Source organism: Schistocerca cancellata, chromosome 1 (assembly GCF_023864275.1).
Source record: "Schistocerca cancellata isolate TAMUIC-IGC-003103 chromosome 1, iqSchCanc2.1, whole genome shotgun sequence".
NCBI lineage: Eukaryota > Metazoa > Arthropoda > Insecta > Orthoptera > Acrididae > Schistocerca > Schistocerca cancellata.
In genome coordinates, this window is record NC_064626.1 from 1154559657 (window position 1) to 1154703835 (window position 144179).

General features: G+C 42.1%; 2 protein-coding genes across 2 annotated transcripts in view; both read right to left on the minus strand.

Moving 5' to 3' along the window:
- LOC126093298 (uncharacterized) overlaps positions 1-1026 on the minus strand; it is a 1703-nt gene extending 677 nt beyond the window's left edge. Inside the window, exons 1-4 of the mRNA XM_049908711.1 lie at positions 771-1026; positions 528-662; positions 279-426; positions 1-194 (exon numbers count right to left, since the gene is read on the minus strand). The exon at positions 1-194 is cut by the window's left edge and continues 677 nt beyond it. Of these exons, the coding sequence (XP_049764668.1) occupies positions 1-194; positions 279-426; positions 528-662; positions 771-1021 (728 nt within the window). The 5' untranslated portion in view covers positions 1022-1026. The remainder of the gene's footprint in view (positions 195-278; positions 427-527; positions 663-770) is intronic.
- A 27658-nt stretch (positions 1027-28684) lies between these two features.
- On the minus strand, positions 28685-114967 carry LOC126163165 (uncharacterized). The gene is made up of 9 exons (XM_049920112.1): positions 114836-114967; positions 114395-114601; positions 85491-85830; positions 84838-85204; positions 70840-71013; positions 65729-65932; positions 56478-56648; positions 49695-49884; positions 28685-30352 (listed from the first exon to the last, which is right to left on the minus strand). The coding sequence occupies exons 1-9, from the start codon at positions 114956-114958 to the stop codon at positions 29108-29110; spliced, it is 3021 nt and encodes a 1006-aa protein (XP_049776069.1). The 5' UTR covers positions 114959-114967; the 3' UTR covers positions 28685-29107.
- Between the last annotated feature and the right edge of the window lie 29212 nt (positions 114968-144179).

Consider the following 144179-nt stretch of genomic DNA (forward strand, 5'->3'; position numbering starts at 1 on the left):
TTATAATTAGCATCTACTAGAGCTAAAAGAACTATGCTGTCGTGACCTTTGTAGTTTCTGAATGATGAACCATCAGAGCGCAGAGGCCTAAACTTGACATGTTTCCCATCAAGTGCTCCAATGCAATGCGGGAATTGCCAGAGGCTGTGGAACCCATCTTCTATTACTTTCCACTCGGCAGGATCACGTGGACACTGCAAATTACATTTTACTTCACAGTCGTGCCGTACCAAGTAGAAAATCGTAGCAAATACTTATAGCATTTATCTTGAGCTTACCTGTATAGCATTATCTCCTAACACGCTTGCTATGGCCATCAAAGTCTCTGGTATCATACGGGAGAGCGTGTTGTTCGCTATTCGTGTAGAATAGGCCAAATCTTTGTAAGTGTTTCCAGTCGCTAGGAAACGCAGTGTGACAGCAAGCCTAGAGACGCATATTAAACATGTCTCAGATTGATCGTAAAATTACAATGGATTATAAATAAAAATGAACTTTCCGTTTCGAACATATAATAATGCACTTACCTTTCCCGCGCCGTAATTGCCTGACGCATCACCGTGTCTTTCTTCTGAATCAAAGGCGAAACCATACGAAGCAGTTCTTCAAATACCAATACATCCATTCGAATAAAATTTGCAAAGGATGTGCGATCTTCTATCCTATAAAATAAAGTAGTATATAACAGTCATTATTGGTATATTTATAAAGTCAAACAGTAATGAAATGGTGATACTTTTCAAACAAAAGTAGGTGTTATGCGAACTAACCTCAACTCTTTATGAAGCATGGAGAGCACACCTTTCCCAGCGTTTCTCCTCTTAATCCAGTTTTTCGTCCATTCTTTCTTTCTTCTTCTCTCAGTAGCATGTATTTCTGCATCGTTTAGCACCAAAAGAGCTAATAATGCCAGTTTGCTCTGAACATCTGTACCTGAAGCAGCCATCTTCGTTCGACACAACACGCAGCCAATCTCAACACAACTAGCTGCCGATCTTGCACCGTGGGAGAGCTTCGGCATGGAAGATAGCCGGCTCCCTTCCCTGCAAGCTGGCAGGCATGCACGCCATCTCGCAAACTTGCGGCGAACCTTGCTCCGTGTGAGACGGGCTTAAGCTGCAAAATATCCTTGATTTCAAGCTCATGGAGTTGATTAGTTTCAGTAAAGTCCTCAGCAAGACTTCCAACAGTACTTTATCTATGGTACAAAAGTCAGATTCTATGATATCTATCAAATAGTCATTAAAATTGTTACTGATCTCTTGAGGACTGGTGACATCAATATTGTTATTAGATATCTGTATGTTGATATTAGCTTTCAGTTTTGTTTTATTGTCTCTTATTTCATTTACTATTGACCAGCAGGTCTTGGAGATACAATCTGAATTTTGTATTTTCGAGTTAATCTTTTGACTTGTTTGCAAAACAGGTACTTGTATTGTTTGTGCTCATTGTTTTTGGTCTCTCTTTGTATCATATACATTTTTTTCTTTCAGTTCTTTGGTAGAATTATCAAACTCCATGGGTCTTGACTGTCTTGCCTTATTCTTATTAATATTTATCTTTCTGATGGGAATAGTATTATTTAGATGATAAGATAATGTATCTAGAAAGGCATCCCTGCTCCAAACCAATTGCCCCATGGGGCTTATCCTGCAATAGATGTAAAACATAACCCATACTGCAACGTGCTCTGGTCCTTTCCCAGGGATCTCCCAGTCCATCAAAGGAAGGGAAAAATGAGAAAGCAGTCATGTGATCTACCAAGTTATCTGCAATCAGTTTGTGGCATTCTACATGGTCGTGACCTCAAACAAGTTGTGTGTCCGCACGAATGACCATGGCCAAACTAGCCAAGAGACAGCTTGAGCACCCAGTTGTTGAGTATGCCATTCAACATGATATGCTTGAATTCAATGACTGCTGCACTGACTGGATTCCTACCACCCACACCACCCCCGACCTCAACCTTCCCTGCTGCCACACCAGCCCTATGCAACAGTGTACTGGCAGAATCCTTTTCCCTTCTCTACTTTTCTCCACTCCTCCACAGCCCCAGCAGAGCCTCCCAATGCTGCAGCTCACTATCCTGTCTCCTATGTCCCAACATGCTCCCACAGGCAGTACTAGCAACTACTGCCAACCTTACAATGCTATCTTCTCACTTCCCCATCATACCTCTGTTCTGTGCTCTCAATAACTACTCCCCCCCCCCCCCCCCCCTCTCTCGCCTGCTCAGTTTTCTTCTTCCATTTCCTATATTTACCAATGGCCCTAAAATATTGTTGACATTTCACAAGTGGAATTTCAAAATGTTTACAAAAACAATTTTTGTCAGTTCTACGTGAGTACCTAAAATGCACATAATTTGTTTTTCATTGTAAGTGTCAATCACTCAGAGTGATATTTGAAACTGAAATCTTAATTTAATGTATAGTTTACTGCAACAGGTGTGCAACTGTTGCCATTTGTAGGACTGTAAGATTCAGTTTTTGGATTCTGCTCTCTCTCAATTGTAAAACCACAGTTCTTTTATTTTGGACTGTCCCGTACAGTACTGAGAAGTTCGTAATCCATGTTCCTCATTCACCACCTGTATGTTGTAACTTTGCTTAAAACAAATTTCCATTACTGATCTTAAAATATTTTAGCAGGCTGTTGTTCCACTTATCCCTATTCATATATTTTCGTTTAAGTAGTGGTATTGTGATCACATATCTTATTAAACATATTTGATTAATCTTGGTATACAGAAAATAAAAAGTAACTATCAAAGTAAATATCTTTTTTTATGTTCTCTTGTATCATGTCCAGGTCCTTCCTACATAAGATTATACCTACTTAACCCAGAGTTCTTCTTTTTAGCGGTTTGTCTAAGGTACATATTGTGAAATATTTACGCTGGATAGTATCTGCATGGATGCAGATCTGGCGAAAGTGTTACTGCTCTCTTTTACAACAGTGTCTGTTACTGTTTCTGGATGTAATCCTAATGTACACCCTGCTCTTTTACAGTTTCAAATACAGCAATCTCTTGCTCTTTCCCAGCCAATCTATGACCGATATGCTTCATCCGCCAATTTCCAATCTACCAGACTTCTCTCCTACTAAAAAATCCTGCAATTATCTTACCCTCAAGTTTCCTTGAATGGTATTATTTGCCAAGCCAACTTCAAACTGCAACAACATGCCAGACTTCGCCTCAAAAAGCTATCCCAGCTTCTCCTAAACTACCTGAACAGTGGTGTTTCCCTTCCTGTCCCTGTGCAATTCCCTAAACGGCCACACCATCACCCACAACTCCTCTCCTACAAACCGAGTTTGGCCAACCTCCTTAACATCCCACAGCCTTCACCACTGTCTCCCAGATCAAGAATAACCCATAATCCCAAGAACCAGTCACTACAGTACATTGCCCTTAACCTCTCATCCAAACCACTCTCCTGAATTATCTGTATTATCTACGGGCCTCAATTCCAGCCCTAAACCTGCATTTGATCATGCAGCTTTGGTGAAAGACCTCCTTTCCTTCACATGTAATATTGGAAATATTACTCTGCAAACCAACCCCAAAACCTTTCCAACAGCAAACCTGACATTGAACCCTGCCTTGAACAGTTCAGACCATGATCCCAACTCGATCCACCACCACTACATCAAAATCATACCTTAACGACTTCCAAGAATTCCACACATCCACCATTGCTTCACAACCCTTCCTTAGGTCCCTACATTACCCTAATCTGTGCTCTGCAGAACTTCAGACCCTACGTCCCCTAAAAGCTGATGACTCCATCATTGTCTTCCCAGCAGACAAAGGATCTACCACTGTAGTAACTGACCAAAAGGAATATGTTAGTGAAGGTCTACACCAGCTGTCTGACACCTCTAAATACAGTGTCTGCCACAAGACCCCATCCCTGTCATTCAAACTGACCTGCAGTCCCTCACAAGGACTAATACCTCAATCTATTGAACTTCTCACCCCATCCAAACCACGCACCCCCACCTTTTACCTTCTTCCTAAGATCGACAAATCCAGTCATCCCAGCTGTCCTATAGTTGCTGGTTTCAAAGCACCAACTAAACATACACTATGTGGTCAAAAGTGTCTGGACACCTGGCTGAAAATGACTTACAAGTTAGTGGCACCCTCCATCAGTAATGCTGGAATTCAATATGGTGTTGGCCCACCATTAGCCTTGATGGCAGCTTCCACTCTCACAGGGATATGTACAATCAGGTGCTGGAAGGTTTCCTGGGGAATGGCAGCCCATTCTTCATGGAGTGCTGCACTGAGGAGAGGTATCGATGTCGGTCGGTGAGGCTTGGCATGAAGTCGGTGTACCAAAACATCCCAAAGATGTTTTATAGGATTCAGGTCAGGCCTCTGTGGAGGCCAGTCCATTACAGGCATGTTATTGTCATGTAACCACTCCACTACTGCCCGTGCATTATGAGGGGTTGCTTGATTGTGTTGAAAGATGCAAATCGCCATCCCCACATTGCTCTTCAACAGTGGGAAACAAGAAGGTGCTTAAAACATCAGTGTAGGCCTGTGCTGTGATAGTGCCATGCAAAACAACGAGAGGTCCCAGCCCCCTCCATAAAAATGTGATCACACCATAACACCACCGCCTCCAAATTTTTCTGTTGGCACTACACATACTGGCAGACGACTTTCACCGGGTATACGCCATACCCACACCCTACCATCGGATCACTACTTTGTGTACCGTGATTCATCACTCCACACAATGTTTTACCACTGTTCAATTGTCCAATGTTTACGCTATTTACACCAAGCAAGGTGTTGTTTGGCATTTACTGGTGTGAAGTGTGGCTTATGAGCAGCTGATTGACCATGAAATCCAGGTTCTCGCCTCTGGCCTAACTGTCACAGTACTTGCAGTGGATCCTGATGCAATTTGGAATTCCTGTGTGATAGTCTAGATAGATGTCTGCCTATTATACATTATGACCATCTTCAACTGTCGGTGCTCTCTGTCAGTCAACAGATGTGGTCGGCTTGTACGCTTTTGTGCTGTATGTGTCCCTTCAAGTTTCCACTTCACTGTCAAGTTGGAAACAGTGGAGCTAGGGATGTTTAGGAGTGTGGAAATCTCATGTACATGTGTACGACACAAGTGTCACCCATCACCTGACCACATTCGAAGTCCTTGAGTTCTGTGGAGCACCTCATTGTGCTCTCTCATGATGTCTAATGACTACTGAGGTTGCAATATGGGGTACCTGGCAGTAGGTGGCAGCACATTGCACCTAATATGAAAAAGTATATTTTTTGGGGGTGTCCAGATACTTTTATCACATACTGTATATCTGCCTTAGTTGACCAACACCTGCAACCCATAATACAAAGACTCCACTCCTACATGAAAGATACCAACCATTTCCTACACCGTCTGCAATCCGTACCTGTCCTACTCCCACTACATACCTTGCTTGTCACCATTGATGCCACCTTCCTATTTGCCAACATCCCCTATGTTCATGGTCTGTCTGCTGCTGAACATTTCCTCAGTCTGTGCCCACCTGATTCAAACCTATGACATCCTTCCTACTCACCTTAATCAATTTGATACTTACTAAAAACTACTTCACCTTTGAGGGGCAGATATACAAACAGGTCAAGGGTATGGCCATGGGAACCAGGATGGCTCCTTCCTGTGCCAACCTTTTCATGGGTTGCGTGGAGAACACTTTCTTGGGATCTATATGTCTTCAGCCCCTAGTTTGGTTTCAATACATTAATTTACCATATGGACTCTGGTGAATCCAACATGCTAAAATTCCTGGAATCTCTGAATACCTTCTCCCAATTACATCTCACTGTCCTATTTTGAATACCATGCCACTTTCCTTGATGTTGATCTCGTCCTCACCAAAGGCCAGCTACACATTTTCGTCCACATTAAACCTACCAACAAACAACAGTACTTACATTTTGACAGTTGCCATCCTTTCCATGTCAAACGTTCCCTCCCATACAGCCTTGGCATCTGAGGTAAATGTATTTGTTCAGATGCAGACTCTTTACAGCAATACACCTCAGTCTTCACTGCATGTAATTACCCTACCAGCCTAGTTAAAAATTAGTTCCCGGGTCATCACATCCAGCCCTGGTACTGCTGATCCCTCCAAAAAACAACTTTGGAACACTCCACTTGCGACTCAGTATTATCCTGGTCTGGAATGTGTTAACCGGCTACTTCGACAGGGCCATGACTTCTTAAAATCATGCCCTGAAACGAGATCTATTCTGTCTGAAATTTTGCCCATCACACCTAGAATAGCTTTCTGTCACCCTCCCAATGTCCGCAGTAATCTTGGCAGATCTTGTGCTCCTTCTGCAGCCATCTCCCTACCCTCTGGCTCCTACCCCTGTAACAATCCCCGCTGCAAGGCTTGCCCTATGCACCCTCCTACCACCACCTGTAGCAGCCCTGTAACTGGCAAAACATATACTATCAAAGTGAAGGCCACCTGTGAAATGACACGTGGTATACCACTGTTATGTAAACACTGTTTGGCCTCCTACATCAACATGAGTACCACAACATTATCAATTAGGATGAATACATGGGCAGAGGGTGTATACTGGCGACTCACACTAATATGTTGCAGACCATGTTCTACAAAATGACAATCGTGACCTTGACACCTGTTTCACCATACACTCCATCTGGATTCTTCCCTCAGACATCAGTTTCTGAGAACTCCGCAGGTGGGAACTAGCATTACAACATGTCCTTGGTTCTTGCCACCCACCTGGCCTTAATTTACATTAATTTCTTCCGTCTCAGCATTTCTTCACAGTAACTACTCTTTGCTTCACTCCATTTTAGGTTTCTACATCTTTTATGGTCTTACCCACCTATTTTTCACCACCCCCTCTTACCTCTATTATGTACAATGCACTTATCTTTTCACTCTTATTGACTCATGTGTGACATTTAAGCAATAATCTCTGTCTGCATATTACCCTGTCTTCCACCTTTAAGCTCTCAGGTTCCCAAATCTTGTCCAATGCTGTTCCCAACAATGTCTTCCCTTCTCGTCCTGTGTGGTAAGTCTCCTCTTACCCATGGTTCTGGGTTTCCACCTGCTGTGAAGGCCCACTTATGCTGTGGTGTTGCAGCTTGGTGGTACGGGAGTTCAAAAGAAAAAGATGTGGACGAGACTGTTGATGTCCAAACAAATGAAGGAGATTTCAGAACTTTCATTCAGACTCTCATGTCAAATAATTATACACACATGTTCTAATCTATTGTTAGCCATAAGTTCTGAGCAATTTGCATTACCAGCAACTGTAAAAGTAAATGTAGAATGGAAACATTGCTGTTATAACACAGAAAAATTATCCTAAACCTGATTATGTAACATCAGTAGCTTCAATATGTCAGAGCTCTCTCTGAGCACCTGCACCAACTGCGAAAGAAGAAGAAGTCACATGGCATGGCTTAGTGGCACTGCATAAAGTTGGCACACACGTGCAACCAGGTGATAGATTGTACATGGAGTGCAACCAACAACACTAGTTACACCACCCACAACATGCAAGGCAGTTTATCAGAAATATTAGGAAAGTTAGAAGAGTTGGCAAATAGTATTGCAAACCAAGAAAAGGAATTAAAAAAGTTAAATACAAATTTCTCAAATTTAAAAACATAGGGAAAGTCTGCAAAAGTAGATAAATTTCTAATGTGGAAACAATAATATTAAATTTGACTAAAAAGTTACAGACTGAATTGAATAATTTGTGTAACTCAGTAAGAAACTAAGTGAATGAGCAGTTTAGAGAGGTAAACAATGAACCTAAGATGTTAAATGATCAAATCTCAGATATGCAAAAATGAGCAGAAATTTTAGAACAAAATAAAGAATTTTCTGAAGTAATTTGTGCCCTAAACACATTGACTAGTTTGGAGGAATGCGTACAGGAACTAGCTGAACATGAAGCACAAAAAAAGTTGAATCCAACAATGCTACACTAATTTTGTGGGCAATGTAGCAGAAAACCTACTGAGTATATTAAAGTACACAATGTTCTTATGCCTGATTATGAAAATTATTTAAGATATAAAGAATATGATGAAGATGATTTGGGCTTTAAAAGCAGTGCATCTGGAGGCTGTGTAAGTGCTTGTAGTGACAAGGTGTATTTGTGGCTTAAGACTTATGGTAATAAGTATGTTTGCCTTACAGATTACCCGAGAGAAGTCTTACATTATAACAACTTAGTACGAAAGCTATTATGTCAAGTGATGTTTCTGGATTAATTGACTTTGATGGTAGGGGGCTGTGCATCATGTCACCCCTAGTATGATATGCAGATGTGATGAGCTCTTTGGTGAAAAGAATATTATTTTACAGATGTGTGTGTGTGTGGGGGGGGGGATTTACAATCCATCTTCATTCCCGATCCAGGAGGAGAATGTAATTTCCACCTTCCACAATGATGATGCAAAGAAAAACATCAGAAAATGGAGTCATATGATCACAGAGTCATTCCACCAAGTATGGAGATCATGAAAGCAGAAATAGCTGCTGTTTGAGAACTATGGAATGATCCTGAAGTAGTCACTCTAACTGCAAACAAATGAAATGCCACTGTACTACTTCCACTGTTAGAGTATAAACAAAGCATGTACAACCTACTCGAAGATTCAGCACACAGAAAATTGAAGAGCAATCTGACCAATAACATGGACAAGACCATTGAGTTCTATGCCAGTCTGCTTTGCCCATGAGCTGCTGCACCATCAAGGCTCTATGGCTTACCAAAGGTTCACAAATAAGATGTTTCTCTACATTCAATTGTGAGTAACATACGCACACCTATCACCCAGTTGGGCAAACATCTAAGGGCAGTATTAAGCTCTGAAGCCGTTAAATGTCAGCACCATATCAGGAACTCTGTATGTTTCATTCAATAGCTGCAAGAACTATGCCTTTGTAACCAGGACCGCACCATGAGCTTTGATGCGGTCTCCCTATTCACCAGAATGCCACTTGCTCATTCCCTCATGTTGATCAGGGAGAAATGCCTCCAAAAGTGACTAATCTGTTCGAATTTGTCCTCACATCAACATCCCTTCTCGTCAGAGATGACTGTTACAAACAAACGTATAGCATTGAAATGGCGCCCTGTATCACCGGTTGTAGCAAACCTGTTTATGAAGCCTACATGTTTTCTCAGGTATGTTGATGACACATTTGTGATGTGGTCACATGGGAGCTAATAACTTCAGGAGTCCAACACCCTAGCTATCAGCACTGCAATATCAAATTTACCATAGAGGAGGAAGAGAATAGTGAACTCCTCTTTCTATACATCTTAGTCAACCGCAAAATGGATGGCACTATAGGACACAGTGTCTACAGGAAAACCACCCCCAATCTATATCTCCACACTGCAATCATCCTTTATGACCTGAGGTGAGACTACATACAGTGGTACATAGGACCTGTTCACTATCGAACACACTAAGTCTACAAATGGAGCTCAACCACTTTAAGGAAGTGTTCTAGAAAAATGGATATGGCAAGAGACAAATCCAACATCCAATCAAGTAGAAGGTACAGGCCCAGCAAACAGAGCATGACGAGGAGGAAAGACAATGGCATATCTGCTGCATTCCAGGAAAGTATCAAACAAAATCGGCAGAATCCTGGCACGACATAACATTAAATGCGTTTTCCAAAATGCACTATTAGGTATGGCAAAAGACGACTTTGGAACACCATAAACTGGATGTTTACAGTATTCCAGGTAAATTTGGTAAAGCCTACATTGGACATACTGTGTGAACAATGTGACTTACCGAACGAAAGTGCTGGCAGGTCGATAGACACACAAACATACAAACAAAATTCAAGCTTTCGCAACCAACGGTTGCTTCATCAGGAAAGAGGGAAGGAGAGGGAAAGACGAAAGGATGTGGGTTTTAAGGGAGAGGGTAAGGAGTCATTCCAATCCCGGGAGCAGAAAGACTTACCTTAGGGGAAAAAAGGACAGGTATACACTCGCGCACACACACATATCCATCCGCACATACGCAGACACAAGCAGACATTTGTAAAGGCCAATGCCCTTAAGGGAGAGGATAAGGAGTCATTCCAATCCCGGGAGCAGAAAGACTTACCTTAGGAGAAACAAGGACAGGTATACACTCGCACACACACACATATCCATCCGCACATATACAGACACAAGCAGACATTGTTGCTGTGTCTGTATATGTGCGGATGGATGTGTGTGTGTGTGTGTGTGTGTGTGTGTGTGTGTGTGTGTGTGTGTGTGTGCGCGCGCGCGCGCGCGCGCGCGCGCGCGAGTGTATACCTGTCCTTTTTCCCCCTCAGGTAAATACTCACTCCTTGTGGGTTGTATCAGTACCAGCAGTTACCATTTGGCGTCGGTAGTGCGCCGGCCATTTTTCAGCAGTTTTTGGAACAGCTCACGGCTTCCGTTCCCGGCTGCATAAACTATCTGGATGACATTGTTGTCACGGGGGCCTCCACTGAGGAGCACCTTCGCAATTTGCGTTCACTGTTTCGGGTTTTGCGTTCGGCTGGGTTGAAATGCAATCTGGACAAGTCACAGTTCTTCCAACCCTCCATCGTGTATCTTGGTTTTCACTTGTCCCGTCGAGGGTATACGTCCTCTACGTCAGCACGTTGCGGCCATTAACGCTCTACGGCCATCTGCGGTCAAAGAACTTCAGGCGTTTCTAGGCAAGATTGCTTATTATCACAAATTCATTCCATCCGCGGCGGCGGTAGCTCATCCTCTGCATCAGCTGTTACGCAAAAACGTCCCTTTCTGTTGGTCCGATGAGTGTGAGCAGGCTTTTGTCCACCTGAAGGCTCATTTGCAGTCGGCGCCTTGTCTTGCCACATTCTGTCCGGGTCAACACTTGGTTCTGGCAACAGACGCGTCACACTGTGGCCTAGGGGCTGTTCTCGCCCATCAGTATGAGGATGGGTCGGAACGACCCAGCACCTATGCTTCCTAGACCCTCAACGATGCGCAACGGCGTTACTCTCAAATCGAAAAGGAGGTGCTCGCTATCATTTATGCTCTAAAAAAATTCAGCGATTTTTTGTATGGTTCTAAGTTTCACCTCATCACCGACCACAAGCCGCTGGTCTCTCTGTGCAGCCCATTGGCGTTGCTTCCGGATAAGGCAGCTCACCACCTGCAACGTTGGGCCTTATACTTGTCTCGTTTTCACTATGAGATTCACTATCGCCCCACGACCCAGCACACCAACGCTGACACATTGTCGCGATTGCCAATGGGCCCCGACCCGTTTTCGATCGTGATGAACTACTCCGTTTCCACGTTGATGAGGAAGAACGTCGTGCGGTCGAGGGTTTTCCACTGAGAGGTTCGCAGGTCGTGTCAGCTACTGCGCGGGACCCGGTCCTGCGTCAGGTGATCGGTTTTGTTCAACGTGGTTGGCCGGACAGGACCAAGGGCTGGGCATCGGATCCCCTTCGCAACTACCATGCCTTGCGCCTTTGTCCGTCTGTTCGTGTTGGTGTTGTTCTTCTGGCCATGGATGGCGCATCTCCACCATAGCGGTAGTGACGTCGGCTGCATCAACACGGACGTCAGCAGTGACAGGACTGGCCTCTCGGGCTGGTGGAGGCGAAAGAAGGGGCGGTGGCACCGGCGTGACCACCACTCGTGGGCGCATCTGGTCGTAATGGCGAACAACCATGCCATCGTCCGTACGTATTTCACAAAGCCGCGAAGAGCCTTGACCACCCCTGGAATCCATTTATGGCGAGATCCATACCCTCGTGCCCACACGTCGGCGCCAACTGAGTATTTTCCCGCACTAGGGGACACAGCACAAGGCCTGACAGGGTGAAGCAGGTGCAGTAGAGTGCGCGGTTGGCGGCCATGCAGGAGTCCAGCAGGGCTGCGATCACCCAGAGGCGTGAAGCGATAAGAACTCAGAAATTGCAGCAGAGCATCATCTGTGGAAAAACCACTAAGGAATTTTTTCATCTGGCTTTTGAAAGTGCGGACAAGGCGCTCGACCTCCCCATTCGATTGCGGATGGAAGGGCGGTGCTGTAACATGATGAATCCCTTGTCCAGTACAAAAATCACGGAAGGCCTGCGAAGAGAACTGAGGGCCATTGTTCGTGATGATCGTGGATGGAAGACCTTCTAGCGCAAAGATTTTGGACAAAGCCAGCGTCGTCGCCGCAGTGGTGGGCAACGGACATCGAACAACAAACGGAAACTTCGAGAAGGCGTCAAGCAACAGTAGCCAATAAGTACCAAGGAAGGGGCCAGCAAAGACAGCGTGCACCCGTTCCCATGGCTGCGCCGGATCAGGCCATGGAGAGGGCATTGTACGAGGTGCAGCCATTTGTTGACCACACGCAACAACGATGTGGGCGATGTCCGAATCAATACCGGGCCAATAAACGTGTCTGCGGGCCAGGGACTTAGTCCGAGAAATCCCCCAATGGCCTTCATGCAACAGTTTGAGAACAGCTTTGCCCGCTAGTGCGGGAAAATACTCGGTTGGCGCCGACGTGTGGGCACGAGGGTATGGATCTTGCCATAAATTGATTCCAGGGGTGGTCAAGGCTCTTCGCGGCTTTGTGAAATACGTACGGACGATGGCATGGTTGTTCGCCATTACGACCAGATGCGCCCACGAGTGGTGGCCACGCCGGTGCCACCACCCCTTCTTTCGCCTCCACCAGCCCGAGAGGCCAGTCCTGTCGCTGCTGACGTCCGTGTTGATGCAGCCGACGTCGCTACCGCTTCCGAGTATGCCGGAACCAGCCCCAGTCGCGACGCCGCCTACTCCAGGACCCATCTCGCTGGAGCACACTCCCAGGTCCACGACACCTATGGATGCTGCTCCGGAGTTTTCACCCATCATCTCATGCGGGAGGCACGTTCCACGCACGAGCTTCCGTCCTGGACATTTTTGACCATACTCTCGTGTCTCTTCGCGGGATCTTCACGGGGCCTCACAAGAGGCCATGGATGTCTCCGCACTGCCCATGTCTCCAAGGAAGTGAGTGTTTTTTATTTTTCAAGGGGGGAAAAGTGTTGTGACAGTGCCACGACATTTAACAGTGCCGCCACGACAGTACGCGCAAACGGTGAGAGAGGCGCTTCGCAACTCGGCTGAGTGCGGGAGCGCCACCTAGCTACGAACGGCGCCGGCCGCATGTAATGGCACGGCAGTCGAATGAGGGATACTGAGTTGTTATCATGTAACCAGCTTTTGTTTCTAAGTGAGTGTGTTTGAATATCCACACAATTATTGGGGATTAAAGGTTATAACACCCCTACCACACATTGGTAACAACAGCCTCTGGCTTAAGCCCAGGAAGTCACAGCTTGGCTTGTCACTGAGCTTTCCAAGTACCTGGCTCAAATCCTCAGGCCTTTTACTCAGTTCAGAACTAGACACCCCCCTAATCACTTATAGAGACAACACTTCAGATTGAGTGTACCGCTGAAACTCTGTGAGCAATGTCATTCTCAACCTTCCCTCCAGTCACTGGCATGATCCAAGCACGACCTTAGATGCCAGACACCATTCAGTCCAGTGTGCACCACAGTCTGGTATTGGTTGCCTTGTTCCCTCAACGGCTGCCAGAACAGCCCTTTAACACTGGTTCGGTCTGAGTTGGAAGACCACACCTCACACATTGTCTAGTCTTTTTTTTTCTTCTTATTCTTTCCATTCACTTGGTTTCTTGCCACCTGAATTGGAATTTCGGCGATGTGAAATTCAATATCAAAATATTGGAATGGCAGTAAGCTAATCATTATGACTGCATTCAACATTTGAGCCTTCAGTTTTAACTTTCTTGTGGCTGTTGTATAAATAAAGTGGGTAATCCAGAATAAGATATTTACTATGCAGTGGAATGTGCACTGATGAAACTTCATGGCAGATTAAAACTGTGTGCCGGACTGAGACTCGAACTCAGGACCTTTGCCTTTCGCAGGCAAGTGCTCTACCATCTCAGCTACCCAAGCAGGAGTGATAGTTCTGCAAGGTTCGCAGGAGAGTTTCTGTGAAGTTTGGAAAGCAGGAGACAAAGTACTGGCGGAAGTAAAGCTGTGAGGATGGGGTGTGAGTCATGCTTGGGTAGCTCAGATGGTAGAGCACTTGCCCGCGAAAGGCAAAGGTCCCGAGTTCGAGTCTCGGTCTGGCACACTGTTTTAATCTGCCAAGAAGTTTCAAAGTGGGTAATGTTTGCAAAAATATCACACATACACACAAAGACAGACAGACAGAGAGAAAGAAAGTTGTGTAGTGTAGAAACATTTTATTCAAAAAATACATCTGAATTGTTTCAAAGAAACTGTTACACTGACTTTTAATGGAACACTGATCACACTTGTTGATTTTCAATGGACAGTTCACTCTTTCTTGGGTAGCACAGTAGTAGTATAACAAACATATAAAACTATCAATTTATTCTGTACTGAGGATATTGAGAGATAGTACAGTGTATCTTACAGCACAGAAACTAATATAGAAATAAATTCAATATACAAGACGATAAATTAGCTATCGAGTGTAGATTCTCCTTGTCCTCTTTTACCTTAACAGATGAAATATGAAAATGCAGTCTACTTGCAGTAGCAGAGTACTATCAAATGAGAAATGCATAGACTAGATACAACAACACAGAAATAACCACAGACTGTATTGAAAAACTGAATGCCAATCCAAAATGAACTTAAGAGAATGAAAGAAAAGCACAAAGCAATTATAGCTGGAGCCACGAACGATGGCGGTAGAGTTTTGGCTTGTTCTGCGCACCTGCATCATGGATGCATCGACAGCCAATGAGCACATTCAGTAGTGTTCTCAAGCGTGGTACTTAATGTCATAGCCAATGCATGCATTAAATGTGATCGTAATGAGTTGTTTAGCGCATTTATATTTCATTTGTTGCGAATTGTCATTGCTGATGGTGGTGGTAAGTGATAAATTCTGCATAAGCAAGTGAGAGACCCAGACGTATGCTTCCTTCAAGTGGAAAGAACATACATGCGCGTACCACAACTGTCACTTGAAATCAACCTCTCCAGTCTGTGCTTAAGACATGCGCAAACCATCATCGTTCGAGGATCAGACTATGTAATTAATTTGTTATTGTAAATCAATCAAAAACTGGCAGTGTAATTCCTTTAAAAATGTACGTTGTATATTTCACAATCAGATCATGGAGATTATTTATTTTATGTGCTATTTTATACAGCAATCACACAGTGAAGAAAAATACAGCTATGTTAACAAGTAGTATAACAGTAAATTTCATTCTGTATTTTGAATAACTGATACAATACAAATTAAAAAAAAAAATAGATTTTAATGTTCTGTCAATGACCATGGAGCACATACTTGGGCTGGACAAGGATGGTCAGGGATTTTAATTGGCTTTCGTCACACGCACTACAGTATCCGCCACATGAAACATAAATCTGGATGGCCAAGTGGTGTGTTGAATGCTGCTCCTCCTGAATGTGAGTTCATTCCATTAACTGCTGTGTCACCATGCTCGATAACAATACTAAAGATCCAATAAAAAGTAATTTGAGGGAAGAAATCTGGATTGTACACTGCTTCCTCATTACAAAGTTGTTAGGATTATCTCACAAAAACTAATTAACACAGAAAAATTCAGGTTTCATATAAAAAGAAATATAAAGAATAGCATGCAAGGAAATGTGGGGGGCTGGGATTGGAAAATAAATTTTATAAAGCTACTACGGAATTGACATAAGCTAAAAGTGTGAAAAAAGTTGCACAGAAAGATTCACTATAATCTTATAATGAAAGTATTGTATAAAAATGAAAATTTGAATTCAGAAATGTATTAAATTCACAAGGAAAAAAATGGGCTGCTCAGTACTTACAGGAAGAGCTACTTCCAGTTGAGCTCTCACACACACACACAGATAAAGATAGTGGTGCGGCTTTGGGAGCCAGGAGTTCGTTCTTCAGGGCAGAAAGGAGTATATGACATCTTTGTCTTTTGCCTCTGTGAGAGATGTTGGGTCCACCTTAACATGTACTTTAAGTGACCTCCTTCCTATCTCCTCATTTAGAGGAGGAGATTAGTGTTTAACGTCCTCTCGACAATGACGTCATTTCAGACTTAGCACAAGCTTGCATTAGGGAAGGAAATCAGCTGTGCCCTTTCAAAGGAACCTTCCTGGCATTTTTCTGAAGCGATTTAGGGAAATCACTGAAAACCTAAATCAGGATGGGTGGACAGGGGTTTGAATCTTTCTCCATCTCTAATCTTCCCAATTATTTCCACTCTTCTGTCCTAAAGAAGAAACCTATGGTTCTGGAAGCTAAGAGTGTTGTCTTTATTTACTTTTGTTTGTATTTACTCACTGTACTAGGAGGTGTGCTTCCTGAAAGCAAGTACTGACCAGTGCATCTATCACAAAGAATTTACTCCCCAAATGGAGGCAGAACACGCACATGAAAGCACAGTATAATTAGGCAAACTTTTGGAGCCAATGGCCCCTTCTTCAGGCAGAAGGGTTGAAATGAAAGGAAGGGGGTGAAGGAAAGGACTGGAGAGGTCTAGGAAAAGGGGGAGAATAACCAACAATCAGTCTTTGCTTCTCATCCTGTCTGGTAAGTCTCCCCTGACCCTTGGTTCTGGGTGATTGTCCTGAAATCTACCTCTTTTCCTAGACCTCTTCAGTCTTTTTCCTTAACCCCTCTTCCTTCTACTTCAGCCCTTTTGCCTGAAGGAGGAGTCATTGGCTCCGAAATCTTGCCTAATTATAACTTTGTTCCATGTGTGTGCTCTGCTGCTGCTTGATGAGTAGGTTTTTTATCTATCCAAATTATTTTGTAAAAAATGATTGTTTTCATTGTTATACAAAGAATTTACTGTGACTTAATTTTTGAAGTGTACATTAAATGGAAAAAGATGGTAGGCTAAAGCAGGTTGCATAAAACATGATAAGCTCTAGCTTTATCGATTGACATTCCTTGCTGCCACTGTCATAATTTTATACGAAAAACAATCCACTGCTTGCAGAATAATTTCATGTAAATCTGTCGTCATTCACATAACTAGTGTGCTTTTCATGTACCGCAAATGTATTTATTGCTTCCTATGATTGTAACTTTTATACACATTATAATAACAGTATTTCCCTTAAAATAATAATGATAATCTCACAAGGAGGAAATAAGGAGCAACAACATATCTGTAGCTGCAGCTTTATAGCACAAGTTAATATTGACAGTGTTATGTGTAGGGGCACAAGTGTGTGTGTGTGTGTGTGTGTGTGTGTGTGTGTGTGTGTGTGTGTGTGTGTGTGCGCGCGCGCACGTGTGCGTGCCTGTTTGACAATTTCACCTTTTGAGAATATTTTATAACACTATATTCTGAGAAACCATAGGTCTGTAAATACTATATTTGCTTTCCTGTCAACTGAAATAAGCATAGAAAAATATCACAATGTATTGAATACAAGTGAATGATTCATTAATGTCTTTCTCATTTAAGATATTATCTTTCAGTTGTATTTTATTGCAGTATTTAGGCAGGGAGAAAAATTGAACCCTTTTTTAGTGTAGCAACATGAATCAAATCAGATGTGTCAAGAAAAATTATAATATATTCTTATATACATGTGACACCACATCTAAACTACTTTTTTTACATACTACTTAAAATAAACAAGTAAGTTACAATTACTGGTCTTTCATGTCTGGATGTGTCTCAAATTTGAACAATGGCTTTATTATTTTATAAATTTTGTTCATTGATTGACACTATAGCAAGACTATTGAAGCACAAGTTTACTCAACAGCAAATTTGTTCTCATGACAATTATTTCACAGTAAAGCGAAAACTCTTAAAATAAAGACAAAGTATTCTGTACACCAGTTTGTTAGGTTTTGAGATTCATGAACTTACAGACTAGTGTTGTATGATCTGACTCAGAAAAAATCTAGTTCTCCTACATAACAAGGCAGACAAAAATATTGCTTCTTCTCAAAAGACACACCTTAAGAAACAATATTACTGTAAAATATGTTGTTTGGCACTATGTAACTATCTGTAATAGGAACTTCTAATATGAGGAAATGTGGAGCAAGCAGGGACAAGGAGAATGTGAATAACAATGCAACTGCTATTCACTGATATGACAGGTTGTCACATGGCCAATATGTGTATCAGTGAACATGCGTGTCACCTTATTGCAAAATAGCTGTTCACAGATAAAACTTAGATTGCATATTTAAAGTAATGCAAACAGACACTAGCCCATTTAAAGTTCACAGCCTGGGGAAGGAAGAGAGAACAGGAAAGAAGGGTAGTGGAGCAGAAACCATCTACTTATTGATCTTTAACAACCAAATATGACTAATGAAGTTGACAGAGAAAGTGGAAATATCACCATAGTTTCTGTGGTGAAATCTCTGTGATAAGCTGCTGAGGTATGTTACTGATGAGTTATCTGGCCAAATTTGTCCCCAGTACATTTATAATGTCTTGACAATGTTTTTATGGTGTGATGTCACGAAGAATTCAGCCGACAGCTGATGAAATTGTTGTTTTATTGATACACAACTGGTTTCACATCTTAAAGCAGTATCATCAGGGGCGACCTACACATTAAAGATTACTATACAGTGTCTCAATTTTGTGGATATGAATGTTAATAAAAGTAATCTCTAAAATATACTCACAATATTAAAAGTTCATAGGTATACCCATTGCTCCTAGTCAAGCTATATTATACAGCGAATACTGTGTGAATACTGTGAACTGGTGAATGATGAGTGACACAAGATGTAATCAATCAATTTTATAAAAATTGCTAGTGGGTGGATTATGTAGTTATATACTGTAGCTTTATTTTAAAATTTGCTTAAAGAAGAAAAAATATGTAAGTGGTGCCCCTTACTAGCAAAGCTCAAATGGCTGAGTATGAGGTCATGCAGTATATAGTGTGTCAAAACGGTTATGATCTACAATTTGTTAATGCAATTAACAGAAGTATATCAAAACAGAAAAATGTTCTTTCCAACTGCAGATCAGAGACAGATCTTATAACTCTTAGACCAGCTGATCAGACAAAGGAATACTCAAGTTTTAGAAGAATACTACATATGGGTGCAGTACCCAAACTAAACGGGCAGATGTAAGAAACCTAAAAGCATCACTCCAACATATTTTACTTCTTCAGATATAGGCAGTAAACTCAGGCATAAGGAAAAAACTGTGGTAAATAAATACAATGAAGTGGGTGTAGACTGCATTACATGCAAATATTGCCCTAAGAAATATACGAGGAAAACTGTTAGGTCATTTCAAAAAAGACTTCAAGAACACCTTAACTTAAATGATCACCAATCTGCTTTAACAATGTGCTTACGGAAAGTGGGGCAGAGCGTTACAAACCCTCCTAAAAATTTAAAAATACTTCACAAAAAAGAAAAAAAGCTATATTTTGAATATATGAGAGGAAGCAGAAATTTTTGGACATACAAATGAAAGTGCACAGTTCATACTGAATAACCAGTTAGAATTGTAGAACTGTATTGTTCTGGCTAGTTTTGGTTGTTTATACAATTAACTATAAGTTTACAACAAAATTCAGTGTCATTCTCTCTAGTAAAGGCAGTGACCCTGTGCTCAACGTCATGTGTACATAATGCCTTACTGTCCACAAGACAGTCTCTGTTTTGCCAGCCTGTTTGTCTGTCTTAGTCGCTTATGCGGGCAGCTCCTATGGTTCCCAACACTGCGTTGCCTTGACATCACACAGGTAAGAAAGTGCCACCTCATACCATTCCACACAGTAATTTGCATGGTGCCTTGACTAATCACATTAGTAGCGACTATTTTTTTGTGGCCAATCTGTCTTTAAAAAAAACTTTTAGTGTCCTCTCACAGTAAAATATTTTTTTTCTTTTAGATGTAGGCAAATTTTAACATAAGGGTTTATAACTACATTAGCCACCCACAAGAAATTTGCATGAAATTAACAGATCACATCTTTGTCATCGTTCGTTTGCCAATGTAATGGAGACAATATTCACTGAAGAATATATCTTGACCAGGACCTACAACTTTTTAACACTGTGATAATGAGAATATATATATCAATTTTAACATCCACAAAATTGAGACACTGTGTAGTAGTCTGAACAATGTAGGTTGCACCTGATGATGCGGCTTTAGGTAGTGAAACTGGTTGTGTATCAATAAAACAACAATTTTACCAGCTCTCATCGAAATTCTTCTTAACTTCATGCCTTTCAATGGCTGTGGGTGCTCAAAATATCAATTTCTTTTTTTGTTTATACCTTTTCCCTCCTCAGAACAAATCTGTTATTCTTCAGATGTCATATGGGCTTTGTCCATGAGCTTTTTTATTTCTGTCACCAGAGAAACAAATATTTATCACCATCAGCTCTAAGTGCGAATAGCCAGTCTTACACATAAGTACTTTTCATGATTTACAATCAGATGTAGCTAAAAGTTTATGGCCATTGTCTAAAGTTGGGCCACTTAATGCTAAGTCATTGTTCCAAAACGCACCTGCATCACACATTTGTTTACAACAGTGAAGTGCAAAATATTCTGCTTTATCACACAGAGAAATTTTCAGGGGCCAATTTGTTCTAAAATTTTCTAGTAGACTTTAAGGTATAGCAATGCAATTCCCTTATCTTAAAACTAGTTTTTCGTAATAACCTCAGTAATGAAAGTTATACTGCGCATGTTCCCGTACTGCATTGTAACAGAGCTAAGTCACGCAATTCAGGAACATTTTCATTTGTCACTCTTCTTACATATAAGACCATTCAAATTCTACAAATGTTAGCACTAACTGTGGATTTATTAACTGTGTATACCTTGAAGCGCAGTATCAATGGAGAGTTATTTATTCTGGATCAGTATTTCTGACCTGCTAAACACCTAATTTTCCTAACATGTTTTAGTACAGTGCGGTGACACTGAAATGCATCTCACTGATGAAGTGCCAGACCAAAAGACATGTTGAATGAGCACCGAATGACATATATTATTTAATCTAGCACAAAGAACTCCATGAACTGACTCTCCACAAGATAAACCTATAACTAAAGAAGTAACATTTAACATCATATATGAGGTTTTTATCATGGCAAGAATAGTTTACCTAATACAAGTCTTCCAGTCTGACATTTCAGATGGAGTAATATTTTCAGAGAATGAACTACAAGTACTATAAATTTGTACTTAAATTCAGAATTCACACTAGTGGTAGTAATAACTGCGTGTGACTCAATGGCCAGGTGCCAGTCTTTTAATTGGACGCCACTTCAGTGTTTTGCATGTTCCTAACGTACCCCAGTTATCCAACCGGAGAAAGGGGACCTACAGTTTAATGTGGAATCAGAGCCAGGTGTAGTTCTTGGCGTCTCCTTGCATTGTTGGGAGATGAAGGCTACGTTAAGGGTAGACTGCAAATTTCCATGGTCCAGCTGGGATTCAATCCCCTGACTTCTCAGTTACCAGGCAGGTTTTTAACCACCAGATCACAATGCAATCAGCAATCAATAGTTGAAAATTTGCACTACGAATTACATAATTAGATATGTAATATATCTACCAAAGCAGTGAACTGCACACACTAATTAAATGAGACCAGAAACACTTTCTATAAGAGAGCAGGTACAGAATACAGACTGAGCACAGTATCATATACTTGGATGTTGACTTATAAAAAATTCAATGAAGAGGAAAAAAAGTATTTCGATCTACAAAATTAAATCATATATCAGAAGAAATGAGAATTCTTAAGACGGCATCTGACTGCAGTTAATAAATAAATAATGATGAGAGCAGAAGAGAGCAGAGAAATAATAAATTAGAAAGTCTTCAGACCTCTCAGAAAACTTTAAATCCATATAACAAACACATACTTCGGAATTGCAAGAAACAGTACCTACAAAGGAAAGGGAGCATCAGAAAATGTCAAACACACCAAACACAGGACTGTGATAAGTAGGCAAATCTGATTCAGTAAATCTACATTACAAAGCACGCCATATTGATCAGTCAATTGCATCTTGAAAGATGATAATAAGAATGAAAATAATATTTCTACCAAAGGAAAATTAAATTGAGAAAACTAGTAAATTATGAGACAGACTTGCTGGCCAGTACTTACATCTGGGGAAAAAAATGTGTAGCACTGGTGATAAATGCATACAACAGTAAAAGTGACACACTACCTATGTTTCAGGACAAATAGTTTCTTCCTTGCAGAAGAAGGAACAATTAGTTTCAAAAGCTACATAGTGCATCACTTTCACAATTATATCGGCAGTGCCACACATTTCGCTTACTACATGTAAGTACTGGACAGCAATTCTGTCTTGTAATTGAAAAGAATATATGAATGATAAGCTGAGATTGTGAAGAGATAAAATGAAAGCATGTAACAACAAGAACTGTTAAATAATACTATACAAAAAACCATAGTGTTGCTCATAAAGGTTACTGTCACAGCTCATTCAACAAAAAAAGGCTGTATAAAAATCATAAATGAAAATAAAATATAATATAATAGGACAAATAAAAAAATCTACTTACCAAGTGGTGATAGGGAACACACACACACACACACACACACACACACACACACACACACACAAAAAGGATTTAACTTTCACAAGCTTTTGGAACCAACGACTCCCTCTTTTGGCAGAAGAGTTGAAGGGGAAGGAAGAGAGGTGATGGAAAAGGACTTACCATCTGGCAAGTCTCCTTGACCCAGGGTTCTGGGTGACTTTTCTAAACTGTACCCCTTTCCCTAAACCCCTCCAATCCTTTTCCTTCATCCCTCTTCCTTCCCCTATTTCTTAGTTCAGCTTCTGGTAAACATATGCACATAACTTTTAAAATGTTGTGCACTTTTGTATTTTGGATATATATTATTTACTGACTGCATGGCAAGAGTCTTCAGGATTGATGCGCTTTATGAACATGTTACTAATTCAAACTGTGAACACTATTATAATCACTGAATGTGATCGCAATAAATGGAAACTTTTCTTTTGGATCCCTTACACTGTGAAGATGGAATATAGCAACAGGAAGACACCTATAATTATAGTTATAAATTTCAGTCAACTATTTTCAGAAAGATTTTTGCAAATAACTTCAAATCAGGAATGTAATTCTGTGACATCACCCAGATCAACCAATGTAATATCCCCTTTTTTAAGAAAGCTATTGTTCTGGTTACCTTTCAGGGACACCAGAAAAAAAATTCCAATGTCTATCAACTTATGATCACTTATTTCTTCCATGAGGTTTTTAAACACCCCATGAAACAGTTTAGATGATAAAAATTCAATCCCTATAACATAGTAGTTTAAGTAGCTGTCCTGTCTAACCTATTCACAGCACAATATTTTCCTTATTAGGTAAATGTTGCTGCATACTTTCCACACAAACACACACACACACACACACACACACACACACACAGAGGCGTGCAGCTGTGTACACTATGATAATTAAAAGCAGTCTTATACTGACAACAGAACATGATTACATTTGATAATATTGAAGTACGGGGCAATGGTTAATTTAAAAGATTTTGGAAAGGATGATGCAACGAATATTACCAGCAAAACTATAGGATCTGTAAAAGATAGTATCTGCAAGACAAAAAAAGACAGGCTTATCCAATATGTAGAATTCAGAAACAAAGTTATACATTTTATCCCAGGCTCAGACCATTGTGCAAAAAGAATGGTGTATTGTCAGAGGAGAGCACATGCTTCATGTTTCCTGCAGACACAGTTCTGCTGTGGTATGGATAACTGGTGCATCACTGTATGTGACTGAAATACCGTATTTACTCGAATCTAAGCCGCACTTTTTGTCCGGTTTTTGTAATCCAAAAAACTGCCTGCTGCTTAGAATCGAGTGCAAAGTAATCGGAAATTCTGAAAAATGTTGGTAGGTGCCGCCACAACTAACTTCAGCTGTCGAATATATGTAGGGCTACACAGGCAGAAGAAGAAGAAGAAGAAGAAGAAGAAGAAGAAGAAAGGTGGAAGACGAGCTTTTTTCTCCGCCCCGAGTTTCAACCACTGCATTTTCATACATTATCCAACGAAGTAAATACAAATTCCGTATTGTTCATCTTCGAATGTAGCAGCATTTCAATGTACTACGAAAATCTGACTGGCAACATTGTTTGGGATGTTTGTCAATGTGGCCAACTCTACATTCTAAATTTTTTCCTGCCTGTGAGAGGAGATGGTTGCTAATAGAAACTTTTATGAATTTTGAATCACATGCAGTATTCTCTTCACCATAAGAATAATATGAATATAAACATTTTGCCAAGTATTCCTTCATGTTTGCTGCTATCTCATTTACATCCTGTCAGCCTAATAAACTAAGAAACTAGTGTGAGACAACAGCAAATGCGGAAGAATATACATATCATGTCATGTTTATATTCGTATTATTCTTATGCCTAATAGTGATACACTCAGAAATGAAGCATGGAAATTGACTAGATTTTTAAATCTAAGATGACTCTAATTTCTGTGCAGAATGTAATGTACAAAAGAGGCATCTGCAAAGATTTCAAATGGAGAAAATTTTTAGCTAAACTCTTATTCAGAACATCATCTATCATGCGCAGTCTATTATTTGGTTCTTGTTGATCATTATCAAAGAAAGCAGCAGTGTAAGTAACAACAAATAGCAGTCTCTTGCCATTGTTTCGCTAATGAGACAATTCCTCTCTTTTTTTATTGTAAGCAGCGGTAGCGTGCACAAAAGCAAGCCATGCCACGAGCAGCGACAGGTCGTAAACACACATTATCAGAATGCGACAAACAATGCATAACACAGTACAACAATGCATTTTCAGCTTAGAGTGACGTAAACACCTATAACAAAGAGAACGGCACTTATCAGATCAAAGAAAACTAAGCAATTGATTCAAACCAGATGAAGCACGTGAAAAAGGAAGGGTACCCGTATAAATACGGACGGAGCATCTGATGCATAGCAATGGCTACCTGGTAAAGCTTAACTGCTAAGCTTACGACTTGAACCAAACTACTGTAGCTGTATCGTCATTCATTCGAACTAAACTGTGTCTCAACTTTTCTCTCCCCTTGAATTTCGAGTCTCAAATTTCAGGTGCGGCTTAGGTTCGGGAATTATTTTTTTCCTTGATTTCGAGTCTATTTTTCAGGTGCGGCTTAGATTCAAGTGCGGCTTAGATTTGAGGAAATACGGTAGCGTGGCAACTGGAAATGCACTCCAAAATTGAAGGACAAGGTGTGATCAAAAAGTAACGGGAATTTTTTAATTTTGCGGGCTTTACATGTATGCCATTTGACTGTTTTTTTGTTTAATTAAGTACAACACAGATTTCAGCTTTTATGCCATTTTCAAGTGTTTGTCTTTATATCATTAGCATATATTGTAAGACACTTAAACATGTTGTCAACCTCAAAGTTGATCACAAATTAAGAAAAGTATTGGCTCCTCACAAAATGCCAGATGTAAACTCACCATCTTGTCACAGATCAGTAAATATCATGGGAGCACATCATATTCAGTAAAAACAAGCCTATGTTGGTAAATAAAAGATGAGCACTTTTTTTTTTTTTTTTTTTTTAAAAAAAGAACATGTGCTAATCTTTTGTTTACCAATATAAGCCTGTGTTCCCGCAATTATTTACTCATCTGTTAGAAGATGGTGGTTTTACATCTGGCATTTCCTGGGGAGCCAATATTTTTCTTAACTTATGGCCAACTTTCAGCTTGATAGCACGTTGTGTGTTCTGCAATACATGTTAAAGGCATAAAAACAAATTCTTGAAAATGGAATAAAACTGTCATATGGCGGTGTGTTCCATTAAACAATATTGCATGACTGTTGCTCAGCAATGTCAAAAACTGTTTATACATTCAATTTTTAAGTTTTTTAAAAATCTTGTTGGACAACGTATTTCTTATGTATGTTTGCATTTTCAGTTGTTTTGAATATTTATTTAATTGCTGGCAGTTGAAAAGTGCTCAGTGCACTTTTACTTTCGAAAAAGATGGATAAAAGAATTCGCATTAAATTTTGCTTGAAAAATGGAATAAAGTGCAGCACTGCATTCGAAATATTGACTGCGGCTTTTAGTGAACCTACTATAACAGGAGTTTATGAGCAATATAAACGTTACAAAGTGGGTTGAGAAGATGTCGAAGACGACAACCACTCTGTATGCCCTAACACATCAATTACTGATGACAATGTGGAAGAAGTAAAGAAAATGTTTCTGGAAAGTTGTCGAACCACTATCACAGAGGTTGCTGATGATGTCAGCATATTCTCTGGCTCTTGCTAAGCAATTTTTCGGACATTTTGGGCATGAAATGTGTAGCAGCAAAGTTGATTCCGAAATTGCTGAATTTCAACCAAAAACGATGTCACGTAAACATGGCTCAGGCATTGCTGAATGAAGTTGACAACGATCCAGAACTTCTAAGAAGGCTATAACAGGTGATGAAACATGGGTATGATGTCAAAATCAAGGCCCAATCGTCCCAATGGAAACTGTCCGAAGAGCTGAGGCCAAAAAGAATCTGACAAGTTCAATCCCATGAGAAGAGTGTTTTCAGGGTTTTCTTCATTTAAAATGGAATAGTGCAGCACGAGTTCCTGTCTTATGTTTCTACACACAATAAGGAGTACAACCTTGAAGTTGTGCACCATTTGAGTGAAGGAATCCAAAGAAAACAACCAGAACTGTGGCGAAACCACTCATGAAAATTACATCATGATAATGCTCCCACTCATACCTTAATGCTTGTTTATGAGTTTTTGGCAAAAAACAAAACTATTATGTTGCCTCAGCCATCGTATCTGCCACACTTGGCCCCCTGCTGCCTTCTTTCTATTCAGAGGCTGAAGAGAAACATGAAATGATGGTGTTTTGCTTCCACTGATGAGATAAAAAACAGAATTCTTGAAGGAGCTTAACATAATAACAAAACTGAGTCCCAGAACTGCTTCAAAGATTGGAAAAAATGCTGGCACAAGTGCATTACATCTGAGAGGGATTACTTTGAAGGGGACAAAATTGATGTTGTTGACGGTGATGAACAAATAAAGACTCTTTAAGAAACCAAAATTCCCATTACTTTTTTATCACATCTCATAGATAGCATAGTACAATTTTTGGGTCGCAAAATGCCTAAACTGCACACAGATACACTGGATAATTTTGTCGGTATAAGGATCATATGCAGTGTCATGTCCAGATGTTATGCAATGGTGGCAACAATCTGACCAAGGTAGTATAGACATAGGTGACGCTGAATGGAAACAATGGAAAATCCGGGATGGAATGTACCTATATTATGAGAAGGAAAGTTGCTACTCGCACACACAGATGTTACTCACACACACGACTGCAGTCTCAGGCAACTGAAACCACACTTGGTGTTTCAGTTGCCTGAGACTGCAGTTGTGTGTGTGAGTTGTGTTTGAGTGAGTGAGTGAGTGAGTGTGTGTGTGTGTGTGTGTGTGTGTGTGTGTGTGTGTGTGTATTGTTGACAAAGGCCTTAACGGCCAAAAGCTATAATTGTGAGAGTCTATTTGTTGTGCCTATCTGTGACTCAGTATCTCCACTATATGGTGAGTAGCAGCTTTCCTTCTTATAATACTGAATGGGAACTCTATCTCATGCACCATGCAATTTTCATCTTTTCAGTAAACTGAAAGAAGAACTGGGGTAGAGAGATTCTCCATTGATGACAACATTCAAACAACCGTTCTTGAATGGCTCTGTGGTATGCCACTGGCAAACACTATTCCATTTTTTTTTTAATTTGGGGTGGGGGGTGGGGTGATGGTGGGGAAAAAAGAAAACAAATGGATGCAAGATAGAAAAGTTTTTAAAATAAGAAAATGGACATTAATTTAAGCATTTTATCTCATAGTAAAATGATGAAAAAGTAAGAGACCCTGCGATAATGAGTCTTCAAGATAAATAAGAAAATATGAGTGGCAAAATATGTAAACCTTCTCCAGAAAATAAGATAGCAAGGGGATTGCCTTAAGAGGGGGTATGGGATACCGTTGAGCAAATTCACTCTCAGTAATGAGTAAATAACTGTTAAGCAGAAAACAGGTACAATTATTACAGAAACAGCACTTTCCTGTTTATCATTTGTCTATTCATTTTATAGAAGTAATAAGTTTCAGAAGTAAGAATGAAGAACTGACAGATGTGTACGTGCGTATGGAAGAAATGTCTCAACTTATCAATACTAAATACTAATCTCACAGTTTTAAGGGTGGGACAAGACACATTTTAGATTGCAATTAATTACTGTAGCAGGACTTGTAAATGTGTATTACAAGAGGCGATAATCTTATATGGATAAAAAACTGTAATAATTTGTCAAATATAGCTTGAAAGGCCAGAGAAGTTCTTTTTACTCTCTTTTCTGATTTTTAAGGAAGTGGTACACAATGCAGTTGCTGGAAGTCCACATGAAACTAATGATTTAATGCAGATTAGTATGCTAAAAAAAGAAAAGGTTAAAAATATTTGTATTAATATCAGACTTTTGGTGGTGTTAATATCATTAAATATTTGTACCATTACATTACTGCAGGTAAATGTAACCCTACAATGTAATATATTGACTGGGTAACATTCAGTACACGGTACCATTAACACTTATCTAAAAACATGTCTAAAAGCATTTTCATCTTTTTCAGCAGCTTTAGGAGGACAATTATGATGATGATGATGATGATGATATGGATGGAGATGAAAATGCTTAATAACAAAGAGATTACATATATAGGTGAAACATGACTGAGCTGATTTTACAATGCACAAATCTCCACCAAAAGGTGGTTATTAAAAATGTTTGGGCAAAAAATACATCTCTATTACAACATAAGCCCACATGAAGGAACACACAACTCACAGGAAACCACACTGTCTTTGTTAAGCTAATTTTCTACACTAGAATTACACAGGCATAGTGTTTATGATTTACATATTTCCACTCCTTGCATACCCTATGTTATGATGGACATACGGATTCCCTGGGAAAGCTGGCACGGCAACAGTGCCGCTGTGTGCAATTGCAGCGGCTACAGCTGAAGGCATTGCATCACCATGATGATACAAATGATTGAGTGTTGAATATCCTTGTACCTGCAAAGGGGCCACAGAGTCCATGGAAACAGCACCAGGGTGTTGAGTATGTTGCATTCTGCTCAGTGCTGCAGGTTCAGGAAGAGCGCGACCAACGTGTCCCATGCTGTGATGTTGTTCCTGATGATGGATCTGAATATTTGGATTCAAATTTTGCAGATGGTGCCGGGAATTTGCAAAAGAATCCGTCCTCCTCGTTCCTGTAAGATAACTCGCTTCTTCATCAGTCACTGACGGAGATTCTGGAATATGCTGTGAACGACTGGCATGCACTTCAGACACATTTAGATTCAGAGGAGTTATGGTAGCAAGGCCATGCGAATTCAGTATGTCTACTGCAGTCATGCCACGTCTTGTGAGGTTGGGGTTCACAGTTGACATGTTTCTGTCTGCAGAGCCATCTTCAACAGCTGACATATGTTCATTTCTTGGAATTTGATTAGGGTTTCTGCAAGAATCATTGACCCTTACCATAGATGCTGCTGAAAGAGCCATCATGGGTGTTATTGTGTTTACACTATGGTCAGTATGTGAAATTACAGGTCCCACTGTTACGTGGCCCGCATTGCTCATGCCAGTAGAAGAGATACCATAATCTGAATTTGAGGCAGGAATCACACTCTGATGAGGCAACAAATGGGGAACACTGTTAACAGTTGACGGTTTGACACAGGAACTAACGATAGCATTTGTTTCAAAGACAGCTGGCCTCCCATACTCTGAAGAGGGCACTGAAACAATGATGTTACCAGCCTGCGGCCTTCCAGATGAAGAATTCTGTAACACAGGATTTGCATTCAGCCCTGACAGTGTTTCTGAATTCACCATGGCGCTCTCTGATGAGATTAATGTAGGAGGAGCAGGTGTTGTTGCACCTGGAGTCTGTGTGGTGGCTTCACTGGTTCCAGAACCATCATCCTCAGCAGCAGCTGCTGCCGCAGCCAATGATTCTTCGTATACTCTCAGTTCTTCCGGATGCATTTTTCTTTTGTGTGCACGACAGTTGGAACCATTTGCAAATGTTCTGGGGCAAAACATACATGTATACGGCCTTAGTCCAGTGTGAAGATTATGGTGGTTCTGAAATAAAAGAAAACAAATATTTCACAATGGACTGATAACGTATGAATATCTCATCCATTAAACTGAAAATAAATCAAAAATCAATAAAATCTTGTCACTGTTGTTATCTTCAATATTAATCAACAAATCACAATTTTTATGACACTCAACTGAATCAAATTAAAAAGAACAATGACATACAAAAATACATGTCCTTCAAGTGAAATACACGTCCATCAATTGAAGTGACAAACCTGGAGAAATATGATCAGAATTGTGAAGATTTATTCTTTAACAATAATGAAGAGAGAAAGACTGGAAAATTTGTTACAATCTCATGCCTAAGAATATCCAGTTTTCTTTATACTGTCCAGTATCACACACTTATAATTGTAACATGATGCTAGAACATATTCTGGTTTCAAAAATAACTTACCTAAACAAATGAACTTTATCATAGCAATTAGCATGGTTTCCCAACACAGTGATAATGCAAAATGCTTTCAGACATGATATACCACAAGCCACAGACAGATTTAGTGTTCCTTGATCTTTTACCAACATGCAAACTTTTTGACAGACAAAACAACCATCTTATGGATGGCACATCAATCACAGACAAAGAAGTAAATTCAAGTTTTTAACAGAAACTGTGTGTTGAAATCCTAAACTTTTTACAAATGGCACCATTATCTGTGAAAACCAAACAATGGAAAATTAAGGATGGAATATAACATTATTATCTGTTACTTGTGAGAAATAACTCATTAAAATGTCAAGGGTGTAAAGCCTGGCAATTAATTATTAATACTGAAAACTGTGAAATTCACAAAGCATAAAAATGTAGCTGCCTCTGACTACATATAATTATTTAATCACAATTCGCTGGTGTCACATCGTACAAACAATAGAGAGTAAAACCAACTGAAAGGTCTCTGTTGGATTCCTTTCATGTTTAATTTCTTAAATCTGTTGCCATTTATGGAATAAATTCCTCTTCTAAATGTACTGTGGCGTTTCTGACTATCTGGGAGGAGACTGAGCAGTGGAACTTGTTACTTTTACACATAAACAAGAACGATCTGTCACACTACTACACTTTAAAGCACAGTTTATATGTAATTCTTATTCATGTCACACAGTCTCATACGGAACCTACATCCGCTTTCTTTTATATACTGTATATGATAAGATACTGTCATCCCCCTTCCCTTTTGTGTGAGAGGATGAATGAGCATATGTATTTCTAGTTGCATGCTTGAGGGTAGCAGACAAGGCTGTCTGCTAGAGAACAGTAGGACCAACGTCGGAACAGGTAGCTACGCTTCCTAAAAGCAAAGAGGTTTCTATCCTTAGTATGGTCCTGTCCGTCCGTTGTCATGTTGGTATAGGAAGCTGCCCCTCTGGCCACTTCCGTTGGTCTTTGTGAGCCACCCTCAGGAAGCACGCTCGGAGTAGGGCAGTTGCTGTGTGGCCGTGGCGAGCGTCTGAAGTGGTAAGATCTCCGGCTAAGCGCGTGTCTGTTAAGTCCGTAGGACAATGGATTTCTTAAGTTCAGCCTAACTGAAAATTTAATCACCTTGATTTCAGGTTTAGCTCTAAAATATCTAATGCTATCTTGAAGTGCAGCGGAGTGTAATTCTCGTGTTAAATTCAGATTATTTTGCGGTAGTTGCTTTGTTACTACTTTGTGAGTAAAGTGGAACCACGTGTTGATCAGTAACTCTAACTAAGTTCATCAATCTTAAATGCGAATGTTTGTGTGATTATAACGTCTCGTCTTGACTATATTTTCAATATAGCAACTTTTCTTTATGTTCAGCTCACGTGGGGTGTACTTTGCGAGACCACTACCACGTGCTTATATAACTGTTTGACCCATCAGGTTAATAGTAAGACGTTAGTAACCAGTTCAAGGTTTTTCTTTTGTCAATTGCTTTTCGATCTAATGTATTTTAATTATCAAAATTATTGTGGAGTTGTACGCTTTGTGTAAACCAAGTTGACCACGTGAAGCATCTGGTGTAATCATCAAAGTAGCCCTCAGCTATTCTTTTTGCGAAGACTTCACAAAGAGTTAATATGAATTTAGTATACCAGTGTGTGGTAATTACATGACGGACAGGATTGTGGTATGAACGTAATTTCTTTGGGTAAAAACTGAATCTGTTGGTTGTGGTTAATTTCTTCTTGCTTATGTTTCAATGTTCTTCGTGTGTTATTTTATGAATGCAGTGTTGTATCCAGTCTCCCAATCTTGGGTCCATATTTTGTGTGTTCCGTAAAATTACAATCTCACATTTTTTTTTTTTTTAATCGTAAATAAGGCACCAGCTCAGTTATAACTCACGTACAATATGCTGAAATTTCAATGAACAATCTTAAAATAAATTTCCAAATATAAACTGATTTCTTTCCTTTTATTTAAATTCTCCTTTTTATATATATATATATATATATATATATATATTACCGGTTTTGTATGACTATTAAAAGATTATCATTAATGTTAGTCTGCTTGGTAAACCTAGACTAAATATCTGATGAAACAGTTGCCCAGTAATCCACGGTTAATCTCCCCAGACAGCTCACAGTTATAAACCGCTTTTATTGACCATCAGTACGCTATCAGCATACCAAATTAAAGTTACAATATTACACATGGCGACCCTGTTCTGTGATTCCGCTAGACTCTGGAATCTCTGAAACGTTAGATTGCGAGCGTGTTATAATCTTAATTTTTTCCTACAGCGCTCAAACAACTTCTGTGTTGTTTCCGAGCAGACTTTCAAAAGATTCACGGCGTTGTTGATCGGCGTTGCGTTGTTTGTCTTGTTTTGTTTTTTATACTTGTGTGTTTTATATGTCTGTGTGTTTTTTATTCTCGCTTGTAAATTCCACTGTTTCGATCTAAGATAAAAATTTGTTTTGCGTGTGAAAAAGTGCGTACTAGGTTGGGTATCTTTCGTGTGACTGTCGTAATTTTTGTGGGACACATTTATTTTGATTAGTGTCTCGCATACCGGTTATAAATTGCACTAATGCAGACACGTAACCAAACTAAAAGTAAGCGGTCCGACAACCTAAGCAACATGGACCAAGGGGATAATTTAATTTCGAATGTTAACGCGTCGGGCGGTTCCGAAAATGCAATGGGGAATACTTCAGACGAAATGCAAGACAGGACGAACGGGCTCACATCAGAGCCACAAATTAATTTGCCTTCAACTAACCAAATTGATTTGGCAGAACTCATGAAAGCCTTATTGCAACAAAATAAAGAATCATTTGAAAAATCGTTCCGAGAACTAAAAGAATCATCAGAAAAATCGTTCCGAGAACAAAAAGAATCATCTGAAAAATCGATCCGAGAGCTAGGCGAACAAATAGACGAAAAACTAATCCAGCAGACAAATAAAGTCGACAAGTCGATGCAGAGAGTGTCCGATGATATCTCACAAAGAATAAACAATCTGGCAAGTGAGATAAAAAGTGATATTATGAAAGAATTAGGCCGTACATTTGAACAAATCGATGATCGTCTGCAAGCTTTAGAACAGAGCAAGCGGAGGGGCGATACCGAATCTAAAGAAAGCGAAGAACGGCTACTTAGGAATTTCCAAGAGCTGAGGGAAGAATGCCAAAGGGAACACCAGCAGGTAATCTCGAGGGTCCAAGAGGCGGAAACGCATTGTCCCACGTCCGTTAGCAACACAATAGCGGACAACAGTTTAGCGATCCACGCGTTGGAACAGCAAATAGAACAATTGAAGCAGACTGGGGCGGAGGACAAGAGACAAATTGATGATAAGATTGCGGCATTAGCGGACACTGTAGATACGATGAAGCTGACGGAAAGTGAGAACAATACTACACCGGTAGCGGCCGCAGAGACCGAAGAAGTGCGTTCGCTTCTTAGATTTCAGAAGGGACAGTTTGAAGTGAACAGACAACACAAAGCTGTAACAGGCGAATTACAAGAACGCGTGGCGCATCTGGAAAACCGCATGGCGTGTGATTCTGAACTCGTCAATAGCATTAAAAATAGCCGTACGAACAGTGCAGAGAGGGACTCCGGCCACGAGGGAGATTTTGACGACAGGGAAGAATGTAATTTGAGGGGCAGACATGAGAATAATAGAAACATTCAAGGGCCTCGCCAGGAGGAAATGCGGGGATTTGATTTCAAACATTTCCTTACGGTGAGAAAGTTTGAGATATTCCGAAATTCGCAAAAAGGAATACATCCACGAGCATGGCTCGAGCAATTTGAGTTCTGTCTTCCTCCCGACTGGGCAAGTTCACATAAGATAGAATATATGTGTGGCTATTTGGAAGGCGAACCGGCGATTCGCATGAGGTCGGCAGCGCGTCACTGCAACTCCACTCGGGAGTTTCGACAAGCCTTTCTGTCCGCCTATTGGTCGGAAGCGGCACAAGATAGGGTCAAACATGGCATAATTATGCTGCCAAATTTGAACCAGTCTGGTTTCGGCAGCCCTGCACGCCTATTCGACCACATGCTGCAGGCAAATCAATTCCTATACGACCCATATGGGCCTGCGGAACTAATTAGGATATGCATCACCAAATTGCCGATGCACTTGCGGCACGTCATTCTTGCGGGACGATGCAAAGAGGACGTGGAAACGTTTAAGACGCTTCTCCAAGAGTTGGAATACAATACAGGAGAATGCCCGCCTAATCAGGCACAAAGTTATTACGGGGCACAGCAGCGCGACCGCAATCGTGGCCGTATTACTAATCAACGGCGTGACTGGTCGTCGCGACGCGAACGGAACAATAATCGGGACCGGCCGTATAGAAACTGGGGTGACAGTCGCGAACACAGGTGGAACAACAGAAATGATCGAGGACGTAGACAGGATCGTGAACGCTACAGGTACGGCAACCAGAATAGACACTATGATGAATACAGTGGGAATAGGACTGTAGGCGGACCACCTCATGATGTTGAAATTCGGCCGGCTAACCCTAGACATAATCCAGCAAATGGAAATGAACGAAACCGGCAATGACAAACGATCAGCGCAGAAGGCGCCCAATCGGAAGAAATGAGCGACATGGCAAATGACTAGAAAGGACAGTGAGAAGTAGAGAGGACGGTGAGGAGAAAGAATTGATTAGTTTAAATTTGTGACGTATGCATTTTGAATAATATGTTGATAAAAATTAATGATAAAGATGTTTCTATGTGATGGATTGAAGTGATGTTTTAATTTTTTTCTCTCCTTGTGCAATTAGGATTTAGTTTCATTCAAACGTGAAGATAAAAGGTTTCTTTGTGAACGAGTAAAATGCTGTTTATGTTTTTTTTGTGTGTAAATTGAAAAGAGCCGCTCCTGAGAGAAGCAATATCTGCGTTGAATTAATGCAAAACTCAGGGGAATATCCGATCTGTGGGTATTATGGGTCTGGCAAACCCAGGTCCCCAGCTGTTAGTAGCCTTGTTTCCGATTTTCTGCTTTCAGTGCTACTATCTATCTATTACTATTCTATATCTGTCAGTATAAATGAGGATCTCTTACTATAGTATGCGTGCTGTATGAATATTTTAAGATAGGAGAACTCTGAGAAAGGAATGAGTAAGTTTGGAATCTTGAAAACAGGATGCGATAATACGATTGTTGAACCATTGGCTTCCAATATGCGATGATATGTTAATATTGATGATATATGTCTTTTTTTGTTCTTTATAGCTGAGTACGTAAAGTGCTGTCTGTGGATTTCGTAAGCATATTGATTCCCTTCAAGGTGAAAGAAGAATTGTGGTTTGTGTAATTTACGTGGCTCTGAAACATTATTGTGGTAGTCAAATACGAGCAGCTTTTCAGCAAATGGAGAATGGACCGGAAATATGGATCCTTTTTGTAGTCTTGATTGATGTTGAGCCAAAGCTTAAAAAATTATTCTGCGTTAATACTTGTCCTAGAAAAGCGACGTTTATGTGTTTTGCTGATGCTGTGAGCATTACAGCTTACTGTTTTCGCTGGTGCAGGATGCACTGCAGCCTATATGATTTGTACTGAGGAAATTTCCCTATTGAAGGTAGAGGATGATTAAATAATTTTGATTATGGGAACGAAGGAAAGCTTGGTTTAAGGTAATAAGGATAAAGCAAAACATTTGTCATTTAAACTACAGGAGGATTCGGATCTTTTGTGTCTGTTGTAAGTTCAATATGTTAAGATGATACTGTTTTACAGAATAGAGGTGACCACAATTTTGCCATTCATGAGAAATGAATCCAGAATAACCACCACAGGCGAAATAACTGATTTGGAAGCGAAAGGTAACGTAAAGAAGGAACGAAATCGCAGCAAAATGGGTAAGAAAATGTAATATAACCTGTATAATGCAAATATTTTTAACCTTCTCAGAGTCATCTGCGTGATTAATTGTTGTGATAACGTAATTTTAGTTGAAATTTTCTTACTGTTTTATGTGTGAATATATGAGTATGATAAATGTATAATTGCGAGTCTCTTTTCAGGTGTGCGAACTGGTATAAATGTTTTGGCGTGTAAATAACCATTGTTCTTTTTAATATGTATGTTTAAGGAAAATTTCTCCATATTTATCATGTGACAAGACGTATGCCGCAAGCGCCAGGAAGAGGACGAATTAGAACAATGTTGTAGTGGTATATACACAGTGTTGAAATAGCATTGAAGTAGCTTATTGGCTTAACTAGTAGTGGATAGAAGTAGAATATTGAGTAATGCATGTTTATGGGTAGTTAGTTTGTAGAATAGACAACAGGTGTGCATGTATGTGTGTGTAAATAACATGTGAACCCTATGCTGTCCTGACCTATACTTGCACAAGGCATAATCCTATTCATTTTAGTGAATTAATAAATAGCATTTGATTTATTAAAACGTAAGTGAACCACATTAGTGATGTGGATTTAAATATTATATTGTCAGTTCATTTAAATTTTTATTTTTATACTGTCAAGTCATTTCACTTTTATTTTTTTTACATTGTCAAGTCATTTAAATTTTATTTTATATTGTCGATTCATCTAATTTTTTATTAAAAAAAAAATATTAAGTCTCACTTTGTTCTTAAAAATTGTGAAAGACAATACTAAGTGGTATTATGTATGACATTGTGTAATCACATAAGGATGATGAAAAATTTCTGTGAATGCAGTTGAGAACGTGAAAGCGAACCGGCAAAACTCTTAAGAGACAGCGGGAGCAGCCGAACTAGTTGTAAACTGGCGGGTTTCCCAGCATGACACGCTGTCAGCCAGGCCACTTTGGGAGCGCGGCCGACAACAAAAGAAGGTACGCGGCAAACACTTTCCTTTGTACCTGGAGCTAATGGGCGGCCGCCCCGGGCGACCCTTCCTCGAGGCGATGACCCGAGATGGGCGAGCGGTCCACCGCGCGGAAATCCATCTGCTGGCAACGCACCACACGCACGCGACCGTGACGAGACGGCCGCGGTGAAACAACACAAGGGGCGTGGAGCCTTTTGACAGGTACTGCCCAGAGAAACTTGCAGACGTCAACGACGCCTATCGACATTTCCTGATGGATGCCTACTGTCAAGCGACAGTAAATCATGGTTCAATGTTCTCTGGTCGCTAAGGGTGGCACAAAAGAAGAGCCATTAAGTGTCATCCTTGCCCAGGAATATCAAACCGGCGAGCCAATTGAGGATAACCCAAGAATGTAACAACACAAAGGGCGTGGAGCCTTTTGACACATACTGTCCAGAGTAACTGGCAGACTTCAATGACGCCTATCAACATCTCCTGACGGATGCCCACTGTCAAGCGACAGTAAATCATGGTTCGATGTTCTCTGGTCGCTAAGGGTGGCACAAAAGAAGAGCCATTAAGTGTCATCCTTGCCCAGGAATATCAACCTGGCGTGTCAAACGAGGATACCGCACGAATTTGACAACACAAACATGGAACCAAATCGAGATGACGTGACACGGGAGAAACTTCATGAGAGGGCAGAGACGGCGGGATCGCACGCAACAGATGGACAAAAAAAATCCCTACTGACAGCTGCGGCGACGAACCCCCCCTCTTTCCCCTATATTGTGCCTCGGAACAGTGGAAGTACTGAGTGTGTCAGTGAACAGTGATTATACGGTTCTTAGTCCAGTGCATATACGTGTGTTTCTGTCAGAGAAACTCTGACTCGTGTGTTTTGCAGGAGTTCGATTTATTGGTGTTTATTAGACTGACTCTTGTATTTTGCAGGTGTTCTATTTATCTTTTTTAGACTTTGACTCTTGTATTTTGCAGGTGTTTTATTTATAGGTGTTTTTTTTGTTTTAGATGTTGACTATTGTACTGTTTTATTTATCAATGTTTGTTTTTGTGTGATGTATTAGATTTGTGATATTTTGTTTCGTAAATTCATAGCTGTGGCATTGCTTCGTTTATCAGTCAGATAGCTTTTTATTCTCATTGAACTGTGATCGATTAGCCTTTGCATGGGGCATATTTACTGTGAGGAACCCCTTAAGGGTAACAATCACATAATTATTGTAGTTTCAGTATAATGACACAGTGCTCATTGTTTGCTAGCTAATTGAAATATAGTAGAGTGATTAAATGAGTGCCACATAGTTATTTTAATTCTACAAATTATTAGTTTTATATGATATAGAATTTTTTTGCGATAACCACTTTGTAAAACATGTTTTTTCTCTTATCATTTTGTTGCTTTTGCAGATTGTGCATTGTTATGTTCTGTTTTTTAATACCGATGTTATTTGATGTTCTTTTTTTAATTGCTGTGGCACCTTTGCTATTTTCATAAATTTTGCTTGTTAATAAACAGTCATAAATTTTCCTGTGATCAGTTGGCTCTTACAATGAGCAAATACTGGTGAACTCCATAAGGGTAACAACCAGAAATTGTTTTCATATTAATGACACAGGAACCATTGTTTTTACTTGCTGACCGAATTAGGTCTACACTACCTTTTAAATAGGTGTCACAGATTGTGTTCTTTTTTTTCTGTTTGAAATTGGTAGATTCTAAAGATGTGTTGAAATTATTGTGTTTTAGCAAGTAGCTGGTGTCCTTTTGCCTTTTCTTTTACACTTTTGGTTTAAGTAGGGTGTGAGAAGCCTGCTTGGGAATGTCCTAGCATGGCCAGAAAATTCCCTGCACAGTCTTTTCCCGGAGCGTTGGGGTTATGAAAGGTCTCTGTTGGATTCCTTTCATGTTTAATTTCTTAAATCTGTTGCCATTTATGGAATAAATTCCTCTTCTAAATGTACTGTGGCGTTTCTGACTATCTGGGAGGAGACTGAGCAGTGGAACGTGTTAGTTTTACACATAAACAAGAACGACCTGTCACACTACTACACTTTAAAGCACAGTTTATATGTAATTCTTATATGTAATTCATGTCACACAGTCTCATACGGAACCTACATCCGCTTTCTTTTATATACTGTATATGATAAGATACTGTCATCCCCCTTCCCTTTTGTGTGAGAGGATGAATGAGCATATGTATTTCTAGTTGCATGCTTGAGGGTAGCAGACAAGGCTGTCTGCTAGAGAACAGTAGGACCAACGTCGGAACAGGTAGCTACGCTTCCTAAAAGCAAAGAGGTTTCTATCCTTAGTATGGTCCTGTCCGTCCGTTGTCATGTTGGTATAGGAAGACTACTTCCGTTGGTCTTTGTGAGCCACCCTCAGGAAGCACGCTCAGAGTAGGGCAGTTGCTGTGTGGCCGTGGCGAGCGTCTGAAGTGGTAAGATCTCCGGCTAAGCGCGTGTCTGTTAAGTCCGTAGGACAATGGATTTCTTAAGTTCAGCCTAACTGAAAATTTAATCACCTTGATTTCAGGTTTAGCTCTAAAATATCTAATGCTATCTTAAAGTGCAGCGGAGTGTAATTCTCGTGTTAAATTCAGATTATTTTGCGGTAGTTGCTTTGTTACTACTTTGTGAGTAAAGTGGAACCACGTGTTGATCAGTAACTCTAACTAAGTTCATCAATCTTAAATGCGAATGTTTGTGTGATTATAACGTCTCGTCTTGACTATATTTTCAATATAGCAACTTTTCTTTATGTTCAGCTCACGTGGGGTGTACTTTGCGAGACCACTACCACGTGCTTATATAACTGTTTGACCCATCAGGTTAATAGTAAGACGTTAGTAACCAGTTCAAGGTTTTTCTTTTGTCAATTGCTTTTCGATCTAATGTATTTTAATTATCAAAATTATTGTGGAGTTGTACGCTTTGTGTAAACCAAGTTGACCACGTGAAGCATCTGGTGTAATCATCAAAGTAGCCCTCAGCTATTCTTTTTGCGAAGACTTCACAAAGAGTTAATATGAATTTAGTATACCAGTGTGTGGTAATTACATGACGGACAGGATTGTGGTATGAACGTAATTTCTTTGGGTAAAAACTGAATCTGTTGGTTGTGGTTAATTTCTTCTTGCTTATGTTTCAATGTTCTTCGTGTGTTATTTTATGAATGCAGTGTTGTATCCAGTCTCCCAATCTTGGATCCATATTTTATGTGTTCCGTAAAATTACAATCTCACTTTTTTTTTTTTTTAATCGTAAATAAGGCACCAGCTCAGTTATAACTCACGTATAATATGCTGAAATTTCAATGAACAATCTTAAAATAAATTTCCAAATATAAACTGATTTCTTTCCTTTTATTTAAATTCTCCTTTTTATATATATATATATATATATTACCGGTTTTGTATGACTATTAAAAGATTATCATTAATGTTAGTCTGCTTGGTAAACCTAGACTAAATATCTGATGAAACAGTTGCCCAGTAATCCACAGTTAATCTCCCCAGACAGCTCACAGTTTTAAACCGCTTTTATTGACCATCAGTACGCTATCAGCATACCAAATTAAAGTTACAATATTACACAACTATTGGATTCGGGGTCCACCTATTATGCAAAAAATGGTTATTTATAAATGATCAAATATATGAGGGTTGTTCAATAAGTAATGCCCTACATTTTTTAAAAAGCCATTAATACACATGGAAAAAGTCCATGTTGGTGTTTCACATTTGATGTTTGTTCTGTACACAGGTGAAGTTTCGAACTGTTCTGGCAGATGTCAGAGCCATAGTACAGCTTCAAAATGGCGTCTACATACGACTCACGTTACAAGCAGCATGCTGATATTGAGGACTTTTGTGCAGAAAAAGAAACCGTGGCGATCATCCATAAACATTTGTGTGCAGTGTATAGCGACGCTGCAGTTGGTAGGAGTATAGTTAGGCGATGGCTAAAGAAATTTACAGCCTCAGAAAATGTGGAAACAGAGCTCCGTGGTCAGCAACGTACAGGACTTCCTGTCACAGCCATTGCTCCAGACATGCTTTCGTGTGCAGGCCTGTGAACACGGATGCTAACACCTTAGAAGACTGAAGTGACCACAGCATGCTCATCACGTAGATGCAGAGGAACAGGCAACACTATGCCACCGAGTATGTTGAAATACACATCCAAATCAATGTCAAAAGTAACCTGAACAAACGGACCCCAAGCGAGGTATAGAAGGTACTATTGAAACATCACAGCACCACCTCTAACCTGAATTACACCCTCCACAAACTGCAGGTTCAACACTTGTGTAGGCTCTAGGTCTTTGTTGTGACAGTGCCACGAGATTTAAAAGTGCCGCTACGTCAGTACGTTGCGGCCATTACCGCTCTCCCCCGGCCGTCTACGGTCAAAGAACTTCAGGCGTTTCTAGGCAAGATTGCTTATTATCACAAATTCATTCCATCCGCGGCGGCGGTAGCTCATCCTCTGCATCAGCTGTTACGCAAAAATGTCCCTTTCTGTTGGTCCGATGAGTGTGAGCAGGCTTTTGTCCACCTGAAGGCTCATTTGCAGTCGGCGCCTTGTCTTGCCACATTCCGTCCGGGTCAGCACTTGTTTCTGGCGACTGACGTGTCACAGTATGGCCTAGGGGCTGTTCTCGCCCATCGGTATGAGGATGGGTCGGAACGACCAATCGCCTATGCTTCCAAGACCCTCAATGATGCCCAACGGCGTTACACTCAAATCGAAAAGGAGGCGCTCGCTATCATTTATGCTCTAAAAAAGTTCAGCGTTTTTTTGTATGGTTCTAAGTTTCACCTCATCACCGACCACAAGCCGCTGGTCTCTCTGTTCAGCCCCTCGGCGTCGCTTCCGGGTAAGGCAGCTCACCGCCAGCAACGTTGGGCCTTATACTTGTCTTGTTTTCACTATGAGATTCACTATCGCCCCACGGCCCAGCACGCCAACGCTGACGCGTTGTCACGTTTGCCGATGGGCCCCGACCCGGTTTTCGATCGCGATGAACTACTCTGTTTCCACATTGATGAGCAAGAACGTCGTGCGGTCAAGGGTTTTCCGCTTACAGGTTCACAGGTCGCGTCGGCTACTGCGCGGGACCCGGTCCTGCGTCAGGTGATCGGTTTTGTTTAATGGGGTTGGCCGGACAGGACCAAGGGCCGGGCATCGGATCCCCTTCGCAACTACCATGCCTTGCGCCTTCGTCTGTCTGTTCGTGAGGGTGTTGTTCTTCTGGCCACGGATGGCGCATCTCCACGGGTCATGGTGCCAGCTTCTCTTCGCAAAGATGTTCTCAAACTATTGCATGAAGGCCATTGGGGGATTTCTCGGACTAAGTCCCTGCCCCACAGGCATGTTTATTGGCCCGGTATCGATTCGGACATCTCCCACATGGTCGCTGCGTGTGGTCAGTGTGCTCAACAACTGGCTGCACCCCGTACAATGCCCTCTCAGTGGCCTGATCTGGCGCAGCCATGGGAACAGGTGCACGCTGACTTTGCCGGCCCCTTCCTCGGCACTTATTGGCTACTGTTGATTGACGCCTCCTCGAAGTTTCCGTTTGTGGTTCGATGTCTGTCGCCCACCACAGCGGCGATGACGCTGGCTTTGTCCACAATCTTTGCACTAGAAGGTCTTCCATCCACGATTGTCACTGACAACGGCCCTCAGTTCTCTTCGCAGGCCTTCCGTGATTTTTGTACTGGACAAGGGATTCGTCATGTTACAGCACCGCCCTTCCATCCCCAATCGAATGGGGAGGTCGAGTGCCTTGTCCGCACTTTCAAAAGCCAGATGAAAAAATTCCTTAGTGGTTTTTCCACTGATGACGCTCTGCTGCAATTTCTGAGTTCTTATCGCTTCACGCCTCTGGGTGATCGCAGCCCTGCTGAACTCTTGCATGGCCGCCAACCGCGCACTCTACTGCACCTGCTTCACCCTGTCAGGCCTAGTACTGTGCCCCTAGTGTGGGAAAATATTCGGTGGGGGCCGACATGTGGGCACGAGGGTATGGATCTCGCCATAAATGGATTCCAGGGGTCGTCAAGGCTCTTCGCGGCCGCCGGCTTTGTGAAATACGTACGGACGATGGCATGGTTGTTCGCCATTACGACCAGATGCGCCCATGAGTGGTGGCCACGCCGGTGCCACCGCCCCTTCTTTCACCTCCACCAGCCCGAGAAGCCAGTCCTGTCGCTGCTGCTGATCTCCCGTGCGTGTCGCTGCAGCCAACGTCGCTGCCACTTCCGAGTACGCCGGAACCGGCTCCAGTTGCGACGCCGCCTTCTCCGGGCCCCATCTCGCTGGAGCACACCCCCAGGTCCACGACACCTATGGATGCTGCTCTGGAGTTTTCACCCATCATCTCGTCCAGGCCATGGATGTCTCCGCACTGTCTGTGTCTCCAAGGAAGTGAGTGTCTTTTTTTTTCAAGGGGGGAAAAGTGTTGTGACAGTGCCACGAGATTTAAAAGTGCCGCTATGTCAGTACGCAAACACGGCGATAGAGGTGCTCCGCAGCTCGGCTGTGCGCGGGAGCGCCACCTAGCTATGAACGGCGCCGGCCGCATGTCACGGCACGGCAGTTGAGTGACAGATACGGAGTTGGTAGTATGAAACTCACTATTGTTTCTATGTTTGTATATCCACGCAAATTATTAGTGAATTAAAGGTTATAACAGTCTTGTTTCTGTGTTATTTGGTCAATTTGAGATATCCAGCTTGTATGCCACAGAGAGTAATGGCATTTTGTGAGGTACAGGATGCTAAATGTCCACTGCATGTAATCCACTTACAATATTCACTCTGTAATTGGTTGAGATGCACCTGCTTTCACTGACAGCAATGATTCCTGCTGTGTTTGAAACAGTGTGTGATTGAGACGGTGTGATACTCATCTCTACTCCCTGTTGGTTATGATCTTTTTACAACCATTGTTAGCATTTCATGTTACATAGCTGTACGCGGTACACCATTCCTTGTAGACATGTTGGACAATTCACTTTGATACACCAGCAAATTTCGCAACTTCAATCGTAGTTGGGTCGACGGCAGGTCGTGTCTCCAGATCAACCCATCTTACTGCACTGATTCCATACAACTAAATGTCACACAATTTCACTGCCACTACTTATGCCGACAGCGAAGCATCACATGACCATCTAGTACCAGTTCTAGGCCAACTACGACATTATGAAGTATCCAGTGCGCTCTTTTGAGAGTGTGACAAATTTTTTTCCTGTGAACTTATTAAATTTGTTGTAGACACATGGTAATAGTGCTTCACGCTGCACATGCGTGGATGGCGGGGTAGTGAACCGAACCAATCCAGAGGAGTATGAGTACTTGTGTGTGTGTGTGTGTGTGTGTGTGTGTGTGTTTAGACTTTATTGGCACTCAATGGTGAGCTTGTCAGTGGCCTAAAATATTTCAAAGACAACAAATGTGGATAATATCACTAAAATTGTTACATACAGCGAGAACGAAATCTGCAAAATGACACTCATGCACTGACTCTCACCTCATGAACATTCACTCACACAGTAACTCCACCTCACACACCTGAAGACAACAGAGAAAGCGTGTAAGGAGCTACATCAAGGCTTAAACAGAAGTAAAACAATAGAGGAGCTAAAACAATGGCACTGGGATATCTCACCGGCTGGCTGCTTACAAAAATGTGGGTAAGCCAGTCACCCTGTTAACACATTAAGAACATCTCCCTAAAATTTTGGAAACACAATGGATAAAAGACAAAACCTTAAAAGTCATCACATTCATTTGAACATCACTAGATGTGCTGGCAGATCTGCCGCTGCCCTCAGTCCGAAAATAAAACACAGTCTACTAAAATGTGGCATCTGTATGCCACAAGCACTGCATATTGGAGGGACGTCACATTGGAGCAAAAAGCCATGCGTCAGGGGACTGTGGCCTATGTGAAGACGAATAAGGAGGACCTCATCCCGTCTTTGTGGCTGAAAGGAGGTACGCCATGGCTGCGTAGTGGGCTTTACTATATGCAGCTTATTATCTGTCACTTCTAGCCACTCACCTTTGCACCGATGCATGATTCTGTTCCTTATTTTCTTATTTATTATTCAAATATAAACCTAAGTACAGATACATTAACACAATTTTGTGCTAATGACACTGGGCAGAGACACGCAGTCTTTGTGTCAGCACTCTCTGTCAGAGCACATATGTCAACAGTTTACTGCTCTACACACCAACTCACAACAATATAGAAATGGGCAGCCTCACCACACTGTGCACCACTGTCAACTCTGCTGCCCTACGCCCCCTACTCAATCACTCTGAACGGAATAGCAGAAAGTGTAGCAACAGATAATGTACTCTTTTATGGCAAACCCATGCATTTCCTATTGGATAAAGATTACTCTTTCTAACTTGAGAAAGTAATTACCCAGCTTGTTCTGTAAGCTAATAGCTTGTGGCTGTGATGACTCCTCCAAGGGTCTTTCATTAGGCATTATTGACACAGGAGCAAGTCCCTGGGTAAATCTTGGAGGATGTAACAAAAGTGAATCAAGTTATTATTAACAGTTAAACAAGTCGACAAAAGCTCATTTATTTATTCCATTTTTTAATCTATCTTTGACATTGTTTAAAATGCCAATCAAAGTTTACAATATTATGAAAAGGAAAGTTGCCACTCACCATATAGCGGAGATGCTGAGTCGCAATAGGCACAACAAAACCGCTGTTACAAATAAACCTTTCGGCCATTAAGGCCTACGTCAACAATAGAACACACACACACACACACACACACACACACACACAACTCTCACAAAAAAAAACAACTGCAGTCTCAGGCAACTGAAACCACACTGCGAGCAGTGTTCCACTCCCATCATGCAGTGGTGCTGCTGCTCGCAGTGTGGTTTCAGTTGCCTGAGACTACAGTTGTTTTTTTGTGTGAAGCGTGTGTGTGTGTGTGTGTGTGTGTGTGTGTGTGTGTGTGTGTGTGTGTCATCTATTGTTGACAAAGGCCTTAATAGCCAAAAGCTTTATTTGTGGCAGTCTTTTTGTTGTGCCTATCTGCAACTCACCATCTCCGCTATAAGGGGAGAAGCAATTTTCTCTTTCATAATACTGTTACATTCCATCCTGGATTTTCCATTGTTTGACTTTTGCTATCAAAGTTCATTCAGTTAAAAATGATGTTTAGATGCTTTATGGTGTACACAGTTTTTTTTTCTCTTAACAAATATTAATGTGTGTGATGACGGTTTTACTCTGCTGCAACAAAAAAATAAAAAAACTGCATTAGTGTTCAACAATGCCAACTGAGTAATTTTGTGTGACTCATTTGGAAAATGTTAACTGATGCTAAGCTGTGTTCATGAAACTCATGGAAAAGAAAACATGTCCTCTTAACAACAGTAGTTGTGATTAGTTCATGTATGGAGATGGCAGAACAGGCACATCCTGGGGAAATTAAATGGAGTGAATTACACTTCCTGATCGTACCAAATGGAAATGATTCTAATAGATTCTGATTTGTGGAGTATAACTGAGCCAGGTCCGATGGAACCTGGTGAAGGTGCATCAGCTGCTGATAAAAAGACATATATATCACACCAAGGTAAGATGCTAGATTGTACTTTACATATGTGACAGGCAGCAAATGCAATTACAAAATCTGATACACAGTATGATAAACAGTACAGAGAGAACTTCAAAAATTATACACCCCAAAGGACAGCACCATTTCCCACTTGTGATGAAGCAAGCTGGGACATTTTTACTTCCCCTCTTTTTTTTCATCTGCCTCCTTAAATTCGTTTTTTCACTTTTAACTAATTGCCATTAACATACGTGAATACAATCTGCATTTTCATAAAAGAGAGAGGTTGGCCCTCAGTTTTAAAGAATATAACAACAGATCTAATTTTGTACTTAGTTTTATGTATGTAATTGATTTTCCAATTTATTTTGACTATTCCTAGTTAGTATCTTTCATTATAGGGTGAAATCAGTAATTGTTTCATAACTTAAATTCTGCTGTTGACTTATAAACAAATATAAATTCTGCAATAATTATAAACGCTTGGAAGACTAAACACTAACATTCTTTAAGTATTTATTTGGCTCTATTAGAACACATGTTAGCAAAGCTAGCCCTTCATCAATTCCAAAGCAATTAACAGTTTTGTCAAAAGTATTGTTTGCGTATTTATAATTGTTAATTTCATGATTCAAACAAATAATTCGAACTAACTCTTGTAGCACAAGAAAGGATTAAAAGGAATGAATTTTTCATTGTATTCAGTTAATTTAATGAGTTCTAATTGCAGTTTTGTAAATTAAACATTGAACAGTGTGAAGTTTCAGTGCCTATTATTGTGAGACTGTATAAGGGCCCAATTTTTGGCCCCAAGAGAGTCAGTCCATGGCCGAGTTTTGGACGAGAAACCTGAGTTGGTTAGAACAACAACAATGCATCAACATAACTGTGAACTAAGTGTAACACAATTCGGCAATGTGTTAAAACAATGATAGTGTATGCTCCATACACACATTGCTATTCTGTAAGAACTGTGAACTGTGTGGTTAGGTTTTTACTGCTCGTAGATGTCCAACAGGAAACCACTCCAGCAGTATTTGGATGTTCCCCTGCAACCTATTAATGAGACTTATCGAAGGTTAAACAATAGTGCACTGGCCATATGAATATGTATTATTGGGGGTGTGTGGAAAGTGAAAGTATATAACTGAAACGCAAATGTGTACCTGTTGGCCACATTATTTACAGTGGACAGTACTGCAGTTCCACCCCCTACTTTTTGAGCCAGTACGTTGACACAGAGGACAACAAGCGAAGAAATAAAAGCAGGGCGAAACATCACAAGTGGTGTCCCAACATGAGGAATTTTGTACGTAGCCACATTAAACAAGGACTCGCAAAATTTGTACAGGGAACTCAAGAGTGGTTTACAGTCAGTGATGCAACAGCCAATCCGCACTTGGGTTTCATGGCCACAGTACGACAGCAGCCCATCAGTGAACAGGTTTTATGGAAGCAGCCAGGTGGAAGCACGCAGGTGGACACAGCTGACCAGGATAAACAAGACGCTTCGCTGAGAGAATTACAACTTGCCACAACCATGCAGACGATGGACCGAGATGACAACTGCAGCAGCAGCAATAACAGAGCAGCAGAAGAAGAGTGAATAAGAATAAGGTAATTTCATAGCAAAAGCTGTTTTGTATTAAGTGATACATTATGAGTGACTTTAATGAACAAGGCAGAGCTTATGAATTAATTTACAGTTTATATACAAAATTTTACTACACCAAAAACGTGTTCATATCAGCACTGAACTTTTTTTTAAAAAAGTACCAAATTGTGTATAAATATTAGCTTTTGATTTGGCATTCAGAAATACAAAGTTACTTTCTTACACGGGCAGTGGAAGAATATCTTCACAGTAATTTGTTGTGAAAATGTTACTGCTTCTGAATCACACTGAATCAATGAAGAACTGAAAAAGGCATAACGATAACACACTACTGTGCTCTCTTGCACCCTTTTATTACAGTTGATAAAATTTAAAACACTGTTCACAGCAAATGTAAATATCTAATTGTGATTTTGGTATGGTTAAATAAATAACTTTGTGAGTTGGAATTCCTTTCAGTGCTGCCTGTGTAGGTTGGGCAAGGTTAAAATGAAAGTTAGGTCCCAGGATGACAGGGAACCACATGGTGAAAGGTGGGCCCCACTCATCCTGGGGTCACAGTGACCTGAACTTCCCTTGAAAATTCTCCAACCAATCCCTCTCTCCCCCTCAAGATAGGAACAAATATCTACGATAGTGTTGTACACTTTTACACATTATTATCAATAATGCTAAATATTTCATGTCCAAAGGTAAACTACTGTCTCACAAATTTCTAAACCACTAATTTAATGATCTGATAAAAATTTTATCTCAAAGCTGCCAAATACAAACAAGCTGCATTAATAATAGACAAATTTCACACAAACCTTGAGATCCTTTGGGCGTCTGAAGGCTTTGCCACATGTAGCACACTGATAAGCTCTGATATCCTTATGAATAAGCAGATGTGTACGTAATGTGCGACGTGTCGATAACTGGTGAGGACACATAGGGCATTGGTACGGTGTTTCACGATGTGTATCCATGTGAATTTTTAGTCGGTATTTTGTTTTGAAGCTGAAGCAAACAGTAAGTCTTCATAAGAAACACTACAGTATATATTTCTCAGACATACTACAATCATTCCATAAAGCAAAAACTCTTTGTGTACTTTTCCTCTTTCTGAAACAATCATTTTCCTTCTTCAAATACCAAAACACTGAAACAGATTTATGATGAAATAAAAATGGACTGGTTCTGAAAATTGTCTCTGGATGGGAGTCTGAGTAGGAATTTCTGAACACAGTAGGGGGATGCAAGGGAGGGGGGGAGAGGGTGGGTAAATATTATATACAACATACAAGTCTCTCATCATAACAGATATTGTCATGTTTACAATGTTTTCTGTCTACTAAGATCTGTGAGACATCATAGGGGCAGGGGAGGGGGGAGGTGTTACAGAAGCTACATGTTGAATAATTCAATCATTAATCAGAACATCAATAATTTTAAGCAAAAATGTGTAAGTTAATTGACTTTTATCTCACAGCGTAAAAGAGTCACATATATTTAGATTTGATTTTGGCTAACTGTCCCTATTATTCTAAAAGTATCCGTAGAGCAAACATATTGATATAATGATTCTCTTTAAGAATGCACTTTACAATAAAGAATTCTACTGACACTGATACCAAATGCCAAATTTCCTTTATTTATTACAGCAATACCTTCACAAAAAAGATACACTGATAAGACCAATTTCACAATCCCCTTCCCCAACCAGCAAGTGTGTGTGTGTGTGTGTGTGTGTGTGTGTGTGTGTGTGTGTGTCCTGCACTAAGAAACAGTGAGTGTGTTACTCTACATCAAATACATACATCTGCTCAACAGCCATTTTGTCTTGTCACAACAGACACTGTCATGCTGATGATGCTGCACAGAATTTAGTTAAAGGGAAAAATTTATATAGCATATTTAAGTCTCTCACCATAACAGATATTGTCTTGTTTATAGTGTTTCCCATTAACTAAGTTCTGTGAGGCATCATCAGCATGACAATGTCTGTCATGATAAGACAAATGGCCTTTAAGCTGAACCCCATTTTTGCATTCCTGCATTTTACATTTTTCCACTTTTTACATTCATCTTTGCCTGTCTCAATAGATGTCCTAGTCTCTCAATACAATGCTTTCCCATCATTAACGATTCTGTGTTACAACATTTCCCACAATTTAAGTTTTCTTTGACGTTATCACGACCTTCAACATTGATTTTTATACAGATTTCCTCAAAAAGTGCACTGTGTTCCTGCTCAAAGTCAGCCTTGGAACAAAGCAGAAAATGCAGATTATATGCAAAGTTACTGATTCTGTAACATAACACTAGTGCGATAAGCAACATTTTTATTGTCAGCGTGTTGGATGATGGCCACCTGCATTATAGGTCCACAGTGTTTGGAAAAATGGGCATGTCCTGATATAACCACAATCACCAGAACGAAGATGAAGAATGCAAGAGAAGAGAAGGTGGTGAAACGATGTGTACTGATTAGGAACACACCATGACAGGAGTGGCCTCTATGAGAGGAGAAGATAAATGCCGCTCCTACCAGCCTTGGCCGCTCAGTATCGGCTCAGTATTCGGAGAATATATGGAAGTATATGGATAGGCCTAGCAGAGAATGCTACAATAGCAGTTATTAGTGATCCACAAACTGTGTGTCAAACTTGCATAAAGATTATTCATAGCAAAGGACTCGGATTTATTTTGCATATTGCATGTTGCCCATCTCTTGCGACACCACTGTTATATCGTAGTTAAGTACTGTCAATCTGCTTCATTGAATTAAAGCTACTTATGTTATTTACCTGAATTGTTGTATAGCATTCTGAGAACACAGCATCCCTTAGGCACCCTACACGAGATGAGTGGGCAAGACCAATAGGGCAGGTATGCTAAATCACGATCTTATGACAGAGATTCTAGTAGCAATCTTCCTTCTGCTTATTGTGTTAAATTACAACTGCTTTAATTTAATTTTATGGTCATTTACACAAATAAACACCACTTTTGAAGACAGCTGTCTCTATAATGGGCTTTCACGAATTGTCACTATTTACACATGAACTATGCCAATTCGTTCTAGGCGCGTAGTCTTAGTTTGGTAAGACCTGAGGTCCGAGGTAAACATTCCTCCTCGAGATGCTCTGTAACATGATAATTTCCAACCTCTTTCTCACCCAGGATGTCCCTGAGCTGAGTGACTTTGTTGGCAGTAAGCTGTAGGTCACATGCCTATTTTTCTCTGTTTACAAAGACTGCTAACTTTAGTGTTTTAACCAATATCGTGTTTCAAGTTTTGTTTACCATAATTTTATAATGATTATGGATAATAAGTCTCACATTAGAACAAAAATATCTTTTTAATGTGGTTGCATGAAACACTTTTGGTTCCGTGTTTTATTTACACCATCGGACGTGACTGAAACCAAGAGGGAAACCATTGTGTGTTTGTGTCAGCACTTGGCCACTGCCTTTGTGAGTGATGATTTTTATAATGTGGAGAGACACTTAGAGCTAACTGCTGTTATAAATGAACGAGAACAATTAATTATCTCAGATTTTTTAAACAGGCAAAATTTAAACTGTTTTAATTTCATATTTTGAACAATATAAAGGGAATGATAATAAGAGTAATTTATTCATTTATGCTTGTTGTGGTTCCTGTTCCTTCCTGTATTTTATACTTTCCTGTATTGTACACTTTTTTGGGTTAGTCTGCTGGAAAGTGTAACAATGGTTTTTTTCTGTATTTCACGTAGTGGTGCACTCACTGTTTCTTAGAACAGTAATTACAAAACTCTATATTGTGAGTGCCACAACCTAATATGCAAGCAGGTACAGGTGCAGGTGTGCATTCACCAGATTTCAGTGCTGGTCTGGGGGGGGGGGGGGGGGGGGGGGATGTTGAAATTGGTCATATCAGTGTATCTTTATTGTGGAAGTGTTGCTGAAGTAAGTAATAGCACAGAGAACATCTACATCTACATCCATACTCCGCAAGCCACCTGAAAGTGTGTGGTGGAGGGGACCTTGACTACCTCTATCAGTTCTCCCTTCTATTCCAGTCTCGTATTGTTTGTGGAATGAAGGATTGTCGGTATGCCTCTGTGTGGGCTCTAATCTCTCTCTGATTTAATCCTCATGGTCTCTTTGCGATATATACGTAGGAGGGAGCAATATACTGCTTGACTACTCGGTGAAGGTATGTTCTTAAAACTTCAACAAAAGTCTGTACCAAGCTACTGAGCGTCTCTCATGAAGTCTCCCACTGGAGTTTATCTATCATCTCCGTAACGCTTTAGCGATTACTAAATGATCCTGTAACAACGAAGCGCGCTGCTCTCCATTGGATCTTCTCTATCTCTTCTATCAACCCTATCTGGTACGGATCCCACACTGCTGAGCAGTATTAAAGCAGTGGGCAAACAAGCGTACTGTAACCTACTTCCTTTGTTTTTGGATTGCATTTCCTTAGGATTCTTCCAATGAATCTCAGTCTGGCATCTGCTTTACTGACGATCAACTTTATATGATCATTCCATTTTAAATCACTCCTAATGCGTACTCCAAGATAATTTATGAAATTAACTGCTTCCAGTTGCTGACCTGCTATATTGTAGCTAAATGATATGGGATCTTTCTTTCTATGTATTCGCAGCACATTACACTTGTCTACATTGAGATTCAATTGCCATTCCCTGCACCATGCGTCAATTCGCTGCAGATCCTCCTGCATTTCAGTACAATTTTCCATTGTTACAACCTCTCGATATACCACAGCATCATCCGCAAAAAGCCTCAGTGAACTTCCGATGTCATCCACAAGGTCCTATATGTATATTGTGAATAGCAACGGTCCTACGACACTCCCCTGCAGCACACCTGAAATCACTCTTACTTCGGAAGGCTTCTCTCCATTGAGAATGACATGCTGCGTTCTATTATCTAGGAACTCTTCAATCCAATCACGCAATTGGTCTGATAGTCCATATGCTCTTACTTTGTTCATTAAACGACTGGGGGGAACTGTATCGAAAGCCTTGCAGAAGTCAAGAAACACGGCATCTACCTGGGAACCCGTGTCTATGGCCCTCTGAGTCTCATGGACGAATAGCGTGAGCTGGGTTTCACACGATCGTCTTTTTCGAAACCCATGCTGCCTCCTACAGAGTAGATTTCTAGTTTCCAGAAAAGTCATTATACTCGAACATAATATATGTTCCAAAATTCTACAACTGATCGACGTTAGAGATATAGGTCTATAGTTCTGCACATCTGTTCGACGTCCCTTCTTGAAAACTGGGATGACCTGTGCCCTTTTCCAATCCTTTGGAACGCTACGCTCTTCTAGAGACCTACGGTACACCGCTGAAAGAAGGAGGGCAAGTTCCTTCGCGTACTCTGTGTAAAATCGAACTGGTATCCCATCAGGTCCAGCGGCCTTTCCTCTTTTGAGCGATTTGAATTGTTTCTCTATCCCTCTGTTATCTATTTCGATATCTACCATTTTGTCATCTGTGCGACAATCTAGAGAAGGAACTACAGTGCAGTCTTCCTCTGTGAAACAGCTTTGGAAAAAGACATTTAGTATTTCGGCCTTTAGTCTGTCATTATCTGTTTCAGTACCATTTTGGTCACAGAGTGTCTGGACATTTTGTTTTGATCCACCTACCGCTTTGACATAAGACCAAAATTTCTTAGGATTTTCTGCCAAGTCAGTACATAGAACTTTACTTTCGAATTCATTGAACGCCTCTCGCATGGCCCTCCTCACATTACATTTCGCTTCGCGTAATTATTGTTTGTCTGCAAGGCGTTGGCTATGTTTATGTTTGCTGTGAAGTTCCCTTTGCTTCCTCTTTGCTGTGAAGTTCCCTTTGCTTCCTCAGCAGTTTTCTAACTCGGTTGTTGTACCACAGTGGCTCTTTTCCATCTCTTACGATCTTGCTTGGTACATACTCATCTAACGCATATTGTACGATGGTTTTGAACTTTGTCCACTGATCCTCAACACTATCTGTACTTGAAACAAAACTTTGGTGTTGAGCCGTCAGGTACTCTGAGATTTGCTTTTTGTCACTTTTGCTAAACAGAAAAATCTTCCTACTTTTTTTAATATTTCTATTTATGGCTGAAATCATCGATGCAGTAACCGCTTTATGATCGCTGATTCCCTGTTCTGCGTTAACTGTTTCAAATAGTTCGGGTCTGTTTGTCACCAGAAGGTCTAATATGTTATCACCACGAGTCGGTTCTCTGTTTAACTGCTCAAGGTAGTTTTCAGATAAAGCACTTTAAAAAATTTTACTGGATTCTTTGTCCCTGCCACCTGTTACGAACGTTTGAGTCTCCCAGTCTATATCCAGCAAATTAAAATCTCCACCCAGAACTATAACATGGTGGGGAAATCTACTCGAAATATTCTCCAAATTATCCTTCAGGTGCTCAGCCACAACAGCTGCTGAGCCAGGGGGCCTATAGAGACATCCAATTCCCATGTCTGAGCCTGCTTTAACCGTGACCTTCACCCAAATTATTTCACATTTCGGATCTCCGTCAATTTCCTTCGATACTATTGCACTTCTTATTGCTATAAACACGCCTCCCCCTTCACTGTCCAGCTTGTCTCTGCAGTATACATTCCAATCTGAGTTTAGAATTTCATTACTGTTTACATCTGGTTTCAGCCAACTTTCTGTCCCTAGTACTACGTGGGCATTTTGACCGTTTATTAATGAGAGCAGTTCTGGGACCTTTCTATAGGCGCTCCTGCAGTTTACTATTAGCACATTAATATTGTTATTCCCTGTTGCATTTTGCCTACTCCTACCTTGCCGCGTCTCAGGAGGCGTCTTGTCGGGCCTAGGGAGGGAATTCTCTAACCTAAAAAACCCACATGTGTACTCCACACGTACTCCGCTACCCTTGTAGCCGCTTCCTGTGTGTAGTGCTCGCCTGACCTATTCAGGGGGACCCTACATTTCTCCACTGATAGCGGAGGTCGAGAAATTTGCACCCCAGATCTCCGCAGAATCGTCTGAGCCTCTGGTTTAAGCCTTCTACTCGGCTCCAAACCAGAGGACCGCGATCGGTTCTGGGAACGATACTACTAATAGTTAGCTCAGATTCCACCCCGCGAGTGAGGCTTTCCGCCTTCACCAACTCCGAAAGGAGGAAATACCTAATTTTAGTCTTCTGAAATTGTTTCACTGGCAAAAGCCCAAAAATAATTTCTTCTTTCAATCGTTGCACAATGAAGCTAACAAGAATAGTTATCAAATAATATCACGATGTCCCGATAGTCAAACAATAAGTTTTCCTTTACTTTCTTATATTCTCCTTACATCCTGCAGCGTATCCACACCATTCTTCTAATGATCTCTGTGTTTAAGTTGTATGTGCATAAAAGTTGCTAAATCATACATAAATATGCTTACTACTTTCAGAAATGTGATGAAAAAATTGAACTTGTTGCTACAGCAAAATAATAATTTTGTTACGAATTACACTGTTGAGATAGTCCAGATGTGGATGAAATTAATCACATAATAAATATTAATCGTCGTAATGCCTGATGAGGAACTCATAAACTAATGACAGCTTGTTACCTCTTTTTGCACTTCGTACACCGAAATGGTGTTTCATCACTGTGGATTGTTAAATGTTCCTGCAGAATCCCTTTTGATGTGAAACTGTGACCACACTGTTCACACACAAAAGGCCTCTCACCAAAGTGGACAGCTTTTAAATGGGAAGATACATTAGACCTGCTGCTGAACCTGCAATATATTAAAATCATCAACCAAATCAAATAAGCACTTAATTAGAACAATTTTAATAGTAAATGTAAAGGAATATGCAGAAGTATACACTGAGTTGCAAATAGGCACAGCAAAAAGACTATCACAAATTAGCTTTCGGCCAATATAGCCTTTGTAAAAAATAGATGACACACACACACACACACACACACACACACACACACACACTCTCTCTCTCTCTCTCTCTCTGCAGTCTTGTGTAGGCAAGTTGCATTTGTGTGAGAGAGAGAGACTGGAGTGTGTGTGTGGTCTATTTTTGAGGAAGGCCGTACTGGCCGAAAGCTGTGACCGTCATTTTGATGTGCCCATCAGTGACTCAGCATCTCCACTATATGGTGGGTAGCAACTTGGTGGGTAGCAACTTTCCTTTTCATAATATTGTTACATACCATCCTGGATTTTCCATTGTTTGATTTTTACCAGAAGTATACACCCTTATTTGTAATAAAATCTGCAGAGTGAGTCACTGACCTGTGAACCATGAAAGGGAAAGTATTTGAAGTAGATGATGAGTGTAGTATACAGTGTTTGCTCAAATCTAAGGACTTCTTTCTGTGCATTTTGTAGAAGAAATCACTTGTTTATCGAGACATAAGATCCAAGAGAGGAGAGCAGAAACAGCAGAGGGCAGGAGAAGCAATACAGTATACAGGGTCGGAAAGAACAAAATCTGAGCAATGTGGAAGGGGTGGGTGGGAAGTTGGAGGACAGGTGATCATATTTTGTTGCAATCTCAACTGATTTTTCACCATGCGAAGCACATTCATGAAACAGTTTCATGAGCAAAAAGGATCCAATTGATAGTAGCAAATACTCTTTATCAACATGAAGACACTAACAACTATCATATTACATAAGCTACCTGGATCATCCCTCTCCCGATACGAACCAACTCGACTGAATGTTGTGTACAAGACTTTTTTTGAATTTTTGAGTACATTGTATCTGTTCCTGTCACGACAAATTTAGCCAGCTGTGTACTACAATCCACTGTTGTCCCCTCTTCTTCGCCCACTTCTAATAATTAAATTCATAAACACAAGCTTTTACTTCCCTACTGGTCCTTTTACATAGCTCGAGCCTCAAACTAGAAATCCAGCTGTGCCACCTGTAAACAAGGGTAGCAGCCCACAAACTACATGTCCAAGTATGCTCAAAAGAGATAGAATGAATCGACTGGGGAGGATCTTACAAGACAAATCACATCACTGAGTGTAAAAAAAAGAACACTATGAATGTCTCACTATGCAAATGATGAAAACTTCAATTAACTAATTACCGTGTTTACTCGAATCTAAGCCGCACTTTTTTTCCGGTTTTTGTAATCCAAAAAACCGCCTGCGGCTTAGAATTGAGTGCAAAGCAAGCGGAAGTTCTGAAAAATGTTTATAGGTGCCGCCACAACTAACTTCTGCCGTCGAATATATGTAGCGCTACACAGGCATCCTTTGTAGGCACAAAGACAAATACTGGCGCCAAAACCTCTGCATCAGTAAATAAAATTTAAAAAAAATAAAATTGGAAGAAGAGTTTTTTTTTTCTCCGCCCGAGTTTCGACCACTGCTTTTTCATACATAATCCAACGAAGTAAATACAAATTCCGTATTGTTCATTTTCGAATTTCAATGTACTACGAAAATCGGACTGGTAATACTGGGATTTTTGTCAATATGGCCAACTCTACGTTCTGAATTTTTTCCAACCTGTGAGAAGAGATGGTTGCTAATAGGAACCTGATGAAATGTGAATCACATGCAGTATTCTCTTCACCATAAGAATAATACGAATATAAACATTTTGCCATGTATTCTTTCGTGTTTGCTTCTATCTCATTTAAATCCTGTCTGCCAAATAAACTACGAAACTAGAGTGAGACAACAGCAAACGCGGAAGAATATACGTATCGTGTCATGTTTATATTCGTATTACTCTTATGCCTAATAGTGATACAGTCAGGAATGAAGCACGGCAACTGACTAGATTTTTAAATCTAAGATGACTAATTTCTGTGCAGAATTTGATGTACTAAAGAAGCGGCCGCAAAGATTTTCAAACGGAGAAAAATTTTCGCCAAACTCTCGTTCAGAACATGTTCTATCATACGCAGTCTATTATTTGGTTCTTGTTGATCATTATCAAAGAAAGCAGCAGTGTAAGTAACAACAAATAGCAGTCTCTTGCCATTGTTTCGCTAGTGAGACAATTCCTCTCTCTCTCCTTTTTTTGTAAGCGGCAGTAGCATGCACAAAAGCAAGCCATGCCGCGAGCAGCGGCAGGCCGTAAACATGCACTATCAGAATGCGACAAACAATGCATGACACAGTATAGTAATGCATTTTCAGCTTCGAGTGACTGACGTAAACACCTATAACATAGAAAACGGCACTTATCAGATCAAAGCAAAATAAGCAATCGATTCAAACCAGACGAAGCACGTGAAAAAGGAAGGGTATCCGTATAAATACGGACGGAGTGCCTGACGCATAGCAATGGCTACCTGGTAAAGTTTAACTGCTAAGCTTTCGACTCGAACCAAACTACTGTAGCTGTATCGTCATTCATTCGACCTAAATTGTGTCTCATATTACAATGGACCAACTTTGTTTCGATTTGGAGGTGCGGCCTAAAACTATTCTCTCCCCTTGAATTTCGAGTCTCAAATTTCAGATGTGGCTTAGATTTGGGAATTTTTTTTTTCCCTTTATTTCGAGTCTCATTTTTCAGGTGCGGCTTAGATTCGAGTAAATACGGTAATACCTTTTGCACTTGACTTTGACTGCACAATCTAGTCCCTCTTTACTTCTCTCCTGAAGAAGACTCAAAACGACCTACAGATGAAAAAAACAATCAACAAAATTTTAAGGTATAGGAAAACGATAACACTATCAGTAGGTAGTAACAATAATTGATGTAGCATAGCAAAAACAAAAGAAAAGAGGGTACACGGTTAGCCTATGCGGCGAGAACGCCAGTAGCCAGAATACTTGCTGAAGCACAATGGCAAGAATGAAAAGAAGAAAAGAACAATCATTAGAAAAATAGGCACGCACACAAACACATCTATGCCCCTATATCTACATGCCACCAGCTGCATGTGTGGATAGAGGGAGGGAGAGGCAGGATACGGAAAGATGGATTGGGGTGGATAGCTAGTGGCTCGGAGGGAGGAGGCCGGTTTGCCAGCCAGGAATGGCTGGTATACTAGCTAGGCATGTGATGCATGGGTGTTGGGACCAGTGGGGAGTGGTGCACTTTGGAGGTGACATGAAATTGGAGGGGTGATAGAATGGAGCAAGGGTAAACTGTTTGGTGAAGAGTATGTTGACTGTGGGTTACCGGATACTGAGGCCTGGACAGTTACAAGAGTGAGGGATGTGGTCCAAGGATAACAGTGTGTGACTCTGGAGAGTTACTTGATGGAAAAAATTGTGCTGAGGGCAACAGGATAGTTTTGTGACAAGAGGATATTTGATTGTGTATAAGTTATTGCCACACACGGAACACAAAGAGGAATGACACAAAATTCTAACAACAGCATTGTATGAGAGCGGGTGGGTAGAACTGGATGTGACATGTACTAGTCAGTTGCTAGGAGAGTATTATAATTGTACTACAGTGGATGAGGAGTACACAGAACAACGTGCAACCCATTTGTAACAGCCGTGACTGGTGCTACAGGATCTCTCTCAAGGCGTGCACAACCACGTTGGTCAAAGGTGAGAGGGGAAAACGTGAAATAAGATGTGGGTGAACAATACATGAGAGAGAAAGTAGATACAGATTACTAAACAGTAACAAAGGATGGACAACATGGGGTTTGAGATGGAAGGGAGTCATAATGTGGTATAGTTTTATAGGGAAGTTCTGTTAGAATATAAATGCTCTAACTACTACATTTCACTTTTGATTACACCCACCCCTCTTCACACATTGCTCCCATCAGAATTTTATGTCTTTCCTTTCTGCATCGCATGTGTGACATAACTTATGCACTATCAAATATCCTCATCACAAAACTATTCTATTGCCCTCAGCAACATTTTACCTCCTTTTCACTTCCCAAATTCACACCCTGTTATCCTTGTAACACTTCTTTAGCTCCCAAAACCATCCTGGCCCCAACAACAGGTAACCCACTGTCCCTCCACCCTCTACCCAAAAGTTTTCCCTTCTTCCATCCTATCACCCACTTCCAATTCATGACCTCACTTCACCTTCAATGTATGCCACTCCCCAACACCTGTGCATCACATGCCTAGCCAGTGCACCTGCCACCCTTCCCTCCCACATTCCTAGTAGGCAAACCAGTTGCCTCTCTCTGAGCTGCTAGCCACCCACCTCAATCCCTCTCTCTGCCTCCAACCTCACTCTCCCTAAATCCACCCCACCGAACATAACCTCCTCCCAAACCTAGTCCACCTGCTAAAATGTGTGTTCAGGTATGGCCATAGACATAAGGGTGTGTGTGGGCGGGTGGTCTATCTGTACTTAAGGAAGTACAAATAGCTTGAGAAAAGATTACTCTGAAAGTTTGTAATTTTCTTCCTTTTTTGTGTGTGCCTGTCAATGGCTCAGTGCTTCTGCTTTCCAGGGCATGGTCTCTCTATCTCTAACTCCTACAGTATTTACATTCTACCAGAATTTTCCTACAAAATCAGAAAAATAGTGTGGTTATAAAATAATAAAGAATTACAGAAAATGAATCAAATGATATGTGAATCAATAAACCATGGGGTGCAAGTAATAACTTACTTACACTGTGTTTATGAGCTCATGGAGATGCAAATGGATCAGATTTACAAACAGTGCAGGCAAGAGGACTGAAGTTTCAGCTGACTACATACGAAGTAATTTTGAAATATTGGTCTGATTGCAGATATTCTGAAGTCGATATGTATGTCAATGGGAGATTTTCCCCAAGTGAACCTTAGCTATGATGCACTTAATCATGTAGAACAGGGTTATCAGAGAACTTAAAGTGCAAGATGATGTTGAAAGGTCATAGAGAGAGTAAATTTCTCACAACTGCAAGCGTGCATGTAGATGTAGATGTAGACTTGCAATACATTTGGAGGTGAGCAAAATAAACAAGACAGAGATGTGGAATGAAAGACTGGAATGAGATTGGTGTAGGATAGTTATAAGAGGACTTTAGGGAATGATGTCAGTGGTGACAAAGGAAGCCAGGGAATCTTTCTATAAGAGAGTAGTGATGAATGAGACTGTAAGTCATGACAAAAAAGAAGAAAGATTTTGCAATTTGCTTTCCATGATGATGATTAGGGAAGAAAACTGCATAAGTCGGAGAGTTTAGACTGTACTGGGCATGGGTAATCATTTAAAAGTGAAAAACTGTCAGAAATAATCAATATGGGCTTATTAAGGGATAACAGACACAATAAAATAATTTGATGTGCTTAAATGTTGGTGGGATGTTCCTCTAGGACAGTCGTGTTCAACCCGTTGATTGCGATCGACCTGACAGACTGCCACAGCTTTACGAGTCGATCTTTTTGAAACATTGGCTGAAATCTGTTTAAATGAGCTGTTTTTGTAGAATACCAATTTGTTCACATTAAGTGTTTCACATGATATTTGTAGGCAGTAAAGCTGATGACAGTCTCCATCTGCATTTCACCACCTCTAGTGTTTGCACCAAGCAGTAGACAATATATGAGGAGAAGATTCTTACAATGCATTCAAATCCTTCATTTTTGAAAATGATTTGCCAATTCAGAAACGTGCCCACCTTTCTTTAAGTATCATTAAATCATGCATCAACAAGTGCTTTGTGGACATATTTTGAGACTGTGACATGTTATGAGTATTGCCACAAAACTTATCAATTCAATTCACTCACAACTGTTACAGAGAAGAAAGTTTAAGAGTAGCAGTCTATCCTTTCCACAATATTGCCATTAAATACGTGTGTCATATAACAATGCTGTTACTATATGACATACTGTAAAGCTTATTGCCTGGAGATTAGGCAACTGACATCGAGTAGACAAGCTGTGTATGCTGTAAAAAGAAAATTGACTGTGAGTTTTAATGTTGTACTTCACTTCTGTATGTTACTATTTGTGCTTGATATTTTATTAGCTTGCACGTTGTGTTTTCTAAATGGAAAGGCTATATATGTAAAATAAGGGAAAGACAACCACTCACAACAGCTCGATGTGTGGTGCACAGTGAAACACATAACAGGAAACACCATTCACACTACCTTTTGAGCACTGCTTTTTTTTCCGCAGTAGTGCATGCACACGCACAGATACCCAAACCCACACTCCCATGGCCACACAAGTCTCATGTATGACACAAAAGTCATATCCTGTCATTATTAAATGTATGAGACTGTGACATGTTTTGAGTATTGCCACAAAAATTATCAATTCAATTCACTCACAACTGCTACAGAGAAGAAAGTTTAAGAGTGCTTCTAGAAGATTTAATTGACCAGTATGGAGACCTGCTATTGCGCACCGAAGTTCAATGACATGAGTACAGGTGTGACACTAAATAGTTTTGAGAACTTCTGCCAGCGATAAAATCTTCTGTGTCTGAAACAGAGGAAGATTACTGCCAACTGTATGATTTGAGCTGTCTGTTGGCTCTGGCATTTGCAATAGTTAAACTAAAAGAGTTAAACAAGAAACTTCATGGCAAAAACCAAACTCTTTGTCTTCTATAAAGTGTTTCATCCAAAAACTTTGCCTTTGGATGGCACAGTTACAGAAATGAAATGTGAGCTACTTCTCTCAAAGACATTTAAAACAGCAAGATCGACAAACATCATTGGATCAAAGAGCTGCAAAGAGTACATGGCCAACCTGACAGCACTGAAGACAAGAGTTTGAAAACCAGTTTTCAGATTTCAAGGCAATGGAATCCGTCCTATCTTTCATAGGTCAACTTTTCCAAAAAAATTGGATTTGGAAAATATTTCAAGTAAAATGAGTACTCTTTTCTCTTGTAGTGAGACTGGACTTGAAGAGGAAATAATTCGATTTCAAAGACACACTTGTATAGTCAGACTGGAATAAAGATAACATTTGGAAATGAGAGAGTGTAAGAACTTTCCAGAAGAATGAAAAGTGGCATCAGATGTTTCATCGATTTTGGATCGACTTATCTATGTGAGGCAGTGTTTTCAATGATGAATATAGTGAAATTTTAAGTGTATAAGTAAACTGACTGATCTTCATCTTTCAGACTGCGTAAGGTTCGCTCCGACAAATTATTCAGCAGATTGTAATAAACTTCTCAAAGATATACAAAGCCAAGTATCCCACCAAACTTTTTCAATGTTTATAATGATGCATATTTTGATTTTTTTCACATGTGTAATGTCTTGAAAATTGAGAGTCCTACAACTTTTGATGGAGAAAAATTACCTCTTATGTACTTTGTGTAATTAAAATGGTTAACTTTGGCTTTGATTTTGTTTTGTGCTTAGATCTTTATGAATTTTTAAGTCAGTAGATCTCTAAATGGATTAGATTGCATGTAGTAGATCTCAAGTGTAAAAGGTTGAGCAACCCTGCTCTAGAAAGTGAGGTTCACCTGCCTCATTCCTTTTGTCTTAGTAGTAAATATAGGGGAAAAAACAGTATTTGTAGGATGGGAAAATACAGTCTGGATGAGGAGAATAACATCAGATACAGTATATGGAACTGTGATATAGTGAGATGGTTTGTGTGATGTCAGAGCTGAGAGCAACTGTGAAAAACTGCCTGCCATTTCCTTTTGGTGGTGGTGAGGCTTGAATAACTAGCGATGCTACCTCACAGCATTTAATTGAGTATGGAGGGTGGGAAGTGTATCAGGTTACAGTTGGCAGTAGAAAGAAAGTATCAGGAGGTGGCAAGCAATTCATACATAATTTACATGCACGTGAGTATACAAATTAGCCGACAGGAAGTAGTATCTGACATTCTTTGCCTCTGTAATTGACTGCTACCTAATTCCAAAAGTTCATTTAATGCATGGTAGAAAAAGTTTCAGTATTACACTGAAAAAGTATTTAAATAAATTATTGAATATGTCTTCTATTTTTGAATTCTATGTCAGCCACTGCCTTGTTAATTGTATTTGTACTGAATGCTGCTCCACTAGCAGTTAGCTTCAAAGATGTGGAAAAAAAAGTTTATGGTAATATTTGAAATAAAGACATGCATTTAATAATGACAGGATATGACTTTTGTGTCATATATGAGACTTGTATGGCCACGGGAGTGTGGGTTTGGGTATCTGTGCGTGTGCATGCACTACTGCGGAAAAAAAAGCAGTGCTCAAAAGGTAGTGTGAATGGTGTTTCCTGTTATGTGTTTCACTGTGCACCACACATCGAGCTGTTGTGAATGGTTGTCTTTCCCTTATTTTACATACATAGCCTTTCCATTTAGAAAACACAATGTGCAAGCTAATAAAATATCAAGCACAAATAGTAACATACAGAAGTGAAGTACAACATTAAAACTCACAGTCAATTTTCTTTTTACAGCATACACAGCTTGTCTACTCGATGTCAGTTGCCTAATCTCCAGGCAACAAGCTTTACAGAATGTCATATAGTAACAACATTGTTATATGACACACATATTTAATGGCGATATTGTGAAAAGGATAGACTGCTACTCACCATATAGTGGAGATGTTGAGTCACAGAGAGGCACAACAAAAATGTCTGTCTGGCCTCGGTGGCCAGAGGCAATGATCATAAGTGTATAAGTTGTGCTTGTGTGAATGTTTGTGTGTTGTCTACTTTAGAAGAAGGCCTTTTGACTGAAAGCTCACTTGCTCAGCAGTCTTTCTGTTGTGCTTGTCTGTGACTCAACATCTCCATTATATGGTGAGTAGCAACCTATCCTTTTCATAATATTGTCATTATTCCATCCTGGATTTTCCATAGTTTGATTTTGTTTAAATACATATTTAACATTTACTAAGTATAACAGAAAAGTAAGTATTCTCTCATATTAGTCGCTCAGTGTGACTTAAACAGTACAGAAAACATAGTTCATACTTTTCCTTACTTTTTGTTGCAGACACTACACGGGTAGATGAGCCTCTCTTCCCGAGGTAGGTGAACTCGCTCATGGTGCCTCAGTAGTGCCTCACAGTGGAAACGACGGGCACACTTACAACATACAAATGGTTGTTGCTCCTTTGGCACGTGTGATAAGACATGTAGGTCATACAGTGACTTGCGGGAGAATGCTTTGTCACACTTATCACATCTGCAACACCAAACATTCCAAAAATTTTCACTGCTGAAGAGTGGCATTAAATGTTTCATAAACCATTTGGAAACAGGCAGAGAAGAGAGGAGGGGTGGGGGGTTTATGAGCTACCCTTATCTGCACATTAGTATAAAACTGATTTCCATAGAGTTCTCAAAAAGAAAAGAAATGGAGATGGGCTAAGACTTTAATTTAGGTAAGGAAAATTTATTTTATTCATGCTTTAAATGAAAATGTGACAGGTTGCAATCCTTTTCTTTCTCCTGATTACAAAGGAAAGATTACTATACAGATAACAACACAAAAACAGCTCTAAATACTAACACGATCTTTGCAACTAACAATTAAAATTTTTGGTCTGCATCATGTAGCTGTTTCTATGAGTAACAAGTTAAGGACAGAGACAGTATGCTAAGAGGTGAAATATATGTTCCATTAATTAACTGCTGTGACATCAGTCTTTGATCAATACCAAAATAACCAGTTTAAGTGGAAATGTCATAAACAGGATTTAGTAACTCCCAAATAAGTACATAGCACTATACAACTTTAGAACATACACTCTGATCAAATGTATCCGGACATCTGGCTGAAAATGACTTACGAGTTCGTGGCGCTTTCCATTGGTAATGCTGGAAGTCAATATAGTGTTGGCCCACTCTTAGCCTCAATGACAGCTTCCACTCTCGCAGGCATACATTCAGTTAGGTGCTGGAAGATTTCTTGAGGAAAGCCAGTCCATTCTTCACGGACTGCTGCGTTAAGGAGAGGTATCAATGTTGGTTGGTGAGGTCTGGCACGATGTCGGCGTTCCAAAACATCCCAAAGGCGTTCTATAGGATTCAGGTCAAGACTCTGTGGAGGCCAGTCCATTACAGGCATGTTATTGTCATGTAACCACTCCGCCACAGGTCATGCATTATGAAAAGATGCAATCACCAACTTCGAATTGCTCTTCAACAGTGGGAAGCAAGAAGGTGCTTAAAACATCACTGTACGCCTGTGCTGTGATAGTGCCACACAAAACAACAAGGGGTGCAAGACCCGTCCATGAAAAACACGACCACATCATAACACCACAGACTCCGAATTTTACTGTTGGCACTACACATGCTGCCAGGTGACATTCACTGAGTATTTGCCATACCCACACCCTGCCATCGTATCGCCACATTGTGTACCGTGATTTGTCACTCCACACAACGTTTATCCACTGTTCGATCGTCCAATGTTTACACTCCTTACAGAAAGCAAGACGTCATGTGGCATTTATCGGTGTGATGTATGACTTATGAGCAGCCACTCAACTATGAAATCCAAGCTTTCTCATCTCCTGCCTAACTGTCATAGTACTTGCAGTGGATCCTGATGCAATTTGGAATTCCTGTGTGATGGTCTGGATAGATACTATCACATTGGAAACAGTGGCCCCAGGGATGTTTAGGAGTGTGGAAATCTTACTTACAGCAAAATGACACAAGTAACACCAAACCACCTGACCACATTCGAAGTCCATGAGTTCCGCGGAGCACCCCATTCTGCTCTCTCATGATGTCTAATGACTACTGAGGTTGCTGATATGGAGTATCTGGCAGTAGGTGGCAGCACAATGCACCTAATATGAAAAATGTATGTTTTGGGGGTGTCCAGATACTTTTGATCGCATGGTGTATGTAGCAGTGAAAATATAAACAACATAAATGTGCAAGAATTAATTCGGAATATAACTGTATTAAGAAATTATCAGTTGATTTCCAATTTTGAAACAACGAGGAACTGTTCTTTTCTCAAATTAAGAAAATTAATTTCACAAATTCAGTTGTATTAGAGCACTGTAAAAAAGCACATTTTTTATCATGGTGCAAAAATTTTACTTTTTCAATGCCTCACGAGTACTACTTTTTTTAATGAAACATTTGCTGTACTATGTGATAAGGATCAGCTCATTAATCTGAGGCCACCTAAAAGTAATTACTGTTATTTTATAAAAGTGAGCAAAGCCACAGTGTCTTGAAATTTCGGATATTTGATTATTTCGTGTTATTTATGGGGTGTTCTCAAATTCCTCTTAGAGTAAAAGACAGTGTGTGTAAATTAACAAGGGGACACTACATTTCTTGTCCGTCTTAACAAAGGGCATTGTACCACACTAGTCAGTTGCCTACACATATAATAACTGCTACTCTTTCACTCAGCTAGTGCAACAGAGTAGAATTCATTGGCTTACAAGTTTGCTCCCATAGCATAGAATTCATTTGTCTTTGTTTCCATTATCTACCCACTGCTCATGTCTTACTACTATGTGCAATTTTATACTTTATTTATCCATTCTTTTCAGGCCATTATTCTGAAAGTCTCTTTTCTTTTGAGAATCTTCATCGCCATCATCATCCTTTCAACTTGTTTAATGTGTTATATAAAGCCTCTTGCTGAAACATATTTATATTGTATACTTTCCAAGCGATGCAGGCTTCAAAAGTTTTTATCCTGAATTAAATGTTTTGTCAAGCATATTCCTTTTTCCATAAATATGCAATCAGAAATAATATATTAGTGATTCATATCCAGCTTTATATGTAACCTAATCAATAGCTCTACCATAGTTACTCATACATTTTGATGCAGTTATATCATTATTACTGTGTGATTTACTTCTTTAGAAACTGCAAAAGTGTACATTCAGAAAGGTTTACAGTTTTATCAACTAAGACAAAAATTATCTATTTTAATCTTGATTTGCACGTATCTAGAAGCGCAGAACAATATTAAAAAGTTTTGCCACCAAATAAATGCAACAGCTGCATATTTATTTTTCTTTTAAATGCTATGAGCAGTTTTAGCCCCAAAGGCCATTTTCCAGTTCTACCAGGGACATCCTTCTCTAGAATTACTTTTCCTCAACAGTAGTTGTCGATACCAGTACTTGTTATTGTTCAAATTTTGGACAGGTCGGTATCATCTCAGTTGCTTTTTTGAAAACTTTCATATAATTTTATACACAGTATAACGGAGATGCTGAGTCGTGATGTTCCTGTGTGTGGTTTCAGCTGTCTGAGACTGCAGACGTGTGTGCAAGTTGCGTTTGCGTGAGAGTGAGTGAGTGAGTGTGTGTGTGTGTGTGTGTGTGTGTGTGTGTGTGTGTGTGTGTGTGTGTCCGTCCATGTGTGTATGTGTGTCTACTGCTGTAAAAGACCTTAATGGCCGAAAGCTATAATTGTGTGAATCTTTTAGTTGTGCCTATCACGACTCAGCATCTCCGCTATATGGTGAGTAGCAACTTTCCTTCTCTGGTATTGTTACATTCCATCCTGGATTTTCATTTTGTTTGATTTATACACAGTATGTTATACTTCAAGCTAAAATTTATGAAAAGGAATTACATTATAAAATATTTTAGTTTTGATGTTATAATCGATAAACACGTTCTGAACATACAGTTAAATTTTTTTTTTTCCCCAGAAACATTTGAAATTACAAATTAATTGCACACTTAAAATTTCTATAATTAATTATGCAATCCTGTACTGTTTACTAAGTTTATTTCTGGTTTCATTTATGAAATAATAATTTAAATTAATAATGTAATTAAAACTAATAGGAATTCATTTGTTAAGAAAAATTGTAAAGGCTTTGGAATATGGTTATTTCTGCAGGGTGTGAGAGTCGTAAGCTTGCCTCTGATGTGATCGACATATTTTAGTACAATAAGTGCGAACAATGTAATTTTGGCTTTGTTAATGTGAAAGATCAAAATACTGTGTGATATGCTAAAATGTGAAAAAATCAGTGGAAAATATATTTACATAAAAAATTCTGCAACAATAATCTTCCAATTTATTTAGTTCAAACCAACCTTGAGAACTTGATGTAAGATTTACATCTTTAAGAATCAGACCCCTAGACAAGAAGAACTGGAGCCATCTCAACATAACAAGCCAAGTAAACATTAAAGTTTATTGTAATCTCCGCTCCTCTCAAATCTTCATAAATGACTTTGCTTATGAATTAATTGGACTGGGCATTGTTTAATGTGGACAATAGATGGAGGAAGTAAGGAGGAGGGAGATTACACAACAGTTATATGTCTGTTGTGAAACACAGACAGTCTGTCTGTGTTTCACAATGATAGACATGTAGCCACTGGAAATTAGCCTGGGGGCTGAAACCAGTTGTGCCATTTAGAAGTAAATGGAAATTGCGACTGATGTATTTATCTGATTTCAAATCAATACTACATTTGCAGAACCTGCCCCACAATAGTCCAGAGGTTGGACAACTACAGGCATCTAATCAAAACATTGGCAGTTATGACAGTTCATTAGCAATGTAACAGGGACATGATATCATTCTAGAAGTACTTGACAATGGCGATAGATATCAAAGCAGTCTGTCATTAATAAAGGTTAATTATTGTAAGCAGTTATTCTGGTGCATCTTTCTAATAGATAGGACATACCACAACATACCAGTTAAAAGAAAACAAAACAGAGAAAAAATTGATAACACTCTGATACTGACTAAGAGTTCTTGGGTTCAGAGTCACCTGCGTGCACTGTTATTTAATGATAATTTTTGTGCATACACAATACTCATTGTGTCCTGTTGAACTTAAAACTCTTGAAAACATCATAGTGCATCTACATAAAATTACTGGAAATTAGGGAATTCTTTTTCTGTCCTATATGGATGAAAATATTACATAAACACCCAACTTGCTATTCGTATTTTCCTAATTGGACTTCTGGTTTCAGTGAATTAATAATTGAGAAAGTATTCTGATTTGTGGATAAAAAATAACAGAAAAGATGGTTTTGGTAATAGAAGTGATTACTACAAATGTCTCTAACATTGAGGGTAGCAAAATGGAAAAAAAAAAATCTTGAGATTTTTATCTGCCACAGTACCTGTACTGGAAAGAATCAGTGTGAAGCTGCCTATGCTTTATGATTGAACCTCGATTTGATAATACTTGGGAACAAATACAGATGACTTGTGCCTGTACATCATGCACCTGGCGGCAGTGGACAGCAAGCGAATTCCAGTTGGCAAGCACTTCGTGGCACACGTGGCACTCCCACCTAAAACAATGAAAATTGCAATTCAATATCAAGATGAAGTGTAACTCTGATTAACATACAATAGGAAAGACTATTTTAAGCATTCAGAAAATACCTCTACTTTCTTCACAGATTCCCTATATGGAGGCTGGGATGGAAGCATGAAGACATATAAACATAAATGCAGGCAATCATAAGTGTTGGTTAAGAAAGAACAGCCATACACAACCTGAAAACAAATCCTGACCTAATCATCCTACCTGCAGATAAAGGTTCCACAACTATTGTTACAGATCACAGTGTCTACCTGGCAGAACACCTCCGCCAATTACTGACTCCCCCACCAATAAACTCTGCCAGATGGATCCTATCCCAGAAGTCCAACACAAACTCCAATCCCTCCTTAAAGCATTAGGTTCTTCACTGAACATCTCCTCACCCCCCTGTCACATCCCACACATCCACCTTCTAGATGCTCCCCAAAATCCACAAACCCAACAATCCTGGACACCCTGTTGTGGCTGGTTATTGTGCCCCACTGAAAAAATTTTGGCCCTCATTGACCAACACCTCCATCAAATTGGCCAAATTCTAGCCTCCTATGTCAAAGACACCAACCACTTCCTTCACTATCTCTCCACCATCCCCATCCCTTTACCTCTTGCATGCCACTTGCCACTGTTGACCGACCTCCTTAGAAACCCAACATTCCTTATGCGTATGGTCTTACCACTATTGAATGCTACCTTTCCCACTTTAGCTAATGATAAATTCTGTAAACTCCCTGATCTGTACTGAAGAAACCTATTCTCTCTTAACATCTGGAGATATCTGGTACTCTGTCACATACCAGCATTTTTCATGTACAATATTTCGACAGACAAACAATATTGGATGAAAGAACTCAGTATATCAGTCTTCTCTCTGTCAGACTCCATTTTGGCATCAGTACGACCACTGTGCTACTGTACTTATTACTTCCAATAATGTACTGACTTTGTATAAAATTTCCTAGGATTTTGTTTTACTTTCTAGGGTTTTGTTTATTGGATCAGGAGGAAGAATTTTGCCCTTGAATTCATTAAACGTATCTCACATTGCTGTCATTACACTAATTTTGACTTCATTGCTTTTAATTGTTCACTCCATTAACATCTGTAATCACACACTTTTAGGTTTCATAATGCTGTAGCAACATGGCTACTGAACTAAAGCTTAGGCATCCATCCTTCACAACCTTGTTGAGAACATTCCGGTCTAAAGCATAACATACAACACTTCTGCATTTTATTCAATGATACTCTGCATTTTCAGTCACAGAGTTTGTTGTTGACTGCTCAAGTAGTTCATAATCCATTTCTTTTCACATTCGCTAATCAGAAATACTGTCTTATTCCTTGTAACACCTGTAGTCATTGGCACTGTAACAATCTTATGGTACATGAATCAAAAGTCTGGGGTCAGCTTGTCACCAGGAGATCTGAGATGTTACTCCCGTGAGCCTTTTCTGCCACTTTTGAATGTAACTTTCGGGTAATGCATTTTGTATGCAATTATACAATTCCCTATCCCCGCCACATATTTCAGTCACGTTACTATAGAATTCTATAACTGGCAAGTTGAAATCTCCTCCTATTATGTAACATGGCCATGAGTGTTACACACAAAATTCGTCAGATTTTCTCTTAAGCATTCTGCCACTATAGCTCTTGAGACATGTGGGCTATACAAGCATCCAATTACCATGACTGATTAACATTTAGTAAGTGCCTCTTACTAGAAGGTATCAGATAGATTATATAAAGATAAGACAGAGATTTAGGAAATAGGTTTTAAATTGTAAGACATTTCCAGGGGCAGATGTGGACTCTGACCACAATCTATTGGTTATGAACTGTAGATTGAAACTGCAAAAAGGTGGGAATTTAAGGAGATGGGACCTGGATAAACTGCCTAAACCAGAGGTTGTACAGAGTTTCAGGGAGAGCATAAGGGAACAATTGACAGGAATGGGGGAAAGAAATACAGTAGAAGAAGAATGGGTAGCTCTGAGGGATGAAGTAGTGAAGGCAGCAGAGGATCAAGTAGGTAAAAAGACGAGGGCTAGTAGAAATCTTTGGGTAACAGAAGAACTATTGAATTTAATTGATGAAAGGAGAAAATATAAAAACGCAGTAAATGAAGCAGGCAAAAGGGAATACAAACTTCTCAAAAATGAGATCGACAGGAAGTGCAAAATGGCTAAGCAGGGATGGCTAGAGGACAAATGTAAGGATGTAGAGGCTTATCTCACTAGGGGTAAGATAGATACTGCCTACAGGAAAATTAAAGAGACCTTTGGAGAAAAGAGAGCCACTTGTATGAATATCAAGAGCTCAGATGTAAACCCAGTTCTAAGCAAAGAAGGGAAAGCAGAAAGGTGGAAGGAGTATATAGAGGGTCTATACAAGGGCGGTGTACTTGAGGACAATATTATGGAAATGGAAGAGGATGTAGATGAATATGAAATGGAAGATACGATACTGCATGAAGAGTTTGACAGAGCACTGAAAGATCCGAGTCGAAACAAGGTCCCGGGAGTAGACAACATTCCATTGGAACTGCTGACAGCCTTGGGAGAGCCAGTCCTGACAAAACTCTACCATCTGGTGAGCAAGATGTATGAGACAGGCGAAATACCCTCAGACTTCAAGAAGAATATAATAATTCCAATCCCAAAGAAAGCAGGTGTTGACAGATGTGAAAATTACCGAACTATCAGTTTAATAAGACACAGCTGCAAAATACTAATGCGAATCCTTTACAGACAAATGGAAAAACTGGTAGAAGCCGACCTCGGCGAAGATCAGTTTGGATTCCGCAGAAATGTTGGAACACGTGAGGCAATACTGACCCTACGACTTATCTTAGAAAATAGATTAAGGAAAGGCAAACCTACATTTCTAGCATTTGTAGACTTAAAGAAAGCTTTTGACAATGTTGACTGGAATACTCTCTTTCAAATTCTAAAGGTGGCAGGGGTAAAATACAGGGAGCGAAAGGCTATTTACAATTTGTGCAGAAACCAGATGGCAGCTATAAGAGTCGAGGGGCATGAAAGGGAAGCAGCGGTTGGGAAGGGAGTGAGACAGGGTTGTAGCCTGTCCCCGAAGTTATTCAATCTGTATATTGAGCAAGCAGTAAAGGAAACAAAAGAAAAATTCGGAGTAGGTATTAAAATCCATGGAGAATAAATAAAAACGTTGAGGTTCGCCAATGACATTGTAATTCTGTCAGAGACAGCAAAGGACTTGGAAGAGCAGTTGAACGGAATGGACAGTGTCTTGAAAGGAGGATATAAGATGATCATCAACAAAATCAAAATGAGGATAATGGAAAGAAGTCGAATTAAGTCGGGTGATGCTGAGGGAATTAGATTAGGAAATGAGACACTTAAAGTAGTAAAAGAGTTTTGCTATTTGGGGAGCAAAATAACTGATGATGGTCGAAGTAGAGAGGATATAAAATGTAGACTGGCAATGGCAAGGAAAGCGTTTCTGAAGAAGAGAAATTTGTTAACATCAAGTATAGATTTAAATCTCAGGAAGTTGTTTCTGAAAGTATTTGTTTGGAGTGTAGCCATGTATGGAAGTGAAACATGGATGATAAATAGTTTGGACAAGAAGAGACTAGAAGCCTATGAAATGTGGTGCTACAGAAGAATGCTGAAGATTAGATGGGTAGATCACATAACTAATGAGGAGGTATTGAATAGAATTGGGGAGGAGAGGAGTTTGTGGCACAACTTGACAAGAAGAAGGGACCGGTTGGTAGGACACGTTCTGAGGCATCAAGGGATCACCAATTTAGCATTGGAGGGCAGCATGGAGGGTAAAACTCGTAGAGGGAGACCAAGAGATGAATACACTAAGCAGATTCAGAAGGATGTAGGTTGCAGTAAGTACTGGAAGATGAAGAAGCTTGCACAGGATAGAATAGCATGGAGAGCTGCATCAAACCAGTCTCGGGACTGAAGACAACAACAACAACAACAACAACAAGTGCCTCTAACCAACTTCGTCTGTATTCTGGATCTGAAATAACCTGAGTAAGTATAACTGAGGTTTTTTAAGGCAATAAACATCATTGGTGTGCAGCCAATCCTTGGGGCATCTCTCATGAGATGGATTTTAAGACTTTACTGCTATTCACGTCTGGCTCCAGGCAGCTTTCTATTAAAAGTACTTTGTACACATGAGTAACACTGATGGTGAGAGTTTTCCATTGAGCTCTTGCAGTTAACTAATTACATATTAAAATTATACATTTTGCCCTTCAAGGATTAATGTTCTCTCTGCACTTAACATGGCTGATTTACTTCTGGACAAACAAGGCATGTAATGGATCACTGGGCCTTTGGAAAGGTTTCTCTAACCTAAAAAGCGCAGGTTTCATGACACAGCTAACCTGCTAAACTGATTAGCAACTTCCAGTGTATAACACATGCTTGACATATTAAGGGTGGGGTGGAAGAGTTTGTCTTCACAGTTTTCCACTTGATAAAAGAGTTCAAAAAAATCATGGTGATATGGTTCAAGAAATAAGCACCCAAAATTGCTGCAGAATAGTGTGAGTGCCTGATTTAAGCCCTCCACTTGGATCCAGACTCAAGTATCATGATTGGTTCCACGAACAAAGCTGAAAATCACCTTTCATGTTCCTAGTCATTTAACAAAGTGTCAACTGCTACATTTTTGCCAATATTTTTGTGAATGTCCAGTTGGTATCTATGAAAATAGGTATAGTGCCCTCAGGATATAAAGAAACTGGCAGAATCTAATGCTTCACCACGCTCTAAAATGCTACCGTCAAAAATAGTTGGTAATTAGCAATGTCATGCTACTTCCATCATTTCCTCATATCAATATATTATAGGTTAAGTCTAATTAGAGGTTTGGCTTGTAGTGTACATATTACAATAACATGGACAACACCAACTACCATAATATATCATTTCCCTTTACTGTCTAGTCTCAATATTCCAGGTCTTTTTGAAATGCAAAACTCAGATGAGACCTCTTTATTGACAAATATTTTCTTATTATTGAAGGTTTCCTATCCACCTTCCGCTGACTGTCTTCACTGGATTTGTTTTTACATATTATCTGCTGGTGGTGGGATGTCAAGTAGTGGAAGGACTGATCAGAGGTATGTAAGCTGATACTTGCCACAGTAAAGTTGCGCCCTCAGTAGGCAAGGTGACACTCACCCTCTTCTTCTATGCTGAAGGTCCAACGCTCATCAAATTCCTAGAGCATGGATACAACACTAACTGTGATGTGTACCGTGAGACACACTGCAACTTATCAAGAGTAAACAGCCATGGCTGCTCATGTGGCAAGTAATTCTGCTACACAATAATGCATGTCCACATGTATCCAAGGTCACTCAAAGTGTATTGGCCAAGTTCAAGTGGGGGCATCTTCAGCACTCGCCCTACAGCCTGGACAAGTCACCAGGCAACTTCCATGTGTTTGGTCTGCTATAGAAATATCTCAAAGGGAAGCATTTCCATTTGGACGATGACCTGGAGGACATAGTGGGGGATTGACTCCTGTCACAGCCACAGGAATTCTGGGAACAGGGAATCCCTTGGCTCGTGAAACAGTGGGATAGTTGTGCTCATGCCTCTGGTGATTTCTTATGAATAATGACATCAATTATACCCACAGTGTCGTTTCATACCTTTTCTTTTGAACACCCTCATACCTTGTAACAGTATAGTTCTTACTTTGAGAAATACAAACTGTTTACATGGAAGTCACTATAAGAAAGAGTTTCAAGAAAATGATGTCGTAAGGATACTACACACCTTTTTAACAGTACGAGGTCTGTTCAAAAAATTCCAGACTGTTGTCCAAAAATTTTTCTGCACTTATCTTTTACTTACTGTGTATGGTCTCCTTCAAAATACTCTCCTACACAACTGATACATTGCCCCCAATGCTATTTCCACTTCTGGAAGCAGTCTTGGCACACTTCTTGCTGGCTTGTGCAAAGCACTGTCTGGGAATTTTCTTTTGTCGCATCTATCATTGCAAATCTTCATCCTTCCAATGGGGTTTTCAGCTTTGGAAATAAAAAAAATTCTGCAGGGGCAAGGTCCGGAGAGTATGGAGGATGAGGCAGCATGGAGATTTCATTTCTTGTGCAACAGTCACACACCAACAGGGATGAATGTGAGGGTGTGTTATTGTGATGCAAGAGCCATGAACTGCCTTGCCACATTTCAGGCCTTTTCCTTCTCACATTTTCTCAAAGACGTCACAACACATCCCAATAGTACCATCAATTAACAGTTTGTCCCTGTGGCACGAATTCATGATCAACTAATCCTTCACTGTCAAAGAAAACTGTCAGCAAGGTTTTCACATTTTACCTAACCTGACGAGCTTTTCTTGGTCTTGGGGAACCTTTCCCGAGCCATTGTGAAGATCATGACTGTAGACCCATGCCTCATCACTAGTTATGATTCTCTTAAGGAACATCTTGTTCTCATTTGCGCAATCCATAAGCTCTTTACAGACTGTCAAGAGAAGTTCTTTCTAGTCTTGACTCATGAGCCATGGGATGGATGTGGCAGCAACACAATGCATTCCTAGATGCTGTGTCAGGATTTCATGACATGATCCAACTGAAATGCTACATTCTTCTGCAATCTCTCAGTCAGTCAGTGTTCAATTGGCATGCACAATTTTGTTGACATTCCTGACATGAGTGTCATCAGTAGACATCAAACGGCACCCTGAATGAGGGTCATCTTTAACTTTCATCTGACCATTTATAAACCGTGTCCAGCTTACGCACTCATCACCGTAAGCTTCAGCATCACTCAGTGTGTCTCTGTAAAGGCTTTCTTGAGTTTCACAAAAAATTAAAATCCGGACAGGTTGCTCCTCTAACTCTAACATCTCGAAATTCACAAACTGTACGACACAACACTCTATTCACTACAGCACTGAAATATAACTCCCAGACATACAACAATGAAGCGTCTGGCAGTTGCATATTAAACACAGACATGTGCAGGGATGCCAGCGGCATTTCGCTCCAACGCACCATTAGCAAAAAATTATGAATGTCCCATAATTTTTTGTACACACCTCGTACATGATTCTGACAATACATGTAGTAGTAATATATATAAGCGCAGTTGCCTGGGCACCCTAATGTGAGGGGGGAGGAGAGCAATGGGGTGGGGGTGGGTGGCAGAAGGGACAAGAAAGGGGCAGGGATGTAAAACTTTTAATAAATAGACAAATGGAATGGAACAATCTAATAAAGTACAGCAGATAAATGTGGCTGGCTGATCACTGGACTAGAAATGGATGAGCCAATCACTCAGCGACACATTAAAAACTCAAGCCTAAAAGCAGTTTATCGCTTAAAATTGCTTCTGCTCTTCTGGTAAAATATGAAATGTACTCATTTAAATTTGCATACAGTGATTTGTACAAGATGGGCACCACTTACTGGATGATTGCTGGAGTGCCAAGGCATGTATTAATGGACTCTGCACTAGATACACGCTTCAGCTTCCTGGAGACTACCATAAGCAGTTTAAATTGATCTTGCGAGTAGTATAGGGTTGAACAATTCAACACGGCAAATCACCCAAGACTAATTTTTAGAGCAGAGACTTACTTGGAGGCAGGCTGGAATAATTTGTTTCCATTAGAGTAAGTATTTGAGGTATACTGTGACCACATAGTTTCCACTGGGAGGACAGTACCCAAAGAAGTTCTATGGAACATGGAACTACACAAATAAAATAGCTACAAACAAATCCGGGGTATGGCTATTGGCACCTGTATGGCACCATCCTATACCAACCTATTCATGGGGCATCTAGAGGAATCCCTTCTAACCAACCAGATTCCCAAACCCCTCACATAGTTGAGATTCACTGATGACATCTTCGTGAAATGGATCGAGAGTGAGGACACCCGTTCCACTTTTCTTCAGAATCTCAACACCTTTTCCCTCATTCATTCACATGGTCTCCCCTCAACGCAACAAGCCATCTTCCTCAATGCTGACCTCCACCTCAAAGATGACTACATCAGCACATCCATCCATATGAAACCTACCAACCAAAAAAAAGTAATACCTACACTTTGACAGCTGGCACCAACACCATACCAAGAAGTCAATTCTGTACAGCCTAACCACCTGTAGCCGTCACATCTGTATTGATGAGCAGACCCTCTCAAAATATACCAAGGTTTTCACTGTGGCCTTTACAGACCGGAATTACCATCCTAACCTTGTACAAAAACAGATCTCCTCTGCCTTACATCTCCAGTCACCCACCACCTCCCAAAGTCCCACCATCCGGCCACAAAGGAGCATTCCCCTCGTCATTCAGTACTATACAGGACTGGAGCAACTGGATCACATACTCTGACACGGTTTCAACTACCTCTTGTTGTGCCCTGAAATGAGGAATGTCCAACACACTTCCCACCCACCCCACTGTAGTATTTCATGCCTACTGAAGCTACACAGTATCCTTGTACATCCCTACACAACCACTGCTCTCAACCCCTTACCTCGTGGCTCATTTTTTCAGATGCAAGACCTGTCCCATACATCCTCCCACCACTACCTACACCAGTCCGGTCCCAAACGTCACCTATCCCATCAAAGGCAGGACTGCCTGTGAAACCAGTCACGTGATCTGTAAGTTAAGTTGCAACCACTGTGCTGCACTCTACATGGGGCATGACAACCAACAAGCCATCTGTCCGCATGAATGGCTACTGACAAACTGTGGCCAAGAAACTTCTGGTCCACCCAGTCGGTGAGCAGGCTGCCCAACATGGTGTTCTTCATTTCAATGACTACTTTACAGCCTGTGCCATCTTGATCCTTACCACAAACATCAGCTTTTCTGAACTGTGCAGGTGGGAACTCTCCCTACAATATATTCCACTTCCCGTAACCCTCCTGGCCTTAAGTTTTGTAGGTCATTGTCCTTTACCCACCTATCCTCTTTCCTGCTCCCATTCCAGTGCTACACAGTCTTCTGTTCTACCAACATACCCACAGTATTGTTACTTCTCTCATTTTCCACTGCCAGCTCCCGGCTCTCGCCCTCCCTCTGTTCAACCTCCCAACTGCATCTGCATGCTCTACCCTCTCCCTACCTCATCCCTGTATACGCCTACAAGCAGCACTTTACCATCCCCCACCCTGCTATCCCTCCACCTCTCCACCCCAGCCTCCTCCTTTACCCCACCATCCAGTTTGCTTCTCTGATCAAGCGCTGCTGTTCACAGTCTGGGATGGCAGCCAGACACTGTGGTCATGTTTGTGTGTGTGTGTGTGTGTGTGTGTGTGTGTGTGTGTGTGTGTGTGTTTTCTAATTCTGATGAAGGCCTGTTTGGCCGAAAGCTTTGTTTGATGGTCTTTTTGTCATGTCTACTTGTGACTCAGCACCTCCGCTATACTGTGAGTGGCAACTATCCTTTTCAGAATACTGTCATTATGCCATCCTGAATTTTGCATTGTTTGATTTTGCCTGATGGTTTTTCTTCCATCCCATAATCCATTGTTTTCTTCCTTAGTTACTATTTCTAACACATTACTATCTCTGTGTCCATCCTCCTTTCTCTACTTTCCTGTGCTTCATTTGTCTCCTTCCAAACAGCAGTGTACACTTTACTTATGAGCCACATACTATTAGCTGTGCACAACAGATGGATACAGCACCACGCTGACTGCTGGCGCATCATCTCATGTCCCGTATTATTCCCATTAATATCATTAATCCTAGACCTTCAAATTGATAACTCTTCCTGAATCACTCTTATGTATTTTCATGGGTTATTTTCAATATCTTCCTGTGCCACATCAACTTATATGTCACCCTACCAACCCCTCCCCACCCCACTTCTCCTTTCCATTCCAGTTTGTACAGGGTGTTTCAAAAATGACCGGTATATTTGAAACGGCAATAAAAACTAAACGAGCAGCGATAGAAATACACCGTTTGTTGCAATATGCTTGGGACAACAGTACATTTTCAGGCGGACAAACTTTCGAAATTACAGTAGTTACAATTTTCAACAACAGATGGCGCTGCAAGTGATGTGAAAGATATAGAAGACAACGCAGTCTGTGGGTGCGCCATTCTGTACGTCGTCTTTCTGCTGTAAGCGTGTGCTGTTCACAACGTGCAAGTGTGCTGTAGACAACATGATTTATTCCTTAGAACAGAGGATTTTTCTGGTGTTGGAATTCCACCGCCTAGAACACAGTGTTGTTGCAACAAGACGAAGTTTTCAACGGAGGTTTAATGTAACCAAAGGACCGAAAAGCGATACAATAAAGGATCTGTTTGAAAAATTTCAACGGACTGGGAACGTGACAGATGAACGTGCTGGAAAAGTAGGGTGACCGCGTACGGCAACCACAGAGGGCAACGCGCAGCTAGTGCAGCAGGTGATCCAACAGCGGCCTCGGGTTTCCGTTCGCCGTGTTGCAGCTGCGGTCCAAATGACGCCAACGTCCACGTATCGTCTCATGCGCCAGAGTTTACACCTCTATCCATACAAAATTCAAACGCGGCAACCCCTCAGCGCCGCTACCATTGCTGCACGAGAGACATTCGCTAACGATATAGTGCACAGGATTGATGACGGCGATATGCATGTGGGCAGCATTTGGTTTACTGACGAAGCTTATTTTTACCTGGACGGCTTCGTCAATAAACAGAACTGGCGCATATGGGGAACCGAAAAGCCCCATGTTGCAGTCCCATCGTCCCTGCATCCTCAAAAAGTACTGGTCTGGGCCGCCATTTCTTCCACAGGAATCATTGGCCCATTTTTCAGATCCGAAACGATTACTGCATCACGCTATCTGGACATTCTTCGTGAATTTGTGGCGGTACAAACTGCCTTAGACGACACTGCGAACACCTCGTGGTTTATGCAAGGTGGTGCCCGGCCACATCGCACGGCCGACGTCTTTAATTTCCTGAATGAATATTTCGATGATCGTGTGATTGCTTTGGGCTATCCGAAACATACAGGAGGCGGCGTGGATTGGCCTCCCTATTCGCCAGACATGAACCCCTGTGACTTCTTTCTGTGGGGACACTTGAAAGACCAGGTGTACCGCCAGAATCCAGAAACAATTGAACAGCTGAAGCAGTACATCTCATCTGCATGTGAAGCCATTCCGCCAGACACGTTGTCAAAGGTTTCGGGTAATTTTATTCAGAGACTACGCCATATTATTGCTACGCATGGTGGATATGTGGAAAATATCGTACTATAGAGTTTCCCAGACCGCAGCGCCATCTGTTGTTGAAAACTGTAACTACTGTAATTTCGAAAGTTTGTCTGCCTGAAAATGTACTGTTGTCCGAAGCATATTGCAACAAACGGTGTATTTCTATCGCTGCTCGTTTAGTTTTTATTGCCGTTTCAAATATACCGGTCATTTTTGAAACACCCTGTATGTACTAACTTTATCTAATCTAGTCACATCTGCTATCCCCCTTCTTCACACTTATCCACCCACAGACCTGCAATCCATATTACAATCCTTTCATTTATTTTTTCTTTGATCTCATAATGTATCTATGTTGACTACAGTTGGTTTTCACCTTTCACTACAGACTAGTCCCATAGATTTCATTTTGTTTTCTCATACATCATCTGTTTCATCCTTTTCACACAAGTTTGGTGTATCTTTGAGAATTTTTTCAGATGTATTTCTATGTTTTTTATGCATTTTTACGTGTTTTTATCCTTCACCATGAATCCTTGCCCCATCCATCTGCACCAATACAGAACAGTTTTCTTATCACTATCCAGAACCCAGTCCCCCATACTATTCCTGGATTGTTGCTTTGCTCATAAAGTCTCCCAAAGTGCAAAGTACCCATTCTCTGGCTGCAACCTTTCCTTCCACAATGACCTCCATCAGTTCAGATTCTACCAGTCCTTAACCCTCACCAACACAGTCCTGTAAAACCATGTCAATCAGGCCCAAACCTCCTTGCAGTACCTACTCTCCATCCATAAAATTCTTCTGTTATGCAATCCCAAATTCTTGGATCCCATATCACGCACTGAAACTCTTGTCCCTCAGGAACTAAAGCAGCATGCACAACACAACTTCAAAAAATTCTCCAACCTGTTTACTTCCTACTCCCACCTAGGAATACCACTATTCACTACTCGAACAACAACCTCTAAACCTCCACCACATCCCCTCACAGCTTACAAACCCAGCCCTGCAAACCTACTACATTTAACTCACCTTCAAAAACTCTGTCCCACCACCACCACACAGAATCCAGAACCTAAACAGACCTGAAACACAGTCATGAAGCTTTCCTCCAAATCTCTTCACCCCCACAAGTATAAGTCCTTTCCAAAACCCCATATTTTGCCCCGTTCCAAAATTCAATATGCAACACTTGTTAGAGACCCTTTCCCTGTCCCTACAATGGAAACACTTTTTCGCCACCAACCCTACCATTCAGACTCAACCAAAGACCCTGTTAACTTTCCAGAATTTCTTAACCTTGAACCTTGCCTCACCATCATTGCCCAAATCCCTCAATATGCAAACTAACCTCACCTTCACAGAAAGAACTTCAATCCACCACCTAAAAACTGATCCCATCCTTATAATCCTATCTGCTGATGAAGGCTCCACCACTGTTATTTTGAACCACAGGGATTACTTGGCAGAAGGACTCAGTCAGCTGTCAAGATTCATCTATCTACAAACCCTACCACACTGACCCCATTCCAGAAATCTAGCAGGATCTCCAGTCTCTCCTCAAATCCCAAGTACTTGGGCCCAACACTGCAATCTGTCAAACATAATCTTATTCTGATCAGAGTGTGACTTAACTACATTCAATGTGTGTTACCTCTTTTGAATTATGGCGGTGAGAAATGAACTTTTAACGTGAAAATCATTCAAAAAGTGAGGGCTGGTGAGCAAGCAACAGAGAGCTGAAACTTACTGGCAGGTTAAAACAGTGTGCTAGACTGGAACTCAAGTCTGGAATGTTTCCTTTCAGTAGCAAGTGCTTCTACAACTGAGCTACCCTCACAGTTTTACTTCCAACAGTACCTCTTCTCCTACCTTTCATACCTCACACTAGTCTCCTACGTAGCTCATGAGACTAGTAATCCGGAGAGATAGGACACTGTGGAGAAATGGCTTATCCACAGACTGCGGGATTGTCTCCAGAATGAATTTTCACCCTGCAGCTGTTCTCTGCTGTGAGGGGGGTTTGTGAACTGGGTTTGGCTAGGTAAGCTGGTAAAGGTTCCAGCTTAGAATCTTGGTCCAGTACACAAGTTTTAATCTTCCAGGAAGTTTAGAATCAGGGCACACTCTGTTGCAGAGAGAAAATTCATTCTGGAATGACAGATGTAGGAGGCAGGAGAACAAACAAATGAGTGTACAGACTGGAGTAAAGGCATAATTATGACTGTAATGAAAAAGAAATGGAAGGGGATTAAACTTATAGCCATGGGAATGGATGGTAGAGGGACCACAGATTTTTTTTTTTTTTTTTGTTGGATTCCGGAATATAAGGAAAGAATAAGATCATGACCTAATGAAATGTAGGTGACATTAAAAAAAAAACATTGAGGCCCATCATGGACGTGAGTAGCTGAAGGCTATAATATAGGAAAGTCTAGAGGAGGATTTCATTCAGCAATGGATGTCATGTAGCTTTGGTGTTGGTGTTGGCAATGGCAGTGGCAGTAGGCAATACAATTTACAAACTGACTACAGAGGAGCAAATTATTCAGTTGCACTGACCTGAATGTAGGTGTTTTCTCTTGATCAGTTTTTTCTTTATCAGTCTTATCATCTCTGTCATCATCACTACTATCATCATCTGGTCTATCATCAAAGGCATCAAAGCTTGTATCTGGCTTGTCAACTTCAGATCTGTCTTCTTGTTCTGCAGATGGTGTCCCTGGACAGCTGTTTTCCTCTGGGGCATCTGTTTCTTCTACCTTCACAGGTTCAGTGATCATTTCTGTACTGGATGGATTGGATGGTATGGTGTCTTTTGTGCCTGGAGCTTTCTCTTCCAACAGCTTCGCGCACTCTGGTTTAACCACACGAGGTACCTTTGCCTTCCTCTTAGCTGCACCTACAAGGGTCTTTCCGGATCGACTTCCTATAATTATTATTCAATTAATTTAATAAAACCAGTTTGGTAAAGTATTAACATAAAAGTAATCAAATTTCAGTGGTCTGATCAACTCGCTATACCTGATAAGTACAAAAAAGTAATCACTATATCACACTAAAAATAACTGTTAAAATGTCAATACTAAGATATATGCCAGGCATTATCTTTACATTGAATGTGTGTGTGTGTCAGTAGCACAATAATATGCTGAAATATTATAACAATAAACTATGGATGACAAGTAATTTGAAGGAAAGAGAATAGTACATACTCTTTTTAGGGACAGTAATTACATCCTTTTTTGCTTCATCAGGAGGCCTATCTTCTTCTTTCACTTCAACATCACTTACTGTAGAGAATTCATTTTGAGCTTGAGTAACATTCTTCAGTCTTATACTCACTCTCCTCTGAAAATCATTTTCTCCTTTTCTCTTTGTGTGCTTTGTATTTTTTTTTGAATGTGCGGTGGTTAGGAGGGGAGCCTTATTAGCATTTTTCTTGCGCAAAGGCTTAGATTTTGGTTTCTTTGGTAATACTTCAGTACTGTTCTCCACTGGGAGCTGCTGATTATTTTCAACAGCTATATTTTCCTTGCTGTCACTTTCCTGCAACTGAGAAAATTATTTGTTTAAGCATCATTAGACTAATATGCATGAGATGTCTGAACCTCTATCGCTCAACCTTCATAATTCAGAATGAATACAGACTGTAAAACCAATTTACAGTGGATATTAGTGCAAAATCTGTTAGAAGTAATTTCAAGCATAACATGTTACATTCTTATAATTGAAGGAGGACAGAGGAAGCAGTGGATAAACATTTTTTTTCCATCAACCATTCTGACCAACAGTGATCAAAAGCCAACATTCAGCACTGACTTTGACAGTTCATACCTCTGCCCCACTGCGACCCTCCCCCACTTCCAAACACCACCTGCTAATGTAACAGGAACTCCCTACCTCTAACCTGACCTCAAACTCTTTTCTTAGGACCTTCACAACAACACAACTCTCTCACCTGAGGGAAGAGCAGCCATCTACAATCTTCAAACAGACCATAATGTAACTGTCAATTCTGCAAATAAGGGCTCAGCCAGCCACTGTCATGATTAACTGCAGTAATTACCTGACAAAATGTCTCCTCCAACTGTCTGATCCTAACCTACAGGCCCTTCTTGTCTAAATCTGTCACCATACTTACTTCAACCCAAGCTTCCCAAAGTGTACAAATCCAACTACCCCTGACATTCCATTGTAACTGGTTACAATGTTCTAACACAAAAAGCTTCACTCTTGTTGACTAACTTCGCCAACCCATTGCTCATACTCTACCTTTCTATATCAGGGATGAAACTACTTCCTTAATTGCCTCTCAGTCATACCCACAACATTACTACCTGGATCTCTGCTCGTCACAGTTCATGCCGCATCCTGTACAACAACAATTGTTATGGCTTTCCTGTTGTCAAACATTACTTTTCCCCACATTCTGTCAACTCCAAATGGAAAACCTTATTGCAAATACATCTCACCAGCTACACCCTTAAAAATAATTATTTCTCCTCTGAGAGGAAGGTACGTAAATAGATCTACGGCACAGCAATAGGCGCAGCAACCCACAACTTCCCCACCCCCAGAATTACCCCCCCCCCCCCCCAGGGGCTCAGCATTCATTTGCTGGGTACGGGCTTGGCGACCCCGGGGTTCCTGAGCTGGGGACTGGTAAGCGCCACCAGTCCCCTGTCACCGTAAGCTCTGAGCATACTTCAGCGACCACCGTGCGGCGCGGCGGTGGAACGTTGTGTGTCTCAGGGAATGGGGATCTTGGCTTGACCGCCCGGATCGCGAGGATGGAATAAACCTCTATAAAAAAAACCTCAATCTCAAGGTGTGCTGCGCGCTGATGAGATGCATGGCTGTTGAGGTGGAACAGTCGATAGCGGGCAACCTCTGGGGAACCTGCCGCACCTCAGTTGTATAAGGCTTACCTAGGCACGCGGGGCTCTGTCTAGGTGGACTTCTAGTTCCCTAGCTGCTCGTGGGACCGAGATGGATCCTTCGAAATCCTCTTTTCTTCCTCCCAGCGGAAAGGGTGGGCCGCTGGAAGGTTCTAACACCCAGTCTCTTAAGAGGGCCCGTGCAGTCAGTCCCCCTGACTCCGGCACTTCTTTGAACAGTCCAGTCTTAGGTAACAGAATGCATTCTGGTAATCCGAATGTGTTTCTCATTGTGAAACGGAAGGAGGGTAGTTTCGAGAAGGTTTTGCCCTTCTATATACAAAAGGGATTGGAGGGAATCTGTGGCTCCTTAAAATCGGTGAAGCGCTTACGTAATGGGACCTTGCTAGTGGAAACTTCCACTTCCCAGCAAGCAACTAACCTCCAATCTGCTAAAAGCCTTGGAGAGTATGCCATAGACACTGAACTGCACAGCACCTTGAACTACAGCAAAGGTGTTGTGACATGCCGGGATCTAGTTGACATTCACAAGGAAGAACTGCAACGTGAGTGGGCTCCAGAAGGTATCGTTGATGTCCAACACATAATGAAGAGGATTGATGGCACTCTTGTCAAATCCGACTCCTTTATTCTGACCTTCAGTAGCACAAAGCTTCCTGAACATGTTAAAGCTGGCTTCCTTCGCCTTAGTGTGAGGCCTTATTTCCCGACCCCAATGCGCTGTTTCAAATGCCAGCGTTTTGGTCATACCACCTTAGGCTGTAAAGGCGAAGCGACTTGTGGAAACTGTGGTCAGGCTGCTCATGAAGGAGTTGGTTGCTCGTCTCCGGCTAAATGTATTAATTGCTCTGGGAACCACCCTGTTTGGAGTACGGACTGCCGAATATTTTTAGAGGAACGCAAGGTCCAGGAAATAAAAACAACCAAGCGTATCCCCTATGGTGAGGCCAAGAAGATCTATAAGTCGATGCAACCTCCCACATTTGCTACATCTTTTGCATCCCTGGTTCAGAAGCCTACTCCAAAAGTCGATGCCTCAACGCAGACTGAGGTGGTGAGTGTTGGCACTAACACCTGCAGCTGTCAGTGCACTTGCAACGCAGCCAGTGTTTCAGAGCCAGTAGCCCCTACTCGAACGGCAGACAAAGGTACAGTGGCAAACTTGGGCCAGGCCCTGGCACCTCCAACAGCTGAGGCTGTTCCCAAGCCCAGTGCGCCAATTACCACACCCACATCGGCTCCCCCAAAATCCACCAAACCACAGAAAGCTATTGTACAGCAGCAACAGCGCGTCAAATCCCGTGGTAAACCATCTGACCATGCGGATGTTGTTTTAGGTGAGGCTTCATCTGACTCTTCCCCAGAGTTGATGGAGTACGATGTATGTGTGGGGCAATCATCTCGTCCCACGCCTGCCCCTCCACCTGCTGCGGTCTCCCCGCCCTGTCGGAGAGACAGGATGAAGGTGCTACCCCCAACATAGATGGCTTCCATACTCCAGTGGAACTTGCAAGGGTTCAGGATGCATGTGGAGGAACTTCGTCTACTCTCTCAGGGTAGACCACTGTGTCTCTGTCTCCAGGAGACGTATTTCCATCCATCATACTCCCCTGAGATACGAGGCTACACACTCCACAAAAAGGACGACCTACGTGGAGAGAGAGCTAGAGGAGGCGTAGGTATTTTCGTCAGGATGGACTACCACTCCTCGCCTCTCTCACTTACGACGACTTTACAGGCCGTCGCTGTGTCCGTGCACGTGCGTCATCCATTGACTGTATGTTCACTTTACTTGCCCCCAAATGATGCTCTTGATGAAGCGGCCCTCACTGACCTTCTTACCCAGCTCCCCCAGTCATTCATTATTTGTGGTGATTTTAATGCCCACAATGTGCTTTGGGGCTCTGCAATTACCTGCCCCAGGGGTAGAGCAATTGAGAAGCTTCTCCTGTCATCCTGTGCCTACTTGCTTAATGGAGGACAGAGTACTCATTTCTCCACAGCGACTGGGTCGTTCTCTGCCATTGATCTCTCGCTTTGCTCTCCAGCTCTTGCCGCCAGTGCTCACTGGGAAGTGGTCGCTGACTTGCACGGCAGTGATTATTTCCCAATCTGGATTCACCTGCCAGATGGCGTGGGCCCCGAAAGGAGACCACCACGATGGGTGCTCAGTGGAGCTGACTGGACACTTTATAGCCAATTGGCCCAATTCGAACACTGTGCGAATGTTGAGGTGTGGGTGGATCACATCACCAAAATGGTCCACCACGCCGCTGCAGCATCCATTCCACAGTCCACAGGCCACCGGAAGAGGCCACCTGTGCCTTGGTGGAGTGCCGAATGCCGCTCTGCAATCAGGACGAGGCGTGCAGCTCTGCATCGGTTCAAGTGTCGGCCGACTGCTGAGAATCTTGCAGCCTTTCGGGTGGCGAGGGCAAGATGTCGTCGCGTTATTCGTGAGAGCAAGAAGAGGTCATGGCAACAGTTCCTGAACACCATTAATCGTTCCACCAAAAGTTCCATTGTGTGGGACACCATCAGGAGAATTTCTGGGAGAGGAGGGAGGTGTCCCATAGCTGCTGTAATGAATAATGGCACTCTCCATACGGATCCGCGAGACATTGCCCAGACTATGGCAGCGTATTTCGCCACAGTTACTGCAACAACCAGTCAGGATCCAGGTTTCCAGCGCCATAGAGCCGTTGCTGAGAGATGTAGTCTGGACTTCCATTCCACCTCTCATGAAGTTTACAACTGCAAATTTTCTATGTGGGAGCTGGATTCTGCGTTGTCTGGAGCTCGTGACACATCCCCTGGACACGACAGGATCCATTACAGTATGCTATGGCACCTCACATTGCGCAACAAAGAAATCCTCCTCGCACTTTTTAATGCCATTTGGGCGTCGGGTCACTTTCCTGACGCGTGGCGTGAGGCAGTTTTAATCCCTTTTTTAAAACCTGGGAAAGACCGCACAAGCCCAAGTAGCTACCGTAGTATTGCCCTCACTAGTTGCATAGGGAAGACCTTGGAGCGGATGGTCAACCGCCGCCTTGTCTGGATGTTAGAATCCCGGTAACTCCTTAGTCGCTTTCAGTGTGGGTTCAGGAGGTTTCGTTCCACCTTCGATAACCTTGCCCTCCTGGAGGCGGCTATACAACAGGCTTTCCTACGCCGTCACCACCTTCTAGGTGTATTTTTCGACATCGAGAAGGCCTACGATACTACTTGGAGGCGTCTCATCCTGGAGCAGCTTCACGAATGGGGTTTTCGTGGTTGTCTTCCTCTTTTTATTCAGTCTTTCCTCTCGCCACGATATTTTAGATACCGGATTGGTGATGTTCTGTCTGATCGCTTTGAGCAGGAGAACGGTGTCCCTCAGGGTAGCATTTTAAGTGTGACTCTCTTTGCCATCGCTATTAATAGCATTACGTCCATAGTGAAAAGTCCTGTCCAATGTTCTTTGTTTGTGGACGATTTCTCTTTGTTTTGCTCTTCTTCAAGCCTTGCAACGACAACTCGTCAGTTGCAACTTACGATTAGGCGTTTGGATGACTGGGCGCAGAAGAGTGGTTTTAAGTTTTCCACCGAGAAGTCTGTATGTGTTCTTTTTAACCGTTCTCGTTCGATTTTAACCTTTCCTGAGTTGAGGATGAGGGACACTATACTTACTTTTAAAGACACGGTGAGATTTCTGGGGCTCATTTTTGACTCGAAGTTCACGTGGTTACCTCATCTTAAAGACCTGAAACGGCGGGCACTTAAGGTTGTAAGTATTTTAAAATGTCTTAGCCACAGTACATGGGGAGTTGACAGGACTTGTCTGCTCCAGTTTTACAGGGCGTTTGTGCGATCTCGGCTCGATTATGGGTGCACGGTGTATGGGTCTGCGAGGCCTTCTTACTTAAAGTTGTTGGATGTTGTGCACCATGAAGGGCTTCGGTTGGCCACTGGGGCATTCCGAACTAGCCCCATACCAAGCCTCTGTGCAGAGGCTGGTGAACCGCCACTTCATATGCGGCGACGGCTACTTACAGTGCGCCAGGCGTATAAAACTTTGTCCACACCATACACCCCTGCATACCATACCGTTGCTCAGCCTCCTCTGGCAACGTGCGACGCAGCCCTATGGGATTCGTGCACAGGATTGCCTCGGTGCGATGTCTATGGCTGGTCTTCATGTTTTACGTCGCGGTTGGAGCAGATCTCCACCTTGGCTCCTCCGGAGACCCAAACTTATTTTAGATTTGACTAATTTTAAGAAAGCTGGCACACCAAATTTTACGTTCCAATCTCTGTTTTTTAACATTTTAGATGTGCATCATGGTTTCACTGTCGTTTATACTGATGGCTCCAAACAGGAGACTTTCCTTGGCTGTTCTGTGGTGTTCCCTGATCATGTTACCCGGATTCGCCTCCCTGCTGAATATACCGTTTTCGCAGCGGATCTCCACGCGATCCTGACGGCACTGGAGCAGATGCATCGTGTTCGGGGCGATCGATTTCTTCTCTGCTCCGATTCTCTTAGTGCCTTACAGTCGCTGCAGAACCTGTACCCGACTGAAGAGATGGTCCAGCTGATACATGACCAACTGTACTTGCTCCAACGGCGGGGTAAAGAGGTATCCTTCTGCTGGGTGCCTGGTCATGTCGGCATATGGGGCAATGAACAGGCTGATCGGGCTGCCAAGGAGGCCTGCAGCGAGCAGGATGTGGTCCAGTGTCCCATCCCCTTGCAGTCAGTCATCGCTGCACTCCACAGGAAGTGCATGGAGTTATGGGAGGACGAATGGCTGGCGGTGACGGCCAATAAACTGCGGTTGGTAAAGTCAACCACTCGGCCGTGGCGTTCCTCCTGCCGGCTGCTCAGGCGGGAAGAGGTGGCGCTCACACGTCTTCGGATCGGGCACTGTCCTCTGACACATAGCTATTTATTACGGCAGGAGGATCCTCCGTTTTGTGATGCTTGTGGTGTGCACATCTCTGTCCGGCACATTTTAACAGACTGCATTTTATACCGTGATGCAAGGGCAGAAGCACAAGTTGATGGGGATCTGCCCTATGTTTTAGCTAACGATGAGACGTGTGTGTCTAGGGTTTTTAAGTTTTGTGATGCGTCTGGACTCTGGCCTAAACTTTTAGGCTGGAGGTTTTAGTGTATTGCAGAGTGGCTGACTCCTCCCTTTTTTCCTTGCGGTCAGCCAGCCACTTCCATCTGCTACATTGTTTTAGCACCCTCTACCTTTTTCTTCCCGTGTTGTTCATGTTTTACTGTTGACGCCCTGCTTCATCCCACGCTTCGGTGTGGGTGAGCACATGTTTTTCAATGATTGTTCCCCGTGTTTTCTGTTCCGTTATATGTAAATGTTCTGAGTTTTTTTCTTGACACCCGTCTCACTATGATACTGAACGGGCGCTGAAGACCTTGCTGTCGTGCGCCCACACAACCCTTCAACCCTTCAACCCTTCTACTACTACTACTACTACTACCAGAATTACCTATCTCCACTCTGGATTGCAACTTGACAACATAGTTCACCAGGACTTCCAACTATATACTGTGATATCTGGAAATGAGGGACAGGCAGAGTATACATTCCTTCATGCCTCTCTCAAAGTACTATTCCATCACCCACTCAGTTTATAAATATTCTGTTTTGTCATTTTGCCTCAATTACTGCTAACCTCTTGCCACTGTGGACGGCTTATGTGCAAGATTTGTCCTATGCACCCACCAGTCCCATCAAAGGCACACACTGTTAGCAGTAGGTTCACTTGTGAAAGCACTAATGTCCTATACCAGCTGTGCTGCAGCTTTTGCACAGCTGTTAAGCTGTGAATAGCCAATGGCCATCAGTCCATAGAATAAATGTCACCATCAAACTGAGGCCAAGAACAGAGTTGACCACCCAGTAGCAAACCATTCTGCTAACGATAACACACTTGAATTCAATGGCTTTTTCACAACCATCACATAGATATCCTCCCTCCCCCCCCCTCCTCCCCACCCTAAATACTAGCTTCTCTGAATGAAGTAGTTACAAACTGTCCTTACAACACATCCTCAGATCCTGCAATCTTGCAGGTCTCAATTTCCACTAGCACCCTTGTCGTCGACTTCAGTCTAATATCACCTATGCTCTCCTCTATGCAATCTCCTTTTTCCTCTGTTCTACTTCCCTCTGCTAGTCCAGTCTTCCACTTCATCATGTGCCACAAACAATTCCACATACCTGTGCCAGTGTGAGCTGACCTGTGCCACATTATTATCCCACTCCCATGCTGTCTTTCACCTTCAGCCATTATGTCCTCCCTTCCCTTATCTCTCTCTTCAATTCCACCTAACACAACACCCCATCTCAATTAAGGTGCAGGACAAACCAATGTAGTTAATCATGAGAATGTAACTGTGTACATATGCTGTACATATACAGGGTTATTACAAATGATTGAAGCGATTTCACAGCTCTATAATAACTTTATTATTTGAGATATTTTCAAAATGCTTTGCACACACCTACAAAAACTCAAAAAGTTTATTTAGGCATTCACAAATGTTCGATATGTGCCTCTTTAGTGATTCGGCAGACATAAAGCCGATAATCGAGTTCCTCCCACACGCGGCGCAGCATGTCCCCATCAATGAGTTCGAAAGCATCGTTGATGCGAGCTCGCAGTTCTGGCACGTTTCTTGGTAGAGGAGGTTTAAACACTGAATCTTTCACATAACCCCACAGAAAGAAATCGCATGGGGTTAAGTCGGGAGAGCGTGGAGGCCATGACATGAATTGCTGATCATGATCTCCACCACGACCGATCCATCGGTTTTCCAATCTCCTGTTTAAGAAATGCCGAACATCATGATGTAAGTGCGGTGGAGCACCATCCTGTTGAAAGATGAAGTCGGCGCTGTTGGTCTCCAGTTGTGGCATGAGCCAATTTTCCGCGGGCTACGCGTGAAACTTGCCCGCATGCGTTCAACCGTTTCTTCACTCACTGCAGGCCGACCCGTTGATTTCCCATTACAGAGGCATCCAGAAGCTTTAAACTGTGCATACCATCGCCGAATGGAGTTAGCAGTTGGTGGATCTTTGTTGAACTTCGTCCTGAAGTGTCGTTGCACTGTTATGATTGACTGATGTGAGTGCATTTCAAGCACGACATACGCTTTCTCGGCTCCTGTCGCCATTTTGTCTCACTGCGCTCTCGAGCGCTCTGACGGCAGAAACCTGAAGTGCGGCTTCAGCCGAACAAAACTTTATGAGTTTTTCTACATATATGTAGTGTGTCGTGACCATATGTCAATGAATGGAGCTACAGTGAATTTATGAAATCGCTTCAATCATTTGTAATAGCCCTGTATATTCCAATAGTTAGTTCTGAAGACGAACGTTGTCTTAAAGCTTGGCAACATTTTTAATTTTGTTTATAAGGCTGTCAAAGTTAGTAATTGGCTGTTTAGCATAATACTGAACAACTCGTGCAAATAATATTTGTGTTCCACCTTTTCGTATTCCTTGTCACAATAACACTACAAATACTCAAGTTCAGATATTAATCAAAAGCACTGAACAATTTTTTTTTTTATAGTCATCAATCATGTGACTGCACTGTGCTCATATATGAGGTTGATTAATAATTTAACACAAAACTTCTTTTTAAATATGTTAATGGAAAGAATTTACTTTAACACTTTCCCTTGTTAAATAGAAATCAACAAACAGGCAAACCCATAAGATTACACAATATCTTCATATGTGTCTTCGGTAGAGCTTTGGTCACGATGTCCACTACCTGCTCTTCAGATGGGATTTGATGAACTCTATTTCTTCCTTCATAAAGTTTTAATGAATAAAGAAATGCTTGATGGCTATATGTTTGGTTTGGTGATGAAATTCTGGATTTTCTGCCAACTTTACTACTGCTGGATTGTCAATTCGGAGAACTGGAATTTCACATAGTCTTTTTGTTTATCCGAATAGAAGAATTAACAAAATAATCTCCTTGACGGCTTCATTTGCAGCAAATAGTTCAGCTTCAGTTCCAGAGTTGTGCTCTTTCCTCTTGATTTGTATGAGATTCCATATTCAGCTGTTACTCATACATAACGAAAAACCCTCTTTACTATGTCTTCTTGGTGGGATTCTCAAAAGATCTTGACAGAACACTTACACTGAAGGCTAGGTCTGGTCTGGTGCCACGCGTCAGATACATTAATGCTCCAACAGCTTCTCTATATGGGAAAGACTGTTTTACCATGTCATCTTTCCCTGACTGTGAAACATCTGTAACTTTCAACATTGGGTTGGAAATTGCTTTACACTCTGAAAAGTTGAAACATTTTAAAATTCATTGTGCATATGCCTTCTGGTGAATCTTAACACAGCCATCATTGCCATGTTCAATCCGCAGACCTAAATAATAGTTTTCAGGTGCCATTGTGATCTTGAACTCCTTTTGCAATTGTTGAAAGAAAATGCTTAGATCATTTGAATCAGTGGCAGCTACCAACCCATCATCAACATATTAAATTACTAGAACTTCTTTGCCATTTTTATTTTGAATGTACAAGCATGGATCTGCCTGACTTACTCTGAAATCTAGACCAACCAATAATTCTCTGAATCGCTTGTTCCAGCATCTTTGTGCTTGTTTTAAACCACACAGGCTTTTCTTCAACCTTCAAACTCTGTTGGTACCATCTTCATAACCCACTGGTTGTGCCATCTAAATGGTTTCCTCAAGTTTTCCATACATGAAGGGCGTTGACACATCAAACTGCCCGAGATACATTCTTTTAGTTGCAGCAACACTCAGAATAGACCAAATTGTTGTCATTTGTGCAACTGGACTAAAAGTTTGACTGTAATCCCCAACTTCTCGTTGACTGAAACCCTTGGCAACCAGTCGAGCTTTAAATTTTTTGATCTGATCCCTTTATTTGTTTTCAAAACAATCACATGGTATTACCTTGGCTCTCTTCGGTAAGTCTTCAAGCTCCCAGGTTTCATTTTTGATCAGAGATTCCATTTCTCTGTCCATTGCTTCTTTTCATTTGAAGCTGTCTTCAAGTCTAAGTGCATCCTCATAGGTTTCAAGAACCTCAGTTGTGACAAAGAAATCTTCTGTTATCATAGCACAATCACTGAGGTATTTTGGTCTGTGTCTGAACTAGTTTCATGCGCCAAACTATCTTATGAGTGTGTATTTTCCTCATTCTCTGATTGATTTTTAATATAATCTGGACCTGCAATGGGCTTTTCAGCGTCATGAGATGGTAGCGTAACTTGTTCAGTACAGCATCCCGGTTTTTCTTCAAACTGCACATCTCTGGACAGCACAACTGAATTACTTTCCTTTATCCAAATCCTGAAGCATTCATCACCATCATAACCAATGAGATGTCCTTTCACAGCTTTCTCGTCCATTTCCTTCATTTTTCATTTGGAATGTGGGCATAACATGTTGTGCCAATAATCCTAAGATGTTTAGGTCGAGGCTTTTTGCATTCCCATAACTCGTGAGGACTGACACCTTTTACAGATAACTTCATGTCCTATTCAAGATGTAAATTGCTGTGTTAACCAGTTCAGCCCATATCTGTTCTGGATAAGTGACATTTGGATTTGAATACTTAAGTGTCCTCGCCATCTCAACAACTGTCCTATTATCCCACTCACAAATACCGTTTTGCTCAGGAGTACAGGGAGCAGTCAATCGCTGTGTTATACCATTTGAACTTAAGATGGATCTAACCTCTTGGTTATCAAAGTCCTTGCCATTGTCACTCAGCATCTCTTTAACAGAGTACTCCAATGCCTTTGTACGTGTGAGAAAATCTTTGAGAATTTTACTCGACTCTGATTTTTCTGCAGCAAAGTAACCATAGCGAAACTTGGTGTAATTGTCTTTGAACAAGACGAGGAAACATTTCTTCTGGAATGACTCATGAAAAGATCCATACAGATCAGCTGTTATCAACTCAGCAGGCCTTGTTTACTTTTCTCTAGTTCCAAATGGTAGATGATGCACCTTCCCAAATTTGCAAGGTTCACAAATTTCTGCCCCTTCCTTAACATCAATGTTACATTCCTTTTTGAGTTTTGTTTTAACATGACACTTGTCTTGATTACCCCATCTCTCATAATACAGTTGAAGTACATCAAATCTGTCTTCCACTGAAAGATTCACAGTTGCACCCTTCTCTGGCACCAAGGGCTTAATGTCTGCTTTGTAAAAAGTGCCACTAACTTTACAATTTCCACCACCAATTGTCAAAGAGCAATATGTAGTACTTGACTGAAATATATTATTTTTGTTACGATCTTGGGCAGCTAAAACAGAAATATGGTTTTTGGAAATTTTTGGTACATACCAGACATCAGTCAGGGTCAGCTCTTCACATCTGCTGCCAACTGTTGACACAATCTGAACTGATCCTCTTACTGTTGCTTCTACAGACTCCTGTCCAGTGGCCATTATGCAGCAAGGATTGTTGAATGCTTCAAAGCTGACAAAGTAATCAGGACTATTTGTCATATGTTTTGTTGCACCATTGTCGATCCACCAATTGTATACATCCACTTCTAATGAACAAGCCTCCCCACAAATAGTAAACAATGCTACATTCGTTACTACAGTTTTGTCCATGTTTTTCTGCACAGTTGTATTTTGAGCTGGTCTTCCATCAGCAATCCACTTCTTACAATATTTGATCCAGTGACCCGATTCTTTGCAATAGTTACATTTTCCTTTAACTTTGAATTTGTTAGTTTTTATTTTGTTTTGTACACCTGATTTGACTCTAATGCCTCTTGTTCAATTTTGTCACTACTCTTAGTGAAATTTCTCTCAAACATGCACAATTGTTCCTTTAATTCATCAAAGATTTTCTTATTATCTTTCGTTAATAACATCCAACTCAATTTAAAAGAATCAAAACTTGCAGGTAGAATATGTAAAACTTTACATACCAACATCAGATCAGGTAGCACTGTTTCTCCCTTTGATTTAAGCCCGTTGTTCAGTTCATTCCACTGACTTGTTAACTTTGCTATGTGTGTGGAGATGTCTTCTCCCTGAGTCCATTAGATGTGAAGAAATCTGAACAAATCTTGAACAGCTGGTCCTTTGATGATGCTTCAAAATTCTGCTTCAGTGCCTCCCATGGTTCATGAGCCATTTCTTTGTCCATCATCTTCTGATACACAGTGTATGTAATTGCACCTGTAATCATCGACTTGGTATAACTGTTCGCTTTATGATAAAAATCTGACTTGGCTTTATGATTCTTTATTGCTGCATCATTAGCACCTTCAGAGAGTGGCTCAGGTTTTACTGGCTTGCCATCGATTACATCTAAAGCTCTCTTCCCCTACAGTTTTCACCCTCTACAGCTCCTTTCAGTACTGTGGAAGTTTTTCCTTTTACGTCTTAATACATGTCATATCATCCTGACCCTTCTACTTGTCAGTGTTACAAACACAGTCCTTTCTTTGCCGATTCTACAGAAAACCACCTCATTCCTTATCATGTCAGTCAATCTAATTTTCAACACCGTACTTGTAGCACCACATCCCAAACACTTTGATTCTCTTCTTTTCTGGTTTCCCCAAAGTCCATGTGTCACTACCATACAGTGCTGTACTCCAACCATACATTCTCAGAGATTTCTTCCTCACATTAAGGACTATGTTTCATATCAGCAGACTCCTCTTGACCAGGAATGCTCTCTTTGCCTGTTCTAGTCTGTTTTCTATGTCCTTCTTGCTTCTTTCATATGTTAATTTGCTTCCAAGGTTACAGAACTCTCTTAACTTTATCTACTTCTTGGTCACCAATTTTAATGTTAAGTTTATTACTAGATTCATTTCTCTTACTCCTCATTACTCTCACTAAAGATTTATTTATTTATTTTACACAGTTAATTGCATAGGACCAAATTGAGGAGTAACTCTCCAAGGCCATGGAACGTGTCAGTACATGAAATTACAACATAAAAGTAAAAACAGATAAAATAAAATGCTTATGAAGCCAAAAAAAGACAAACTATAAGTTCATGTAAATGCAATCAACAATATAACACAAGAATCAGCTTAATTTTTTAAGGAAATCCTTAACAGAACAGGAGGAGTGATATATGAGGAAACTTCAGTTTCGATTTGAAATCACGTGGATTATTGCTAAGATTTTTGAATTCTTATAGTAGCTTATTGAAAATGGATGCAGCAGTGTACTGCACACCTTTCTGCGCAAGTGTCAAGGAAGTGTGATCCAAATGCAGACTGGATTTCTACCCAGTATTAAGTGAGTGAAAGCTACTAATTCTTGGGAATAAGCTGATGTTGTTAACAAGAAACGACGTATACATGTCATGAGAGGCCAATGCCTAAGTACCCAAACTAGTGAACAGTGGTTGACAAGAAGTTCGTGAACTTACACTACTTATTGCCCGAACTGTACCCATTTCTGAGCCAAAAATATCCATTTACAATGGGAAGAATTACTCCAAAATATAATACCATAAATGACAAGTGAATGAAAATAAGCAAAGTAGACCACTTTTCGTGTCGAACTATCACTTTCTTCAGATACTGTTCAAATAGTAAAAATGTCAGCATTGAGTCTTTGAACAAGATCCTGAACATGGTCTTTCCACAACAGTTTACTATCTATCTGAACAGCAAGAAATTTGAACTGTTCAGTTTCACTAATCATATGCCCACACTGTGAAATTAAAAGGTTGGATTTCGTTGACCTCTATGTTAGAAACTGTAAAAACTGAGGTTTATTTTAATTTAGCATTTGTTTATTTTCTACAAGCCATGAACTTATGTTGGATGGTTGGTTTAAAGGAGGGGAAAGGGACCAAACTACAAGGTCATTGGTCCCTTGTTCCTAATAAAACAATGCCACAAGTGTGGGAATAAAACGGACGAGACATATAACACAAAACAAAAAGAAAGGAAAACCCACAAGAACAAAGGAAAGGCAACGAACACTAAAAGGAACAAAAGAGGACAAGAAAACAACAGAGAGACCCTAGAAACAGAAGAGAGTAAAACAAGAAAGCAGATTACAGTGGCTGGCCAACCACGAGAATAAAAAGGAAGAGCCAGCCACTTTGCAACACATTAAAACTTCCACCCTAAAAGCACTAGGGTGGAGGACACAGAGGGACAAAGTAAATGTGCTAAAACCTACATAGAAGTATAAAACCCACTCTCATGGATAAAACGTAAATCTAAAGCTGCTGCTGAGGCATCGTTGCCCAACACCGAAGGTATTTTTTTTTTTTTTTTTTTGGTTGGGTTTAAGGGCGCTCAACTGCTGAGGTCATTAGCGCCCAGTCACTGTTGTTTGAGCACATGGAATCTGTTAAAACTCAAGGGGATGGAGGGGACACCAGAAGGACCCGACAAAGATGCAGACAAAATAAGTAAAAAGATTAAATGTCCTTGGACAAGCCAGTTAAAGTTATAAAACGCAGAATACGAGCAGCTGCTCGAGCGTCATCAGCTAAAACATCCGGTAAAGTAGATGGCAGGGACAGGACAACACGAAATTGACTAAAACGGGGACACGACAATAAAACATGGCGCACTGTTAATGCCTGACCAAAAGGGCACTGCGGGGCTGGGTCACCGGAGAGCAGGTAGCGGTGGCTAAACCGGCAATGCCCAATCCGCAACCTGGTCAGAAGGACCTCCTCGCGCCGAGATGGTCGGGAGGATGTTGTCCAAGCAGTTGGTAGCGGTTTTACTGCCCGGAGCTTGTTTCCTTGGAGGGATGACCAAGCATCCCACCACAACGACACAAGCCTCTTACAGACATCCCCACGAACGTCGGATGACGGGACACAATGGGAGGCTGGCCGAGGCAGGAGGACTGCAGCCCTGGCTGCAGCATCCGCAGCCTCATTCCCAGGCACTCCCACATGTCCGGGAACCCACAGAAAGCTGACAGAACCACCATTATCAGCCAAAGAATGGAGGGACTGCTGTATCCGTTGTATCAAGGGATGGACCGGATAGGGAGCTCCAAGGCTCTGAAGAGCACTGAGTGAGTCAGAGCACAGTACATATGATGAATGGTGGTGGCGGCGGGCATACTGAACGGCCTGATGGAGAGCAAAAAGCTCGGCCGTAAAGCTGGAACACTGGTCGAGGAGCCTGTATTTAAATGTGGCGGCCCCGACGACAAAGGCACAGCCGACACCATCGTCAGTTTTGGAGCCATCGGTGTAAATAAAGGTGTGACCGGCAAGTCGAGCACGAAGTTCGGCAAACCGTGAGCAATACATTGCAGCCGGAGTACCATCCTTCGGGAGTGAGCTGAGGTCGAGATAAATATGAACCGGAGCCTGGAGCCAAGGTGGTGTCGGGCTCTCACCCTCTCTGAAGGTGGTAGGGAGGGCAAAATCCAATTGTCGAAGCAGGCGACGGAAGCGGACTCCGGGGGGCAGCAGGGCAGACACATACAACCCGTACTGACGGTCGAGAGAATCGGCGAAGAAGGACTTGTAAGTGGGGTGGTCGGGCATAGACGACAGCCGGCAGGCATACCGACACAGCAGTACATCGCGCCGGTAGGTCAACGGTAACTCGGCAGCTTCAGCATAAAGACTCTCGACAGGACTAGTGTAGAAGGCTCCGGTCGCAAGACGTAACCCCCGATGGTGGATGGAGTTGAGCCGGCGTAAGAGGGACGGCCGAGCGGACGAGTAGACGAAGCTCCCATAATCCAGCTTCGATCGGACTATGGACCGATACAAGCGAAGCAGGACAGTGCGATCCGCTCCCCAAGATGAACCGCTAAGAACTCTGAGGACATTAAGGGAACGTGTACAACGGGCCGCCAAATAAGAGACGTGTGGAGACCAACACAGTTTCCTGTCCAACGTGAGCCCTAGAAACTTAGTTGTGTCCACGAATCGGAGAACAACGGGACCGAGATGTAAGGATGGCGGAAGGAACGCTTTATATCGCCAAAAGTTGATACAAACCGTCTTTTCTTCAGAGAACCGGAAGCCATTTGCCACGCTCCACGAGTAGAGGCTGTCTAGACAACGCTGAAGGCAGCGCTCCAGGAGGCATGTTCTCTGGGCACTGCAGTAGATCGCGAAGTCATCGACAAAGAGAGAGCCTGAGACATTAGGTGGAATGCAATCCATAATGGGATTGATCGCGATGGCAAAAAGGGCTACGCTCAAGACGGAGCCCTGAGGCACTCCGTTCTCCTGGAGGAAGACGTCGGACAATACGGAGCCTACACGTACCCTAAACTTTCGATCCGTTAAAAAGGAATCAATAAAAAGGGGCAGGCGACCGCGTAGGCCCCACCTGTGCATAGTGCGGAGGATACCTCCTCTCCAACAGGTGTCATAAGCCTTCTCCAAGTCGAAGAACACGGCTACCGTTTGGCGCCTTCGCAAAAAGTTGTTCATGATGAATGTCGACAAGGTCACGAGGTGGTCAACAGCGGAGCGGCGGCGACGAAAGCCACATTGGACATTAGTAAGGAGCCGTCGAGATTCAAGAATCCAGACTAACCGAGCATTAACCATGCGCTCCATCACCTTACAGACACAGCTTGTAAGAGAAATGGGGCGGTAACTAGAAGGAAGGTGTCTATCCTTCCCGGGTTTGGGTATAGGAACAACAACGGCGTCACGCCAACGCATGGGGACTTGACCTTCGGTCCAGACGCGATTGTAGGTACGGAGAAGGAAGCTTTTGCCCGCCGGAGAAAGGTGTGCCAGCATCTGAACGTGAATGGCATCCGGCCCCGGAGCAGAGGACTGGGACAGTGCAAGCGCACGTTCGAGTTCCCGCATAGTAAAGGGGGCATTATAGGTTTCCAGATTCAGCGAGTGGAAGGAAGGTCGCCGAGCCTCTTCTGCCTCTTTCCTGGGAAGGAAGGCAGGATGGTAATGGGCGGAGCTTGAAACCTCCTCGAAAAAGCGGCCAAAGGCGTTGGCGACAGCCACCGGATCAACAAGGACCGCATTACCTGAGGTCAGGCCAGGTACCGAGGAGTGGGCCTTAATGCCCGACAGCCGGCGCAGGCTACCCCAAACGACGGAAGAAGGAGTAAAACTGTTAAAGGAGCCGGTGAAAGAGGCCCAACAAGCTTTTTTGCTGTCTTTGATGACTCTACGGCATTGCGCTCGGAGTCGTTTGTATTCAATACAATTCGCCAACGTAGGATGGCGGCGAAAGGTGCGTAAAGCACGTCGTCGAGCACGGATAGCGTCCCTACAAGCCTCGTTCCACCAGGGGACGGAAACGCGACGTGAAGAAGTAGTACGAGGAATGGAACGTTCGGCAGCATGGATGATAACAGCCGAGAGGTATTCGACCTGACTGTCACAACTGGGAAAATCGTGGTCCGGAAAGGTCGCCAGGGATGAGTAAAGTCCCCAGTCAGCTTTCAGTATGTTCCAGCTCGAAGGACGTGGGGATGGGGTGTGGTGCAGGAGACGAACGACACAGGGGAAGTGGTCGCTCGAATAGGTGTCAGAAAGGACATACCACTCGAACCGACGGGCAAGAGTGGTAGAACATATTGAGAGGTCCAAGTGGGAGAAGGTATGAGTGGAGTCCGAGAGGAAAGTCGGGGCGCCGGTATTGAGGCAGACAAGATTGAGATGATTGAAGACATCTGCCAAGAGTGAGCCTCTTGGACAGGATGCAGGAGAGCCCCAAAGGGGATGATGGGCATTGAAGTCGCCAAACAATACAAATGGCGGGGGAAGCTGAACGATCAGGTGCATCATGTCAGCCCGACTAACGGCAGACGACGGTGGAGTGTAGATGGTACAAACTGAAAAAGTAAAAGCAGAAAGAGTAATGCGGACAGCTATTGCTTGGAGTGGGGTGGTCAATGGGATGGGATGGTAATAGACGTCGTCCCGAATGAGCAACATGACCCCACCATGAGCTGGGACACCGTCCACAGGGGTAAGGTCATACCGCTCCGAGATGTAGTGGGTAAAGGCAATACGGTCAGTCGGGCGCAACTTGGTTTCCTGGAGTCCAAGGACGAGCGGACAGTGCAGGCGGAGGAGCAGTTGTAATTCCTCCCGATGAGATCGAATACCTCTTATGTTCCAATGAAACAACGCCATCGCTAGTCAAAAAGTTGTGGGAACGAGACGGGGGAAGAGCTGGTCACCTCGACGGCCGCGGAGGGCCAGGTTGCGAGGGAACAACGCTACAACCGACGGGAGGCGGATCCGGTTCCATCGACTGGTCGCCAGCTGCGGCCGCTGTCCCTGGTTGTGTAGGAGGGGCAGCATCATTTGCCGACGAAAGGCCAGCTGAGCGCCTGGCAGCAGAGCGTCCCGGCGAAACTGAGGACGGCCGGGAGCGGCGACTCACGGATGGAGCGTCAGTCGAAACGCGCCGGGGTGGAGAGGGGGATAAAGATTTCTTCTTGGAGGCCTTCTTGGAAGGCCGAGGAGGCACAGGGACGGTGGGCTGGACCCGAAGAAGGTCCTCACGCGCGGGGTCCGTTTTGGAACGCCGGACCTCGGAAGCCGGGGTCCGGAACGTTTCCCCAATGGACGCCTGAGAAGAGGATCGCTTCTCAGGTGGCGTGTGGGGGGAAGGAGGAGGAAGGATGGCCCCTGGGGCAGAGGGGGTGGGGGCCACGGGGGAGGAGGATTTGGAAGGGAGGGATTTGGGAGGTGGAGGCAGAGCCCCCTGATGGGCGGAGGAGGCAGAGGGGGGACAGGAGAGGGGTGAGGATACCGCAGAAGGAGTGGACACAACTGAGGCAAATGAAGTGGTCAATGGCACGGGATGGAGGCGGTCGTACTTCTTCCTGGCCTCAGAATAAGACAGCCGATCCAAAGTTTTGATTTCTTGTATCTTCTTCTCCTTCTGATATGCGGGGCAGTCTGAGGATCTAGGCGAGTGGACGCCAGGACAATTAACGCACCGAGGTGGTGGGGTGCATGTATGTTCCTCACGAAGAGGACGGCCACAATCGCCACAGAGGGGCTCAGCCTCACACCGTGACGACATGTGCCCAAAGCGCAAACACCTAAAACAGCGCATAGGAGGCGGAACGTAGGGTCGCACATCACACCGGTAGCACATTACCTTTACCTTCTCTGGGAGAACGTCCCCCTCGAAGGCGAGGATAAAGGCCCCAGTGTCGATGCGACGGTCTTTGGGGCCGCGCTGGACTCGCCGGACGAAATGCACGCCTCGGCGCTCCAGGTTGGCCCTGAGCTCCTCATCAGATTGTAGCAGGAGGTCACGATGAAAAATAACCCCCTGCGTCCTATTGAGTGCCAGATGTGGGACAATGGAGACTGGGATGTCCCCTAGGCGGTCGCACGCCTGGAGCGCCGCCGACTGTGTGGCGGACGTGGTCTTGATAAGTACGGACCCTGAACGCATCTTGCTGAGAGCCTCGATTTCCCCGAAGATGTCCTCAATGTGCTGAACAAAGAACATGGGCTTGGAGGTGGCGAATGTCCCCCCATCGGTCCGAGAACAGACCAAATAGCGGGGGAAGTACTTCGCTCCAAGCCGGCGGGCCTGTCCCTCCTCCCATGGAGTGGCCAAGGGGGAAGGGGCAGGAGAACCAGAACCAGAAACGGTACTTTTTCTTTTAAAAGACTCGGCCGCAGAGCGACCCGATACGTGGTGACGTTTCATCTGCGAAACGTCCGCCCCGATACCACCCACTCCGACCAGGGGCTCTCCCCACGGGCGCCACCCAGCCGCAGCAAGGGCCACCTGGCAGGATGACCATTGCCGGGAGTCCTGATGCCCCAAGGAGACGGGCATCTACTCCTTGGCCGACGTGGGGAGGGTGCAGCTCAGGTATCGGCAGTACGATCCCTGTGTTGTCAGGGGGCTACAACCTAGAGGGTACATGACGACCCCACCACAACGGGCTGGCTACCGTGCTGGATTTCTGGTGCCATGGAAAGTCCATCATGATCGCTGGTGCAGATGGAGACGCACTATGGGCGTAACTGGGACAACCCAAAAGGCGTTTAGGCCCAATTTGAACAATAGTGGGTATGGTTACAACGCCGGTGCAATGCTGAGTGCCAAGGTCTGAGTGCACTTAGGACCAGTGGTACACCACGTAAGGTGTCCTTCCCCAAAAGGCTCGTACTTCTGTAGAAATTTAGAAAAATGGAGGTCAAACCCCAAGGGGGACCATCACATGGAAGGCCGAAACGGTTGAACTCCTTTTAGTCGCCTCGTACGACAGGCAGGAATACCTCGGGCCTATTCTAATCCCCGGACCCGCAGGGGGGAACACCGAAGGTAGGGAGCCAGGAAAGTTAAAAGGCCGCCGAAGAGCGGCTAAAAGTGGGCAGTCCAGCAAGAAGTGGACGATTGTCATTCGGGAGCCACAGCGACACAGATGTGGGTCCTTGCGATGGAGTAGGTGACCATGCATTAGCCATGTATGGCCAATGCGGAGCTGGCAAAGGACAACTGATTCCCTGCGAGAGGACCGCATGGAAGACTTCCACACACTTGTCTCCTTAATGACACGCAGCTTGTTGTGCATACTGTTATGCCATTCTGTCTCCCAAAGCCTGAAAACCCTGCAGCATAAGACAGAATACAGGTCAACTTTGGAGATGCCCATCTCCACAAGCGGTTTCTGCATCACCTGCTTGGCCAGCCTGTCGGCAAGTTTATTGCCAGGGATTCTGACATGTCCTGGGGTCCACACAAACATCACTGAATAACAGAACCGTTCCAGGGATGGACTTCTGGATGGACGCTACCAGAGGATGGCAACGGTAGCACTGGTTGATAGCTTGTAGGCTGCTCAATGAGTCAGCACAGGAGAAATGACGTGCCAGGGCATGAGAGGATGTGCTCAAGAGCACGAGATATGGCCGCCAGCTCTGCAGCGGAAACACTACAGCCATCTGGCAAGGAGTGCTGCTCAATATGTCCTCCATGAAAATATGCAAAGCCTACATGACCACGAGCCACCGAGCCGTCAGTGTAAACCACGTCAGAGTTCCGTAACACGTCAAGAATCGAGAGGAAGTGACAGCGGAGAGCGCTGGGGTTAACAGAGTCCTTAGAGCCAAGCAAAAGGTGCAGATGAAGCTGCGGCCGAGGCGTACACCATGGACCCGTACATGAATGAACCGCAAGTAGAGGTGGTAAAGGGAAAGACTCCAGTTCAAAGAAAAGGGACCGCAATCGTTAGCCCCGACCTCGGCCGCTGATGCGGGAGATGGACTGCCGTGGCGGGAAAAGGAGACGGATGCTCAGGAGAACTACGAATGTGTGCAGCGTAACTGGCGAGCAGTTGTGCACATCTGATCTGCAATGGAGGGACTCCAGCCTCCACCAGTACACTGGTCACCAGACTTGTCCTAAAAGCTTCAGTCACTAGCTGAACCCCGCAATGGTTGCACAGGGTCGACTAAATGCAATGCTGAGTGAATCATAAAGCACACTCTCATAGTCAATTCAGCACTGGACGAGGGCTCTGTAGAGCTGCAGCAGCACAGAGTGATCTGCACCTCAATTGGTGTTGCTCAGGCAACAGAGGGCATTGAGGTGCTGCCAGCATTTCCGCTTAAGCTGACGAAGGTGAGGAAGTCAAGTCAATCGAGGATTGAAAACCAGTCCTAAGAATCAATATGCCTCCACTACAGTGAGTGGATCATCATGAAGGTAAAGTTCTGCATTCTGATGAACGGTATGACGCCGACAGAAGTGCGTGACACACGACTTTGCGGCTGAAAACTGGAAGCCGTGGGCTAGAGCCCATGACTGCATCTTATGGATGGCTCCCTGTAGGCGCCACTCACCAACACCAGTACTGGAGCAGCAGTATGAAATGCAGAAGTCGTCTGCATACAGAGAAGATGAGACGGAGGGCCCGACAGCTGCTGCTAGACCGTTAATGGTCACTAAACATAGAGAGACACTCAATACAGAGCCCTATGGGACTCCATTCTCCTGGATATGGATGCAACTATGGGCGGCATCAACTTGGACATGGAAAGTATGGAGTGACAAGAAGCTTTCGATAAAAAATTGGGAGCGGGCCTCGGAGACCACACTCATACAATGTGGCAAGGACATGATGTCGCCAGGTCGTGCTTTATGTAAGTAAAAAAAGACGGCAACCAGGTGTTGGCATCTGGAAAAGGCTGTTCGGATGGCAGACTCGAGGGACACAAGATTATCAGTGGTAGAGTAACCCTGGCGAAAACTGCCCTGACATGCAAGCCAGTAGGGGACGTGACTCCAGGACCCAGCCAACTGCCGGCACCTCATATGTTCCAGCAGCTTACAAAGAATGTTGGTGAGGCTAATGGGCCGATAGCAATCCACATCAAGTGGGTTTTTACTGGATTCGAGCACCGGAATGGCGGTGCTCTCCTGCCATTGCGACGGAAATATGCCATCACACCAGATCCGGTTGAACATGATGAGGATATGTCGCTTGTAGTCAGATGAGAAATGTTTAATCATCTGCTGTGGATCCGATATGGCCCAGGAGCAGTGCCAGGGCAATTTGCGAGGGCACTGAGGAGCTCCTACTCTGTAAATGGGGCGTTATAGGATTCACTGTGGCATGTAGTGAATGAGAGGACTTTCCCTTCCAGCTGCCGTTTGAGAGTGCGACAGGCGGGGGGGTAATTCTCCAATGCAGAGGCTCAAGCAGAGTGCTCAGCAATCACATTTGTGTCGGTAGACAACATGCCATTTATGGTAACACCAGGAACACCTGTTGGGGACTGGTACCCGAAAAGACGTTTGACCTTTGCCCAGACTTGGGAAGGTGATGTATGGCACCTAATGGTCGAGATGTACCTCTTTCAACACTCCTGCTTCCATCGTTTGATAAGTTGGTGAATGTGAGCACGGAGCTGTTTAAAGGCTATGAGGTGCTCCACGGAAGAGTGCCGCTTATGCTTCTGTAGAGCTCACAGACGCTCCATAGCTCCTTCTGGTGACCACCAAGGGACTGCCTTACGCCAGAGAAGCCTAAAGAGTGAGGGATCGCGTTTTCTGACGCAGAAACAATTGTTGTAGTCACCTGCTCAACCATGACATTGATGTTACAGCAGAGGTGAAAGTTTCCAAGTCTGGCATGTTTAAATCCCATCGGGATAGGCATCCGTGGGCCTGACACTGGGGCAGTGACAGGAAGATGGGGAAATTGTTACTACCACACAGGTCATCATGTGCTCTCCAGTGAATAGATGGGAGAAGTTCTGATACTCAATTACAGTCACTATGGTTGCTGTAATATCCCTTAAAACCGCGGAGGTCAGGGGTCTGCATTGTAGGGAACCAGATTTCCTAGAGGGCAATGCAGATGGCAGGTGGAAAGCTTAACAGTTGCCGTAGCTCAGCCACACAGTGGAAACAACTGTCACAATTCCACTGGAGGATGACGTCATCGTGAGACTGTGAAGGCATGGAACATTCAATGAGGTAGTTTATGCCTCAGAGTCACCTGCTGCCACCGACTTTTTGCCTGGGCAGTCTATATACGTTGTGTCTGAGGGTCTGGTGAGAACTAGGTCCTCAGCAGATGCCAGAATCTCCACCCCATCCTCAGCTTGTAGGTAGTGGTGGTTTGGTCTCCTAACCGCAACTTCCTTGGTCTTAGGGGTCTTCTTTATGGATTTCTCTCGCTGCTCCATGGGTTTCCGTGGCTGCTGGGAGGACTTCACTGAGTCAGTCTCCAGGACTGAGGATGAGCGTGAAGCTCTACAACCAGCTGCTTTTGAGCTCTACAGTTACTGGTGGGTGTCATCTTTCCCACAAGCAGAAACCTGGGAAGGGAGTGACCCATGGGACCCCTTGCTAGCAAGAGAAGCCAAAGAAGACTCACGCTTCTCCAGCTTAGAAGTGGGGATGGATGTCCCCGATGGTTGTGTGGTTGTGGGGGGCGGGGGTGTTGCTCCCGAAGTAGGTGGTGCAGGAGCAACAGGGAGGGAAATGCCCCCTACCAATAAGGGGGCAGGCGTAGTCTGTAGTCTTCCGGCTTTGATAGGTGACTGGGGCTGGCGGAGCTGATGGTGCCAGAACTGTTGTAGCGGCAGTGTAAGATGATGTCAGACGTACAGGATGCAGGCGTTCAAAATTTCTCTTAGCCTCAATGTAGGTCAATCAGTCCAGGGTCCCGTACTATATGATTTTCCTTTCTTTCTGGAGAATCCTGCAGTCTGGTGAGCAAGGCGAATGGTGCTCTCCGCAATTGACAGAGATGGGAGGTGGGGCACATGCAGTATTGGATTGTGATGGGCGTCCACAATCTTGACATGTGATGCTCGAAGTACAGCAGAAAGACATATGGCCGAACTACCAGCACTTAAAACACCACATCAGGGGAGGGATATAGGGCTTTACATCACAGTGGTAGACCATCACCTTGATCTTCTTGGGCAATGTACCGCCCTCGAAGGCCAAGGAGATGGCACCAGTGGCAACCTGATTAGCCCTCGGACCCCGGTGGACACGCCGGACAAAACGTACACCTGGCTGCTCTAAATTGGCACTCAACTCCATCGTCAGACTGAAATATGATACCCTGGACCATATTTAAGCTCTTATGGGGCGTGATGGTTACAGAAACATCCTCCAGCTTGTCATAAGCGAGTAAAGTCTGTGATTGGGCAGAGGATGCTGTTTTGATCAAGACTGACCCAAATCTCAGTTTGGACAAGCCATCCAATTCCCCAAACTTGTGCTCTAAATGCTCAACAAAAAACTAAGGCTTCATCGTCATGAAAGATTCCCCATAAGCTCTTGAACATACAAGGTACCGGGGCAAATAAGATCCGCTGCCATCCTTAGCCTAACATTCCTCCCATGATGTGGCCAGGGAGAGGAATGATTTCAGGTCATACTTCTGTGCGTTGAATTGAGCTCGTGAACACTTAGAGATTGCTTGTGTTTCACCACCAGCAATAGATGATGGACTACGCTTCATTGCGTGTCATCCACCCTGATGCCACCCACTACAACCAGGGGCCCTTCCCAAAGGTGCCACCCAGCAGCAGCGAAGGCCATCTGGCAGGATGGCTATTACCGGGAGTCCCGAGGCCTCAGGGGGATGGGCATCTACCCCTTGGCATATGCGGGGAGTTGCGCAGGCATCAGCAGAGCGATCTCTGCGTGCTAAGGGGGCCCCACCACAACAGATTGGTTACCATGCTGGATATCAGGTGCAAAGAAGTCCATGGTCACCAGAAAGTGACACTGCATACTACATAGAGGAAAACGCACCCAGGAAGGTGTCCTTCCCAAGAGATGGAGAATGAGCGGGACTGGAATGCGAAGACGAGAAAGTGGGATAAAGATCTCAATTCACAATGGCCATGATGCACCATGTAAGGCACCCTTCCCCAATTGGCTCGCTCTTCCGGAAAATTTTGAAAAATGGAGGTCAAACCTTACGCCTTTTAGTCATCTCTTACAACAGGCAGGAATACATCGGGCCTATTCTAACCCTTGGACTCGCAGGGGGGTGGACTTATGTCATGAACTGCATTGTTTGAAGGAGTGCCAATATTGCACACAAAAGCCTTTATACCAACTAGTGCCATCAGCAAACAGACATATTTTAGAATCACCTGTAATACTAGAGGACATATCATTTATATAAATAAGGAACAGGAGTGGCCCTGGGACACCCTCTCCCCCAATGTAATCAGCAAATTTTATCATCTACATCCTATCCCAGCCACAATGAACAAAAGTTATTCTTTCACATACAAGCGAACAACGGTTGAGGACATAGACACAAAAATAGAAACAGTACAGGTACTGAGATAAGTAGTTGCTGATAATACGTAAAAACACAATATGAGAGCAAGTGCTGGCTGCACTGCACTTATAAAGAGGATGACTACGGTAGACAGTGTGACGGATCCCATGCTGTGTCCACAAATCATGTGGCCCACTGCAGGTGGCCTCTGCTGGCTGGCCCGCACAAATGTCATCGACAGAGTATTCAAAGTGTTGAGCATTGGCGGCCTGGAGCTTATCCATGTAATATGCACATAGTTGCAGCAGACACATCACAACCCTTGTGCTTGCACAATCCACGATTATCTCACAGTGAGACAAATGTTATATTGTCATTTTAGCCCATGAAGGGGTGGGTACAGCACTGATGGGAACAGTATCTGTATTTATACAGTATTTGTATCTTCACAATACAATGTCCTTCAGACATACGTTCATTGTGAAGATACATGCATGTATGTCTGAAGGACATCATATTGTGAAAAAAAATGTCATCCTGTGTGTGAATCACGAACTGTGTGAGCGCTTGTGATAAGCAGGAAATCCTAGTTTGTGCCCCAGTTCGGTACACATTTTAATGTCACAAACAGCTGATGTTGATGCATAGTTGCAGAATGCTCATCTTTTTGCTATGTTTACCATTGTTTTCACAGTGACTATTTCTTCAAGCATACAAGCGTATCTAAAGTCCATTGTACTGTGAAGATACAAACAATATATAAACACAGACATTGTAATCATCAAATTTCTATTTGTATTCAATTTCAGATTATATTATAAAGAAAGATGTAACAAGAATGTGAAACCTTGAGGGGCACCACATTTTATATTCCATCATTCTGTGTTTAGTATTATTCCTGTAGTGAGATTAGTCAATGTCATCCTCCGATTTCTGTCAAATGGTTGTCATTACTAACATAACATTTTACTTTCGCAGATAGAATATTTACAAAGTCTAAGACTTTGGTCATGCCACAGAATATATCAACAGAATAGTTTTAGGTGTCAAGTTCAATCAGGACATCATTTGTGAGATCACACAGGGCTTTCGCTGTAGATCAGACTTTCAAGCAGTCAAACTGAAAGGCAGTTAAAGTTATGCTGTGACAAAATGATTCATTACTGTACTGTAGAGTATTTATTTAGGCTAACTCTCTTTAATCAAATGGTGAGTGAACTGGGCTTGTAACTAGAGGTTAGAGGCAATATATTTTTGATTGCTTTTTCATTCAGTTTCACAAACAGATTGTGGTAAAACATCTAAATTCTCAGCCTGAAAATAAATAATGGTTGAACAATAAGGTACCAACTCTTCTTACACTGGATGAGTTGGTCTGATTTTATCTCTCAATAATTAATACCATGAACAAGAAGAGCAAAGCACCCTTTCTGATGGAGTAAAACCAGTAACAACTGTCATTACAGGTATATCACTACATTTACATCTAGCAACAATTACCTGGTGTGTATTAATTCAATGACTGATCAAAAAGTGAAATATGATCTCTCCGCAAATCCACATTACAGCTACAGCTCCTAGTAGATGTTCTGTTTTATTCTAATTCACAGAGAAATATGTGACTGTCAAAGCAAGATTAATGCAATCCATGAAAAATACACTTCTCTCGCATGATTGCCACTGCATTCCATATTTTATCTGAATTCTAATTCATATTGTTTCAACGTGTATTTGTATGAAGCGGTACACCAAAATGACTTTTCTGAAAATTCTCTAGTAGGTAATTTCATGATGCATTTCAGTATACAGAAAACATGCCAACAATTTAATTTTTATTATTGCAATTTTAATCATGGGATGGTGTCAACAGCAGTCACATAGACTTTCATAACTGAATAACAAAATTTCCAAAAAAAGTTGGTTTCAGTCTGTTGTAAAGTAAAATTAAGAATAAATAATTACTTAAAGTACTTCTCAGCATGAAACAGAATAAAATTAAACAGCAGGAATAATTATTTGTGACAATTGCTCATAAATTCCTCTACACTGTAATAATATTTACTTGCTAAGTACTTTTTTAAATGAAGTCAAAATTCCTCTGGTTGGTAATTTTTAAATTTTTCACAGATTTTATTTCTCAGCCTTATACCCATTTAGCCTATGAGTTGGTAACATATACTGATATCTGTTTCTCGGTTCATAATCATGCTTAAACAGGTTATTCTCAAAAAGTTGTGGGTTTTGTTTAGAAAACTTCGATATAGAGGCCAGGAGCAGTTGTATGAACAAAGACCTTGAAGTAAAGTCTGCATGATTGCTTTTTTTCTGCACCTGTCATGGCTCTAAGGATTTTTTTCTGTAGCCTAAAGACTGCAGTAAAATTGTTGTTTCTTATATGCTGAACGTGGTACCAAAGAAGAGGATGCATAATACTTACATACCGGCACACGAAGATCATGATCTGAGTCCTTATTTATACTCACCTCGTGGGACGGCAAAACAGCTTGAGTTTCATTCGGGGATTCTTGACTAACGAAGCCGGCTTTGGCATCAGCGCCGTCCGTTTCCTCAATCATAGTTTTAAACATACTTTGTACACGAAGACACTGATCTGCGTACCGATCAAATGAACCAATCTTTTTCACACAGCTTTCACATACTGATTGCGGTAACACATCTTGATTCTCAATCTGAAAATAAAGGGTTGCCGAACAATAACATTTTGACGCTTCTTACACTGGACCATTTCTTTCGCGATTGTATAACCTCACATTAATACGGTAAATATATTCAGACTAATTATCAGCTCACAGTTTCAAAATCATTCAATGAAAACAAGACATTAAGAATTGCAGTTCACAATTTACATCGAATATTCCGCTGCCGTAAAGTTTATGGTACATACTATAGGCGCCTTTACTTACCAATATAGACAAATACTTAAAAATTTTGTCTGGCAGAAGACGATCCTTACTCTTGAACACAACTGTTGCATTCCCATCAGCACTAGCACACAGACGACACCAATATTTCCATTCTACATGCATCGTAACAAAACCCGCTAAATCACAATAAACAAAATTGACATTTTGTAGAGAACAAAAATTATTCGTCTGTTGTTTGTGTTTCTACAGTGCCACCAACATACACGATTGTTTTGTTTTTTGGAAAGAATTTCTACTTTACTGAAATCAATGAGTTATGTACTAATTTTCTTGTAGTAACACAAACGACGTCCCGATTTCTGGAAAAGAAGCAAATGAGGTTCGACTCTGAGCCAATTTATATAGCTGTTCAGCAATAATAGTAAACTGAGACGTTGTCGCAACTGTAAGCGTTATCTAAAAGCACTCGCTGTTTCAAAAGTGCAAGACGCGTCACGCTGTCAATGTAGCTTGTGTTTTAAGCTCGCTAGCAGTTTGTATACAGGACAGCAGTAACTAATGAGCGACCTAAGTGATGTTTTCAATTGATATTCTGCTTCCAAAAAGTTCCAAATATTGATAATCATAGAGTGTTTTAGCAATGTCACGGTTTTGTGTTGAGGAGTTATTGGCAACATTGTGTCAGACTGTATAATCATATAATGCATATGTTGGGAAGAAACACACGCAACAAGCCTGATTAACAAACCATTATTATTGTTTCTAGGTGTTGCGTCGAACATTTAAGTAACTAGGATTAGTGTAGAAATTGATTAACTTCGCAGTGGGCAAATGTGAGACGTTTTATAGGAAAACAAAATTAATGTTGTGCACATCCACAACCGGTAACGATATATATTATTTCTCGTTCTAAGTGTAATACACTTTTATTTATTTTTAATTCATCTGTAGATATCGTATAGAAGTTGCCAGGGCATACATGATTTCAATTATATTTATAGATATAACAGAAACTATCTTAATTTAGCCAAATCTTTTATCATCCTTAGATGAATACCCAACATCGACCCGAGATTTCCTCAACGGAAGCTGGCTAAGACGATAAACATGACTAATTACACTTTGATGCCCACGCTGATTCACCCAAATTTCACACTAATACCCTTTCAAGTCTACAGTTTACACCATGTGCTCTAATCTTGTACTCTGGCAGCCTTATGTTGTAGCATCACGTCTGTTTAAGGCACTGGGAGCAAACCAAAAAGCAACAAGCAGAAGGATCATTCTTGTATAACGAACAAGTACATACATTGTATATTTATGCTTCCTGTTTATGGAGTAATCTTGTGGCATCGTGTTGTATTCCTCTCATAACATAACATGGATATACAAATGTCTTAATTTCTATTTTGAAGGAGATCCTTACAACTGTTAAGATTCTTGGTTTTATTTAAGGCTATGTAGAGGTGATTTATTTATGAAAAAAGGTGTAGTTTCAATGCCTTTTATTTTTGAGTGGTAATTTACACAGTAAAATGTGCACAGGAATTATGGGTTGTTTTCTGGTTAATTTGAGCTGCATCCTGTGTAGAGAATAATCGTCCCTATTTCACTTATTCTATTTGTGTATGTGTCTATTTAACTGCACAGACTATTTGCTTTCAAGTGGATAATTTATTTATTTATATAATTGTTTATCTCTATCCATCAAAGGATCATATCACAATGATATAGGAATTGTCGAGGTAATACAATGCAAATCACTAGCTCAAAATATACAACAGACAGAATACATAACATATTTTAAGAAGCTAGGATTAGTGGTTTATGAAGACAGGACATGTGGCTGGTTATGGCCTTGGTTAAGGAACCATTCTGGCATTCCTCTAAGTCATTTAGGGCAATGCAAATCAAGATGTCAGGACAGAGCAATTCCATCTTCCCAAATATTGGGTCAGAGCCTTAAAGGCTGCACTGCCTCATTGGTCCTTGTTGTACACTGTACTTACAGTTTGTTTCAGGTAACTGGTAATATAAAACAGCTTTGTTCCTTGTTACTACATACCCCTCCCCCCCCCCTCCCACACACACCAAAGACACCCACTGGTGGCTTGTGGACTGTAAAGATACTGCTGTACCCCCTGCACCAACTTAGGTCTGTGCAAATATTCAACCTTGCCCTGCAGCCCATGTGATAAACTTGAGTCAGCGTCCTCCCATGATGAATATGATTTTAAGACATTACCATCATATGTTTTACGTCTTGATACACAACTTCCTTGTAAAAGCAACAAATTATAATCATGTTTTTGAAATGTAACAGGGTGCGGTAGTTAACTCTTTCATTACTACCCACTACTCTGAGTAATCTTTAACTGTGTACTATGCAGTACTTATGAAGAATGTTTCAGCTGCCTTTTCAAACATGCATTTTTAGGAGTCTTTTTCATTTTCTTTGGCAGTTAATTATACAATTTTACTCCCTGATAAAAAATGCTGATTTGGGTTTTCAGTTTGTTTTTCATGAGTGAATGTAAGTCCAAACTGACTCTTGTTCTATGATTATGTATAGAAGTATTAATGAAATACTTAATAATATTTGCCATGATACACGCCACACTCGCTTGGTGCAGCTAGGAAGCCCAATTTTTTAAATAACTCAGATTTACAATGACTACTTCTAGTTGTTATTCTTATGGCTTTTTTCCTTGTGTTTGAGTGTGTGTGTGTGTGTGTGTGTGTGTGTGTGTGTGTGTGTGTGTGTGTGTGTGTGCACGGGTGCGTGTGCGTGGTTTTTTTTTTTTTTCACACTTGCATTTGCTTTTGGATTAGAGAGACGACTCACCGAAAAGCAGCAGCATATAGCTGTCAATAGCCACACAAAAAAGAAAGAAAAGTCGCTTGCTTTCAGAGTTATCCTGAAATGAACTAGAGTAAAAACACACACTTACCTACCTATGTCCCTACCAGGTGGTGGCTGGATTAACAGTGCCAATGCTGTTTTTGGGCAGGGAGACTGATTGTGGTGGGGATTGTGATGGGTGCAGTGGATACAGGGAGAAGGACTGGGGCTGGGTGACTAGTGGCTCGGAGGGAGGTAGCTGGTTTGCTGGCTAGAAATGCGGGGAGAAGGGGTGGGAGATATATGGGCTAGACATGTGATGCACAGATGTTGGACTGTTGGGGACTGGCACACACTGATCATGACAGGGGGAGGGGGGATGTGAATTGGGAGGGGCTGATGGAATGGAGGGAGGAGAAACTGTTCAGTGGAGGATGTAGGGATGTGGGTTAGTTGATGTTGGGGCTAGTACAAATATGGGAACAGAGGATGTGTTTGAAGGATAATCCCCATCTATGTAGTTCAGAGAAGTTGGTAGTGGAGGGAGGGGTTCAGATGGCTCAGGCTCTGGACAGCCTTGAGGCAGAAGTGGAACAGGGGTGTCACTGGCAAGGCATTGCTATTGGGAGTGGCATATGGATGGACTAGGGTGATGATTGGTTGGCTGGGTGATGGAACACAACTTTAGAAGCAGTGGATGGGATGTCTGGCATTTCAGGGCAGGATGAGAGATAAATCTACCCAAATCCTTCCCACCCATCACAAAGTGATCATCCTTACCGTGATGCTTCCCACCTATACCAAAGTGGTATTCCCTTGCCCACCCAACATGCACAACATCCATCCCTGTGCCACACCAACCCTGAACCCCTTGCCACAGGGATCTTATCCCTGTGGCACAACCAGGTGCAAGACCTGACCAATTCACCCACCCAGTACCTCCTACTCCAGTTCTACCCCAGGTTATTCTACCCCATCAGAGGCCTAGCCACCTGTGAAAGCAACCATGTCATATACCAACTCTGGTGCAAACACTGCACAGCTTTTTATGAAGGTTTGTCTACCAACCAGCTGCCCACCAGGATGAATGACCACTGTCAGTCTATTGCCAAGTGCAAAGTTGACCATCCATTGGCGCAACATGCAGCTGAACACAACATTCTTCATTTCAGTGTGTGTCCACAGCCTGAGCCATCTTGATACTTCCCTCCACAATCACCTTCTCTGAACTGCACATGTGTGAATTATCCTTACAACATATCCTCCATTCTTGTAATCAACCTAGCCTCAACCTCAGGTAAACCACTGCCACTGCACCCTCTACGCAACTGTTTCTGCTTCCTCCATCCTGTCACTCCCACCTAATTAACATTCCTATGTCACCTTCAGCATGCACAGTTCCCCATGGGCTCCTCCAATCATGTGTTACTAGCCTAGCCCTTGTACCTACCACCCCTCCCTCCTGCATTCCTAGCTGGTAAACCAGCTACCTCCATCCAAGCTGAATCTCCAGTTCATCTACCTGCCTCTCACCTCCCTTTCCCTCTATCCACCCCACCCAAGTCTAACACCATCACAACCAGTCCACCTGCTGGAAAACAGCGCCATTACTTGTACTTGCTGTCTGGTTGGAGTTGGGGCAGCAAGTACACACAATAGCAAGACTTAAAGCACCTGAAGAAGATGGCTGGGACAGTCAATGATATATTGTGCATAAAATGTAAACTATAATTTGACAGAACAGCCTGAAAGAGATCATTAATGCTAGTGCTTACTTTTGAGCATACTTTACTGATATTGTCCTGCCATGCCAAGTGTTTATCAACAGTGGTATCCAAGAATTTGTGATTCCCCACTTTTTTGAGAAATGACTTACCTAGTGGCTGATATTGTCAGTATTTTTAATTCTAGGTGTTCGTAATTATATCTGTACTCTCATATTTGTGTTTACAAACAAGATGGTTTCACTGAAGTAGTTATAAGCCCTTCTCAGTTTGCAGAGGTAATTAATTCCAGTGTTGTTACTGAACCAATTTTTATTACATCTGAAACATAAATTCCTACATTGTCACCTGCAGCTGATGTCATATTATTTACATACAGAATGAAAAAGGGGTTCTAGGTCAATAAAAGTGCACAGACTTATCTTAGCTCATCTACTGCCCTAAAACATAAGCTACAAAGCTGATGTACCTGTGGTGGTAGACCTACATTATCTAATTGTGTGTGCCTAATTGTGTATGTCATTCTTCTCTATAAAATGTACTATTCTATCTTTTGAAACAGTTTCCACAATTTTGTTAATACAGATTTGGTAGTTGAAAGTATAACAATCCAAACTGTACAAGGAATTGTTAAACTAGGATCTGCAGTCAAGGAATAGGGCACAGTGAACCAGGTATATTTCAGTACATAACACCATATACAGAAATATGAATGGCAATCATGAGCCGTAGACAGTCCAGGTTGCATAACACTTGAAAATAGACAGACCCATCAATGAGCCAGAGAGAGAACCAAATAATATTAGCAGTTTTCATCTTAGCATCTGATGAGGCATAGAGCACTTGAACTGATTGTTTGATGTGGACACACAGAATGTTTTGAAGAGCTCCCAGTTCAAATGTCAGTTAGCCCACACGATGGCGTGTGGTTGGCTGTTATCTGGGGGCATGGTTCGTCCGCATGCGACTGCTGGCAGGAGCTGGTGTACGCTATGGAGGCATGCTGTTCTGCATCACGGGTGTTGCCCACACTACATCCATGCATCATGTGTGCTCACTTTCAGTGTGCAGAAATAATTGCGGCAGGAAATTAGACATCAGGACCACATACCTCCCCTACCGCCAAGTGGGGGTGAGATATCAGCCATGCGGATCACTTGCTGGCATACCATTGATGCTTAGCTGACCCAGAAGATAGTGGATCCTCATTCAGCACTGATTGAGCCCCCCCGCCTCGAAGGCATCTGCCTGCGGTAGCCAGGAAAGCTGTCAAAACTGGAAACTGGGATATCCAGGGGTGCCAGCAGCAGCACCAGCAGCATGAGATGCAGCAGCACTGTCAGGATCAAGTGACTCAGAGAGGGTCACCTCATGTTGATCTGGTGTGGTGGCCTCGAGCAGGGAGACCATGACGACATCGGGTGGGTGCAACACCCACGACGTGGGTGACAGTGGTTCCAATGACAAGGACTGCACTACTGGCAGATATGCAGATGGTGATACCAAGGGGACATCAGGTGCAGTGATGCCCCCAAAACGTGACTGCGATGGAAGTTGTGATGCGGCTGCGGACTCTGGCAGCAATGCAGTCATGACATCATGTGCAACTGCAGTCCCAAGCCGCAACTCTGAGCCACCAGATGTGGCAGCTGCAGTGGTGGCAGTGACTGCGACTGTGATGGGAGTGAAGTGGACAGCTGTATAGGAAGTGGCGGCAGCGGTGATGGCAAAGTAATCGTCCTATCCCCAGCAGGTACAGACCTGAAACCTGACAGCACTGCGACAGCTGGGCCTTGGTGAGGTGACTCTGTAGGCAAAAGCAACTTGGCATCAGTATCGGAGTGAGAGGAATACCTACGAATTTGATTCCGGTGCCATACCATCCAGTTGAAGCACCTAATACAACATACATTGAATGCCGTCTTGTCTCCACTATCATACCTCTTCTTCATAGAGATATTACGAAAATAAGCCTGTTGGCATTTGTAAACATCAAATTGATTACCAGGAACTCTTTACCACACAAATGGTGCAAAGGATGAAGCAATGTCCATTGTTGCTGACTGTGTGGTAATTCAGATGGTGTATGCTCTCTGGTGGGCATGGAATGGTAGGAACTTAGGTATATTCTTCTGTGTGGCATTCTTTAAGCCTGAGCATTTGCTACTAGAATGTGTGAACAAATTGCTCTGCCTTGCTGTTTGACTGAGGATGGAAGGGGTGATACGCATATGGGAAATACTGTTGCGGTTGCAAAAATTCCTGTGATGTAAATTGTGGACCATTTTATGATACAGTGGTGGTGGGCAGTCCTTTGATTGCAAAGATCAGAGTTACAATTCTGACAGTGGTGGTGGACGTCATCAAATATGTAGGTACAACAAATGGAAGCTGTGAATATGCATCGATAAGTACCAGTCGGTATGAATATGGAAAGAGCCCTGCGTAACCAGTGTGTACCGTCTGCCATGCTCCATTTGGCATAGCCTGAGTCTCTTGACAAAAGAGGCAGCTCCTTGTTATTGCTTCAGTCTGACAGTCAATGCTCACCCATGAACAGTGCCTTCTTGCTAGCCATTTCCAATCATTATGCAGCAGAGGCTGTGGCGTAATAGGCATAAAAGAAAGCTTAGGGCTATAGATAGAGACATGCTGAATAAAATACATGTAGCTGTCAAGAGATTAATGCATGAAGCCATCAATGACTGCTGTTGTGGAATATTGTCAAATGACCTTTCCTAAAACACAAGGAAATTGTGGTCATATATAAAGACTGATAGTGGCACCAAAGTTGGTGTTCAGTCACTCATGGATGTGATAGGAACTGAAAGTAGCAAAGCAAAAGCAGAAATGCTTAACCCTGTATTCAAATGTTCCTTTAAAAAGGATAACCCAGGAGTATTGCTGCTATTTAAATCGCGTGGAAAGGCGAGTGAAATAGATATTAGTGGCAGTAGTGTTGACAAACAGCTGAAATCTGGGTCTGATGCAATCTCTGTCAGATTCTATACGTAATTCATGGCTGAGTTAGCTCCTCTTCTAACTATACTCTCCCATAGATTGCTCGAACAAAAAGCTGGAAGAAAGCACAGGTCACAACTGCCTACAAGAAGGGTGCAGAAATGATCCACATATGTCCTATCCAATATCCTTAACACTGATTTTTTGTTGAATCTTAGAACATATTCTGAGCTCAAACATAGTGAGGTATCTGGAACAGAACAACCTCCTCCATGCAAACCAGCATGCATTTCAAACACATAGATCATATAAAACCCAAGCCATGGAACTAGGTGATTTCTGAAAAGCATTTGCCTCAGTACCAAAGCTATGATTAATATCAAAAGTACAATCACAAGGGGTATCAGGTGAAATTTATGACTAGCTTGAAGATTTCTTGTTAGGAAAGATGCAACATGTTACCTTCTTGGATGGAGAGTCATCTACAGATGTAGAGGTACCTTTTGATGTACCCCAAGAAAGTGTGTTGGGTCTCTTGCTGTTCATGTTGTATGTTAATGACCTTGCAGGCAATATTAATAGTAACCGCAGACTTTTCACAGATGATGCAATCATCTTCAGTGAAGTGGAGTCTGAAATAATCTGTACAAATATTAAGTCAAACGTTGATGAGATTTCAAAGTGGTGCAAAGATGGCAACTTCCTTCAAATGTTTAGAAATGTAAAGATGTGCACTTCACAAATAAAAAAATAAAAAAAACATAGCGTCTTATGAATGTAATATCAAAATTAACGCTTTTGTAGCCACTTGTTGACAAACTGCCTGTTGGCTTCTGTCTCAGGTTCTTTGGCTGACTTTTGTTTTATGATTTTTCTGACTTTTACCCCGCACGAGTGGCTAGCATTGTCAGAGCTGTATCCTCCTGTCCACCAACAACAATAAAGAGTGAAGCTTTGACAATGCGAGTCACTCATGCTGGCAAAACGTCAGAAAAATCGTCAACCAAATCTCAGCTGAAGAACCCGAGACAGAAGCCACAGGCAGTTTGTCATTATAATGTCACTGAGTCACAGTTAGAATTGGTAAACTGATACAAATACCTGAGTGTAGCACTTAGTAGGGACATGAAGTGAAACGATCACATAGGCTCAGTCATGAGTAAACTGGTAGCAGACTTCAGTCTATTGGTAGAACACTAGGGGGATGCAATCAGTCTGCAAAGGAGCTTGCTTACAAATCACTCATGCAATCACTCCTAGAATATTGCTCAACTGTTTTTCCAAATGGGACTAGCAGGGGATATTGAATGTATACAGAGAAGTGCAGCACGAATGGTCATAGGTTTGTTTCACTCACAACAGTGATGTCACAGAGATGCTGAAGAAACTTAACTAGCAGACTGTTGAAGATGGAAGTAAATTATACCGGGAAAGCCTGCTAGCAAAGTTTCAAGAACTTGTCTTAAATGATGACACTAGGAACATACTACAATCATAGATAACCCATCATATCCATGAGTGTCCGTAGTCTTAAGCGATTTAATTATTGACTTGATCTCCCATTTGTCACTACCATAGAGGTGTGTTTCAGATAGCAGTCTTGGAAGGCAGTTTTGTAACCGAGTTATAGAATTCTCTATAGAAATAAGACTTCTTTTTTATTTTTTATTCACTTGCTATAGTCAGGAAATGATTGCTAAATATTGTCCAATATTGTGAAAAAGATTTGGCCAAAAGGCCTTCTTCTGAAGCAGACTAAACACACACACACACACACGCACACACAGTGACCACTGTTTGTGGCTGTCGAGTCCTGACTGTGTGCAGCAGCACATGGTGGGAGAAACAATTTGGGTGGTGAGGGTAAGGAGAAGGTTGGGACAGGTAGGGGGAGGGTTAACAGAGTCCCCCCCCCCCCCCTCCCCCATTTCCACTCCATTCCTACCCTGTTACAGACTTCTGCACCAGAAAATAAAAATCCATTGTGAACTCTTAGATATGGGTGCATAGTTTATATCGATATTATTTTCTTCTTGAAATATTGCGATTCTCAGATTTACAGTTTATTCTGTATGCACTGTTATTAACCACAAATGTTAGGAAGGGCCCCTCTATGAGACTAGCAATGCAAAAGCAGAAATAGTGAACTCCTTTGCAAATTTTCTTCATAGCAGGCACCACAGCAGTGAGTTTATTAAAAGAAGATGGCATTTTCCACGTTTACTGTAGGCTAATAATTTTATTTGTTCACAACAAAAATCAAAATTGTGTTCCATCCTGAAAACAATATTAGTAATACTATCAGACACATCAGCAGAGGCCCATTTAACAAATCAGGGATGTGCAGGTTTGGATGTGATAAAGCATACATCAGGCAAATTGGTAGAACATTTTGGATACATTTTAAAGAACACATTATATGTAACAATAATGATAGAAGTGTCTTTGTGCTAAATCTGCTTGGAAAAAATCAAAATTTTCTATCATTTAAAAGGTCAAACAGATGAGCAGACAGATCTACAGAGCAAAACAATTTCTTGATAACTTAAGTCGCATTCTGCTAATGGTCAATCAAAAATCATGTGTACAATAAAATGACATTTAAAATTTAATCTTATGTCACCATATACTCTGGCAATTTTTCTGTTCTTTTCCCTACTGCTTTATTTCTTTCTATTTTTTATAACCTACCGCAAATAAACAAGAAAATATTCTGTAATTGTATTGATGAAACATCTGCTCACCAAGCGGTGGCAGGAGAACACACATATAAAAGGTAGTACATATGCAAGCATTCAGAGCCAGTGTTTCCTTCTAGTAGAAGGGTTGAAGGGGAAGGTGGGCAGGTGAAGGAAAAGGGGTACAGTTCGGAAAAGTCACCCAGAACCCCAGGTCAGGGGAGACTTATCAGACGGATGAGAAGGAAAGACTGATTGTTGGAGACTGAATCAGATGAGATTTGAAAATGTAACAATTTGAAGGCATAAGATAGGGTAGTATGCAAGACAGAGATCACTGCTAAAACATTATGCATGAGTTAATAAGAGTGAAAAGCTAAGATCATTGTATGCGAGATTGGGAGGAGATGACGAAAAATAATTTAGAAAGTGAAAGATGTATAAAACTCAAATGGAGTGAAGGAAGGAACAGTTACTGTCAACAAATGCTGAGGCTGAAAAAATTAATGCCACGTGGATGGCGTGAACCAAGGATGTGTTGTAGCATCAGCTCTCACCTGCAGACTTCTCAGAATGTGATGTGTGGGGGAAGAATCCTCATGGCTGTTTCACCACACATACTGTCTGTTGTAACTCCATGAATGTCAAGTGCAGATTGATGTTCATAGAGGTAAAATACTCACTGTATTCACTACCACTGCTTATCACAATGGTATGAGGGTCTGAGGATGGTCAAATACTGACCAAAATTGGTTGCCATCGAACTAAATGTCTTTGCTGTTGAGACTGTTTGTAATCCAGTTTTAAAGTAATTATTTTTAATGTTATAAAGTGATATATAGATAATACTGCTGTGGGTCCACACAATCAGTAATGCAAGTGAGAATGAATAAGACTTTTGGCAGTAGGTTTGGTACACTTCTACATCTACATCTACATGACTACTCTGCAATTCACATTTAAGTGCTTGGCAGAGGGTTCATCGAACCACAATCATACTATCTCTCTACCATTCCACTCCCGAACAGCGCGCGGGAAAAACGAACACCTAAACCTTTCTGTTCGAGCTCCGATTTCTCTTATTTTATTTTGATGATCATTCATACCTATGTAGGTGGGGCTCAACAAAATATTTTCGCATTCGGAAGAGAAAGTTGGTGACTGAAATTTCGTAAATAGATCTTGCCGCGACGAAAAACGTCTTTGCTGTAATGACTTCCATCCCAATTCGCGTATCATATCTGCCACACTCTCTCCCCTATTACGTGATAATACAAAACGAGCTGCCCTTTTTTGCACCCTTTCGATGTCCTCCGTCAATCCACCTGGTAAGGATCCCACACCGCGCAGCAATATTCTAACAGAGGACGAACGAGTGTAGTGTAAGCTGTCTCTTTAGTGGACTTGTTGCATCTTGTAAGTGTCCTGCCAATGAAACGCAACCTTTGGCTTGCCTTCCCCACAATATTATCTATGTGGCCTTTCCAACTGAAGTTGTTCGTAACTTTAACACCCAGGTACTTAGTTGAATTGACAGCCTTGAGAATTGTACTATTTATTGAGTAATCGAATTCCAGCGGATTTCTTTTGGAACTCATGTGGATCACCTCACACTTTTCGTTATTTAGTGTCAACTGCCACCTGCCACACCATACAGCAATCTTTTTTAAATCGCTTTGCAACCGATACTGGTCTTTGGATGACCTTACTAGATGGTAAAGTACAGCATCATCTGCAAACAATCTAAGAGAACTGCTCAGATTGTCACCCAGGTCATTTATGTAGATCAGGAACAGCAGAGGTCCCAGGACGCTTCCCTGGGGAACACCTGATATCACTTCAGTTTTACTCGATGATTTGCCGTCTATTACTACGAACTGCGACCTTCCTGACAGGAAATCACGAATCCAGTCGCACAACTGAGACGGTACCCCATAGGCCCGCAGCTTGATTAGGTCTGGATTGTTTGTGGCTAAGAGGTCAAGTGTATTTTTGCAACCATTTACAATTCGCGTGGGTTCGTGGACTAACAGCTCGAAATAATTTTCGGAGAAAGCATTTAGGACAATCTCGGAAGATGTTTTCTGCCTACCACCGGTTTTGAACAAGTATTTTTGCCAACATATCGAGGGAAGGTTGAAGTCCCCACCAACTATAACCGTATGAGTGGGGTATTTATTTGTTACGAGACTCAAATTTTCTCTGAACTGTTCAGCAACTATATCATCGGAGTCTGGGGGTCTGTAGAAGGAGCCAATTATTAACTTAGTTTGGCTGTTATGTATAACCTCCACCCATACCATTTCGCACGGAGTATCTACTTCGACTTCACTACAAGATAAACCACTACTGACAGACACAAACACTCCACCACCAATTCTGACTAATCTATCTTTCCTGAACACCGTCTGAGACTTCGTAAAAATTTCTGCAGAACTTATTTCAGGCTTTAGCCAGCTTTCTGTACCTATAACGATTTCAGCTTCTGTGCTTTCTATTAGCGCTTGAAGCCCAGGGACTTTCCCAGCACAACTACAACAATTTACAACTTGTGGTGAGTATCTTCCAGTTCACTATGAAAAGTAGTATATTGTACACACATCAAGTTGTATTTCAGTTTGTTTAATACTGTGTATTATAACAGCACCCATCACCCTCTGCAATTCACTACAAGTATTTCCTCTAGGTAATTCCACAGGGGTGACCCCACAACAAACAACACTAGTTACTAGAAAATAATCAGTGTATTTCATTTGACTGCCTCTATATGACAATGAAGCTGTCCCATCTACTGACTGCAAGAGTGACCCACATGTGCATTAACAATGTGCAACATCTTTTGTCCTCGGTGACTATGGTAATTACACTACCGGCCATTAAAATTGCTACACCGAGAAGAAATGCAAATGATAAACGGGTATTCATTGGACAAATATACTAGAACAGACATGTGATTACATTTTCACGCAATTTGGGTGCATAGATCCTGAGAAATCAGTACCCAGAAAACCTCCTCTGGCTGTAATAACGGCCTTGATACACCTGGGCATTGAGTCAAACAGAACTTGGATGGCGTGTACAGGTACAGCTGCCCATGCAGCTTCAAGAAGATACCACAGTTCATCAAGAGTAGTGACTGGCGTATTGTGACGAGCCAGTTGCTTGGCAACCATTGACCAGACGTTTTCAGTTGGTGAGAGATCTGGAGAATGTGCTGGCTGGGGCAGCAGTCGAACATTTTGTGTATCCAGAAAGGCCCGTACAGGACCTGCAACATGCGGTCATGCATTATCCTGCTGAAATGTAGGGTTTCCCAGGGATCGAATGAAGGGTAGAGCCACGGGTCGTAACACATCTGAAATGTAACGTCCACTGTTCAAAGTGCTGTCAATGCGAACAAGAGGTGACTGAGACGTGTAACCAATGGCACCCCATACCATCACGCCGGGTGATATGCCAGTATGGCGATGACGAATACATGTTTCCAATGTGCGTTCACCACGATGTCGCCAAACATGGATGTGACCATCATGATGCTGTACACAGAACTTGGATACATCCCAAAAAATGTTTTGCCATTGGTGCACCCAGGTTCATTGTTGAGTACACCATCGCAGGCCCTCCTGTCTGTGATGCAGCGTCAAGGGTAACCGCAGCCATGGTCTCCGAGCTGATAGTCCATGCTGCTGCAAACATCGTCGAACTGTTCGTACAGATAGTTGTTGTCTTGCAAACATCCCCATCTGTTGACTCAGGGATCGAGACGTGGCTGCACGATCCGTTACAGCCATGCGGATAAGATGCCTGCCTTCTCGACTGCTAGTGATACGAGGCCGTTGGGATCCAGCACAGCTTTCCGTATTACGCTCCTGAACCCACCGATTCCATATTCTGCTAACAGTCATTGGATGTCGACCACCGCGAGCAGCAATCTCGCGATACGATAAACCGCAATCGCAATAGGCTACAATCCGACCTTTATGAAAGTCGGAAACATGATGATACGCATTTCTCCTCCTTACACGAAGCATCACAACAACGTTTCACCAGGTAACGCCGGTCAACTGCTGTTTGTGTATGAGAAATCGGCTGGAAACTTTCCTCATGTCAGCACGTTGTTGGTGTCGCCACTGGCGCCAACCTTGTGTGAATGCTCTGAAAAGCTATCATATGCATATCACAGCATCTTCTTCCTGTCGGTTAAATTTCACGTCTGTAGCACGTCATCTTCGTGGTGTAGTAATTTTAATGGCCAGTAGTGTAGTTTAATGTGTCTTACCAACAACAAGAAAGTCTTCGTCAGACTGTTTCATTTTAACAGTCCATCTGTATCAGGCACAGTCCAGTCGAATCTATTCATAATGCTGCGTGGGTTCCAGACAGCTCGGCCACACAAGAAGAGTCTCTTTTTACCCTCCATGTCATGAACAATACAAGGGACCTAGTCTGCTGTCGCCCTCTGACCACATGTACCAACGCCAATATGACAAAATTTCTGCAGAACATAGGCATAGCGCGCGCAGGATAAGGTGGCTGATGCGCAGTGATTGGGCGAGTTCATTCGTTTATTTGGAAGGGGAGGCCGACAAGTGTTTGCCACCTTTTTGGTGGTCGGCAATGACAGAATCGAAGTGCACGCCCTGCAGTCTTTCTCAAATGATTTTATAGAAACTATTCGGTAAAAAATTTCACTTTTGCTTTGCTTGTAGGTTTATATGTCAGGTTCATTATGATGTGTTCATCATTGCATTAATCGTTATAGTTACTGTGATATACGTAAGTAAGGCACTGCGCAAATTTGTAAAAGTTTGCAATGAAAAATAGGAGTCGCTATGATTTTGCGTTTGGTGCATATTACATAATATGTTGCTGCATTGAAATTAAGCTATCAATTGAATTATTCTTTAGACTTGGGTGGAGGTCCCTATCTGCCTCCAATCTCGAGAAAATTGGTCTGACAGCGCACTCATTTGAGATCGCATTGCGCCAGTGATAAAACCGGATAGAAATATCCGCAATATTCCATATTTTATTTACGGTTTAAAATATCGAAATGAGATTTTGGAAAATGATAGCACGCAAAGAGGAGAGTTTTGCCGTGTAGTTATTATGCAAAACTTAATTATCTACCATGTTATTCCAATAACTGCAGACTTTTTCGGTGAAAGAATGAAATTTTTAAATGCCATCGATAGCTGGCGAAACGAGAAATGTTATGGGTTTTGGAGCAACATAAGTGAAGTCACCAAGGATGTGCTTCTTCATAACATGATGACTTCACTTTTCCCCAGTTCCTCACGTAAGAAACCACTGTTTTAGAATTATTTCGTAATTGCTTCTGTGCAACGTGTTAGTAAAGTAAGATTGTGTAAACTCTGCTGAGTCTTGGCAAAAGAGAAATGTGTAGCTTTTACTCAAAATTCGCCACTGGTGACACTTCTCTGAAAGTTACAAACGGTTAACACGCCAAAAGTGATCAAAAGTATCCAGACACTCACAGAAACATACGTTTTTCATATTAGGTGCATTGTGCGGCCACCGACTGCCAGGCACTCCATATCAGCAACCTCAGTAGTCATTAGACATCATGAGAGAGCAGAATGGGGCACTCTGCAGAACTCATGGACTTGGAACATGGTCAGGTGATTGGGTGTCACTTGTGTCACACGTCTGTAAGCGAGATTTCCACAGTCCTAAACATCCATAGGTCAATTGTTTCTGATGTGATAGTGAAGTGGAACCTGAAGGGACACTTACAGCACAAAAGTGTACAGGGTGACCTCGTCTGTTGACTGACAGAGACCACCATCAGTGTAAGGGGTCGTAATGTGTAATAGTCAGACATCTATCCAGATCATCACACAGGAATTCCAAACTGCATCAGGATCCACTGCAAATACTATGACAGTTAGGTGGGAGATGAGAAAACTTGGATTTCATGGTCAAGCAGCTGCTCATAAGCCACATATCATGATGATAAATGTCAAACAACACCTTGCTTGGTCTAAGGAGCGTAAACATTGGATGACTGGACAGTGGAAAAACGTTGTGTGGAGTGACAAATCATGGTACACAATGCGGCGATCTGATGGCAGGGTGTGCGTATGGTGAATGGCCAGTGAACGTCATCTACCAGTGTGTGTAGTGCCAACAGTAAAATTCGGAAATGGTGGTGTTATGGTGTGGTCGTGTTTTTCATGGAGGGGTCTTGCAACCCTTGTTGCTTTGCATGCCACTATCACAGCACAGGCCTACATTGATGTTTTAAACACCTTCTTGCTTCCCACTGCTGAAGAGCGATTTGGGGATGGTGACTGTATCTTTCAAAACGATCGAGCATCTGTTCATAATGCACAGCCTTTGGCGGAGTGGTTACACAACAATAACATCCTTGTAATGGACTGGCCTGCGCAGGGTCCTGACCTGAATCGTATAGAACACCTTTGGGATGATTTGGAATGCCGACTTTGTCTAGGCCCCACCAACTGACATCGATACCTCTCCTCAGTGCAGCACTCCGTGAAGAATGGGCTGCCGTTCCCCAAGATATCTTCCAGCACTTGATTGAACGTATGCCTGCGAGAGTGGAAGCTGTCATCAAGGCTAAGTGTGGGCCAACACCATATTGAATTCCAGTATTACTGATGGAGGGCGCCACGAAATTGTATGTCATTTTCAGCCAGGTGTCTGGATACTGTTGATCACATACTGTAAATCGCTGTATTTTTAGTGGAATTCGTTTCAGATACTAACCAAAGTAGCAGTGACAGATCTTTTTGAATGGTCACCATGCAAGTGTGGACGTGAAGGGGCCCTATTACTATTTACAAAAAATGTGAGTGTAGGCTTCAGTTCAGAATGGCACTTCCCCTCCAGCACTCGACATTTCCCCTACAGCACCTGTCTGCAGCCCCCACAACAACTGCTCTCTGCACGCTTGCCCTGCCATCTGCGCATCTACTGGCCACAGTATTCTGTGCACACTATACAGGCGAACTTTCACCTTAAGCTACCACACTTCCAATCAGAACAGCTGACAGTGTGGTTTATGATCATCAAATACATTCTACAGAGAAATGGCATCTTCGATATCACTTCCAATAACGATCAGTTAGCTAACAGTACACCATCTCCATTCTGGCAATGCGTCCATACATTAGTCAGTCAAATCTCACGTCAGACAACGTGATATGGACACTACAGCTCATCAAACTGCCGCCACAGATCCAATTGGCAATGATCTCACAGGAGAGCGACCCAGTGCAAATTAGTTCTGGCTGTTAGACTTTCAACTATTTGCCAACACTGGCAATGCCCAAATGTATCAGACAACATGGGTGCCACTAGCACAGTCCTTAAGCAGGATGCTGGCTGGAGCCATGGGCAGCTGACATGACATGAGTGTTTGTGGACACTTACAGGAGTGGCATCGCTAATCCCCACCATGAGGATGGTGACTTCCGACCAGCCACAACAAACATGCTCTGACTGGTGACAACATTCCACTGGCAACCACACCAACACGACCCTAGCTGTGCTGCTTTCATACTCAGTTCAGTGACAAAGTGTGCAACTGCACTATACCATGCAATCACCCAAACAGAAAATGGATTCTGCAATAGACACTCCAGATCGTTGCACTTGCTTGAGTGACCTACAGTTAAAAGACATGGGCCAAAGCACTTTTGCCCAAGTTCTAAGTGACTGTGGTAGACACTATATGCTAGTTCATTTAACAAATCAATACTTTCTGATCGAGATTGGTTGAGAAGCGAACACCATTCCAAGGGCAAATCCAGCAACAGAGATTCCTATACCAGTCGTCCAACTGTGTGCTGCAAACGACTCTAAAACACACTGTAGACCTTGGCCTTCACTTCAATCGCTCCACAGATTTGACATGAGGAACCCTTCACCAAACCAATATTGTAGAATCAGCACACTGTGTCACAGATAGTCTGCCTGTAAATGAACAGCTACCTTTAGAGGACACTATTCCGAAAGTACCTCCTCATGCTGCGTACATGACAACCATCTAAAACTGCTCAGTGACTATCAGATGCTAGAATCAGAGATGTGGGAGGTCACAACATGCTATGAGTCAGTAAGAAAGGAGAAACTCGAACTACACAACACAAATCGTGAATTGCACCACAAAATTCTTTCCTTAGGAAGTGGGTTTGACGCTAGGCATTCATATCTTTTACAGGTTGAAAAAATCAGCCAACCAGTTGCAAAAGCTCTTTGTTCTGCAACTGGCTGACTGATTTTTTTTCAGCCTCTTCAGATTTACACAGTTGCTGTTTCACAGCCATGTTTAAGATTTTGATATCTGCAACACTTCAGACAGGAGCAGCACCTCTGTTCCAACAGAACCAACAGCAACAAGCATGACGTCGGCAGTGGACACACGTATACAGTCCAGACAGAAAGCAGTCCGTAATCCATTGCACACACACAGATCAGTACAATGATTTTTTCTTGCAGTGTGCATGTATCCACAGTGTGTGGTACCCCTAACCCCCCCGCTGTCCCCCGTCCCCCTCCAGACTCACGTGACATTTCAACAGAGAGGGATCTGAGATGAAAAGCCTGCAAAGAATGAGTACTACACCTGGCCCTCCAGTCCACCGCAAAGCATGCAAGCTGGTACCTGACAGACTAAGAATAGCCGAAATTGCTATTGAGGAACTACTGCAGTCTGGTATTGCTTGCCAGTCTGATAGCTCTTGGGCTCATTGCCAAAGAAAGATGAAACATACACAAAATGATTCAGAAGTAACCGTGCCCACCATGTGGGTGTAATGTATGCATCAAAACAAGAGTAACATGTTAAATAAAATTTTGCCTGAAATTGGTTTATTTCGAAGTTATGCGGCAGATTAGGGATCACAAGTGCAACACAAAATTAATTATTCTCAGAAAACTACGGTACGAAGGGACCTGTGATTCAGTTCAACTGTGCACTTTACATTTACCCCGGACGTTCAAAATGATATCCGTGTAAACGAAGACAGTGATGTGCTCAACTTCTTATCACTCACAGAATGCCGCAGGTTCCATTCATCTCATTCTGCTCAGTTGCACAGCTATGTTTAATTCACTGCTGTAGTTGTGTTACATTCTCAATTGCAGCACCAAACATGAGCTCCTTGAAATGGTCTCAAAGGTAGAAGTCGGGGGGGTTGAGATCTGGAGGTATGGCAGGTCAAGCAATTGGTCTTGCATGAACTGTCCATTTATCGGGATAAGCAACTTTGAGATATGGTACTCACTTGCCTCTCAACTGAAACGTGCAGGGGCACCGTAGACAGAGCAACATCGATATGCAGGTGAACACAAGACACCAAAAGCTTGCATTGGCCCATGAAGTTTGCCTACCACAAATGACAATGTGCATCATAACATGGAAATAAAGTAATTTCAGACAAAACTTTATTTAAAATTTTACCTTTATTTTGATCCATACATTACACCCACGAAATGTGTGCAGTTACTTTTGAATCACCCTGTAGATTATGTGGTGATTATCAGATTTCCATCTCAAGCACTGTTCCCGACAGTTACCCGATACCTAGCATTCAAGTCTTACTCATATCTTAGCAGACGCTGCCGTGTTCAGCGTTATATATTGTAGAAAAACGTACCTGCAAATTCCTATGGCTACTGAGGACATATCCAAGACAGCAATCATGACATCGCTGGGCCTCTGTGAATCTTTGTCCACGCCTCACAGTTTGAAAAATGGTGCCCAAACATGGCAACACTTCTTTGATAGTAATCTCTTCATGTTGCCTTTCTGTTACGCATACATGGACGATTTTTTTTTCATACCCCAGTAACACAAGGAATATCTCACTCTCATTTTCGTGACTTGTGAACATTTCGGTGTGTTGATAAACGATGACATATGCCAACACAAGAAATCCGAAGTATCATTTCTGAATCGCTTTGTTAGTCATAATGGGTTCTGCCCCATGACACACCATGCAGAGCTTACCTATCACCTTCCAAGGCCTAAGAATTATCATGAATTACGCCGAATTCGCGGTTTGATTAACTTTTACTAACCCCGTGCGGCAGCTGTACAGTCACTGCTGAGAAATGCACTGTCTGGTAAACATACATGCAGTAAGCATTGACCTCGCATGGAATCCTCAAATGCAACAAATGTTTGACTGAATTAAACTCAACCACTCATTTTGTCAATTATTTCTGATGTGAGTGCACTGTGACTGGAGCAGGCGAAAAACAACCATTACGTTTCTTCTTCCAGTCTCAACGTAAGTGGTCAGCTTATTATATAAAACTGGCATAAAAAGCGACGTGGCAGTTCAGAGACGATGATGTGGGCACACAAGTTACTATTTATGCTAACTGTCGGATTACATATGTAAGCCAGCTGAAGCCCAACCTTGTCGTTCTGATACCTTGATTACATTGCACAGCTTATGACTGACGCCCAACACCTCAAGGGCGTTGACAATTTCTTTGTTGACTGCTTCTCTCGAATGCACACACTTCCAGTTGATGTTGATACGATAAGTCTGCGAAGGTACAACAACATGGTACGCAAATATACAACCACCTGCACGATATCACGACTGCTTTGAAGCTTGAAGGGTGCTCCATCCTAGGTTCCTCCACACAAGTCTGGTATGATGTGTCACAAACCACTTTGAGCCACTGGTTCCAATCATAGAAGAAAAAGAAGAAATGTGTTCACAATATTGTGGATACGATTAGACTTCAGCTGTACAATTAAGCCACTGGTTCCAGTCATAGAAGAAAAAGAAGAAACATGTTCACAATATTGTGGGTACAATTAGACTTCAATTGCACAATTTATTGGTGACGTGTGAAAATTTGTGCCGGACCAGGACCTGGGTTTGGGTCCCAGTCTGGCACAAATTTTCATATGTCACCAATAAATTGTGCAGCTGAAGTGTAATCGTATTCACAATATTGTGAACACATTTCTTCTTTTTCTTCTATGATTGGAAAATTTGAGCTGGACCAGGACCCGAACCCTGGTTCTGGTCCAGCATAAATGTTCATATGTTACCGATAAATTGTGCAGCCGAAGTCTAATCGTATTCGCAATTGTGAATACATTTCCTCTATTTCACACTGCTGTAGATCGTAGCAGTGTATGTTCCGTCAGACATGCATACATGTCTGAAGGATGTGGCACTGTGTCCCATAAAACACAGACATTGCAAAACAGTAGTTCCAATCAATATGCATCGACATATTTTTTACAGCTGGCATCAACTGTCGTACTCGGAAGTCCACCACACAGCTAAAGTAGTCACTGACCGTCTGGCCGAATATGATAGGAGACTAAATTGTGGATCCAAGCTTGCACAGTCTGTTAATGCTGCAAGGTAAGACAGTACGCACACCCGCTATGTGGTCGATACAAAATACTTAAAGGTCAGTTACAAATTGATATGGTTGGCCTCCTCCCAGAGTCGGAAGACTTCCAATATATTCTTTCTGCCTTTGATCTCGCCACCCACTGGGTTGAAGTCACACCCTCGCCAGACTAACGGCGGAAATGATGGCGAGAGCTCTCGTTCACTTGTGGATATCACGTTTCGTTTGCCCCACCTCTATCACACTACCCAACGTTGCCAATTTGAATCTTCACTATTCTCCAAACTTTGACACCTTGGTGGGGTCCAGCACTAATGCACAACAGCTTATAATCCTCAAAGCATTGTTTTGGTGGAAACACTGGTATAAGACGCTCATGTCAGCTCTTATGTGTCAGTCGCCAATGGACAGAATCTTTACCCTGGGTGCTTTTAGGTGTACGCTCCATGTACAAAGGCGACCTCCATACCTCTTCAACAGAAATTATGTACAGTGAACAGTTCACTCTGCCAACAGACTTCGTTTCACCACCAGTGAATAGAGAGCTATCTGCTCTCGTCAACAGAGTGAAACAAGACATTGCTTGACTCAGAACCATAAGCACCCAGCTCGTCACAACTTTTTGTAAATAAAGCCTTAGCAGTTTGTGAATACGTCATATTTCAAGATGATATCATCTGACTTGCACTGCAGCCACGGTATACAGGTCCTCATAGGGTACTAAGACGAGGAACTAATACCTTCGATATTTTGCTATGTGGCAAGCCAACCACTGTTTCAGTGACCCGTTTTAAACTCATATGGATTTTCCAGGATAGCATCAGTACAGCAGATGCAGATACTGCATACACTGATTCCCCTGCTCACTATGCAAATCACTTCACTCCAGATCACGATAGAGTAGCGGGCAAAACATTCGCAGTGATACTGGACGTGCAGAAATTCCACATGTATGATATAAAAAGGAAGCTGTAGACGACTTTGTCGCTGTCAAAGGACAGCAAGGGTACAGCCAATTTGATAATGGTATTATTTCCTGAGAGTTTACTTGCAGCTAAAAACTTCCCAGAAACGTTGAACTGGCCGTAATTACATCAAGATTATTGGTTGACGGGTCCCTAACCATCACCACTCCAAGAACACAATACTTGCCTACAAGCATTCAGGCAGAGTCGGATGTCACAGCTTCAGCCCACAGGTCCTCCACTGAAACTCGATGAACTCCACGCAGATCAATATTCCCAATATGGCCGCCCTGCCGGCTTCCACCATATCTCAGCCAATATCACCTGTGCTGAGACAGGTCGAGGATCAAAGCTTCGCGTTCTTTTCCAAGACGATGTTGACAGCTGCACCCTCTAGAGACCCCTACTGCAGTGCTCCACAATCCGGGGGAGAGTGGGGGAGGGCCTCTGTGGGACTTTAATATCGATAACACAAGTCCAAGTGCGTAAGACTCTCTGGGAAGTGGGTTGTACTCCCATGTGACGAATATCTTTGAAGCTTTCAGTCTGCTGTGAACAATTGTCTAGTGCGCATGCGTTCCTGTTGTAACTCCGTGTGTTTAATAAAATCTACCGTAACACCATCAATCTGCTCTTTGCATTTCAGTAGAAGCATTTCCTCTACGAAATCCCACCCCTTAATATTTTTAATCTTCAGTACAAACTGGAGTGAAGTAATTTGTATAAAGTAATAAGAATTACAATGCTGAGCTACCACAGTTACTGTAGGGAAGTGGAAGACCAATTTATCCCTGTCCAAAATTAACATTTTGCAATATTAATTGTTGAAAATACTCATGACGTAATATTTTGAACTGAAAGCGTCTGCATTTGATGAAATTAAATGTAAATAACAAGAATGAAAAATGTTTCTATCATAACACAAAAAAGACGAATATGACATGGGTAGAGTTAGAAATGTGAAAGAAGGGAACTACCTTTTCGACTTATCTGGCAGCTTCAAAGACATTTAAATCAAAATATCTTGGCTTATTCATGCTTTTTTACATGTTAGTATTAGTACCCATTTCATGTAATATAATGCACCAAGTCAAGTAAATTAACATGATACATAATGTCATGTCATATAACATGACACATGCATCATGTCATCCGATACGACATTGGTCACGTCATGCAAAGCGGGACCACGTTTTGTTAAACTTTAGGGTGCATGGATCCCCACTCTTGGATACTTCTTATTATAGATACACTCCAACTCTCATATACTTCCTATTGTAGATGCGTCCCACTCTCTAGAAGCAAATGTATTTCTGACGATTTGTTATTAAGCCCCTCACCATATATATATATATATATATAACAGGGGGTTGGTTTTGGGTGAAATAGTCTCTTCGAAAAATAAAAAAAAATTGTTTTAGCGTCACTCCAGGAACAACTCTACCCACAGAAACATTTCCTCCCCATAATAACATTTTTAGCTGTTACGTCTGTGATCTTCAGGCATATGATGTTATATGTTTTTTCCTATGGCTGGTGAATCTTCTGGATTTTGGACACAGATCAGAAACTTTAGCCTATAAATTTCAAGATGCAAGTGTACCGACATCTTTCAGGTAAGAGAGCTCACTGCGCTGGTGAAGAAGGGTTAACCTGTAGAAGAGCGCGATTAATGTCAAGAAATTTTGATTTACATGTCTTTGAAGCTGCCAGATAAGCCGAAAAGCTAGTTCCCTTCTTTTACTTCTGTTACTCTACCCAGAACATTTTCACCTTCTTTGTACTGTGACAGGAGCATTCTTATTCCGGTTCCCAAGTTTTACTGTACCGTAATTTTGACATTAGATTGCCACAGGTTGGCAACCGGTGTAGATTGTTGTTGACTTGGGCGACGAAAGATCTGGTATAGGTTTCTTATTGTCTTTCGAACCTTGTTGCTTACGTCGTGGCTGCTGACAAAGCTTCCACAAAACAACAGGATGACCATTAATTACATATATTTGTCTACTTTCTTACAAAATCTGAACCGAATCTCACAAGTCTGAAACACAGAAGTGGTTTGTATAAAAACTCACAAAACCGAGTTTTTTTTCCCACGTAAGATCCGAATGAAGCTAGATGTTTGAAAGTGAGTTTACAATTTTACCGAAAGAATGCATTTTTTGTGTGTTTGATTCACTTCAACAGTTCCCGCATATTTAATTCACATAAAGCTCCTCTTTAAACTATCGTATCTCGACTATGGGTAAAGATTATTGGATAAAAAGTTTTGTTTTGACTATTCATTTATCTACCTTCGTGCAGTGTTTGATCCGATTCGTCCAAGTTTATCATATAGAAGAGGTGCGCAACAAACCCCTCCCCCCCCCCCCCAGAAAAACGTGTTTTTGTCATGTTTTTGCGCGTAGTAGCCAAATGGTGCACATACCAATGGCTACATTAGCTGAGCATAAACTTCAGCGTAATTAAAATGTTTTGCAGAAGGAATTAATCGATTCGCACAATTTGCCTGGACGCTAGCTCCGGTTAATCGCTTAGATCTTGGTTGAAATCCAGACCATTAGCTGCTTACAGGCGTTGATAAATATCAGTTGGAACAGTTGAAAATGTGTGCCCCACCCGGGACTTTTTTGTAACCATATATACAGTATTTATTTAAATTTTCAACAACGATACATTTTTAAAACATTTCTTTCTATGAAGATATTATGTTCCTACAGTTGGTTAACATTACTATCTTTTTTTATAGGTTTTCGTTTGTATATTCTTTTCTTTTGCATTTTTCTCTTATTGTTGTTCCTCGAACCCTTTTCCATGCTCACTTGTCGTCTTTTTTTGTGGGTAAACCATTGCAGAACAGGCATAATACTTTATACCTATCGTCAACAAATTGATTATGAGTTCAGATTTGTGTATGTGATGCACTTTGTGGTGCTACAGGCACGATGTGCATGCTGGTTTGATATCCTCCTCTAGTCAGCACTGTTAGGTGGGACAGTATGAGAGAAAACATCAGCATGACAGATGGCGCAGAAGTGGGAGGAACTTTTACATATACTACAACTAAAAGGTAAATTAAAGAAGAAGCAAAAATAATGTCTTATTATATAAGAGAAGCAGAGAGGAGGGTATAAATTTTATAAAGCACATACATAGTAAAGGAAACCTCGAACCCAGGATTTTCTGCTTATACGGTAGATGCTCTATGTGACTGGGCCATCGAGGACACAGAGGATAGTGCGACTGCAGAGACTTGTTTCTGGCATGCTTCCCGTGAGACCCACGTTTCCAACTTACTGTCCACACACTATATTTGTAGTGCCCCTGCCCACTATACTCATTACTAGCGGCAGTCAATCTACCGATTCCCGTAAGAGTTCGGGCAATGTGAGTGCATCCGCACTGAAGAAGATCATTGGCCGGTAAGCCTTATCTATATGAAGATGGTATCTGTTCTTATATCCAAAAGAACAGATACTATCTTCATATAGATAAGGATTACCGGCCAACGATCTTCTTCAGTGCGGCTGCACTCACATTGCCCGAACTCTTACGGGAATCGGTAGATTGACTGCCGCGAGTAATGAGCATAGTGGACAGGGGCACTACAAATATAGTGTGTGAACAGTAAGTTGGAAACGTGGGTCTCAATAGAGGATATTGTCACATTTCAAAGTAAAAAAAATCTTTCTTAGCTTTCCTTTCTCGTTCGTCTATTTTTGAAATCTGGATGCCTGTTTCGTACTTCTTATTAATTTTATATTTTTTGGGACACAGATTCAATTAATTACATTATTAAAAAATAAAAATAGTTGTTATTGCCCATATACACTCCTGGAAATTGAAATAAGAACACCGTGAATTCATTGTCCCAGGAAGGGGAAACTTTATTGACACATTCCTGGGGTCAGATACATTAAATGATCACACTGACAGAACCACAGGCACATAGACACAGGCAACAGAGCATGCACAATGTCGGCACTAGTACAGTGTATATCCACCTTTCGCAGCAATGCAGGCTGCTATTCTCCCATGGAGACAATTGTAGAGATGCTGGATGTAGTCCTGTGGAACGGCTTGCCATGCCATTTCCACCTGGCGCCTCAGTTGGACCAGCGTTCGTGCTGGACGTGCAGACCGCGTGAGACGACGCTTCATCCAGTCCCAAACATGCTCAATGGGGGACAGATCCGGAGATCTTGCTGGCCAGAGTAGTTGACTTACACCTTCTAGAGCACGTTGGGTGGCACGGGATACATGCGGACGTGCATTGTCCTGTTGGAACAGCAAGTTCCCTTGCCGGTCTAGGAATGGTAGAACGATGGGTTCGATGACGGTTTGGATGTACCGTGCACTATTCAGTGTCCCCTCGACGATCACCAGTGGTGTACGGCCAGTGTAGGAGATCGCTCCCCACACCATGATGCCGGGTGTTGGCCCTGTGTGCCTCGGTCGTATGCAGTCCTGATTGTGGCGCTCACCTGCACGGCGCCAAACACGCATACGACCATCATTGGCACCAAGGCAAAAGCGACTCTCATCGCTGAAGACGACACGTCTCCATTCGTCCCTCCATTCACGCCTGTCGCGACACCACTGGAGGCGGGCTGCACGATGTTGGGGCGTGAGCGGAAGACGGCCTAACGGTGTGCGGGACCGTAGCCCAGCTTGATGGAGACGGTTGCGAATGGTCCTCGCCGATACCCCAGGAGCAACAGTGTCCCTAATTTGCTGGGAAGTGGCGGTGCGGTCCCCTACGGCACTGCGTAGGATCCTACGGTCTTGGCGTGCATCCGTGCGTCGCTGCGGTCCGGTCCCAGGTCGACGGCCACGTGCACCTTGAAACGTCCCCTTAGAACAATTATACAAGACTGTGCTTAAACTGACACACAATATTTTTAGCGCAACGCAATCTGACTATCAAAAATCCCTGCAAAAGGATGGCCCTGAGTAACATTAAACTATACCTTTCAGAAATCACTTACCTCACAAAAATCTCCGTTACTCGAACTACTGCAATACAGCGAGCGCCACTACTGCCAGCTAAATAAAAGATTCAAACTACTGAAGGCACTAACTACTGATAGGGATAGTTAGCAAATGAAAGATTTTAATAGAGAACAAACACTGTATTTACCTTAATACTCATAATATATATAGCAGTTCATGATAAATTACAAAACTCCTCCATCTCTCTCCCCACATCCACCACTGCTGGCGGCTCACCTCCAACTGCACAACGCTACGCGCTGTTCACATCCAGCTATAGCAGTTCATGACAACAATGGGAGGCAACAATGCAAACTAGCCACATACTGCACACAGCACAGCCAGTGATTTTCATACAGAGCGCTACGTAACGTTGCCAATAAGAAAACATAAACAGCAAACTTACATAAAGAAAACATAAACAGCCTACTTACATAGAGAAAACATAAACAGCCTACTTACATAGCCCCCATGCTCCCCACAAAAAATTTGACAAATGGTGTTGGGCACTGGCCAATATAGATTTGAAAAAGTTTTTCATAATTACAATAACAAAGATATCAAATGCACACACTTATTTATACAATGTTGGTCAAAAGCTAAAATTTTCTCACAGTCAATAAAGACAGTCCAGATTGTTCATCATAACAGTAATTACAGTTTTTGTTTTTCACAAAGTCTCATTAGTAAAAGAAATTGCACACAGAAGTAGTGGATTTCCATGCAGTCTTGAAGAAGTAGTGTTGTCCTTCCAACGGAAAGACAGTGCTGACTCTTGAAATGCTGACAGGTAATGGGCAGAGCAAACCCACAGCAGAGTCAGTCGAAGCTGATGAATATTGGTAGGTAGGTCATCACAGAGTAGACCCACTGTAGTCCTGGTAGAGATTGTGGTATTGGTGGGCCACCAGAGGTGCAAACCCACTGCAGTCCTTGTAGAAATAATGGTACTGGTGGGCCATCAAAGATGCAGACCCATTGTAGTCCTTGTGGAGATGGCCAGCAGCCATCTGTTGCGACTGTGCAGGTGCACATTCACCATCGAAGAGTCTTGCGGAGAATATAGCAAGTCCATAAACCACCACTTGTCCACTCACAAAGTTTTCTTTTTTCTAATTGTCCTTAGAACCAGCAATGCTGTTATCCAGTCCCTTGCTGAATTATTAACACATGTGCAAACACTATCAGTCCCTACTTCTCACATATTGTCCATATACTATGACCAACAGAAACGTGTGCAGTGAAATGGAACTTACAAGTTACTTAATTTGATTAACTGGTGTCAATTACAATATTATAACATGAGAATACAATTAGAAAGGTACAAAATACATCATTAAAACACAACAATACAGATAACATTTGTAGTACAGGCTTTACAAAAGAATAGAAATAAACATATACATCAGTGTTACAGGAATTATGACATAAGTACATACATAAACGATCAGAATAACTTTTGAAACATCAACTTTACACATGAGCATTAAAACAAAACAGAATAAATAATGTCTAAGCATCTTTACAAGGTAAATAACATATTATTAATGCCAATTATATTCGAGGATAACAGTATTCCTCATCATAGTGAATGTAGCTTAATATTAAAAGAAAAAAAATTCTATGAAACTACACAGAGACAGGAAGAAAACAAATACACAAGGGTACACAAACACATAGTGGAATAATAGAAGGAAAGGACAGGGTTTGTTTTACTGCAGTATTTTGCAAACAAAACTTTCTTTACTTCTCGGAGATCTCCCTTCATTCATCATTATTCCCAAAAAGTCCTATCTATACCTCCTTCCTGTATTCTATTCATATTTCTTTCAAAATAATTAT

Excerpts from the sequence above, each read along its gene's own strand:
- LOC126163165 (XM_049920112.1), bottom strand. The coding sequence starts at position 114,958 with ATGCATGTAGAATGGAAATATTGGTGTCGTCTGTGTGCTAGTGCTGAT. Across the intron at positions 114,602-114,835 it reads TTAAGTATTTGTCTATATTG|ATTGAGAATCAAGATGTGTT; the intron begins GTAAGTAAAGGC and ends CTTTATTTTCAG. Across the intron at positions 49,885-56,477 it reads TGTACGAAGTGCAAAAAGAG|CTTCAAAACAAAATACCGAC; the intron begins GTAACAAGCTGT and ends TGTTTGCTTCAG.